General features: G+C 42.7%; 2 protein-coding genes and 2 pseudogenes across 4 annotated transcripts; all 4 read left to right on the top strand.

Moving 5' to 3' along the window:
* Nucleotides 12944-13634, top strand: EQUCABV1R-PS920 (vomeronasal 1 receptor equCabV1R-ps920 pseudogene; annotated as a pseudogene).
* LOC100062486 (zinc finger protein 256) lies at nucleotides 28023-86877 on the top strand. Its single transcript, XM_070225044.1, is given in 10 exon segments — nucleotides 28023-28284; nucleotides 45813-45953; nucleotides 47483-47594; nucleotides 58796-58871; nucleotides 60857-61032; nucleotides 61941-62067; nucleotides 70937-73226; nucleotides 73228-73332; nucleotides 79463-79932; nucleotides 79935-86877. Coding segments are annotated over 6 exon segments (3171 nt in total). The 5' UTR covers nucleotides 28023-28284; nucleotides 45813-45953; nucleotides 47483-47594; nucleotides 58796-58871; nucleotides 60857-60999; the 3' UTR covers nucleotides 80081-86877.
* EQUCABV1R-PS919 (vomeronasal 1 receptor equCabV1R-ps919 pseudogene) lies at nucleotides 93358-94247 on the top strand (annotated as a pseudogene).
* LOC102147573 (zinc finger protein 211) lies at nucleotides 104717-122432 on the top strand. 3 transcript variants are annotated; one of them, XM_023651522.2, is made up of 5 exons: nucleotides 104717-105020; nucleotides 105594-105632; nucleotides 106271-106397; nucleotides 117919-118041; nucleotides 118695-122432. In XM_023651522.2, the coding sequence occupies exons 1-5, from the start codon at nucleotides 104988-104990 to the stop codon at nucleotides 120158-120160; spliced, it is 1788 nt and encodes a 595-aa protein (XP_023507290.1). In that variant the 5' UTR covers nucleotides 104717-104987; the 3' UTR covers nucleotides 120161-122432. The 3 variants fall into 3 exon arrangements, with proteins under 3 accessions (XP_023507290.1, XP_070081142.1, XP_023507291.1); XM_070225041.1 differs by having other exon boundaries at nucleotides 105524-105632; XM_023651523.2 differs by lacking the exon at nucleotides 105594-105632.
* The last annotated feature ends 5931 nt before the right edge of the window (nucleotides 122433-128363 follow it).

The following is a 128363-nucleotide window of genomic DNA, read 5'->3' as shown; positions in this document are numbered from 1 at the left end:
CATTATATATTGTCTCTCTGTGTCTCTCTTTATCTGTCTTATTTTGAAATCCACTTGGTCTGATATGAGAATTGCAACACCTGCCTTTTTTTCCTTGCTATTTGCTTGAAGTATTGTCCTCCACCCCTTCACCCTGAGTCTGTGTTTGTCCTTGGGGCTGAGGTGTGTTTCCTGGAGGCAACAAATTGTTGGATCTTGTTCTTTAATCCATTTTGCCTCTCTGTGTCTTTTTATTGGAGAGTTCAATCCGTTCACATTGAGAGTGATTATTGATGCATGTGGACTTAATGCTGTCAATCTGTCGCTCATTATCTTGTTTTCCTGTGTTTCTTTTCCTATGTGCTTTAGACTACCCATTTAATACTGCAATTTCTTATGCTGGGTTTCTTAGATTTTTCCTTATCTATGATTTGTGACTCTGTTCTGTACTTTATTTTAGTGTCTACCTTGAAGTTTGTATTTAGAATCTCATGTATAATATAGTCTATTCTCTGGTGGTCTCTTACTTACTCGACCAATACTGATTTAGACCCTTTGCTCTTCCCCTCCTAAATAATTATTTTCATTTTTTATTCCAACTCATCTTATTAATTTGTAGTTAGAGTGCTAAGGTCGTCCTTGTTTTGGTAGTTTCCTTATTTTTACCCTAATGCTATAGATGAATATTTGCTATCCTGTTCTGGTTCTATCCATCGGTCTCCCTAGTCTGTGGATTGTGTCCCCTTTCTCCCTTTTTTCTTTTTTCAAGTATGAGAGCCTTCTTGAGGATTTCTTGTAATGGAGGGCTTTTAGTTACAAATTCCCTTAACTTTTGTTTGTCTGGAAAAGATTTAATTTCTCCCTCATATCTGAAGGAAATTCTTGCTGGATAGAGTATTCTTGGCTGAAGGTTTTTATCCTTTAAAGCTTTGAATATATCACTCCATTCTCTCCTAGCTTGTAGGGTTTCTGTAGAGAAATCCGCTGACAGTCTGATAGGGGCTCCTTTATAGGTTATTCTCTTTTTTTTCCTTACTTCCCTGAGTATTCTCTCCTTATCATTCCTATTTGCCAACTTTACTATTATGTGCCTTGCGGTGGGTCTTTTTACACTGACAAATCTAGGAGATCTAAAACCCTCCTCTACACACATTTCTCCGTTGATCCCTAGATTTGGGAAGTTCTCTTCAATAATTTCGTTAAGCACACTTTCTGCTCCATTTTCCTTTTCCATATTCTCGGGAATTCCTATGATCCTTATGTTCTTACTCCTCATTGAATCCATTATCTCTCGGAGATTTTCCTCATTTTTTTTAATTCTTAGTTCTCTTTCTTCCTCTGTCTGGCGCCATTCAGCCTGTCTGTTCTCAATTATGCTGATTTGCTCCTCTATGTTGTCTACACGGGCATTCAGGGAATCCGTATTCTGTTTTATCTGGCCCATTGTGTTTTTCATCTCAAGTAATTCTGTTTGATTCTTCTTTATGATTTCAATCTCTTTTGTGAAGTAACTCCAGAACTCGGCTTGTTTCTCTATCTTTCTCTCTACCTCATTGAGTTTTTTGATTATAGCTGCTCTGAATTCATTATCACTTAGTTTACCTAATTCCAAGTCCTCAGGACTTAATTCTGTGTTTTTATTGTTTTCCTTCTGTTCTGGGGCTTTTATAAATTGCTGGATGGTAGAGAAGCGGTTTTCTCTCATGGTGGTAGAATTCAGTTGCAGTTACAGCCTGTCGCCACTAGATGGGGGTCGAGAGCGGCGTGTTAGCTCTCCGCCTTGGGGCAAGATGGCTGCGCCCACTGGCTTTGCTGGGGGGGAGGGGCTGTTACTCACATGCACCGGTCTGGGTTCAGATCAGTTCTGTTCTCTGGTCTCCCAAGGCCCTTGATTTATAGGGTCCCCGCAGACGGAAGCTTTCCCCCCCGTCAGCGGGTCTCCACTGAATCAGCGGCAGGAGTCCTGGTTGATCCCCAGGTGGCGCGGCCCCTCCCCCGCTCCTTCCCAAACCGCGAGGCAGCGATCGCAGACTCTAGGGGAGGGAGCCATGTTCTCTCCTACCGTTCCAGTGCCTCCAAAGGTGTAAAGCTAGGTTTATGATCTCCGCCTTCTTGGTATTGTAGGTCTCTAATGAGCTGGCATCATGTTTATTCTCTGAAATTTCAGTTCTTCCAATCTTTTGTTGTATTTTGGAGGGGAGAGAATCCTGGGTCAGCTCACCCTGCCATTTTGCTCCGCCCACTCAAGAGTTTCACTTCTTCCCTACCAATTTGGATTCCTTTTATTTCTTTTCTTTGCTTAATTGCTCTGGCCAAAACCTCCAGTACTATGTTGAATAAGAGTGGTGAGAGTGGCCACCCTTGTCTTGTTCCTATTCTCAGAGGGATGACTTTTGCTTTTTCCCCATTGGATATGATGTTGGCTGTGGGTTTGTCATAAATGGGCTTTATTATGTTGAGGTACTTTCCTTCTATACTCCTTTTATTGAGAGTTTTTATCATAAATGGATGTTGGATCTTGTCAAATACTTTCTCTGCATCTGTTGAGATGATCATGTTATTATTATTCCTGATTTTGTTAATGTAGTTTATCACATTGATTTGCAGATGTTGAACCATCCCTGTGTCTCTGGTATAAATCCCAATTGATCATGATGTATGATCCTTTTAATATATTGCTGTATTCAATTTCCAAATATTTTGTTGAGGATTTTTGCATGTATGTTCATCAGCAGTATTGGCCTGTAATTTTCCTGTTTTGTGTTGTCCTTGTCTGGCTTTGAGGTCAGGGTGATGCTGGCCTCATAGAATGAGTTGGGAAACATTCCACGTTCTTCAGTTTTTTTGGAATACTTTGAGAAGGATAGGTATTAAATCTTCTTTGAATGTTTGGTAGAATTCTCTAGAGAAGCCATCTGGTCCTGGACTTTTATTTTGGGGGAGGCTTTTGATTACTGTTTAAATCTCTTTACTTGTGATTGGTCTATTCAGATTTTATATTTCTTCTTCATTCAGTTTTGGGAGGTTGTATGAGTCTAAGAATTTATCCATTTCTTCTAGATTGTCCAATTGGTTGGCATTTAGTTTTTTGTAGTATTCTCTTGTAATCCTTTGTATTTCTGTGGTATCCATTGTAACTTCTTCTCTTTCATTTCTAATTTTATTTATTTGAGGCTTCTGTCTTTTTTTTTCTTAGTAAGTCTGGCTAAGGGTTTGTCAATTTTGTTTATCTTCCCAAAGAACCAACTCTTAGTTTCTTTGATCCTCTCTACTGTTTTTTTTTTTTTTTTTGGTGTTTATTTCACTTATTTCTGGTCTAATTTTTATTATTTCCCTTCTTCTGTGGACTTTGGGCTTTGTTTGTTCTTTTTCTAGTTCTGTTAGGTATAGTTTAAGATTACTTATTTGAGATTTTTCTTGTTTATTGAGGTGGGCCTGTATTTCTATGAATTTCCCTCTTAGGACTGCTTTTGCTACATCCCATAAGAGTTAGTATGATGGGTTTTCATTTTCATTTGTCTCCAGACATTTTTTGATTTCTGCTTTGATTTCTTCATTGATCCATTGATTGTTTAGTAGCATGACGTCTAATCTCCACATATTTGTGTCTTCCCCAGCTTTTTTGTTGTAATTGGTTTCTAGTTTCATAGCATATAATCAGAAAAGATGCTTGGTATTACTTCAATCTTCTTAAATTTATTGAGGCTTTCCTTTTCTTCCCAATATATGGTCTATCTTTGAGAATATTCCATGTACACTTGAGAAGAATGTGTATTCTGCTGTTTTTGGATAGTGTTCTATATATATCTATTAAGTCCATCTGGTCTAGTTTTTCATTTAATTCCACTATTTCCTTGTTGACTTTCTGTCTGGATGACCTATCCATTGATGTGAGTGGAGTTTTGAGGTCTCCTACTATTATTGTGTTCTTGTCAATTTCTACCTTTAGGTCTGTTAATAGTTGCTTTATGTACTTTGGTGCTCCTGTCTTAGGTGCATATATATTCATAAGTGTTATGTCCTTTTGGTGGAATGTCCCTTTCATCATTAGATCCTGCCCCTCTTTGTCTCTCATTGCCTTTTTTATCTTGAAGTCTGTTTTGTCTAAGTATGGCAACACCTACTTTAGTTTGTTTTCCATTTGCTTAGAGTGTCATCTTCCATCCCTTCACTCTGAACCTGTGTTTGTCTTTAGAGCTGAGATGTGTTTCCTGGAGGTAGCATATTGTTGGGTCTTTTTTTTAATCCATCCAGCCACTGTGTGTCTTTTGATTGGAGAATTCAATCCATTTACATTTAGAGTGATTATTGATATATGAGGGCTTAATACTGCATTTTTATCTCTTGTTTCCCAGTTGTTCTATATTTCCCTTGTTTCTTGTCCTATGTAGTTCTGACAGCCATTTCAGTCTGGTGATTTTCTATGATGATTTTCTTATTATTTATCATTTGTGTTCCTGTTCTGGTTTTTTTTGTTTAGTGGTTGCAATGAGGTTTGTATAAAAGATCTCATAGGTGAGATAGTCCATTTTCTGATAGCCTCTTATGTCTATTAGCCTAAGCAGGTTCCATTCTTTTCCTCTTCCTTATCTATGTTATTGTTGTCACAAATTATTCTGTTTTGTGTTGTGACTTTATGATTAAAATGAAGTGTTTATGATTATTTTTGATGCTTTCCTTACGTTTACCTTTAATGTTATAATTAAATGTTTGCTAACCTGTTCTGATAGAGAGCAGCAATTTTCTGATTTTGTCTGTCTATTTATCTCCTTGCTCAAGGCTTTGTAAACCTTTTCCTTTTTGTTTTAGGTATGAGTGCCTTCTTGATCACTTCTTGTGGCGGGGGGTTTTATGGTGATAAACACCCTCAGCTTTTGTTTATCTTGGAAATTTTTATTTCTCCATCATATCTGAATGATAGTTTTGCTGTATAGAGTATTCTCTTTTTTTGGGTGAGGAAGATTGGCCCTGAGCTAACAAGTCACCAATCTTCCTCTTTTTGCTTGAAGAAGATTGTCATTGAGCTAATATCTGTTGTTTTATAGTTTTTAAGTTACAAATACAGCTTGTTTATAGTGAAATAAGGATATAGAACAGAGAGTCCAAAAAGTAATTTCAAGTGTTTGATAGGTAGGTAGATAGGAAAATGGATACAGAGATAGAAAAGTCACTAGATGTGTTAATTTTTGGAAAATAGAGAGCTAAGACTTAAGGTATAAAAAATATTAGGAACTTCAGGTATAAGTAAAAATTAGATAAAAATTAGTTGCAAAAAGATTATTAAATACATGGTATAAAAATATTTTGAACATGCCACAACTAGAAGGACGTACAACTAAGAATATACAACTATGTACTGGGGGGATTTGGGCAGAAAAAGCGGGAAAACAAAAAGAAAAAATATATTTTGACATTTAGTCAGAAAAACAGCAAATTTCTACTGCATACATTGAAATAAATAAACATATCCATATACGGGCATAAAAGCATACAAATTAAAATACCATAGACTAATCACATAGGAATGTTTGTAATTTTTTAAAACATGAGTTGAGGCAAATACAGATTAAGCAATAGAGAAAAAAAGGGGGTGTCAGACAATAATTTAGGAATTTAGAATACATAAACTAGTAGAAGTCACATAAAATGAAAGAAACCAAAATGTAAAGATGAAGCAGAATATTAGAAAATATTTTGTATAATAGAATATAAAAGGGAGGCTGTCAATAAGATTTTAAGTGCCTATCCTAAATAATTAGATAAAAGAGCATTTATTTTCTAAACAGAGAAATTATATAAACAAGCCTCTCTCATGACAGAAAATATTATCAAATATAAAATGTGTTTCTCTCAAAATCATCATGCTCATGCGAAATAAATTTTAAAACAGATATAATTTTTCATTTAAAAGTAAATTTCTTTGCCAGATGTTTAACTTAGGGTCACAGCTTCACTTTGTATAGTGAATTGTCTTCTTAGAGTTCTGCATGATCACATCTAGACAAAATTCAATGAATTAATCATGCTTTCTCGGTTTGGCATTATTTAAAGCAGAATGAGAATAGAATCCTTCTACATTTACATGATATTATTAAATAAAAAATAAACTTCTCTAGTCACATTCATTTTGATAGAAAATTTTATAATCACCTAAAATTTAGATGTTTTCCAAAGAATTCAAATTAGGATTCATCAAAACAAGAACTGTATTTATTTTTCGAATACTGTTTTACTTGCTTAATTTAATAATTAACAAGTTGTTAAATTACAATGTGGTTTACCTGGCATTAAAATTTGGGAAATAGTAGAATCTAAATGAGGTACAAATTAGTTAAAATAAATTGCTGGGGCAGGCCTGATGGCATAGCGGTTAAGTTCGGTGCTCCGCTTTAGTGCCCAGGGTTCTCAGGTTAGGATCCTGAGCGAGGACCTACACACCTCTGGACAAGCCATGCTATGGCAGGCATCCCACATACAGAATAGAGGAAAATTGGTGGCACAGATGTTAGCTCAGCGACAATATTCCTCACCAAAAAAATAAATAAATAAAATTTAAAAAATCGTTTAAAAAAAAGCTCACATCTTTATCCGTTACTGGGGTCTGGAAGTGGGAGTCAGTAAGTCTCACCTAAACAGTAGATGGATTTTGTCTGTGTGATTTGGGTTTTAATTGGAAACTTGTTTTTTGTAAAAATTAAAAAAGTAATCTAGATTTGATGGCGTGGTAACACAAATGTTGACAAAAAGAACTGGGAGCAACCACCCATTTCCTTGGGCCTTGGATTCTGCATTTTCCAGTTCTGCCCGCGTGGCTGGCCTCCTTCCTTTGATTTGACTCTCTGAATAGGGGAGGCACTTAAGTTTTTGAACCTGGTTTCTGAAAATGATAGAATACAGTAATATAAAGAGACTTCAATTCACCACAACACTATCTGAAAATTGCGGGCTAAGTGATGCACAGTAAACAGTTATGGCGCCCAGGAGAAAAAAAGGGTTGCATTTGTTAAATGTTGAGATAAATTTTAAACATTAATATGGAAATTTCCAGACATCTACAAAGGATGGGGAGGTGAGTAATAGACCATGTGGATGTACCTCCCAGCTCCACCAGGACAATCCAGGGCTCAACTCCTTTCATGTCTGATTGCACTCAGTTCTCCTCCAGGAATTACTTAAGTTCAAGCAAATCCTAGCAGCCATATAATTGCATCGCTAAATACATCACTGATTTCTCTAAAAGATGAAGACACTTTTCTCTTTCTTATTTACAGTATCTTATTCTCCATAAACATATTAATTCTTCAGTACCATCAAGTAGCTGGTGGTCATTGTTCAAATTCACTGGAGTGTTCGTTAAATACTCAGAATATTTTGTTTGAACCAGCATCCAACCAATTTTCTAACCGTTGTATCATATTTATATGTCCCTTGATTTTGTTGTATTTTATAGGTACCCACCCTCTTTTATCTTCAAATATTTTGATTCATGAAAAAGGTCATTTATCATATACAAATTTCCTTATTTTGATTTGGCTTACTGCCTCCTTGAGATATCTTCTTTTTTTTTTTTTTGCTCAGACAACAAACATTTACTTCCTTGAGGTATCTTTTAACCTAAGCTTTTGCCCCATAATTCCTTAAGCAGGTAGTTATTCTACTTAATTTAACATTTGGGTAGACTCATTCACAGCTGTTCATGTCTACTTCTGTCTACTTATTTTTGCATCACATGAAAATATAATATCTGCTTGTCTATATTTTTGTGACATTATGATCAATGTAATTGGGAGTTTCCTGTATCGTCAGCAGGATCCATCCAGTAGGATATTCACCATTGAATAGCTCCTGAGGAGTTTGGCAGCCATCGATGTTCAGTGACTGTACGATCAGGATAAGGATGATCCAGGTCACTCCTCTCTTTGTCTCTGTTGAGTGGAAACCATCTACCCAGAATAGAGTTCCTGAGGAATAGTTCTGAGAGAAAAGAAAGATCTTGATCCTTCTTCTTTATTTCTACTTTTTGATTGTAGTTATTTGGTTCTTTACCATTCCCCAACTGTGAAGATTTTTTTCTTGTGTTTTTAGCGGTATTAACCACACGAGTTTGTATATATTCATTTGTTTTAATCATTACAAATATCACCTGGTGCCATAAATGTCCTACCGTTTGCCAGTGGGACTCCTTCATGCCAAGCTTTCTGTTCTGTTCCCATAAACCTGGTGGTCTTTGGGGGCCCCTCTGCTTTCTTGTGCAGGAAGGTTCTGAGCTCCTCCCCTGCACTGCCTCCTCTAGATGTGGATCCAGCAGTTTCTTCAGGAAGCTGGAGTTGCTTTCAGTAAAGATGGTATTTAAAGACCACAGGTATACTATATATGTGCATGTATAAAATTTGGAAATGAATTACCCATTATGCCTAATCACAATTTTATTTCCTAAACATTTTGCTTTTATTTTGTTCAATTATTTATTAATGCAGAAGTATAATCAAATAATTTTGCTTAAAATTCAGTGGAAATAATTCATCTTTGCTTATTTAAACCCTAATTTGATACAAAGTTATGTGTATTTCCTTATTTGTTTTTTAGGTTTTGTCTTTAGGTTTATAAATTAGATTTAAAAATGTTTGTTGCATTTTATATATTTGAGAAAAAAATATATAAACTTCTAAACCAAACCAAGATACATTCAGAACAGCTGAGCTTCATCCTCTCTCCCTGGCCATTTCCTCTCTTTCTCACAGGTACACAAAAACGTATCAATGTGTATTTCTCTCTGGTTCCTAGTAAAATAAAGCTGACAGCAGAGGATGTTTTGAGAGTTTTTTTGTTTCCTTGCACATCACAGTATGTCCTGTCAGGGTGACAATCAAGAGAACATCCTCACTGCATCCACAGCGGCCTGGATTTCATCCGGGGAGGGGCCAGGATTCATTCTGACCCACACTGAAGGAAGTTGGGTGGGTTCCAATTGTTACAGAGCAATGGGCTTGCTCTGCTTGCTGCAATCTGACCCAATCAATCACAACAAGTTAGGGATTGAGAAAGGAAGTTTTAATTCAGTTAGCTGGCACAATTGGGAAGATGCCGACTAATGTCTCAAAAAAACCATGTTCAAGGATTACAGAATCTTGTGGTAGTTATATAGGGAAAATGGGCAGTGACGAGGGGGTCCAGGGATGTTGGTCTCCAGATGTGACAGGTTCTGGGCATCACGTTGTTCCATTCTTCTGTCGGCTGTGATGGATACCTCGTAGTTGTGTTTCCTGCCTGTGGTCAGCCTATTCCTGGAGAGAAACTCATAGAACAAAGTTTTAATTTATCAAGCTATCGGGGAGTACATACATAAGCAGAGCCCATAAATCAGGAAAGCATGTGAATTTTTTTAGAGTTCGTGCAGAGCAGCGAGCAGTCACACAGAGGAGGGGCTGGGGCCATTTAGCATAACAAGATGGCCTCGCTTACGTTCACTTACACAATCTTTGTTGTTACAAATGATGCTGCAAGAAACAGATTTGTGGTTCCAAAAGGCCTGTTCTTCATGTTCATTTATTTCCCTTGTTCTTTGTTCCTGTTTTTATCTTCCATGCTTTTTCTGCCTTTTGTGGTTTTAATTGAGAGTTTTATATGATTCCATTTTCTCTTCTTTCTTAGCATATCAGTTATACTTCTTTTTGTACTTTTTTAAGTCATTTCCCTAGAGTTTGCAATCAACACTGACAACTAATCCAAGGCCACTTTCAAATAACACTATAGCACTTCCCAGGTAGTGTGAGTACCTTATACTAACAAAATAACCCCAGTTCCTCCCTCCCTCCCTGGTATCCTTGCTGTCATTCATTTCAATTATATATAAGCATAAATAAGCATATATATATGTAAGATATATATATGTAAGCATATATAAATGAGTACATACTGCTATTATTATTTTGTTATCTGTTGGATCAACTTAATAACAAAAGTACAAGTTTTAATTTTATTTTCACTAATTCCTTCTTCGATGCTCTTCCTTTCTTCGGGAGATCTGAGTTTCTGACTTATATTATTTTCCTTCTCTCTAAAGCACTTCTTTTTACATTTCTTGCCAGGCAGGTCTACTGGCAACAGATTTCCTCAATTTTTGTTTGTCTTTATTTCTCCTTCACTTTTTTTTTTTTGAGGAAGATTAGCCTGAGCTAACGTCTGCCAGCAATCCTCCTCTTTTTGCTGAGGAACACTGGCCCTGAGCTAACATCCATGCCCATCTTCCTCTGCTTTATATGTGGGATGCCTACAATAGCATGGCTTGACAAGCAGTGCATAGATCTGCACCCAGGACCTGAACCGGCAAACACTGGGCCGCCAAAGCAGAGCGTGCGAACTTAACTGCTGCACCACCAGGCTGGCCCCTCTCCTTTACTTATGAAGGACAGTTCCACAGGGTACAGGATCCTAGGTTGGTGGGGTTTTTTCTCTCAACACTTTAAATATTTCACTCCTCTTTCTTCCTGATGACATGATTTCTGAGAAGAAGTTGCATGTAATTCTTATCTTTGTTCTGCTATAGGTAAGGTGTTTTTTCCTCTGACTTTTTTCAGAATGTATTCTTTATCTTTGATTTTCTGTAATTTGAAAATGATATGCCTGTGTATTGTTGTTTTGGCATTGATCCTGCTTGATGCTCTCTGAATTTCTTAGATCTGTAGTTCAGTGTCTGACATTAATTTGGGGGAAATTCTTAGTCATTATTGGATCAAATATTTCTTCTGTTCCTTTCTCCCTTCTCCTTCTGTTATTCCCATTATGCATGGGTTACACCTTTTGTACTTGCCCCACAGTCCTTGGATATTCTGTGCTGTATATTTCAGTCTTTGTTCTCCTGGTATTTCAGTTTTTGAAGTTTCTATCAATACATCTTCAGGCTCAGAGATTCTTTCCTCTGTCATGTCCAGTCTACTAAAAAGCCCGTTAAAGGTATTCTTCATTTCCGTTACAGTGGTTTTGATTTCTAGTATTTTGTTTTCTTTTGGTTCTTTCTTAGGATTACCATCTCTCTGCTTAGATTGGTCATGTGTTCTTGTATGCCATTTTCTTTATCTGCTAGAGCCCTTAGCTTATTAATCATTGTTGTTTTACATTCCTGGTCTGATAAGTCTGACATCCCTGCCATGTCTGGATCTGATGCTTCCTCTGTCTCTTCAAATTGTATTTGTCACCTTTTGGAATGCTTTGTAATGTTTTCCTTATAGCCAGGCATGATGTACTGGGTAAAAAGAACCATGATAAATATGCCTTTAGTGATGTGGAGGTAGGATGTGGGGGAGGGTAAGCGTTCTGTGGTCCTAGGATTAGGTCTCAGTCCTTTACTGAGCCTGTGCCTCTGGTGTGTGAACTTCGCAAGTGTTTCTCAGTGTGTTTCTCCCCGCTTAGGTGGGATAGGATGGCTAGAGGGAGCTGGAGTTGGGTATTTCTCTTCCCAGGTCACTTCGGCACTGATAATACCCAGCAGGTTAGGTTCTGGTTAACTAGTTTCTCCTGAGGGCAGGCCTTATTAAGAAGAAAAGTCTTCTCTGGCACGTTTCAAAGTGGTTCCTTCCCCTCCTGCTGCCAGAAGCATGAGGGATTTTTTCTTTGTATTTAAAGTGTGAATCTGGTCAAGCTCCTGGAGTAAATCTCTTAGTATTGGGGGCTCCCTTATGACTGGGCACCTGGAGTCTCTAACTCTTAGAGTTGTCAGCACTGAGCCTCCAGCAATTCACCAATTACAGCTCAGGTTTCCTGGCCCAGCACTGGTTCCCATGGCAGTTTCTGCTCATGAGTTTCTCTGCTCCGCTGGTCCGTGACTCTGTGTGATTACCCATATGTCCCTCCAATCTCGGGAGCAGCAGTATGCCCTGTGTCCTACCCTCTCTTATGGGTCCAAGAAGAGTTGCTGGTTTTCCAGTAAAAAAGCTGTTTAGCTTTTACTTTTCAGTGAGGTCAGCATGGCGACTTTCAAGCCCTTTATGTGCAGAACCGGAAACCAGAAGTCATCCTTCATGTTCATATTCACTCAGAATAATGGGTTTTTTTTTGAGAAAAGACACTTTCTGGATGTAATGAGAGTAACCTAATTTTCTCTTTAGTTTCCAGATTCCTCTGATCCAAATAAAATCAAACTGTATCACCTCCTCTAAATGGACGGATTGATTTCTATTAACTTAAAGTAGGGTCTTACCTTCCTCATCTGATTGGTACTGGAGTCCTTGGAAGTTGTCCACTCCTTTGTCTTTATAATGTTACTTTGCTCAGTGCACACGTCTTGAGACCCACAGACCTGATTCTCAACCTGCTGGTCTTACCTAACAACTTAGTTCTTTTCTCTAAAGGGACCCTGGGACAGAGGTGGCTTTAGGATTTTTTGTCCGCAGCTGCAAATGGCGAGGAATGACAGGTACCGCCAGGGCTACCTGGTTGTTAAGCAATCAAAGTTTATTGATAAAGGGAAACAGAACGAGGAGGAGGGATAAAGGGGAGCAGCAAATCGGTACTTACAATATCCACACCACAATCAGCCGGGGAAGTCCCAATAGTTTGTACGGTGGGTGGGAGTGCCGATTGTCCAGGTCCGAGGCAAAGCGTCCTTTCCTCAGTGAGACTCCCAATTGTTCTATGCTTGTGACTCTCTTTTATCCTAAGGTTTCTCTAGGTTCTGACTCAGGGGTTCAGACATTTGGATACTCTGAGTTCTTTCTTCTTGTTCCCATGGATGGGGTGCTTCTATCTTTTTTGTTCCCACAGATGGGATGTTTCTAAAGTCCAGTCAGGTGCCCGTCAGGGTGGCCAGCCCAGACAAAGAACATGACACAGGACATATTCTTTGTAACTTGTGCCTTAGAGTCAGGGCCAAAGTGGCTATCTTTGGCCTCGAGCCCAAACACATTCCTTCATGTAGGGCCCAGGCCCAGTGTCCTTGGAAGGCAGGGAGGTTAATGAACACTGTACAGGATTGAAATCTTTTCTCAGTTATGCTGGGTGTAAATTTGTCTTCTCTTTACACAGAGTGGGCAGGGGGATTTCCCTCAGCACCACCTGCCTCCTCAGTGGGTTTCAGGCTGTTAAGCTCTGCCTCAGTTTCTCTGGGTGGATGGAGCTCAGAATGAGATCCACAGTGTTCATTGGCTTCTGCTGTTCCATCTGCTGGATCCTACATCTCTTGTTAAATATGGTGGTTACTATGAATGTAACTGGCCCAAAAAACAGCAAAAACATGAGTGTGGAAAACATTTACAGGAACTGTTTGTCACCCATTCCTGAAAGACTGGTATTCTGCGTATCTGCAGTCATTTACACCTCCACTGATGGTGTGTTTGGGTCTCATGGTCTGGACTAGTGGCCCCATGGTCCTTGTCCTGCACAGGCACAAGCAGCGAGACCACCACATTCACCGCAACAGACTTTCGCCCAGACCCGCCCATGAGGCCAGAGCCACGTGTCCCATCCTGATCCTGGTGAGCATGTTTGTCTCCTTGCACTCTCCAGCTGCTATTCTATGATTTTCAATGACCCAGCTTGTGAACCCACACCACTGGCTAATGAACACCTCTGTCCTGGTGTCTTTAGGCTTCTTGACATTCAGCCCCTTAGTGTTCATTTTCATTGATACTTGCATCTCAGAGTTTTGCTTTGTCTGCTAGACAAAGAACACAAATGCTTCAAGTGTGCTCTCTGGGCCGTAAGTTCTCTCCAGAACATCCCACCATTTATTAGAGTGTTTTTATTTATTTATTTATTTATTTATTTATTTATTTTCGGATGTATATCATGTTCACCACCCGAAAACTAATTATAGTCCATCCCTTCACATGTGAGCCTAATCACCCCTTTTGCCCTTCCCCCTCCTCCCTTCCCCTATGATAAACACCAATCCAATTTCCATTGCTATGTGTTTGTTTGTTGTTGTTTTTATCTTCTACTTATGAGTGAGATCATGTGGTATTTGACTTTCTCCCTCTGACTTATTTCACTCAGCATAATACCCTCAAGGTCCATCCATGTTGTCACAAATGGCCAGATTTCATCATTTCTTATGGCTGAATGTCCATCGTGTATAAATACCACATCTTCTTTATCCGTTCATCCCTTGATGGGCACCTAGGTTGCTTCCAATTCTTGGCTGTTGTGAATAATGCTGCAGTGAACATAGGGGTGCAAATATCTTTATGCTTTTGTGTTTTCAAGTTCTTTGGATAAATACCCAGCAGTGGGATAACTGGATTGTATGGTAGATCTATCCTTAATTTTCTGAGGATACTCCATGCTGCTTTCCATAGTGGCTGCACCAGTTTGCACTCCCACCATCAGTGTACAAGGGTTCCCTTCTCTCCACACCCTCTCCAACATTTGTTGTTTCCTGTCTTGTTAATTATAGCCATTCTGACTGGAGTGAGGTGATACCTCATTGTAGTTTTGATTTGCATTTCCCTGATAGCTAATGATGTTGAGCATCTTTTCGTATGCCTGTTGGCCATCCGTATATCTTCTTTGGAGAAATCTCTGTTCAGATTTTTGCCCGTTTTTTAATTGGATTGTTGGGTTTTTTGTTGTTGAGCTGTATGAGTTCTTTGTATAGTTTGGATATTAACCCCTTATCTGATATATGGTTTGCAAATATCTTCTCCCAATTATTAGCTTGTCTTTTCATTTTGTTGATGGTTTCCTTTGCTGTGCAGAGCTTTTTAGTTTGATGTAGTTCCATTTCTTCATTTTTTCTCTTGTTTCTCTTGCCCAGTCAGACATGGGACTTGAAAATATGCTGCTCAGACCAGTGTCAAAGAGCGTACTGCCTATGTTTTCTTCTAGAAGTTTCATGGTTTGGGGTCTTACATTCAAGTCTTTAATCCATTTTGAGTTGATTTTTGTGCATGGTGTAAAGGAATGGTCTACTTTCATTCTTTTGCATGTGGCTGTCCAGTTTTCCCAACACCATTTATTAAAGAGACTCTCCTTTCTCCATCGTATGCTCTTGGCTCCCTTGTTGAATATTAGCTGTCCATAAATGTGTGGGTTTACTGCTGGGCTCTCAATTCTGTTCCATTGATCTATGTGTTTTTGTGCCAGTACCATGCTGTTTTGGTTACCATGGCTTTGTAGTATATTTTGAAATCAGGGAGTGTGATACCTCCAGCTTTGTTCTTTTTTCTCAGGAATCCTTTGGCTATTCGGGGTCTTTTGTTGTTCCATATAAATTTGAGGATAGCTTTGTTCTATTTCTGTGAAAAACGTTGTTGGAACTTTGATAGGGATTGCGTTGAATCTATAGATTGCTTTAGGAAGTATGGACATTTTAATGATGTTAATTCTTCGATTTCTATTTCTTTGTGTCTTCTTTGATTTCTTTCAAGAATGTTTTATAGTTTTCGGTGTACAGATCTTTCACCTCTTTGGTTAAGTTTATTCCTAGGTATTTTATTCTTTTTGTTGTGATTGAAAATGGGATTGTATTCTTAATTTCTCTTTCTGCTACTTCGTTGTTAGTGTATAGAAATGCAACCGATTTTTGTGCATTGATTTTTGTATCCCACAGCTTGACTGTATTCCTTTATTGTGTCTAAAAGTTTTTTAGTGGAATCTTTAGGGTTTTCTAGGTATAAAATCATATCATCTGCAAAGAGTGACAGTTTCACTTCTTTTCCAATGTGGATCCCTTTTATTTCTTTTTCTTGCCTTATTGCTCTGGCTAGGACTTCCAATACTATGTTAAATAAGAGTGGTGACAGTGGGCATCCTTATCTGGTTTCCTCTTCTTAGAGGGATAGCTTTCAGATTTTCTCCATTGAGAATGATATTTGCTGTGGGCTTGTCATATATGGCCTTTATTATATTGAGGTATTTTCCTTCTATACCCATTTTATTTAGATATTAGAGTGCTTGTCTCAACATTTGTGGGATAATATGCAAGGCCTTTGAGATTCAGTATTGAATAAAAATTATTTTAACTATGACCTCATATTGCTTAGTGGACTGCCAAAAAATGAACATGGTATAAATAATTCCTCAAATGTATGGCAGTTTCTGAAAATATTAAACTTGGATTTACTGTATTATCCAGCAATTCCACTATACTGAAAAGAATGTAAAGGAGAGACTCAAACAGATATTTGTACCCCCATGTTCACAGGAGCATTATTCATAGTAGCCAAAAGGTGAAACAACCCAATGTCCATGGATGGATGAATGGATAAACAAAGTGTGGAATACACATACAGTAGGATATTATTAAACCTTAAATATGAATTAAATTCTGACACATGCTACAACATGGGTGGACTTTGAAGATATTATGCTAAGTAAAATAAGCTAGACAAAAAAAGACAAATATTGTATGATTATATTTATATGAAGTATCTAGAGTAGTCAAACTTGCAGTGACAGAAAGTAGAGGATTAGTTACCCAGGGCTGAGGGGAGAGGGGAATGGGGATGTTTGTCTCCTGAGTTTGGAGTCTCAGTTTGGGATGATGTAAAAGTTCTAGAGATGGATAGTGGTGAGAGTTGCACAACAATGTGAATGTACTTGATGCCACGGAATTCTATACCTAAAATGGTTAAGATGGCCAATTTTATGTTATGTCTATTTTACCACGATAAAATTGTAAAAATAATAATAATTACTCAAAGTTGATTTTCTAAAATGGTGGCGATGTTCCCTACTGAAATTCAAGAATTTCATGATAATGCCATGTCAGAAATTTTTGGTGTTTTGGTGTTCTGAGGTAGAAACTGTTGGGGAAATGTAATTATAAAGAAAATCTCTGATGGGGGCTGGCCCCGTGGCCGAGTGGTTAAGTTCACGCGCTCTGCTGCAGGCGGCCCAGTGTTTCGTTGGTTCGAATCCTGGGCGCGGACATGGCACTGCTCATCAAGCCACGCTGAGGCAGCGTCCCACATGCCACAACTAGAAGGACCCACAACGAAGAATATACAACTATGTACTGGGGGGCTTTGGGGAGAAAAAGGAAAAATAAAATCTTTAAAAAAAAAAAAAAAAGAAAATCACAAAACCTCCCCACACAAGTAGAAAACAGTTATATTGTTGAATAAGCATGAAACCAAAATGTGATGCACATTATGGGCAACCCACTAAAGAGACTGTAAGATCAGTAAGAACTCTCAGCGTTGTGCATAGTCAGGCAGATACCACCCAGGATCACATTTTCTTAAGATTAACAATAACAAGTCCTCAGGTAAGAGGACTTGACAGCACCATTTGTCACACACAGTCCATCTTAAATTCACCTCGTAATTAGAGTGGCCATTGGTGTTTGCCAGTTGCCTTTATCCTAAGGAAAAATAAATTTCTCATGTCTTTATGGCAGGATGGAATTTTTTAAGTTGGACCCAGGATCTTATCGTCCCATGGAGACTGGGAGATATGACCTGAGCTTTTCCCATGATTACATTTCAAAGAGATGTCCTCAGATCTCCAAGAAAAAGATTCCTGGGTTGTAAAACTAGTAAGAGCCTTATTTAGCTTTTTAAAATATTTATATACATCTCCAAGGGGCAGAGGAAGAATTCACAATTACAAGTTTTCCAAAGCAAATACTCTAAAAAAAGTGTTGGGTGGGTGGAATGGCTTTCCCTTTTTCCTCAGGGATTTTTTTTCTTTTTTAGATTTGTCTTCACCCTTACAAAACTCACTGCTGTTTTGAACTGTAAGCCGATACCCAAAAGATTTATTTGCATTTTCTAAGTATATTGGGCGAAGGTCCTTTCAAATGGAGAGAAAAATCCTAGAAATATCCTGATTGTGGAGATTTATGAAAAATTCAAAGAAGTGAAGAGAGTTTAAGAAGTGTGTATGTGTGTGTGTGTTTGTGTGTGTGTCTGAGAGAGAGAGAGACAGAGAGAGAGAGAGAGATAAAATGGAAGATGTTGTGATCATTTCTTCTGCCAGGTGATAGACATGCCAAAGACCAGAAACTTTCCAGAGGAGACATGATGGGTCACTGAGTGTTTATTCATGGGGGTAAAGTGATAAGGTTTCTTTTTAAAATATTTAATTGAAATAAATTTATTGTTCATAATACTAAACCTCCATTAAACTTCTGATTCAAGTACTAAAGGTATATTTTGGAATATTTTTATGAAATGAAAACAAGTTTTAGAAAAATTTGACAGTCATTGGCCCATAATGGCAACTTTCAAAGAGCTGCCATTTCATTTGACAAGAGAGTTTCACATATTGAGGTATATGGAGTGGATACCAGCTCAACACAAGGTTGACATAAGGGAAGCCATATTGTAGAGAAAAAACCATATTGTAACTTTGAATGACCTAGCCCAGACATGTGCTGTACATTTTATGGCCCCTCTCATCTGCTCAAAGTTGATAACTTTGTTCTTTTGAGTTCCTTAGGAATGTGATGACCCCTGGGCAGAGAGTCTATGCTGATAGCCATCATCAATGACAACTGAAAGGTCAGGGTATAGGGTGTTGCTCTGGTCTCTGATGCATATCCTATAAAACAAAAGACTATCAGGAACTAAGACCAGATGCCTCCCCAATGCAGAGACCAGCCCCCTATATAACTGGCCTGTAGTCTTTGTTCTGTAAGATGGTTCTTTCAGACATTAATCGGTCATCTTCCCCCTTGCTAGCAAGCTGTAATAAAAAGTCCTGTCTCTCCTACTTTCCTTGCCTTTTGACTGTTGGTATGTCTTGCAGTGAGCAGATGACCCCCCTCCTTGGGTGATAATAAATTTGACACCCAAGGTGGGACCTTAAGTCCTGCTCGTGGCCAGACAACCTCTGAAGGGCAACCTGTTGGGTAAGTCCCAGTGGCTGTTGAGGCTCTCTTTGTGTTGGAGATCTGCCCTTCCTGCTTTCTGGTATCAATGCCAGCTGCCTCCTAACGCTTACTGTGGTAGGATGAGAAATGGCTACATCTGGCAAGTGCATGGGCTCAATCTGGAATAGGGTAAATAATCTCTGGAACACCTGTGATTTCCCTTCCCCTCCATCTGAGGTCCTTCCATTTACAGCAGGGCCATCTGGGGTCAAATAAGACCATCTTGGCATGCAGTCAGAGTGGGAACAGTTGTAGGACTCTTTACCCTAAATCTGGAAACTAGTTCACTGATGTCTGTTTTTTCTGTGTATCTGTGTCTGTGTCAGTAAATAGCTAAATATAGTCTGTTTGGGAACTGAGTTTCTTGGTGATGGTAACAAATTCTCCTTAGAAATTAGTTTGTTTGTTACAGCCACCTTGGGAAAAGCCCCCTAAAATGGGGGATAACTGTAAATGGCTGACAACATAACCCAGGATACTTTAAAATTACAGTGGCCATTTCAGGCTCCTTTTGAGCTTTCAAACCAAGAAGCAAATAAATCTTTAAAGAGTCAAAGGCTCCACCCTGGTAGCTCCCCTCTGGTTTCTGTGCCTGATCACCCCAGCAATCCAAAGTGAGGTGGCCTGTCTTGGCAGTCCTGCTTTCTGTTAATCTGTTTTGGCACCTGGAGAGATTCCAGTTGGCCCCTGGGTCAGTCATTTGACTGACAATCTGGAATCCTATTTCGTCTCCTTTCAAGAACCTATTGAGTATTTTAGACACCTACTGAATCAGTTATGGGGATGGGAGACCCATAATTTATCCTGTAAACTGTCTTGGGATGGTTGTGTGCCCTGGCATGGGAGCTGTTGTTTGCATGACCATTATCTTGATAACCCTTGGGAAGAGGCCATGAGGTTGAGGCCTGATCACCTTTTATGCTTCTTTGTTTGTCTCGTTTGTCAGCCCCTCTGTTGTCACCAATTTGAGGTTAGGTTCAGGCTGGACCTGAGCAGAACCTGGACCTTCTGTAAAATTGAAAACTTGAAAAACTGTCTGCCAAGGACTTAACTCTCAACCTCAGTATTGGGAACCCTAGTCCCTGGCCCATTCCAGGCCTTTGTCTCTTGCCTCCCTCGCTTGCCTTGTGCTGGCTCAGGGACTAAGTGCCTGGGCTGAGTGGGACTTGAGTAAATCTTATAACTATGTTGACACCCACAGTCAGGCTCTGCACCCTTCTCTGGTTGCACTGGCAGTCAGACACCAGCTTTACCACAATGGGGAACATCCCAAGCATCCCAGACACTCACCCCTTGGGTGTATTTTAACTAATTAAAACACTTTCAGTTGGATGGGTTATGCCCCAGAAACTCCATCTTGGAGAAAACTTGAGTGGTTTCTCTGTGCCTTTATGATGTAAATTCTCTATTTCCATCTTCTCTAGGACCTAAGAGCTATTGTTTGAAATGAAAATGTTTCTCATAAACTAGTGAGTTTTGTATTGTACCTGATTCATAAAAATTTGATGGAAGCTATAAGGTCTCTGTGTCTACCTGTGTCCTCATGTATGTGTCTATATGTGTATGTTGTAAATGTGAGAGATTCTTCTACCTCTGGATGGTATGGCCAAAATTAAGAGCTCTATTGAAATTTGTTTAAACACTTACATAAATTCTAAATGTAATAGATATTAACCCAAATGTCTTTCAAGTTAACATGATATAAATTAATCTTTGGTAAATGAAAGCTTATTTAAGTTTGTTGGTTTGATTGAAATATGCATGTCCTTAGAGTTGTCCATATTTGGATATGATGCAGGCATGCAGCCTGGGTTTACTAGTCAAATAAGCTCATGTTATATGTTACAAATTTGTCAACAAAAATAGTTTCAAATGATAGCTAATTTTCTCTAATGTCTCATGAAGTTTTCATGGGTAATATAAACATAATTGTTAGAAACAAATGATTTATATAGATGAAAATGGGTAAGAGTTTTTGTGTACAATAACTGTTTTATGGTCTGTATACTTGAAAAAAACAGCTTCCAAATTCTTTTTGGTAACTTAAAACTTTAGAGTTTTGCTAAATTAAGTTAAACAATAAAAATTTCTTGAGTATGTAGATCATTTCCACATAAGATAAAATATTACAAATTGATTATTAATCATAGATTTGTCTGCCTTTGGTTTCTTAACACAGAGAAACTAAAAAATGCTTGGGTTTGTTGATAGACATGTTTTGTACATGCTGAGGAATTTTCTATGAGAAAGCATATGTTTCTAGAAAGTCTGTTTGCAAGGAAGGTAAAATATCTTCAGTAAAGAAGGTATAAAGAATAGAGGTATTTGTTTGTTTTGTTAAGAAAGATAAATTTGTCCTAAAGTACTAGGAAAGAAGAAAAGAAAAAACTTGGGACAAATTCAGAATGTAAAAAGTAAGTGAGAGAAAGTTTGTGAAAGAAAAACTCTGAGGAGTTTTGTGCATGGTCATGTTGGGTAAGATTAAAGTAAATCCAATTAAGTAAATGAGTTGTAATGTCAAAAGTAAGCTGGTGTTGGACACCCCCCCCCCCGCCATGGCCAAGTGGTTAAGTTCATGAGCTGTGCTTCAGCAGCCCAGGGTTTCACTGGTTCAGATCCTGGGTGCAGACATGGGACCACTTGCCAGACCACACTGAGGTGGCATCCCACATGCCACAACTACCAGGACCCACAACTAAAATATACAACTATGTATTGGGGGGATTTGGGGAGAAAAAGTACGGGGGGGGGGGAAGATTTGCAACAGTTGTTAGCTCAGGTGCCAGTCTTTAAAAAAAAAAAAAAGGAAGCTGGTACAAAATTAGAATTTGGTCTTCTTTCTCTTAAAAGGATAATTTTCTTGAACTTTTGGTCTACTCTTGATACAGAGGTTATAAAAGCTTTTTCTTCACCTTTGAGTATGTCTACCTAAAAGACAGAAAAACTATGTTTTGTTACTTAAATATTATGCCACTGGGCTGGCCCCCTCTAAGTTTTTAAAACTATTTGGCTCTCTCTGTTTGCCTTCAGGATCTTTGGTTGTCACCATTGTTAAATGGATAGCTAAGCATTGTTTCATCGGGACCTATGATATTGTCATGGTGGATGTTGTTGATATAGGTATTTTAAAATTATATAACATTCCTAGAATTCTTATTTGTCCTGGTTGTCAGTCATAGTTTTAGTTATTATTTTAAAGGATATGTAAAAAATTAACCAAATTTCTTTGTCAATTGCCGTTTTGGGGTCTTGTTGTTTACAGGCAGTTATTGTTTCATTCTGATGCTTTTGTAAAATATGTCTCATCTCCAGAGAAATTCATGGAAAGGAGTCTGGCACTTACTCTAGAATACAGGTTTCTCGTAAACTTTCAGATTATAAAACTGAACTGGGTAAGAGACCACCAAATTCTAACAGATAAACTGATGACTTCATGAAACTGCTAACAGAACATTAAGATAAAAAATCACTTACACAGGACTGAATGAACTGATAAGGGTGGTTATAATTTTTATGACTTTTGTTTGAAATATTACTGATTTTTTTAATGTTTTTTTCAGATTAAGGAAATCTTTTTCTCTTTTCTCTCAAGCTAACTATGACTTATAGCAATTTCATAAATGATACCTCTGTAAGCAGAATTGAAACATTTATTTTTTTCTCCCTACCTGATCCCTCCAGAATTTGGAAACTCTTAGTGAGTGAGTATTGTTTTCATGGCAATGTAGTTAATTGCATAAGTTCAGTGAGAATCTGTTCTCCTTATAACAGGACACAATTGGAAACATTGGTTATATTACCAAGGCTTTGACAGGAATGTCAAATTTGAGAGAAACATACAAACAGATATGACAAGACAGCTTTTGAGGAATAAAGGTTGACTTTCTGGAATAAAGCTGCTTGGATATATTGGCTTGATAGCTTGTTTATAGAGCTCCCAGCAACTTTACCAGGTGAGTAAGGAAGGTCACTTCTCTGGCAGGTGCAAGGAGCCTCAAAATATTTTGGGGGGCCTCAAATAGAGAGCAATTCACCCAAATCTAAAGTATTGCAGGCAAAACCTGATGACAAATCCTTGGCTTGGCTTTCCTGGCCTTGAGAGGACTTTAAAGTTCAACCTGATATTCTCTATAAAAAATTCCAGCAAAGCAGATTTAGAAGAGCCTATATGATCAATGGCTATTCTTGCTGCATTTATGTAAATAACTGGATCAAGTTTTATTGAAACTAGACTTATTCTGCAAACCTGTTAGTCTTAATTTGGCTATCTTTTATAAAAAATGAGAGTGATTTTAGAGAGAAAAATTATGTTTCAGTAGAAAGTATAGTACACATTCATGGATATTAGATTCTAGTTCTGTTATCTTTGAAGTTTTTGTTATATCTTTTAACTGGACTGGATCCTGAATTCTTCTAGTCTCCTGAAATATCTGGCTACCAATTTTCAAACTAGTGTTTTCAATTTTGTTCATGATTTTCATTTGGAATCATTGAGAAATGAACCTGCCCTTTTCCTGAAGCCTTGCATACTGAAGCTGGAGGACTTGATATAAACTGAAGAGAGATTCATGTCTGTTGCTGTGTAAGCCACTCAGAAAGATACCTGAATGCCTAATGACACCATCAGAGACATTTCAAACTGCAAAAGATGCTTCAACTCTGACACCTAGAAATCTTTTTGACTGGCTGCCCCCGGGCTCAGAAACAGGTTTTTAATTTGCTCCCACCATTAACGTTGCTTTTCTTTCTGTCTTGTTAAATATGTGGTTTACTTGCTTACACAATATAGTCCTAACTTTGGGAGCCCACCTGCATCACCATCTTACTAAGAGACTGGTTCAATGAGATGGAACAAACTATGGCCCTCGTCAACAGGATGTCCCTCAAGATTGAGGAATGAACAACAAAAGGGAGGAAATGATACCTATTCAACACAAAGTTGACATCAAGGAAGCCATATTGTAAAAAAGAAACAATATTGTAACTTTGAATGATCACTGATTAACTAACTGAATCATGCTCTTTAGATTTTATGGCCCCTCCCAGCTACTATAAATTGATAACTTTGTCCCTTTGAGTTCCTTAGGGATGTGATGACCCCTGGGCAGAGAGTCTATGCTGATAGTCATCATCAATGACAACTGAAAGATCAGGGTATAGGGTGTTGCTCTGGTCTCTGATGCATATCCTATAAAACAAAAGACTATCAGGAACTAAGACCAGATGCCTCCCCAGTGCAGAGACCAGCCCCCTATATAACCAGCCTGTAGTCTTTTTTCTGTAAAATGGTTCTTTTGGACATTAATCAGCCATCTCCTCCCTAGCTATCTGCCCCCCTGCCTCTTGTTGCTGAGGACTGAGCAGCATGTTCATGGGACCATGAGGAGAGCGTGGGCATCAGTGGCACCAACGACTGGCATCTCCTCTGAGATGCTGAGCTCTAGAGGAAGGTGAATATGGACGTGGGTCCTCAGAGATGCTGATCCTCATCTCATCTGTCCCGATCATGTCAGGTGCTATGACATATGAGGACACGCTTGTGCATTTCTGGGAGGAGTGGGGTACCTTGATGAGGTTCAGAGACCCCTGTACCACGAGGTGGTTCTGAAGAATTTGTCACCTATATCCCTGTATCCTCATGGGGCAAGGCATTCACACCCTCCCCAGTGACCTGGTCTACTCTTTGCATCTCCCCTCTCCCTGCCCTGCTTTCCCTGGGGGGTGCTCTGTCCTTCTCACATCAGGACCCTGGGCACCACTTCCTTCCCCATTTCCCTGGGCAGGTGCTGGGGTTGATAGGGCTGAGTTGCTTGCACTGACCTCTCCCCTCCCCTGCAGCCCAACCTCAGCTGCCCTGAAGCCCCACAGGGAAAGATTCTGGATCAGAAGTTTACAGTGAGCCTAATGGAGCCTAGCTTGCTTGCCTCTCCCTGGCCAGTGACTGTGTCCAGATCCATGGCACCTCTGTACCCTAGGTTTGTCCCTTCTTTTAGCTGACATTTCCTTGTGCTGGTTTGTGCCAGAAATTACCCACATTCTCATGGTCATTACTTCCCTGGACCATGAGCTGTTCTTCAAGACCTCCTGTGTAGTTCTCTTTGTAGCGTTTAGACCTCTTTCCTGTGATCTATTGTGTGCTGAGCTGCTCTGGGCCAGTGTTGGCCACTCACCTGTTTGGTTTTTCCTTCAATACTTATATCCTCCACATTCTAAATAGTTGCCCAACAAGAGCCTAGGGGGAAGAGTCCTCTGTGCTTCTCAGTATGGACATGACTCCAGCCATGGCAGGGTCAGCTCAGAAGGGCCCTGGCCCTGGTGAGTGGTAGCTGGGGAGGGTGTGCCATCAGGCTCATGTTCACATCATAGCAGGAGCCTGTCCTGTTCAACCAGAGTTTTGGCGCCACTGCCAGTGGCCACACCCGCTTTCTACCTTTCCTTCCCCATATTGACACTTTGCCAACTTGTCAATTCTACTACTCGTCATTTCCTGTGTGACTTCATCCCAGGGATAATCCACCTCTCTGGACCCATTTCTCTCACCACTCCTTCTGCAGTGCTCTCCAACACTGGCCCACAGATGTTGTGCCGTGAGGTGTGAACAGATCCTTACATTGACCTTGAACTCCTCCTATTTTGTTGCAATTGAGTTTTCCTGGGCTTTGACAGGACTCTGCACAGCCTTACATGTCACCAGCACACAAGTTCCTTTGAAAGCCTTTGGTGGAGGAGGGAGTTACAGATCTGTCTTGTCTCCCTGTGCCACACCCTGTCCTTGTGCCTTTCCTGTGGTGAGGACTCTACCATTTTGTGACCTTAAGGGCCCAGTAATGCACAACCAGACCCCCACTCACAGTTCTGGAAAAACATCCTATAGACTCATTCTTTGATGTAATTCAATGGAATAATTCAGTTGGATGTAATTCAATGAATCAGTGTAGACTCATTCCTCCCAACAACATCAACACGTACTTCACTGTCACTTCTTTGCTTTCAGGTTGTAGGCGCAGAGCAGAGAACAAAGAGGTACCTTCTGAACTATGTTTCTGTAAAAGGTCAGGACTCCCAAGGCAGGTCCCTTCATCCAAACATCCATCCCTCTGAGACGTGTGTCCCCATCTAATCACATTTTACACTTGGCTGAGCACTAAGGAAAATATCATGGGCAGAAAGTACGTACGAGAGTGGCATGTACCAAACAATTTTATTTCAGTGCGAACCTTCAGTGTCACCAGGAGCAGCACATTGGTGAAAAACTTCAGAAGCAACATGGACAAGGCCTCATTTGTGAAGAGCTGCAAATTCCCTGTGTCCAGGAAGCCCTTTACCTGTGTGGAGGCTGGGAAGGACTTCCTCGCCACCTCGAGCTATCTTCATAAGCAGGCCACTCATACTGGGGAAAAGTCAAACAAAACCACTGAATATGCAGTTGGAAGAAACTGGTATTGCAACCAGGAGCATGCCAGAAAGCCATCAGCTGCAAACATACACTTTTTCAGGATCAGGATGTCCAAACTGGAGAAAGGTCTTATGAGTGTAGTGAATATGGGAAATCTTTTAGCTGTAGCTCCACCCTCAATGATCATTGGAGACTTCACACTGGAGAAAGACCTTGGTTGTGTAGAGAATGTGCAATTTCTTACCAACTTAAAAAGCAAATTCACCTATTATCTTACCCTCAAAATGAGTTAATTCAGGAATAGCCAAAAGAATTGCAATTTGGGGTGTGCATGCTGTGGCAAACCAGAGGTAAATCCAGAAAACAAAGAAAGGGAGCTCCTGTTATTGAGAAAAAGGGGGCGTAGGGAGGGGCAGGTCTAAAGGATAGTGCATGGGAAGAAAGTCATAGTTCAGAGCAGCAAGGGCTTCACTGAGCTGCATTATTTCTCATTGGCTGGGCTGTTTCTGGGTGTGAAGAGAATCTTCCTTCAGCAGTAAAGTAGTTTTACTTCCAGTCAAAGATGCAAGAGCGTGTCTCTTCCAGCTTGGTGTAATGGACCATGGGTGATAGAGTCTGAGATCTCCCCCTACGGGACTTCCTGGCTCCAATTTTGTTAAGGTTTCTTTTATTAATTTCCACAGTGGGAAGTCTTTTAGCTATAGCTTCATCCTGAAATATTGTTGGACACATCACACTGGAGAAAGATCTTAGTTGTATAGGGAATGTGCAATTACTTTCTTCAATATAACCAAAGTGGAGCAAAGCCTCTATGACTAGCCATCAGTCTTTGAATCTCATGCATCAAACTTCCACACATCCAGGGGAGATTCCCATAAGTCTAATTTATGTGAGAAGCATGTGTGGCTGTGTTGCACTTTCTGCCCTGCCCAGGGCCCTTCCCAGATTTATGTCATTACCAGTTTCTGTTGTTGAAGCTGTTGCACCCCTCCCACCAGGCAGGTCCACACAGTGTGCATCAGTCACCACCCCAATGTGCTCAGGGAAGCCAACCTCTGTTCTCGCAGGTATTGGAGCAAATTAGGAGTAGCCTGAGCTCTTAGGGGGTCCGCATTCCCTTCCCTCTGACTAACTAGGGCATGGACATCCCTCAGTTCTGACCTAGAGGATACCTAATGAGTTGTACTGTCCCCTTGCCAAGAAGGACTACCTTTTCAGGGACATGTTGGTCTCGTGTGATACTTGTGATGAGCTTTCCCACCTCCCAAGTCACCAACCCGAGAACTACCTACCACACGCTGATCTAGGTGGTAGGATAAGAAAGTTTTTACTAAGTCCTGTTTTTCTTAGGGGTTCTGTTCACTGCGTGGGGTGGTTTATAAACAGATTTGGGCTCTGCAGGCATGGCGACTTTTGTGGAGTCCCAAACTTTGTGTGCCTCTGAGAGCAGAAAATGGCGCGTGAGTTTTGGACAAATCTGCATTGCTGCCCATGGAATCTTGGGAAAGATTGTTCATCCTAATTCACGGCCAGAATGCCTGGGTGATCAGTTACAGAACAGCAGTCCCCAGAAATGCGCATACGGCCCCTTTAAGAAGGGGTGAGCCCCTCCTCTGCCCTGGAAAGAGAATCCTCACTTCCCAAGGCCCCTAGCTGTGGCTCTGGCCCCTTCCTCCTGGAGCCCTCTTGGGGAACCTTCTCATCGCCAGTTTGGAACGTGGGAACTACATTACCCAGATGCTCTGCGACGACAGACGGCTTCTTGAGCCAATGAAGGCTCAGAAGAAAAGACGTTTCCTAGTGACACGAGGGTGGGGGCGGGACTTCCGACTTCCTCCTCAAGGCGGTCATTTTGGTAGTTAACGTTGTGTTCCGGTTCTGGGGCGCCGGCTTGGTGCTGTGGGGACGGGCGAGGAGGCGCGGGAGGTGGCGCCGTCCCCGCGGCCCAGGCGGCTCTGAGGCTCGGCGACGCCGCCCGGGGCCCCGCGCCAGGCCCGGGCCAGGGAGCGCCGCGCCCGGCGCCTCGTCTCCCGCCGCTCCCGGCCCCGCTCCGCCCCCGAGGCCGATGGCGGCGGCCGCGCGGAGGGAGCCGGCTCAGGTGAGCGCTCGGCTCCGGCCCGACCCGCCCGCAGCGCAGCCCGAGCTCCAGCCCTCGGGCGGGCGCTGCTCCCGGGCCTGCAGCCCAGGCCCCGGGGCCGGGCCGGGGAGGCGCTCGTGGGGCCTGTGGCTGCGGGCGGGGGTCCTGGGTCCGCGTTGTGTCCGCAGGGAACGGTGTGAGAAGTGGTCCCGCCTGGACTGGCAGGGGAGGAGCTGCTCCTTCAGTCCGAGGGGCTTCAGCCGGGAGGGCTGTGAACGGAGAGGGACGCGGTGCGTGTTGGGGTTTCAAAAGTTCTCCAGGAAGTGCTCGGAGAGAACAGACGGGAAGGGGTGAGGACGCCGGGGAGGCGCAGGGAGCGGAGTCCTGGTCCGAGGGCGCAGAGCTGGTCCGAGGCAGCTCTGAGGACTGAGGCCCGGAGGTTAGACAGTCAGCCTGAGGTCACCTGGCCCCAGGACCAGGGAAGGGTACAGGGAGGCCTGAGCCCATCAACCCCCTGTGGCTCCCGTTCCTCTCGGGCCTGCTCCTCCTCGCAGCTTCCCTTGGCTGCGGAAGTGCCTATGGAACCCACACAGGGACCTGGAGGGTGTTCCAGTGGCCCCGATCCCCACTCCCATGTTCCCTGGATTATGGTGTTCTGAGACTCTTCATACCTTGTCCCCCATCCTTGAGTCTAGGGACTCTGAAGAATCCGTGAGCTATGGCCCCAAGTCCATGCCTGGGGTTATATGCAGCTATTCTCTCATGTAGCCGCCATTGTAAACACCTGTGGAAGTTAACCTAAGAGCTGGTAACAGGATGTGCAAATGCCCAAAAGTACAACTGAGCTCAGGAACGTTCTGGAGCCAAAGGTCTCCTTTCTTTCAGGTGCAAAGAAATAGGTGGATAGGAATCAGGAGAGGAATGACTGGGTTGGGTGTTTATGTTGGGTGTGTATGTTACTGCACAAAGGGCACGACCTGCTCCCTGTGAGACAAGATGGTGGCAGAGAGAGGGGATTTTATTACAGCTTGCTAGCAAGAGGGAAGATGGCTGACTGTTGTCTGAAAGAACCATCATAAGGGAACACAGAATCTTGAAGCAGTTATATAGGCCAGTGGGTTATAGGAGAGGGAGTAGGAATGTTGACCCAGGAGTCTCCACACCAGATCCTTCAGTTTTCATTGATGATGGCTATCAGCATAGACTCTGTGTTCTGGGGTCATCACATTCCTAAGGAACTCAAAAGAACAAAGTTATTGTCTTATTGCAGCTGGGCGGTACATGCACAAGCAGGGGTCATAAAATCTGCAGAGCAGGTGGATCTCCTGGAGGTGCGTGTCCAGCCAAGTTAATCAGTCAGAGGTCATTCAAAGTTACAGTATGGTCTCTTCTACAGTATGGCTTCCCTTATGTCAATCTTGTGTTGAGCCAGTGTTATGTATTCTGGAGGTAACTAGAGGTTTGGATCACAGGAGGGAAGTGGTGTTACCCAGGTGTTAACTGGGTTCATCTGACTTCAGAGTGGCAATCAAGAGTGTGGGCTTGTGAGAGGAAGAAGGATGATCAATATGGAGGCTCCTGATACCCAGCAGTGGGCTCACTCTGCTCGCCGCAATCTGAGCCAATTAATCTCAGGGAGTTAGGGGTCAAGAAAGGAAGTTTTGTTTTGTTGGTTGGTGAGGAAGATTGGCCCTGAGCTAACGTCTGTTGGCAATCCTCCTCTTTTTGCTTGAGGAAGGTTATTGCTGAGCTAAGATCTGTGCCAGTCTTCCTCCATTTTTTGTGGGATGCTGCCACAGCGTGGCTTGATGAGTGGTGTGTAGGTCTCCACCTGGGATATGAACCTGTGAACCCCAGGCTGCTGAAGCAGAGCACTCAAAGTTAACCACTACGCCACTGGCCCGGCCCCGAGAAAGGACATTTTAATTCGATTAGCTGGCATAATCAGGAAGATGGCAGACTAATGTCTCAAAAAAACCTCTTCAAGGACTATAGAATCTTGAGGCAGTTATACAGGGAAAATGGGCAGTGAGGAGGGAGTTTCCTTCAGGCTGACCGACCTCAGTGTCTTTGATTGTTCCATTCTTCTGTCCGCTGTGATGGATACCTTGTAGGTTTGTTTCCTGCTTGTGATCAGCCTGTTCCTGGAGAGAAACTCACAGAATTTATTAAGCTGTCAGGGAGTACATGCGTAAATGGAGGCTATAAATCAGGAGAGCATGTGAGTGTTTTGGAGTACGTGCAGAGTAGCTAGTAGTACACAGGAGGGGCTGGGCCATTTAGCGTAACAAGATGGCCTCACTTATGCTCACTTGCAGTTTCCCCCCTGTGAGTAGTAACCCATAATCTTACAATCAAGGGGGAGACAGGGAGTCATAATTTCTCTAGCTACTTGCTGCTGAGTCAGGACGTCACAGGTGGACCAGAGCATGGAAAAGAGTTGCTTTCCTTTTGGATTCGTCGGAGGGGTCTCTTAAGGGGAGCTGTCATGTTGACTTGATCAGTTAGGAGCTTATGGCAGATAGGCATTTAATACCCAACTTAAGAAGGAGAAAGATTAATAACCCAATAAACAGAACTGTTAGAAGAAGAGTTAGATAGAAGAAGTAAAAGTTTTCTTTTAAAGACATATTTTAGCTCTCCAGGGGGTTCTGTCATGCACTTTCCCCTCCATACAGGTGGGATTCTTTACTGTGATTTTTGGGGTTGCCTTGGTCTGGTAGTAATGTATGCAGGATCTCACACCTGTAAGTTTTGTGGATGAGTGAGTGGTGAAAAGAATCTCAAAAGGGCCCATCCGTTTGGGTGACAACTGCTTTTTAGGTCCCTGGTCTCTCCGAGTTTTTAGCAAAGTGTGATCACCAGGTAGGACGGCGTGTAGAGGGATGTCAGATGGATATGTAAGCCTATGAGAAGCAAACTCAATGACGGAAGTTAATATAGAACTTAATGACTTAACATAATTAGCAATCATGACATTCCTTAAAACGTCCAGAGATTCAGTCCCATGGGACGATGCTTGAAAGGGTCTCTTATATAGAATTTCGAAAGGACTCAATTTAAGTCCTCTTCGGGGAGCTGCTGTAACCCATAGCAGGGTAAGGGGCAGCGCCTTATCACAACTTAGTCGTGTTTCCTGACAGATTTTGGCAGTGGTCTTCTTTAAGGTGTGGTTTGTTTTCTCCATCTTTCCAGTTGATTGAGGTCCCCAAGCTGAGTGTAGTATCCATCAGATGTTTAAGCTTTGGAACACTTGTTGGGTTATTTGGAAGACAAAAGGTGATCTGTTATCATTCTGTAAGGTTTTAGGCAGACCAAACCTAGGGATGATTTCTTGTGGCAACATGCAAGTGACTTCTGGTGCTTTCTCAGTCCCAGTGGGAAAGGCTTCTACCCACTCACTGAAGGTGCTCACAAACACTAACAAAAACTGAAAATTCCCAGCTGCCCAGGGCATCTGGGTGAAGTCTGTTTGCCAGTCTTCAGTATGCCAGTTTTTTTAGGTTGGATGCCCACATGTGTGAGACCAGAAGCAGTCTTGGGGTTGTTCTTTGCACAGATCATGCAGTTTGTAGTCACCTGTTGTATAGTCTTTTGTAGGTGGGGCCCTATGATGTACTTCTGGACCCACTGAATTTTCCCTCTGGTGGCCAGGGCAAGGCATGATAGCTACCTTAACAGGTTCATTAACTGCACCAAGCAGGAGCCTGCCCCGTGGCCTAGTGGTTAAGTTCATGTGCTCTGCTTTGGCGGCCCGGGGTTCATTGGTTCAGATCCTGGGCATGGACCTACACACCACTTATCAGGCCATGCTTTGGCGGCATCCCACGTAGAAGAACTAGAATGACCTACAACTAGGATATACAATTATGTACTGGGGCTTTGGAGAGAAAAAACAAAATGAGGAAGATTGGCAACAGATGTTAGCTCAGGGCCAATCTTCCTCATCAAAAAAAAGCATACATTAAAAAAAAAGAGGATGGGTAAAAAATAGCACCAAGCAGTTTTAAGATTTTAGGGCCATGTCTGATTTCCGTTTTTCCTGCTATTAACAGTCCCCTTTCTTTCCAGATTGTTCCATGAGCATGAACTACGGCAAAGGCATAACGGGAATCTCTATATGTTTACTCTCTTGCCTTGAGCTAGATGTAAAGCCCCAGTGAGGGCAATGATTTCTGCCTTTGAGCAGATGTCCCTGGGAGTAGGGCTTTAGCCTCTAAAGTCTCTTGTAAAGTTATGACCACGTATCCTGCTCCTCCCTTACCTTGATCCATGAAGCTGCTGCCGTCTATGAAGAGTTCCAAGTCTGGTTCTTCCAACAGACAGTTCAACAAATCAGTTCAGCTAGAATACACTCTCAATAACTTGTAAGCAGTCATGTTCTAAGGCTTCTGATGTCTTTTAGGGAGCAAGGTGGCTGGGTTTAGGGAGGATGATACTTGCATCTGTGCATTTGGATTGTCCAAAAGGATGGCCTGGTATTTGCCCATCCTACCTGATGTAAGCCAATATCTCCTTTTTGTTCTAATAATGTGAGTACTTGATGTGACACATACACTGTGGTGGGTTGGCCCAGGGTATGTTTTTAGCTTTCTGCGGGATGTTGCAGGTAGTAGCCATTGTCCTGATGCAGGGGGGCCAGCCCTTGACAGTCTGATCCAGTTGCTTCGAAAAATAAGCCTCTGGCTAGGGGGTCATTCCCAGTTTTGAGTTAAAACCCCCAAGCTTATTTCCTGCCGTTCATGTACATATGGGCTGAAAGGTTTGTCCAAGTTAGGAAGCCCCAAGGCTGGGACTGAAATTAACTTTGTCCTGATGGTATTGAAGGCCACCTGACACTCTTTTGTCCATTCTAGTGCCTCCCAGCCTAGCCCTTTTAGAGCTTCATAAAGGGATTTCCTGTGAGTCCACAGTAAGGAATCCAGATCTGACAGAAACCAGCCATGGCCAAGAAGCCTCGGAGCTCTTGCCCAGTAGTGGCAGGGCTCAGGCATGTTAAAGCCTCTTTTTGGTTTGGCAGCAGTTCCCTCTGGCCTTTTGATAATGTAAACCATAAGTATGTAACTTTTTGTGCTTTCTTTTGTGAGGCCTTGTAACCACATTCAGCCAAATGATTCAAGGTCTTTATTGTGTTGGCCAGACACTGCTCCTAAGTGGGGCTCGTTGTCAGCAAGTCATCCACATACTGTAACAGTAATTCTGTTTTTTTTTTCCTCTTTATTTTTTAATTCTTTTGTGTGTGTGTGTGTGTGTGTGTGTGAGAGAGAGAGGAAGATGGGCCCTGAGGTAAGATCTGTTGCCAGTCTTCTTCTTTTTGCTTGAGGAAGATTGCCGCTGAGCTAACAGCTGAGCCAATCTTCCTCTGTTTTATGTGGGATGCTGCCACAGTGTGGCTTGACAAGGGGCACTAGGTCCATGCCTGGGATCCGAACCTGTGACCCCCAGGCCACTGAAGCAGAGCACGTGAACTTAACCACTACACCACTGGGCCAGCCCCCAGCAACCCTTCTTAATTGTAAGTGGCTCAGGTCTTTAGCTAGGGCATCCCCAAATACCGTAGGGGAGTTTTTGGAGCCCAAAGGAAGCACTGTCCAACAATATTATTGAGTGGCCTGAGTGACTGGGTCATGCCATTCAAAGCCAAAGAATTGTTGAGATTCTTCAGCGAGCAGTATGCAGAAGAATGCATCCTTTAAGTCCAAAACTGAAAACCAGCCATATTCGCTTGCTTTAGCAAGGTATAAGGGCTGGGGACCACAGGGTACAGGTCCTGAACTGCCTCATGTATGGCACAAAGGTCCTGAACAAACTCCTGTGTCTCTGAATTGGTTTTTTTGAGCAGGAGAATGGGGTCTTAGATGGCAACTGGCAAAGTCTGATTAATCCTGCTGCCAGGAATTTCTGTAGCACTGGCTGAATGCCCTTCTGAGCCTCCTGTTTTAGCAGATATTGTTTCAGGCTATATGTATTGGCTAGACAGTCTTTGCTTTCCCAGGCTTCCCATCTGCCTACATGTCTGGTCTTACCTCCTTGAGAATCTCCAGTGGCAGTGGGTCCGGTGGTGTTGTTTGAACACCTAGGAGGGCCATCTGGAACCGTAAGGATGCTTGTTCCGGTGACACTTGTATCTCTAGCTGGCCTGGAGCAAAAGTCACTTGAGCATTCAGTTTACATAGAAGCTTCCATCCCGCGAGAACAGGGCATTCAGGCATATAAAATTTTTCCAATTAAAGAGATCCGAGGTAGAGAAAGGAGAGTGCGTCTAAACAAAGCCAGCCAGTTGCCCTTGTCCACTTATGCCTATCGGATGTTGTCACGGTGGAAATTGCCCCACTCTGGGAAGAACCCCCTGACTGAATTGTGTCCTTTGCTGTGTTGAGGAGGAGAAAGTCCTTCTCTTAGACCTGGTAATGCCTCAGGCATTTGCCCTTGGGCGAGCCGTGGGCCTGGGAAAAGCGGGAGGAGGAGGAGCTGGAGGACTCCTCTGTCCATTGTCCCCCCTTCTCTGATCTAGATAGAGCAGCATAAAGGCTTGAACATAGGGGGTTTTATCTTCCTTTTCTTCATTCTTGCAGAACAGTTCTAGCTCTGAGATGGTATCGTAATTAAGCGCCGTGTTTGGGGGCTTTTCTCCTGAACGTAATGTATATTGGGGCCAGGCTGCATTATAGCAAAACAGCATCCTTTTTTTTGTCATGAACTCATAACTGAAATCAGCCTAATTGGCCAGCATGCACCCTAGCAGGGTTTTTGGGGGGTAGCGGGGAGGATGGAGTGGTGCCCATGGATAACATCTGGCACACAGCAAAATCCCAGTCCACCTGAGCACACAGTTCTCCCACCAGTGCTAAACAAGCCAAAGAGGCAAGAGGTCATGGTTTAAGGCAGAGTAAAGATCTAATTTCCCAACACCAGTGCAGGAGGTCCAGTGCCTGGCAGAAACTTTTTAGATCTTCTATTTTGCGGACAGTTCAAGTCCGGCTTAGTTTAAGCCCAAGCCTAACTTCCACACAATGACAGCAAAGAAGGTGCCGAACAAGACAGACAAAGCTGGAGGGCTGGAAAGATGGTCAGGCCTCACTCTCATGGCTTCCTCTCAAGGGTTAACACGCAGACAGCAGTGCCCCCATTGAGGCATACAATTCCACCTTGACACTTGACAAAAGGTCGCAAATCACGTCGCCACAAATGGTGTAACAGCACTGGAAGTATGCTGTGGGATTCTGACACAGAGAAAAGCTGGCACACAGACTAGTGGAACAACACACACACTCAGAAGAACAGAAATACAGGCGTGTGCACCACAGAAAAACCAGAGACTAGTCTTCCCTATAATATACTAGGCAGTCTGTACTTTCCTTTGTCCCTAAACAACGGCACACAACTAGATGGACCTTGGCTTGACCAAGGCCCCTAGGCAAGGAAAAAGGAATATAGTACCTGGGAGTGCCCTCCAGACGACTCACCTGGCTGCAGACGCAAGTTCATCAGCTCATGATCCAGTCTTTTGTTCCCGATCACTGAAGTCGACAAGCAGGGAAGCCACAGGGGAATTCCCCAGGTGGAAAAGAAGAAAAGAAGAAAAAACCTCCTGGCAGCTGCTGGGAAAATCCCAAAATGGCCTCCTCCAAGTCGACTAGCCACGGGCAGGGGCTATGGTCCCATTTTGGGTGCCAGAATTGATACCAAGCGATGGGCTTGGTCTGCTCGCCACCATCTGAGCCAGTCAATCACAACAAGTTAGGGATTGAGGAAAGGAAGCTTTAATTCACTTAGCCAGCACAATCGGGAGGATGGCAGAGTAACGTCTCAAAAAACCATCTTCAAAAATGACAGAAGCTTGAGGCAGTTATATAGGGAAAATGGGCAGTGAGGAGGGGGTCCAGGGATGTTGGGCTCCAGGCGTCACATTGTTCCATTCTGTCATCTGTGACGGACACCTTGTATGTGTGATTCCTGCCTGTGCTCAGCCTCTTCCTGCAGAGAAACTCATAGAACACAGTTTTGATTTGTCAAGCTATCAAGGAGTACATACGTAAGTGGAGGCTTTAAATCAGCAGAGCATGTGAATTTTTTAGAGTATGTGGACAGCAGCTAGAAGTCATAGACGGGAGGGGCTGGGACCATTTAGTGTTAGAAGGTGGTCTTGCTTATGCTCACTTGCACTACTACCATAGTCCAAGAGAAGATTCATGGACAGGGTTGTGGCTTAGGAAATGTGGTTGTCTTCTGGTTGCATGTTTTTGAAAGGGGCATCCAGATTTTCTAATGTGGTTGGTGAGGGAGTGAAACAGAGGAATCAGCGATGATCCCAGGGCTTTTGGTCTTAGAAGCTGTAGGGATGGAAGCTGTATCAGTTGAGATGAGCACCTTGGCAGTTGGTGTAATATTCACTGGGGATATCAGGAGCCTTGTTTTGATCATGTTGTGAGTCTGAGATGTTTCAGACATCACTGAATGGAAGCATCATGTGAGCAGCTAACATACAAGTCAGGAAATCTGGGGAGAGATTCTGGTTAGAGACATCAAAATGTGGTAGCTACAGTGTGGACCAAGATGAGATGATGATTGAGCTGTGGGTCACGTTTAGGAGAGGCAAATTTCAGGTTGTGGTGGCAAAGCTATTGGGGTGAGGTGTAGAGGGTGGGGGCTGGGGACTGGATCACTTTCCTGGGACCTGGGTGATGGTATTGGGCTTCATAAATGTGCGTAAGTGGCTGTGAAGGTTTCGTGTATCACACAGCATAGTCTGGCAGCTGACCAAGGCTTCCAAGGGAAGAGTGACTTGAGATGGATATGGAGACGAGGGGTAATGAGGCAAGATGACATTCAGGCGAGAGCTGGTGTTGATTCACCACTCTGTGGACTCACCAAGATTTTGTGAGGACTTTGGTGGGGTCTGGGGAGTTTCATTCAGCCTGGTAAATATGCTCAGGGGTAAATTTGGCCATCTGTGAGAATCACTTGCCCTGGGAAGGGGGATTAATGGAGCTGGGCTTTGAATGAAGGTCAAGGGGACAGAGAATTTGTATGTGCTAAGGTGACAGCAAGTGCATCAGAGAAGTAGCAGGGGCCTCTGGGATCTACACATGGTTCTGTTTGTCTAAGTCTGAGGCAAGGAACAGAGCCACTCAGTGAGGCCTTCATAGCATAATTTGAGGTGACACTGCTGTTGGGAACCATGAGACGTCTGGTCTTATTGGGTCCTGTTTGAATTTGCTAAGCGTACTGTGGATGCTGTCTACCAAGTTGTGGTATAAGTCCCAAACCCAGTCGCCATGCCCTGAGGTAGTCTCTGCGCTTTGCTTTTCCCCAGAGATAGCTCTGTCCTCCTCACTCAAGACCATGAGCACTGCTTCCTTCCCCTGTTCCCTAGGTAGGTGCTGTGGTTGGGAGGACTGAGTTACATGCCCTGCCCTCTCTCCTTGAGCAGGTCCCACACCTGCTTCCCTGCAGCCTCTCATGGAAGGATCAAGGGTCAGGAGGCTTGCATTCAGCCTAATGTATCCCACCTCACTTGCCCTCTTCCTGGCTGGGTGGCTTTGGTCAGATCCATAGCAGCTCTGTGCCCCAGGTCTACTTCCTTCTTCTAGCTGACGTTTCCTCACAACTGCCTGTGCTATGAAGTGATTCTCTGATGTGAACCATGAGCTGTTCTTTCAAGATTCCCCTCCAGAGTTCTCTCTATAATGTTTAGTTTCTTTCCTCTGGATTATGATGTGCCAAGTTATTTTGGGTCAGCACCAGCTGCCCAGATGTTGTGTCTCTGCCTTGGTATTTGCATTGTCAGGTCCCACATTCTTGCTCATCTAGGGAGTGGGTAGAGAGTCCTCAGTTGTGCACAGGATGGATATGAATCCAGAGTCAATAAAATGGACCCAAAGGGAGCCTGACCCTGAACAGGAACATGTTTGGGGAGGGCATGGCGTCAGTCCTGTGCTCAAATGATACCAGAAACCTGTTCTGTTTGGCTGGTATTTTGGTGTGAATGCCAGTGGCCACATTCTATTTCTGCTTTTTCTTCCTCATTCTTGACATTGCCACTAGTCGGTTCTTCACTGTGTCACTTCTGATCTTAATCTGTCCTGTGGCTCATCCTCGCATCTCTGGAGTCCCTGTCTCACCCATTTTTCTCACTGCTCATCTGCAGCGGTCTCCAGCATTGGCCTGTATTTTGTATTATGAGGTGTGTGCCTATTCTTAAAACCTTGCTGACCAACAGCTGTTCTGCTGCCGTTTTATGTTCTTGGGTTTGGAGATGCCTATCTACGTTTCTGTCACGATTCACCTGCAGACAAGGTCCTGCTGAAAGTTGTTTGTAGAGGAAGGACTTGTACACCCTATCTGTCCTTGTGACACACTACATGGTTGTGTCTTTCACCTCATGGCCCCCCCCACTCCATCCTCTGGTCTTTATAGCCCAGTACTGTTGAAGAGCCTCCTCCTCAACCTGAACCCAACTCCTTGTTCCTGTCACTAATCACACAGGCTCCTTCCTGGCTTTGTCAGACACACACTTGTTTGTGGGCTGCCCCCCCTCATGCCAAAGTCAGTATGCTCTTTACCAACATTTCACTCTTTCAGGTTGTCATGAAGCAGAGAATGAGGAGGCTCCTTTTGAGCAGAGCATTTCTGTACAAAGTGTCACAAGTCAGGACTCCCAGTGCAGACCTGTCTCCCAAGAAGGCACACCCCTGTGAAATGTGTGCCCTGCTATTGAGAGACATTTTGCACTCGGATAAGCACCAGCGAACACATGAGAAGCAGAAACTGCACAGGTGTGGGGCTTGTGGCAAACAATGGTGTGTCAGCACAAACCTTCCTCAGCACCAGAGGCAGTGTGTTGGGGAGAAGCCCTTCAGAAACGATGTGGACAGACCCTCATTTGTGAAGAACTGCAAATGCCATGTGTCAGGGAAGCCATTTATCTTTAGGGTGATTGGAAAGAACTTGGCTAGCTCTGAATTTCTCCAGCAACGGGCCGCTCCCACCAGAGAGATGTCAAACAGTGGAACTGAGAGTAAGGCAGCCTTTCAGAGGGGAAAAACTCGTTGTAACTGGGAGAATGCGTGAACGCCTTCAGCTGCAACCACACGCTTGCTCAGCACCAGCGAGTCCTCACTAGAGAAAGATGTTTTATGTGCAGTGAACATGGGAAATTTTTTAGCAGAAGCTGCAGGCTCAGCATCAGAAAGTTCACACTGGAGAAAGAACTTTTGAATCTTGGGATATTTAACAACAGTTCCCACCTCATTGAACATCAGAGAGGTAACAGCAGAGATAGGCATCTTGAGTGTATGGAGTGTGGGAAATCATTTACCCAAAGCTCCAACCTCATTACACATAGGAGAGCTCACATAGGAGAGAAAGGCCATATGAACGCAACAAATATGGGAAGTCAATTAGGCATATCTCCAAGCTTAAACATCCAAGAATTCATGCTGGAGAAACATCTTATGAGTGCAGTGAATGCGAGAAATCTTTTGCTGCTAACTGCCTTCATTAGTCACAAGAGAGTTCACATTGGAGAATGGCCTTGTGAATGCCCTAAAAGTGGAAAAGCATTTCCCCAAAGTTCTTTACTGCCCCATCAGAATTCACACTGGAGAACAGCCTTATGAGTGTGGGGAGTGTGGGAAATCCTTTAGGCAAAAGCCCCGTCTCGTTAAGCATTGGAGAGTTCACACACTAGGCAGAGGCATGAGAATACAGCGAATGTGGAAAATCATTTAGCCAAACATCTGTGCTCCTTCAACGTTGGAGAATTCCCAGTGATTCAAGGCTCTGTGAGTGGAGTGAATGTGGGAAATGCTTTGCTAAAATCTCCAGGCTTGTTAAACACAGAAGCCTTCACACTGAAGGAAGTCTTTATCATGTACAACTCCAGCCTCCTAACACATGAGAATGTTCACACTGGATAATGGGCTTATGAGTCTCAAATCAGGAAACCCTTTAGCAAAAACTCTAGCCTTATTACACACTGGAGAGTTCACGCTGGAGAAAGGCCTTATGAGTACAGTGACTGTGAGAAAGTCTTCACATTTTTCTTATTGGATACCACAGAGTCCACTTGAGAAAAACAATAGGTGTGCAGGGAATGTGTCATTTCTTCTTCGGTATAACAACACTGGGGAGATCCCTCTTGAGGGTGCCATCTGCCAGTATTGAACTTCACACCCCTGATAAACCATGTAAATTCCAGGTGTGTGGGAACCACATTGCACTTTCTGATTTGCCCAGGACCCTTACCAGATTTATGTCACTGCCAGTTCCATAGCAAAAGCCACTTCACCTCTATCATTTTCTCACAGTCTGCATCACTTTGACCCACCCTCATGTGTCCAGGGAAGCAAACGTTGATGGTCTCTCCTTTATAGGAGGGATTAGCCTGATTTGGCGCCCAGAGGACTCTGCCGGTGACTTGAAAACGTGGACTGCCTTTTTCAAGGATATCGTTGGTCTCACATGATAGAATTTTTCTGTCCTTCAAGTCTCCAGCCCAGGAGCAGCCTGCCTCCCATTGCTCTGCTTCGTGTGAAAATGAAGGCCTTATTGTTAAAGTTACCTTTAATCTGGGGGTTCTATTCACTGTGTGGGGTGGTTTGAAAACAGCTAGGTTCTGCTAACAGGAAGGGGTGAACAGCTTTGGTTGGGATCCCAATCTTTGTGCGTCTCAGAGGGGACAGTATGATGGCAGAATGTACCTCACTTTGCAGTTCAGCCCGAGTTTGCCTTGCTGCGCAAGACCTCCAAGGAAAGAGTGCAGGGATTTGTGGACCTAATTGTAGCCTGGATGCCATGGTATTTTGTGGTTCAGAGGTCAGTCTGTGGAGGGGCAACTGAGATAACCTTTGGTGCTTGTGAGAGCAACGTGAAATTGTTCTGTTCACAGCAGATGTTGCATTGTACTCAGCGCTGCTGAGGGCAGTCTGTTCCCAGGTCCTGCAGCGGAGCCATGTGCTCTGATGTCATGAATTCCCCAGAGGGGCATCACGGGTTATGGGATTGTGTGGGCAGGGGAATCATACTTGTTACAGAAACACTGAGTTTATGGGGAGGGGAAGAGACTGCCCCAAACTGGTTGGGATGTGCCACTTTTAAAGGGGTATCCAGAAGGTTCCAGTCACTATGGCTGTGAAGGATGAGCAGGCTCAAAAATTCTCATGGCTTCTAGAAGTGAATATCTTGTGTAGCTGAGGTCATGGTGAGAGGAAAGCATGTAAATGCTTTGTGGATTCCCACAGTCTCTCTGGGCTGTTCACCTCAAGGCTGTTGCTGTGGAGGAAATTGAGACCGGAGAGGCCAGCTCTGTGGCCTTTGTGCCTCAGACTGCACTGCTGTTGAATCCGATGGAACCGGCCTCATAGCTCTCCAGTATTTGCTCCACTGAGGCAGGGTGTCCCTCCCAGGGCATGAGGAAAGAGATGGTGGAGTCAGTACAGATAGGTTTGCCAGACCGACATTCCAAAATTGTAGGAAATCCAGATTCTTATTTTAACCATGTTTTTAGAGCTCTAATAAGGTGTAAATGACATGCAGTAAATTGCTGCTTATATTTAAACTGTACAATGTGGTTAGTTTTGACACTCATGTCAGCCCATAAAACCACTATCACGGTGGCTTTATCCATCATCCTCTTATTTATCCTGGGCCCTTTCACATCTCCTCTCCCTGCCCACCAGTTAACCACTGATGTACTCTCCTTTACAAAAAATTAGTTTGCATTTTCTAGAATCTTATGAGATTCTTCTCATAAAGTGTTTCCTCTTATTTTTCCCCCAGTAGCCTCACGTAGCTTCTTTATTTTGCGATTCATCAACAGTGCTCATGTGAGTAGCTTTTTTTTCCCAAAGATTGGCACCTGAGCTAACAACTGTTGCCAATCTTCTTTTTTTTTTCCCCCCTCTTCTCCCCAAAGCCCCCAGTACATAGTTGTATATTCTAGTTGTGAGTGCCTCTGGTTGTGCTATATGGGACGCTGCCGCAGCATGGCTTGATGAGTGATGGTATGTCTGCGCCCAGGATCCGAACCGGCGAAACCCTGGGCCACCAAAGCAGAGTGCAGGTACTTAACCACTCAGCCACAGGGGCAGCCCCGAGTAGTTCTTTTTATCGCCGGGAAGTATGAATTTCCATGGATATACATGCATTTGTTTATTCTTTTGTCTGTGTGTGTATATTTGAGTTGTTTCCAGTTTTTGAGTGTTGCAAATAAAACCACTAAGATATTTGAAAACACTTCCTCATATCCATATGTTTTATTGTTAATTTCTTGGGAGTGCGAGGCCTGAGTCACAGGATAGGTAAGTACATACCTTTTTAAGAATTGCCAAACTGTGACCTAAAATGGTTGTTCCCTTTTGTCTTCTTGCCAGCAGTGAATGACACTTGCAGTTCTTCCATCTCCTTGCAAGTAGTGGGTATAGTTGGTTTAAGAAATTTTGACGCTTTTAATAAAGTTGTAACCATATCACACTGTGGTTTTAGTTGCATTTACCTGATGTTTCATGAGGCTGAACATTTTTTCATTTATTTATTTGCACCTTATATGTCTTTTTTGGTAAAACGTCTGTTCATGTATATATTGTTTGCTTTTTTAAATGAATTTTGGCGGGGCCGGGCCCGTGGTTGAGTGGTTGAGTTCACGTGCTCCACTTCATTGGCCCAGGGTTTCCCCGGTTTGGATCTTGGGCGCGACGTGGCACCGTTTGTCAGGCCACACTGAGGTGGTGTCCCATATAGCACAACCAGAAGGAGCTACAACCAGAATATACAACTATGTACTGGGGGGCTTTGGGGAAAAGAAGGGGGAAAAAAATGAATTTTGGCTATTTCCTGTTTTTCTGACAAATAAGTATGTGAAGCAACAAAGACTTGTGTCTTTCATTCCTCCTTCATTGATGATGTCTATACTGTAAGAAGTAACTGTTTTTCACTTCGGAGTATTTCCTGAGTGTTTTTGTGCTGTACACAGTGTAGTGATTACGCACAGTATACATTGTAAAGGCTAATCTGCGTGATGAATGGATTCTCCATCACCTTCTTAAGTCTAGATATTCAACAAAACAATAAATCAAGGCATGATTTGTAGTGTTTTCCAATCTCCCTGGGGTAAACACTCCCGCCGTGGCCAGTGTAAAACTGCCCACGAGGGGCCAGCCCCGTGGCCCAGTGGTTAAGTTCATGCACTCCACTTCGGCGGCCCAGGGTTTTGCCGGTTCGTTTCCTGGGTGCGGACATGGCATTGCTCATCAAGCCACTCTGAGGCGGCATCCCACATGCCACAACTATGAAGGACCCACAACTAAAAATACACAGCTCTGTACTGGGGGAGAGAAGGAAAAATAAAATCTTTGAAAAAAATAGAAAATAAAAAAAAGCTGCCTACAAGATGTCATTGCACATGGAGTTGGAAAGAGTTGCCAGTGGTACACCACGATCTTCCATTCCTTGCCTACTGGTACATCAGCTGCCAGTGACATCTAGAACATAGAAAGTGGTAAGACGTATTGAAATGGTTAGAAAGTGAGACGGTTTTATATGTGTATTTTAAAACAGTTTAGTGGAGGTATAATTGACTCTAAATGAACTGCACATCCAGAAGTGTAAATTGAGATGTAATCCAGCTAATATACAGCCTTGTGTCCCACTGCATGTGATGAACAACTCCTTTGTTCCCAGACATCTGTGTGCCCTTACTTGATAGTACTTCCTTTGTGGTCAGGAGGACAGGCCTCCTGTTAACACCTTATGCAAACTGGGAATAGTATTCGAAGGTTGCCTGTACACAGGGATCCTAATTCTATAAATCACCAAGGTTGGAGAAATTTCTGACTTAGATGTGTGCTCCATGGTGAGACACACTACCAGGGAGAACTGACTCACTGTTTATGCAAACAGTTTGAGAAGTCTTCCCATCAGAGGAACTCATACAGATAGAAAAGATTCTAAGAAACTAATCACTAACTTTTTAGTTTATTATTGAGTTTTTTAAAGCAGAAGTTATTAATGATACCAGCTCTGTCCTAGTTGTGGTACAGATCAGTCTCAACTTACTGGCAGAAGTTGTGATGGGCAATCTCATTTTTCTAGATTTCTTGTTGGCTAGTCCTAGGGGCATCTGTACCATTCCTAAAACTTCTTGTACCAGAATCAATGAAACAGGCAAGGGAGAAGAGGCTCTCTATCGCCTTGAGGAGCTCTAACGTTGATGCTCATGGTCTATGGGATCTGTTCTCCTGGCCTGGGTTGGGCAGTTGGAGTTTTTGGTTTTGAAATACTTTATAGGGACTGTTAATAGTTTTTGTGTTTGGCAGAGCAGTCATGATGCTGGTCAGTTGCCTTGTAGCCCCAGCCTGAAATGCTTAAACTGGCTCTCTCATCCGATGAGAGCCATGATGATACAACAATGAAAAGGTCAAGATGACCTTGCATTACATTTGCAGATGACTGGACAATCTCTGACCAGTCAAGAGCCGAATCTCTAGTGTTCTCTGATTGATCAGCCTCTGACAAGAGAGAGAATGACCAACAGGGGTGACAGACAGAATAAAGAAATAGACAATGACCAGACTATATGTAAAGATAGAAGTTGGATCTACAGTCTGCGGCAGCTGGCCCAGGAAACCAACTTATTCTCTGCAGTTAGCAGCTCAAGAAGGCAGCCATCTATAGGTCAGATGTATAGGCACTCAGAGCGCTTGCTCTAGCAGCAGTCCACGGTGCCAAATAAGATCCCCTGTCACAACTGGCTCCAAATGGCCAAATGGACTTGTTCCATAATGCTCAGCTTTCCTAATTTTCATCCTTTCTTGCAACTTAGTACCAACCAGAGAGATCCAGGTATGTCCCTCTAAGCAGTCATGTAGGACGCTCTGCTTCCAGTTAGCTCACGTCTGGCGTCCCACTCAGAGCCAGTCCCACTCAGAGCCATGTGAAGCCTTCACTGTTTTCACTGTAAAGCTTTCCCACTCCTCGGCATGCCTGTGAGGCTCTGCCAAAATGCAATCCGTGGTGGCTGACTCCCTGGCCATAACAAGCTCTGAATAATATAGGCTTTGAGCATCCTCATTTGGTTGGGCTTCATTTCCACAGGTCTTAGGATACCTTTCACAAAATAATTGGAGGCAAAGTACTGTGTGGTAAATTGATTTGAAATAATTTTGACTGTGTGATTGTCCAAGTATTTATTTGGTGTAGCATTTAGTTGTTGCCCGTCACTTTCCATCTTAGGTTATTGACATTCTAGCACCTGATGGGTTTACCTGTGAAGATACCATACCTCCACTAACACATCTTTCAGGGAGGCATTATTAGAGTCTCAGTTGCATTTGGAAGCCTTGTGAGAGCATGGACAGAAAGAGGAGCATTGGTTGACCAGAACTTTATTTCTTTTCCCTGTAAGTAAATAGTACTGGAGGGTGCACTTAGGGACATCTGGCTTAGGTGAAGTTCTGAGAAACTTAAACCTTCCTCGTTGGTGAACCTGCATAAATCTTGCTCCTTTTTGTCCTACTTAAATCCCGTCTTTCTTTTCCTTCCCCCTTCAGTATTCTCGTGAGCTGGCTGAAATACCTCAGGGCCCCTTGAGTTTGCACCTTCCACATGGAGGAGACCCTTTGCTGGAAAATGGACGTTCAGCTTGGTTGTGTTCAAGTCTCTGGCATTGTCAAAGACTTCCCAAATCCCAGGTGGGAAAAGAAAAGTTTGTGAAAGCATTCATTCCTCTTTTGTGCACACACAGTCCAGGGATCAGTCACTCCATCTTTTGATTGAGCCAAGAGATGCAAAAACATGGGTGGAAAAATCTGGTAGACCTATCCTGAAAAGGATTTGAAGATTAATGAAACTTTACAGACTTTAAGGGTTAAAAACAAGACAACAACAAAAATCTTTGGAAAAGACACTTGAAAATGTAAGAGATTAATTGTCCTAACCTAGCTGAAAGGAAAGATTAAATATTAGATTTGTAATGATTTAGAAGTGGTAGGCTCTTTACATTGCTAAATACAATCTTGCTCAAAACTGGTTTTCAAGGAAAAGTTGAAAAAGTGTAATTTTTAATAGTGTCCTTGATTTCTAGGTTACTAGATAAGAAACAGGAGACCCTTAGGGCTGGCCCCTTGGCTGAGTGGTTAGGTTCAAATGTTTTGCTTTGGCCGCCCAGGGTTTTGCTGGTTCACATCCTGGGCATGGACCTAGCACTACTCATCAGGCCATGTTGAGGTGATGTCTCAAGTAGCAGAGTCAGAAGGGCCTATAGCTAGAACATACAACTCTGTATTGGGGGGCTTTGGGGAGAAGAAGAAGGGGAGGAAAAAAAAAGAAGGTTGGCAACAGATACTAGCTCACGTGTCAATCTTTGGAAAAAAAAAAAAAACACACGAAACAGGAGACCCTCAGAGCCTTTGCATACTTTCAAGTGTCTTTAAACATTTGACTTATGTATATGATGTTTATAAGTTAAATTTTTAAATTTTAAAATGGAAATACGTCTTCTTGCTGATTTTACCACTGTGGAAAATAATGTTGCCGCAGTATTGTAGTTTATATAAGACTAACATTTAATTTCTAAAGAAATCAAATTTATAAATTTATTACATTGGGTTTATGGGTTAGTTAATATTTCTCCAAATGACTGTATCCGCTCAGTTCAGCGTCTTGACACAATGTATCCTCCATTGTGTCTCCGCCCTTTATCTCAGCTTCCTGACCGCTCACCCCCTTCGCGGTACCAGCCCTTCTCACGCACTTCTCTCTCTTTGGAATGCTCTTCCCAGCACTTGACACTTAGTAAATCACTGAAGAATATTCGTTCCAGACGTAAAAAAATATATTCTCAAGGAATTTCCCCAGAGCTTTCAGACTAGGTCAAGTCCACTGGTATGACAGTCTGATATTAGGCAGGGCCTGGCTTCTCATGTTACCTTGTCCAGCTCTGTGAACGGGGAGTAAGGATGATGCTGACCTCCCAGAGCGGTCAGGAGATAAAATAGACCAGTGTGTCAAGTGTTTTGCACCTAGTTTGCACTGTTAAAAAACTGTTGCCCAAGGTGGCGTCATTTGCCTCCAGGACAGGAAACTAAGTTTCAGCCCCTCCCAGGAGTTTGATTTTAAACTGATTACTGCAGAGGTTGAGGTGATCTGCCTGATTAGACCCCAGCACCCTTCCCCCAAAGAAAGATGACCTTGCCTGAAACAATCGTTTTTTCTTTCTTAGGAAGATTAGCCAACAATCCTCCTCTTTTTGCTGAGGCAGATTGACCCTTAGCTAACATCGGTGCCCATCTTCCTCTACTTTATATGTGGGACGCCTGCCACAGCATGCCTTGGTAAGTGGTCTGTAGTTTCACGCCTGGGATCCTGGCTAGCGAAACCCTGGGCTGCCGAAGTGGAGCGCTTGAACTTAACCACTCGGCCACTGGGCTGGCCCCTCAGAGTGCTTTTCTACTTACTGCTTGGGATGCTGCCCGATTCGTGAATCATTCAGTAAGACCAATTAGATCTCTAAATTTACTCGATGGAGTTTTTGTTCATTAACAGCACTCAAAATGAATGGCATCTCCAGCTGTTTTTGTTAGTCAGCTGTGGTGCTGACACTTTACCAGATATGTAACTTGAGGTGAATGGTTTCAATATCCCTGACCTCCAGTTTTCTCATCATTAAAGAAAGAAAAACACAAATTTGGAAATAGAGGAATGCTCACCTGCAGTGTGGTGAGGATTGAACGAGCTAATAATTGACGTTCTTGATACTGGTTTAGAAATCTGTCTCTTCTGTACAAAATGGCTCGTTTACGTGAGGAGAGCACCAGGGAAGTGGTTCCTTGTGCCCAAGAAGTGCCTGTTAGTTCAAGGAAAGATGAGGGGCGAGGGCCAGCCCCAGCCCCATGGCTGAGTGGTTAAGTTCGCGTGCTCTGCTTCAGTGGCCCAGGGTTTCGCCGGTTCGGATCCTGGGCACGGACATGGCACTGCTCATCAGGCCGTGCTGAGGCGGCATCCCACATGCCACAACTGGAAGGACACACAACTAAAAATATACAACTCTGACCAGAGTCTTTGGGGAGAAAAAGGAAAAAATAAAATCTTTAGGAAAAAAATAAAAAAGGAAAGACGAGAGCCCCAGAGAGCAATTCTGGGGCGCTCTTTCATTCTGGTGTGTCACACAGTTGGGAGGGAAGCCTGGTTTCTCATTCCTGCTTTTATCTGCTGGAGATCTGCTTCCTCAGGACACTGCCTTTCTCCAAGGAAGAGCCTGGAAGCAGGACTGTGTTGGCTGTTGGCGATACAAAGTCATTTCCCAGCTGAGTGAGCATTTTCCAAATCTTCCTGAAACACTGTCTTAGCAGGACCTGAGTGTCGATCTTTTTTTTTTTTTAAATGTTACTTTTCTTCAACTCTATTTATTTATTTATTTATTTTTTTAGATTTTTTAAAAAATTTTTTCCTTTTTCTCCCCAAAGCCCCCCATTACATAGTTGTATATTCTTTGTTGTGGGTCCTTCTAGTTGTGGCATGTGGGACGCTGCCTCAGCATGGTTTGACGAGCAGTGCCATGTCCGCACCCAAGATCCGAACCAACGAAAGACTAGGCCGCCTGCAGCGGAGCGTGCGAACTTAACCACTCGGCCACGGTGCCAGCCCCTGAGTGTTGATCTTGTTTGTGTCAATTCCCACCTAACTAACAGTCCTTTAGGGTCTCGATCTGCAGTTCCTTTCAGTTCAGCAAAGGATTGAGACCGCTGGACTTCAGAGTGGTACCTTCCTCTCCCAGTGCTACCACAGATAGAAGTGATGCGGGGTCGGTGAGCCGAGGAGTCGAAAGAAAGATTTCTTGGACTCTCAAGATCTGGCAGTAGTGCTCTTTTATTTAGAGAATAGTGTGGAATAGCATGGGGACAGGACCCATGGGCAGTCAGAGCTGCTGCTGCTGCAAAAATGAGCTGAGGGTAGGACTAATTTTAAGGCATAGGTATGTGAGTTATCTCTTTTCAAGACAAAGGAAAGAAGATGAAAAAAAGTTAAAATGGTATCAGTGCAGGTGGGGTCTGGCTATTGGGTGATCCCATAACTTTTAGATAAGAATCAAATCGGATTAAGTAAAGGCCAGAAGCCACCACCCTAAATACTATCTTCAGCTAAAAACAAAGGAGGATGTTGTGGGGGGGGGGGTCAGTTACATGAGGTTGCCAGACTGTAACCAACTTAAGTCCTTGCCTTCCCCATTGAGAGTTTCCAGAGATAAGGCCATCCTGCCTTCCTCCTGGTGGAGAGAGGGTGGCATCTTTACAGATGGAGGTTTCCCTTACAAATGTAAATGTTTCCCAACAAAGGGCAAGCAAGCACTGAGGGCAAGCTCCTCGGAGTTGCTTTTATTAAAAGTAACCAGCCTAAAATAATCCTCATCAGAAGCATTTTCTTAGATTTCCGCCAGGAGCTTCCGTAGAGCATTGAATCCCCACTCTCCTCCCCCCAGAAAACATAAACATTGAAAACAACTCAAATTGTTCACATGCAGGTTTGGAAGTTAGACTGTTTGCCTTATACTTGTCAAAGCTGCCTTGTGTGGTCCCCACAGATGGTGTTATCTGTCCTTCCAGTTGCCAGGTCAGAAGGTCTCTCTAGTCATCCTTGATTTCTCTCATTGTTTTATAAATGCATCCTGTCACTCCAGTTGACTCTACCTTCAAGATCTGTGCTGAAGTGGACCACTGATTAACCTGTCTCTGTCCACCCATGCCCCCTAGTCAGTGGGCTCCCAGCCGGTTTCCATATCTGCCCTTACCCTTATTCAGCCTTTGATCAGTAAAGCTGTCAGAAGGGTCATGTTCATATATAAGATGGTGCCAGGCCTTTGCTGAAAACTCTCTAGCGGGTCTCACTCAGAGTGGAAGCCACAGTTCTGCGATGACCTGCAAGGCTGTGTACAACCAGCTTGCCATCACTGCTCTGCTCACGGCGTTAGCCTTTCTAACAACACTGAGTGACATGAGCACTCTTGTTCCCTGTCTGCGCCAGACATACTGGCCACTGACTCTGGGCTGTGAAAATTGCTGGACTGTCTGCTTGGACTGCTCTTCCCCTTTGGGATTCTGTGATTTTTAATGAGAAATAAATATTTGGTCTCCTATCCGGTTCTGGCACAGAGCTCCCAGAATTCTTGGAATTTCCTGTGATAAGAGTGATAAAGGCCTCTTTTGTTATGCTAATGAGGTGACTTTGGGCCCCAACAAGGGTGGGGCTGGTTGCTAGGAGAACCAACACTGTGATTAGAGGGTTGGAATGGTTAGTCCCACCCACCCCTACCCAGACCTAGGGGGGCGGGAGCAGGGCTGGAGGTAGAGTCCTTCGCCAATGGCCAGTGATTTATCATTCCTTCCTATGCAGCGAAGCCTGCATAAAACCCAAAGGACCGCGTTCAGGGAGCTTCCCGGTTGGTGAATACATGGAGCTTTGGTGAGAGTGGGGAGCCCCTGGAGGATGTGTAAGCTCTGCACCTTTTCCCCTTGCCTCACCCTGTGCGCAGCTTCCATCTGGCTGTTTCCAAGTTCTGTCCTTTTATAATAAACTGGTCTGGTAAGTGAAATGTTTCTCTGAGTTCTCAGCAGCGCTAGCAAATTAATTGAACCCAAAGAGGGGGTCTTTTGGAACCTGTGCTTTATAGCCATTTGATCAGAAGCTCAGGTAATAAACTTGGGCTTGCGACTGCTGTGTGAAGTTGGGGGGAGCAGTTTTGAGGGACCAACTCTGAACCTGTGGGATCTGATGTCATCTCCAGGTAGATAGTGTCAGAATGAAGTTGAGTTGTAGGACACCCAGCTGGTGACAGAGATTTGCTTGTTGGTGTGGGAACCCTCGCCGTGTTGGAATTGTTGGGTGCAGAATGTAATTAGTGTCAGTGAAGTGGGATTGGCTAGAACAACCCTGGCTCGTGGAAACTTGGGTGGGAAGAGAAAGGATGAAAGTGCAGGAGATACGGAACTTTCAGTTCCTGGGGGGCCAGGGATCACCCATGGTTTGGAGTAGTGGCTGGTCTGCAATCAGTTACTAAAAATAAATGTTACCAGTGGAATTCAGAGACGATCCAGCTCCTGGGAGCTGGTTCACTGGATGCACAAGGAAGTGCAGACTCATAAGAAAAAGGCAAAATGTTCAATCCCTTGGGTACTGTTTCTGTAACAGTTACACTAAAAGAAGAGAGCACTGGGTCGCACCTTGATGCTGGAGCAAACTCACATTTCAGTGACTCTCAGCTTTGGCCACTGGCCTCAAACCTGCTCCCCAAAGGAAAAACTGCCTGGACAAGAGAAAGTATCTCTAAGACCTCTGGTCACTAAGAAGGTAGTAAACATGGAGGCAAAACCAAGAAACTGTTGAAACCAGGGGTGTAGTGTGGAGGAGTTGTTTCATTTTGTGGCTTGGTACCATCGCTTCCTGAGGAAGCCTTACTGAGATGCCTTGAGAGTGATTCATTTGGCGGCCATGTCTCTGGTTTTGAAGTTGCCGAGTGGAAGATCTTACGTGGGTTGATGGAGGATCCACAGCTCACTGTGGAGCAATCACAGATGGCTATATGTGATCCGGACACACAGGTCGTTATTCTCGAGGGAACAGGCAGCCTGGTGGACTGGATAAAGGCCACCATAAAAGGTCTGTTTACCCTGAAAAGGAAGACTGTCTGTCTCTGCCTGTGAATGCCTGGATGCTGAGTGGAGCTTCCAGATGAAGCAGCTGATAGGCTTCGTCCGCAAGCCATGGGGGACTGGCTTCAGGATGACTGGGATATCCACTTGCCGAATGTGCCTGTTGCCCAGGTCGTGGTAAATGCTGTGGTTAAGGGGGCCCCTTTCACATGGGCACCCCATATAACCTTGTTTTTGCAAAACCAAAAATCAATTTGGGAAACCAAATGAAATGTTGTGTCAGCTCCCCCTCAAGGGTCATACAAATGCTAATAAAAACATTAGGTTAGTTAACAAGAGGATGGGGAAAAGCCAAAGGGACTCTTCCAATGAAGGTGGAAATTGTTAAAAGGGTATTAAGAAATGAAGTGAACAGAGGAAATGTTGATAGGATCAAAACAAAGAAGCAATAGAAATGGAAAGTCACAGCACTTGTGCCAGCAGGCGGAAATCTTTAGATGGTTTTTAGGTGGATACAGCAGACATTGATAGGGTTGAAACAAGGGTTTTAATACAGTTCCACCAAAGGTTGGGTGGGCCCAGGGGACCCCTGCTGGCCCCAACATTAAATAGCCCCAAGTAAGTCCGCTCTATCTCAGTTTGGAGAAACTGAAGAAGAGATTACTGTGAGAAACCTGACCAGCAATCCCTTGGGGCAGTGGTTAGACAGATTTTAACTTTTGTTAAGTTAAAGATTGATAAAAGGCCAGGGTCCCTCAGCTCCACTCCTCGCTTGGGACCCAAACTGGGTGAATGGTCGGGGGCAGGGGAGGTGGAGAAGAGTTTTCCAGGATATAAAGAAGTTGCCTCACCTTTACCTGAGTGTTTGCTGGGAATGGATATTGTCTGCCTGGGAAAGACTTCCCCTACCTAGTGCTGTGAAACAAAACCCTGTGGATGACCTCCTAATTGAGGCTACAGTTAGGAATGTACGGGTTGATGGAATTAAGGTTAAAGTTTGTGGGAGAATTGGTATGTGTGAACAGGCTTCGTGTGAAATGTTTGCATCTGATTGTATTAAGAGGACGGAAATTGTATCTGACTGGGGGATGCATCCCCTTCCTAGTATTGTAAACAGAAGGCAGGCAAATCCGCCCTTCAGGAATGTTAGTTGGACGTGCTAGATGGGACCCAGTAAGATTGCCGGAGCCCACACAGTGTGGAATAGAAGTGGGAGTGTTGGTAGAAAGAAATTCTCTGTGACACAGATCTGTGGAGCATATAGTGGGACTTAAGGCAAAAATCCTGTGAGTACCTCTGTGGTATTTTTATTTGCAGTAAGTATGTTTGCTCTTTGTCCCATTTCTGGCACAGAACTCCTAAAACCCTTGGCATTTCTCTTGGTGAGAGCCTTAAAGGTGTCTTTTGTTGTGTTCATGAGGTGACTTTTGGAAAGCACCTAAGGATAGGGGCTGGTTGGCAGTGGAGCCAACTGTGATGAGAGGGTTTGAACTTTCAGTCCCACCATCCCCTCAATTCCAGGAGGGGAGAGGGCTTGAAGAGTGAGTTTAGTCACCAATGGTAAATGATATGACCAGTTGTGCTGTGCAATGAAGCTGCCTGAAAAACCCAAAAGGACACGTGTTGGCGAACATGCATATTCAGGGCGAGTGGTGCACTCGCAGGGCATGGAAGCTGGTTGCCCCTCACGCAGACTCTGCCTGATGCCTCTCTTCATCTGTATCCTTAACCACCTACTTTAATCAAGTGGTAAACATAAGTGTTTGCCTAAGTTCTGTGAGCCACTGTAGCGAATAATTAGATTTAAGGGGGAGGAGGTCATGGTAACCTCCAATTTGGAGCCAAGTTGGACAGAAGTTGTGGGTGACTGGGGGACCCACTCCTTGTGCTTGGCATCTGAAGAGGAGGCAGTCTCATGGGACTGAGCCCTTAACCTGTGGGATCTGACGCTACTTCCAGGTAGATCGTGTCAGAATTGAGTTGAATCCTAGGACACCCAACCCTTGTCAGAGTTTTGGGATAGGGAACCCTCTCCCCAAGCACTGGAATTTGGTCCTAGAACTGTGTTCCCCTGGTGTGCACAAGCATGTACTCACTTCCTTCTTGGCTTCCTTCAGTGGTGATGAGTAAGTGACTAGCAATAGGATTTATTGGAGTAGATGAGGAAGCCATTTGGTTTAAAACTAATTCGGCCTCACCTTGTATTTCCAAAAAGGCCTGACGTGATCTGTTGAACATGCATTGTGCATCTGCTTTAAGGTTTACAGTGTGCCAAAGCCAAGAATGATGCTCTTAAAGATAGGGATGTGGCTTCCCCCCGTATTGGCAGTTCTTCAAGGGTAAGCATCTCTTCCCAGGAACTGAGGAGTCATTATCAACCGCTGACCACCAACCTGCTAAGTTCACCTTGTGACCACTGACCCACTGTGTCAGCAAAGCAATCTCATGACTATTGTAAAGCGATATTCCTGTCGTATGTGATGTATGCTTTTTGTTCCAAGTCAGTATATAACCCCTCGGTACATCCCACTTTGGAGTGCTTCCTTACTTCATGAAGGTACCCTCCCGGGCTATAGGGTCTTTAGGCTTGGCTCATAATAAACTCCCCAGTTTTGATTAATAGATTGACTGTGGATTATTTGCCTCCACAACTGTCACCTTCAGAGTAAAGCCTTCTAGAAAACCCGTTTAGATTTGCATTAATCTTCCTTTCCCCATCACTTGCCGTCCTCCATTGCTGCCTCCTGGCTTTCCACAGCACTTACTGCTGTGTAGCTGGTCCCCAGTGTGTTTAGCCTATGCATGTGGGCATTGTTCATCTCCTCCTATTGGACAGGGTTTTTTTCTTTTTACTGACCCTTATATTTTGAATACTAGGAGATTGGTATGTAGCATGCTTAATAAATAATTATTGAGTGAATAAATGATGAGTGAATGGTGAAGCAGACATATAATCCCTCTTCCCCTGAATTATGCTGCAGGTTACCCACAAGAAGAGCCCATGGCATGTATGCATGTTGAGCAGTCTGATTTCTCTGGAAAATTAGACAATGAAAATGAAGAAACAGATTTTTCCCAAAAACTATAAGTGAAAGAAAGCTAGTTGGCACAATTGTTCATTGATTCATCTTCTAAACATTTGGGAAGTTAATTAGGAAGCCTCGTCCTTACTGCTAGGTTCACGTGAAGAGGCGGGACTTCATGATTCAATGCAGCTGTTCAGTGGAACTGTCTACACTGGTGGAAATGTTCTCTATGTGGGATGTACAGCACGATGTTCCACCAGCCACCTGTGGCTACTGAGCGCTTGAATAGGGACTAGAATGAGGAACTGAATCTTTCCTTTTGTTTAATTTTAATGAATTTACACTTATATAGTTCCATGTGCCTGGGAGCTGCCATAGTGAATAGTGTGGGGCTAATGAAAAAGAAGAAAAGCATTAAAAGATAAGAACCATGTTCACACAGATATGTGTTCTGTGTGCTTTGGGGACAGAGGTGAGTAAATCTGCAGGCTGTCCAGACAGTGAAAAGGACTGACCGTGTTGAAGCTGCCCTGGGAAGGAATGCTGGAGCCAGGTTCTGGTTGCCCTACAGGACCAGGGAGCCAGAGGTGGAAGTGTGGAGGTCATCCAGAACTGAGAGAACACCTGGAGCATAGTCGGAGAGGCCTAAAGAGTCTTTCCAGCGACTGCAATAATTTTCTAAAAAGTGGTTCTCCCTGGCGGCGATTTTGCACACCTGCCCTAGGGGACATTGGACCGTGTCTAGAGACAGTTTTGGTGTTGTAATCTCGGGCATAGCGGGAGTTGGCTCCTGTCCTCTTGAGGGTAAGGGCAGGGATGGGGCAAACATTCTAAACTGTACAGGACACCCAAACACACAAAATTATTTTGTCCAAAATGTCACTAGGCCTGAGGCTTACATTTCCTGATCTAAAGAAAAAGCAAAGAATATCTATTCACAAGATATGTGAGGGTCTTCCCTGGTGGCCTAGTGGTTAAGTTCGGCACACTCCTCTTCAGCCCGGGTTCAGTTCCTGGTGCTGACTTACACTACTCGTCTGTCAGTGGCCATGCTATGCTGTGGCAGCTCACATACAAAAAGAGGAAGATTGACAGCGGATGTTAGCTCAGGGTGAATCTTCTTCCACAAAAAAAAGATTGTGTGATTTTTGTTCTTGAAACTATTAATATGGTGACACTCATTAATACGCTTTCAATGTTTAAAATATGAAAGAAAAGTCCGTATATTGCTGGAATAAAACACAGTGCTTTATACTCCATGATTTATCAGGTGAGATTTGTAAAAGTCTTTCATTTTGAACCCTTGTGGAAAATAGGCAAAGGTGGCATATTTTTCAGTTTCTATAATGAGGCTACCTGACAGCTTTGAATACCTGAGAAATTTAAAGTCGCCTCTTTACAGTCAAATACCAGTGTGGCTCTTGACCTATGGCAACACTTGCAAATGAGGTCATCGCATATTGAGCCAACCAACCACTCTGAGAGGAAAGATGAGCTGCCAAACCTGAAAATGCTGGTTCAAATGTCTTGTTTTTATGCACATCTAGTAATTTGACTAACCAGTAAGCTATTCTTCATCATTTACAATTTTTCTAAAAGTTTGGTACTTTAGATAACACTGTGGATGAATACTGAGGAAAGGATATCTGAGTATATCTAAGAATATTTTCCTAGCGATTTTTTTCATTCTTTGCCCTTATGTAAAGTCCTAGTCAAGGAATACCTGTGACATGACACTATCAGTGTTCTCACCCAGGAGTCTCATTATTTTAATCATCAAATGACTGTCAACAATCATTTAAATATACACCATAAGTATATTTTTCTTTTTTATTTATAAATTACTTAGCATGTTTGTCTGTCTTAAATATAAAGATGTCTATTTTTTTCAGAATCCAGAGCATCATTTTTTCATGAGCTGAACCTTAGTGTATCATCTTGACCATTTCCTTTCGGAGACAGGTGTTGTAGCCTCGGGTTTAGTTATGTTCCTATCACTGGTGCTATTACAGACACAACTCAGCACTTGAGTATATGCGACACAACGCCCGGAATGTTGAATGTGAACTCTTTGGTCCAATTATCTCCTGAAGGAAAGGTCTTCTGTTCCTATTTCATCATTATTGCATAGAAGCACCATGATTGTTCCTGGTAGTTGAATTGTTATGATGGTAAACACCTACATCTTAGGGCTGATGCCATGACAAATACGGACAGATAGTAAGTGTTGAAACCTTTTGCCTCTGACAACCAGGACAATATTACCATTTGTCCAGAGACAGAACAGGCCTCAGTCATCTCAGGTGACATTTTGTGACATGGCCATAGACTTCTCTTATAAAGAGGGTCAATGGCTAGATTCTGCTCACAGAGATTTATACACGCATGTGGTTGTGCAAGACTTTGAGCACCTGTTACTTCTAATCTTCTGCCACTCTCAGTTTCCAGGGAGCCTCCTAAGTGAATGTCTGAATTTCTGTTCCATGTTCCCAAGGAAATGAGCAGCTTCACTGTGCTATTTCTGGAGCTTATCGTCCCATTTCAGTAGCATCCTTCAATTTTTTCTCTAATCTTTCTGTGGCGGCCTCTCTTCCCTGAGTGCTATAGCTTTGTAGGACTAAGGCACATGGGGTCCTCTTACTGGAGGAAGGGAAAGAGCCCTGGAGGCTGGTGGTAAAAACTTTCAAAAGGTATGTTTCCAGTTGAGGTGAATTAGGCAAGAAAAATCTGTAGAAACGATCCTTGCAGGAAATGTGAAGACATTTTAGGATGTTGTAGGGCCACTGTATTCCAAGATCCCAGGTGAAAAGGAAGTTGAGGGATCTTCAGCATCCGTTCCAAAAGGACCATTCATTTTCCCATCTCCACTTACTATCTGTCTGGATCTGTCATGGTGTCCACTCTAAGGTGTAGATGTTTACCATCATAACAATTCAAAGAGGTATTTTAAATGCCAAATTACCTTCTTAAGTCCACTTAAGGAAAATCTGTTACTGGTTTTTGACTAAGAAAAGCTGTCAATTAGATGGAAAATCACTTTTTGTCTACAGCTGAAATTCACAGACCAGATAGGAACATAAGTGTTGGAGGAAGTGGAGAGCACAGAAGCTGGTTTCCGGGAACAGCATTTTCCAATATCCAAGAAATGACCATGTGATTTCACAGACCCTCCATAAATGCTGGAGGTCTAAATCTTTGTGAGCCCAAGGAGCATTTATTTATATTAAGAGTCTTTTGTTAGCATTCCTATTGTTTTTCATTAGTGCAGTACCATAAATTGTCCCTTTTAAGCAAATTAAAATGCTAGTAAATTCCTGTTAATTTTAGGTTGGACAACCAAGGCAGTGAGACAAAGTGTCAGCTTTCACAGGAATATAGGCTTTATAAAGGATGGCTTTGAATCCAGAATGCCTTTGTCAGTTTCTGATTCTACCATTTTTCACACACTAATTGCTTATTTTTAACATATTCCCAATTCTCACTCTCTATTTCTCCCTCTCTGTATAGGCTGTATTCTCTGTGCTTCTCTGCTGTGTTTAGAAATCATTGAGATATCTGAGTGGAGGGGGGCTGTAATTTGTGCCATTTTCTAACTTCCAACATAGCAGTTTCTTTTCAAGAAATACAGGGGAGGGGCCCAGCCCTGTGCATCAGTGGTTAGGGGCGCACGTTCCACTTGGGCGACCCGGGGTTCGCCAGTTCCGATCCCGGATGCGGACATGGCACTGCTTGGCAAAAAGTATAGAGTGTAGAAAGTAGAGGAAGATGGACACGGATGTTCGCTCAGGGCTAATCTTCCTCAAAAAAAAAAAGGAAAGAAATACAGGGGAAAAGGCAGTGATTTGCTTCGTTGCTATATTTCAGGTTGGAGTACAAGATCGAAAATCAATGAATATCGACACGGGAGGATATTTATTTATAAAGGTGATTCATCCCAAAGGTTAGTATAGAATAAAAATTAGAAAGTAGTTTCTTAATTCTTCCAAGTTTCACAAGGACTGGGACTAGGTAGTGCAGTTGGTGGGCGTAGGGAAAGCAGGTGCAACCTTCCTGACAGTGCCCCTCGCCTTTGCAGAGGGCCCCAGTGGGGAAGGTTAATACAGTGAATACATGTGAATGCAATATGTTTGCCCTTCTCTTGACGACACAGCTCAACCTCATTTCCCAGCCCCCAGCACACAAGGGTGTCCAAATGACTAGTCCTTGTCAACAGAAGGTGATTGGAAGTCACCTGTGTGGAAGTGATGTGACTCTTCCACTTCGCTCTGGTTTCCTCTTGTTCAGCTGATGCCAGAGAAGCATTAAAGCCACTTGTTGACAATAGAAGGTGCCTTGGGCCCTGAATCACCGTGTGGTGCAGAGCTTCTTGCTGACGCATGCGGACATACCTAAGGAGGAAAAAACCTCATCCTGTGCTAGCCACTGAGATATTGTACATTTGTGAAAACAGCTATGTTTAACTTAGGTTGACTTATATCTCGAGGTACGGAGACCATACAACTCTTCCAGGGTCACAAGGCTGCTGGGGACAAACCCAGGTGATAAGCCTCAGCAGTTAGATCTCAGAGCCTGACTCCTACCTGAAGCAAACCACTCCTCCCCTGGTACAGTGAAGAGTGGATTGGGGCAGAAGCGCAGAGGGACCACAGGCCACGGGGCTCCATAGCCACCCAGATCTCTAGGGAGGTCACAACAACAAACTACCTCTGACTGGCAGAAGCAGGGGGGCCCTTAACTGTCTGCAGACTGCAGTGCCTCACGCCTACTTGCCTCTGGTCCAGCCATGCGGGGTCGATACATACAGAGAAACATGACACACTTAATAATTGCCTAAAGACATATTTTCTATGCAGATTGCAATCAGTCTGCCCTAAACAACAAATACTACAACTGAGACAATTCAGAACTGATTGCACATTTATCGTAATTTTAAATATTAAGATGTGTGATAAAGTTATTGGAGTTATGAAAAAACTTAGATTTGAGTAATACATTGTGAAGAGATTATGCATTAAAAATACATGCTGTCTATGATTATAAGTGAAATAATATACTAATGTGCATGGGGTAGATGAAACAAGCCCTACTGTGAAGAGATAAATAATGATGGAAAATTGCAAAAACACGCAGGCACTGTCCTATACCAAAACAGCGTTTATTTGGTTATTCTCTTTTTGAGGTGGATGTCAGATTCCAAAAGGAATCGAATATTTCTCAGGATGTGGAGTAAGGCGTATTAAGTAGGTAAAAGTGTTGCTCCATGAATTGGAGACAATATTTAACTACAGGCAGGAGACCAGCGTTCTGTGGGAAGCACTGTCAGAGATCCATCTGTGTGCTCCTGCATCAAGGGGGCCAACATCCTTCCTGTGCCTGCCTTGTTTGGAGTATTTCTTCTGTCCTGAGCAAGCATACTCAGACTGACAATACGATAATGTTTATCGGATGTAGTTTCCAGTGACTCTGTTATGTGTCTGCATCACTCCATGCAGTAGTATGTACATTTGGATTGATGGCTGTGACGGCATCTGGAAGATATTTGTAGACGCTGGGAACATGGTGAGCATTAGTCTGAAATAATGTCTCCAAACCGTTGGACGATCAGTTACAGACAGTTCTCCAACATCTGAGGACGGCCCCTTGACCAAGCCGAGCCCCTCCGCAGCCTCTGGAAGAGAGCTGCCGTTTCCCAGCGCCCCTTGCGGCGTGGCTTCCCTCTTACTCCTGAATGCTCCCTACAAACTCCTGGTGGCTCCCGGCAGTTCAGTGGGAAATGAATTACCCAGAAGGCTGTGCGAGTGGGGTCATCGCCCGTCAGCCAATCAAGGCAGAGAAGCCGCGTTTCCGCGGCAGGCGGTGCCGTCAGGCGCGACTTGCAATAACCGCATGGTGCGCGTCGTTCAGTGTGCTGCGGTGTTCCCGCAGGTTGGAGGCTCCGGACCGCCTGTCAAGGCTGAGGGGACAGACGAAGAGGCGTCGCCCCGTGGCCCAGGCGGCTTTGAGACTCGGCGACGCAGCCCGGCGCCTCGTCTGCCACCGCTCCCGGCCCCGCTCCGCCCCCGAGGCCGATGGCGGCGGCCCCGCGGAGGGAGCCGGCTCAGGTGAGCGCTCGGCTCTGGCCCGCCCCGCCCGCAGCGCAGCCCGAGCTCCAGCCCTCCTGCAGCCCAGGCCCCGGGGCCGGGCCGGGGAGGCGCTCGTGGGGCCTGTGGCTGCGGACGGGGTCCCGGGCCGCGGGGCCGGGCAGAGGGGACCTGGGTCCGCGTTGTATTCTAGGGAACAGTGTGAGGGGGGTTCCAGCCTGGACCGGCAGGGGAGGGGCTGCTCCTTCAGTCCGAGGGCCCGGAGCCGGGAGGGCTGTGAACAGAGAGGGACGCGGTGCGTGTTGGGGTTTAAAAAGTTCTCCAGGCGCTGCTCGGAGAGAACGGACGGGAAGGGGTGAGGAGGCCGGGGAGGCGCAGGGAGCGGAGTCCTGGTCCGAGGGCGCAGAGCTGGTGCTCCTGAGGGGCTGATGTTGAGAAGGATCAAAGGTGTAGAGGAAGCCTTCAGAGCAGCACTTGGGGATTTCCTTAAATGCAGAGCTGGGAGTGCAACTGTGGGCACTGAAGACGTGAGAGGTACAATCTACGGAATGACATGCACATTGACAGGAAGCGTGAGCCGATGGCCCTCGGGCCCTGGTATTGGAGACTGAAGGGTGAAGCACAAGCTCATGTTTGGCTGTGTCTTGGAGTCCAAGTCTAGAGTCTCCAGGGGAATTGACTGACAGGGTGGATGAGACCCTACATGCCAGGACCAGAGCTTGGATGAGGTCTCTGTGCCCCCCTGCCTGATGTTTCTGAGGGCTGAACACAGTGAATAAAGGGACCCTGAGGATAGGGTGGGCCTCAGTGGCACCTGGCCTGGAATTCCTCTGAGGTGGGGAGCCGTGGGGGAGGATGAGTGTGTGGTGAGATGGATTGTGGGATCTCAGAGAGAGTGTTGATGGTTTCATCTGTCCCCGTCATTACAGGACAGTGTGACATTTCACGATGTTGCTGTGTACTTCTCCCGGGGGGAATGGAGGCTCCTGGATGAGGCTCAGAGACGCCTGTACCTGGATGTGATGCTGGAGAACTTTGCGCTTTTATCCTCTCTGGGTAAGACTCTCACGGCCTCGCCAGTGAGCTGGACTAAGCTGTATTCCCTCCCCACAGCCCTTCTCAGTCGTTTTTCTCATGGACCGTGGACACCGCTTGCTCCCCCAGCTTTCTGGGTGGTGCCGTGTTGCTAGGGCTGGGTATGTGCACCGCCCTGTTCTCTCCCCTGCAGCCCCAGTACCTGCTGTACGGAGCCCTCTTAGGAAAGGCATCCAGGCAGGGGGTATTGCCGTGAGCTTCACGGATTCCACCGAGCTTGCCCTCTCTGGGTCATTGTTTCCAGATCCATATCACTTCTGTATCCCAGGCTTTATTCCTTCTTTTCCCTGACGTTTCCTTATGGCCACTTGTGCCAGGCATGTAGGCATTGTCATGGTCACTACTTACCTGAACCATGGGATGTTTTTCATTGCCTTCCTGCATGGTTTGTAGTGTTTAGATCAGTTTCCTTTCCCTTGTTTTCAGTCGTGTCTAGATAGAAAATTATATACATTCGTCCCTTGGTGTTCATGGAGTGTTGGTTCCATCCGCCCCATGGATACCAAAATCCAAAAACTCTCAAGTCCCTTATTTGCTCTTTGCATATAACCCACCTACATTCTCCTGTATACTTTAAATCATCTCTAGATTAATCATAATACCTAATACAATGTAAATGCCATGTAAATAGTTGACTACACTTGTCTTCATTCACGTGTATTCACTATCGTTCTCAGTGCCTGGCAAATTTAAGGTTTGCTTTTTGAAACTTTTCTGGAATTTTCTTTTTTCAAATATTTTTGATCCATGGTTCATTGAATCCACGGATGTGGAACCCATGGATATGGACGTCAACTGTATAGTAAAATGTATAACGTGATGATTTGATATATATATATATATGCATTGTGAAATAGTTGCCACAGTGAAGTTAACTAAACATCCATCACCTCGTAAAGTTACCTTATTATTATTTTGTTGTTGTTATGAATGCTTTACATCTATTCTCGGTACATTTCAGGTATACAGTAGAGTATGAACTACAGTCACCATGCTGTATGTTACATTCTCAAAACTTACTCATAACTGCACGTTTGTACCTTTTGACGAACGTCACCCTGTTTCCCCCATGCCCCAGCTCCTGGCATTCTACTGTTTCTATGATTTTTATTTATTTATTTTTTACATGCCAACCGCAGTGAACCAGAGTTCCCTTACATCTGCACCCTCCCCCAGACTTGTTATCTCTGCTCTTTCTGATGGTAGCCATTTTATCAGGTGTGAGGTGATATCTCTCTGTGCTTTTGATTTGTATTCTCCTGATGGTTAGTGAAGAGGAGCATTTTTTCATATACCTGTTGGCCATTTGTAGATCTTCTTTCATAGAACATCTGTTCATGTCCTTTGCCCATTTTTAACTGGATCGTTCTGTTGCTATTGAGTTGTGTGAGTACTTTATATATTTTAGATATTGATCCTTTATGAGATGCAACATTTGCAAATATTTTCTCCCTTTTTATTTTGATTGCTTCCTTTGCTATGCAGAAGCCTTTTAGTTTCATATAGCCCGACTTGTTTATTTTTGCCTTTGTTGCCTGTGCTTTTGGTGTCATATCCAAAAAATCGTTACCAAAATCAATGTCAAGGAGCTTTTTCTGTTTTGTTCAAAGAGTTGTATATATTCATGTCTTACATTTAAGCCTTTAACCTAATTGAAGTTAATTTTTGTGAGTGGTTTAGGATAGGGTTCTGGTTTCATTTTTTTGTGTGTGCTTATCCTGTTTTCCTATTTATTCAAGAGACTATCCTTTCCTCATTGTGTGTTCTTGGCACACTTGGCAAGTAGTTGATTGTGTAAGTGTGGGTTTATTTCTAAGTTCCATGTTCTGTTTCATAGGTCTGTGTGTCTTTTTTTTTCAGTACTGTCCTGTTTTGATTACCGTTGTTGTATAATATATTTTGAATCATGAAGTGTGATGCCTCTAACTTTTATCTTTTTGATCAAGATTTGAGGTCATTTGTGATTCAAATTTTAGCATTCTTTCTCTATTTCTGGTAAAAATACTGTTGGAATTTTGGTAGAGGTTGCATTGAATCTGTAGGTTGCTTTAGGTAATAGAGATATTTTATCAATCATAATTCTTCCAATCCAGGAACATGGAATGTGTTTGCATGTATTTGTGTCTTCAGTCTCTTTCATTGGAGTCTTATAGTTTTCAGTGTACACATCTTTTCCCTGCTTGATTAAATTTATTTATCAGTCTTTTGTTGTTTTTCATGCTGTTATAAATGGGATTGATGTCTTAATTTCTTTCTTTTCTTTTTTTTTTTTTCCTGAGGAAGATTCTCCCTGAGCTAACATCTGTGCCAATCTTCCTGTGTTTTGTATGTGGGTCCCCCTCACGGCATGGCCCCTGATGAATGGTGTACATTTGCGCCCAGGAACCAAACCCGGCTGCCAAGGTGGAGCACGCCAAATTTAACTGTTAAGGCCATGGGGCTGACCCCTGATTTCTTAATGTTTATTGAGATATTTTATGATGAGTGTGTAGATGCAACTGATTTTTGTGTCTTGATTTTCGTATTCTGCAAATTTACTGAGTTCATTTATTTGTTCTGACAGTTTTTTAGTGGAGGTTTTATTGTTTTCTTTATATAAGATCGTGTCATCTGCAAATTCAGTTTTACTTCTTTTTTTGTTTGTTTGGAGAACTTTCATTTGTTTTCCTTGCCTTATTGTGCTGGCTAGGACTTGTAGTACTGTTTCAAACAGCAGTGATGGGGGTAGGTATCCTTTACTTGTTCCTAATCTTAGAGGAAGAGCTTTTATCTGGTCCCTGTGGGCTTATCATATATGACCTTTGTGATATTGAGGTACATTCCTTCTGTGCCTAATCTTTTGAGAGGTTTTATCATGAAAGGGTTCTGAATTTTCTCGAATGCTTTTCTGCATCTATTGAGATGATCAAATGGTGTTTTGCTTCATTCTGTTCATGTGGTCTACCACATTTATTGACTTCCTTATGATGAACTACTTGCATCCCAAGGATAAATGCCACTTGGTCACAGTGTATGATTCTTTTCATGTGCTGTTGAATTGGGTTTCCTAGGATTTTGTTGAGTTTTTTAACATCTGTTCATCAGGGATGTTGGCCTGTAATTTGCTTGTAGTGTCCTTGTCTGGCTTTGGTATCAGGTTGAGTTGGCCTCCTGAAATGAGTTTGGAAGTGTTCCTTCATCTTCTAATTTTTGGAAGACTCTGGGAAAAACTGATGTTAATCCTTGTTAAAATGTTGATAGAATTCATCAGTGAATCTGTCTGTGGCCTTTTCTTGGGAGATTTTTGATTACCAATTCAGTTCTTTACGTGCTATTCATCTATTCAGATTTTCTGTTTCTTCATGAATCAGTTTTGGTAGGTAGTATGTTTCTAGGAATTTATCTGTGTGTTCTAGGTTATCTAATTTGTTGGCGTATAGCATTTCATAGTAGTCATATGATCCTTTGTGTTTCTGTGCTATTGGTTATAATTCCTCCTCTTTTATTTGTGAGTTAATTCATTTGAATTTTCTATTATAAGTTAGTCTGGCTACAGGTTTGTCCATTTTGTTTATCTTTTCAGAAAACTAGCTCTTAGCATTGTGGATCTTATTAATTTATGTTTTTTAGGAAGATTAGCCCTGAGCTAACATCTGCCACCAACCCTCCTCTTTTTGCTGAGGAAGACTGGCCCTGAGCTAACATCCGTGCCCATCTTCCTCTAGTTTATATGTGGGATGCCTGCCACAGCATAGCTTGACTAGTGGTGTGTAGGTCTGCACCGAACTGGCAAACCCCAGGCTGCTGAAGCAGCATAGGCGAACTTAACCGCTGCACCACCAGGCTGGTCCCTTTTTATTATTTTTATAGCTTCTTCTTTATTTATTTCTGCTCTGATCTTTGCTATTCTTTGTTCCGCTAACTTTTGTCTTAGTTTGTTGTTTTTCTAGTTCCTCAGAATGTAAAGTTGGGTTGTTTATTTGTGATCTTTCTTTTTTCTTAATTCTGGCATTTATCACTCTTAAACTTTCCTCTTAGAACTGCTTTTGCCCATTCCATATGTTTTGTTTTCATTTTCTTTTGGCTCAAGATATTTCTTTGTTTTCCTTTGACCTCTTGATTGGTTAGGGGTGTGTTGTTTAATGTCCACATATTTGAATTTTTCAGCTTTCATTCTGTTACTGATTTCTAGTTTGATCCATTGTGTTAGGAGGAGGTACTTGATATGATTTTAGTCTTCTGAAATTTGTTAAGACTTGACATAAGACAATCTGTCCTAGAGAATATTCCATATGCATTGGGAAGAATGTATTCTGCTAAAGTAGCATAGAATGTTGTTTATATGTCTGTTACATCCATTTGGACTAAAGTGTTGTTCAGTTCAAATATATCCTTATTAATTTTCTGTCTGGGTATCTACCCATGATTGAAAGGGGGATATTGAAGTTCCCTCTTAATGTTCTCTTGCTGTTTTTTCTGCCTTCAGATCTGTTTGTATTTGCTTAATACTTAATTTAGATGGTTTGATGTATGGTGCATATATACATGCAGTCGTTACGTTCTCCTGATGGATCGACTTCTTTGTCATTATATAATGACCTTCTCTGTCTCTTCCGACAGCTTTTGACTAAAAGTCCCTTTTATGTCATATATGTATTGCTACCCTTGCGCCCTAGGTTTCCATGTGCATGGAGTATCTTTTTTAATCCCTTCACTTGCAGCCTGTGTGTGTCCTGAAAGCTAAAGTTACTCTATTGTAGGCAGCATAGGATCTTGGTATTTTCTTCTGTTCAGCCACTGTATGTGTTTTCATTGGAGAATTTTATTAGGACCTACTATTGCCATTTTGTTAAGTATTGTCTGGTGTTTTGTAGTTCCTTGGTTCCTTTCTTCCTCTCTTGCTGTCCTCCTCTGATTTTCCGTGATGATATGCTTTCATTCCTTTCTGTTTCTCTTTTGTGTATCTACTATAGTTTTTTGCTTTGTCATTACCATGAGGCTTATATGAAACATCTTATAGTTACAGCCTTGTATTTTAAGCTGATAATTTAACTTGGATCATGTACAAAAACTCTAGCCTTTTACTCCCCCCATATACATTTTATGTTTTTAATGTCACAGTTTACATCTTTTATATTGTGTAACCATTAACAAATTATTACAGGTATAGTTATTTTTCATACTCTTTATCTTTTCCCCTTTATACTAGAGTTGAGTGTTTAATGCACCATTACAGTATTAGAGTATTCTGAATTTGACTGTATACTTACCTTTACCAGTGTGTTTTATGTTTTTGTGTTACTAATTACTGTACTTTCAATTCAGCTTGAAGAACTTTAGCATTTCTTGGAGGGTGGGTCAGGTGGTGATGATTCCCTCAGCTTCCGTTGGTCTGGGAGTCTTTTTCTCTCCTTCATTTCTTTATTTTTAATTTTTATTTTGTTTTTAATTTTTTGCTGAGGAAGACTAGCCCTAAGCTAACATCTGTACCAGTCTTCCTCCACTTCGTATGTGGGACGCTGCCATGGCATGGCTAGTGAGTGGAGTAGGTCTGCACCCGGGATCCAAGCCCGTGACCCCTGGGCCACTGTAGTGGAGCGCGTGGAACTTTAACCACTCGGCCACAGGGCCGGCCCCGTCTCTTGCATTTCTCAAGGGCAGCTTTGCTGGTAAAGTATTCGTTTGCAGTTTTTTTCTTTCAGCATTTAGAACATCATCCCACTCTCCCCTGCTATGCAGTGTTTCAGCAAAGAAAACTGCTCTTATCCTTATGATGGTTCCCTTGTATAAGATGAGTTTCTTTTCTCTTGCAGTTTTCAGCATTCTCTTTTTCATTACTTCTTTATTTTATTATATGTCTTGGTGAAGTCCTATTTGGATTGAACTTGTTTGGGGACTTATGAGCATCATGTGCCTGGATGTCCACTTCTCCCCCAGATTTGAGATGTTTCCATCCATTATTTCTTTTTTTTTTTTTTTTGAGGAAGACTAGCCCTGAGCTAACTACTGCCGGTCCTCCTCTTTTTTGCTGAGGAAGCCTGGCCCTAAGCTAACATCTGTGCCCATCTTCCTCTACTTTTTTTTTTTATGTGTGGGATGCCTACCACAGCATGGCTGCCAAGCAGTGCCATGTCTGCACCCGGGATCTGAACCGGCGAACCCGGGCCGCTGAGAAGCGGAATATGTGAACTTAACCGCTGCGCCACTGGGCCGGCCCCCATTATTTCTTTCAATAAGCTTTCTACCGCTTCCCCTCTCTCTTCTCCTTCTTGGGCTCCCATAATGGGAATACTGTTTTGTTTCATGATGTCCCATAATTCAGGTAGGCTTTCTTCACTCTGTAGTTCTTTTGTCTTTTTTCTTTGAGTGGATGATTTCAAAGGACCTACCTTCAGTTTCATGTTCATTCTTTGGATTGATCAAGTTGGCTATTGATGCTCTCTATTGCATTTTTTCATTCATTATAGTCTTCAGCACTGTTATTTCTGTTAGGTTCTTTTTTGTATTTTCTATCTTTCTGTTGAAAATCTTGTTTTGTTTGCATGTTGTTTTCCGTATTTTGTTGAGTTGTTTATTTCTGTTTTCTTGTAGCTTGCAGAGCTTCCTTAAAACAATTACTTTGAAGTCTTTGTCTGATGGTTCATAGATATACATTTTTTTGGTGTTACTGATGGCTGATTGTGTTCTTTTAGGGGTGTCATGTTTTCTGTATTTTTGTATTTCTTGCAGCCTTGTGCTGGTGTCTATATACAATACATGGAGCAGTCACTTCTTCTAGATTTGACTGAAAGGTTTTGGTGAGGAAGCTCTTCACCTATGTGAGGGTGTAGCTGTACCATCTTTGGGGTCTGACAGTTCCTACTACAGGAAAGCCCAGCAGTTTAGTGTCTGTGCAGCTATGTCACCTGAGGTCAGCATCAGCGAGATTGCAGGGGTCTTCAACAGCTAAGGGTGTAGGTGTTCACAGCAGTGGGGAATACCACTGGGGACCTCCTGATCTCTTTCTCCCACGGGAAATATTTTGTCTGGGATTCCCTCTTAATGCCAAGTCTGGTTCTTGGGTGCCTTCATGGTGGTGGTGGCGGCATTGGTGTCCGTGGTGCAGGTATGGATCTGGGTTCTAAGGTGTGAACAGATGTGGAGTAGTAGTAGTTCTAGGGTCCCAGATGCTGAATAGCCTGCAGCGGCATTGAGTTCACGTTGTAAGATGCAGTCATACACTGAGCAGTGATGAAGCCTCTGACCAGGACTGAACACAGGCAGTGTCTCTGGGGTCTGAGCAGCTGGCTAGCCCACAGCAGCCATGGTTCTGGTGCCTGAGGTACAGGCGCTTGGGTGATAGTCTTGGAGTAAGGTTGTGGAGCATGGGCAACCCTGGAGCAGTTGTGGCTCTGGTGTCTGGGGTGTGTGCAGGGTTGAAGGGATGGCTTCTGCTCATGGAATGAAGCAATAGCTTCTGCTCTCGCAGGGGCGCAGCTTAGCAAATTATTCTCTGGCAAGTTTCCCTTGGTGATAGCTGTTAGTTACCTTAGTGTGAAAACTGCCAGTGTCTCTGAAGAGCAGGGAGATGGGGGGTCCATGTCTGTAAACACTTGGCCTCCTCTGCTGTGCATACTGCTGCTGGCCACAGGTGTCGGGGGGCCGTGGAGGTTCTCTGCAGCAGAGGCTGCTAGGGTCCTCTGCAGGGCAGGCCATTGGGGACCATGATGGCATCTGTCCTTTGGCTGATACACACAGCCTTACCCTTCTTATTTCCTGGTCGTTTCCAGGTGTCTTCACTAAGTCACTGTCCTCAGTGATCTTTTCTGTGTGGTTATTCTCTGTTTTATGTTCCACTGTGTTGCTGTGGTGTTTTCATTGGGCTGTTGAGCCCTCCAAGGGCCAATTTTGATCATAGATAGCTGTCTAATTGTTTCTTGTTGGTGGCAAAGGCTGGATTCCTCCTCCAGCCCACTGAGATCACTCACCTGGATCTCTTTTCTGTGGTCTGTTGTGGGCTGAGTTGCTCTGGGACAGTGCAGGCCATTCACTTCTCCTGTCATTCCCTTAGGACTTGTAGCCTCCGTGTCCCATGCAGTTGCCCAGCTAAGGCTTAGGAGGAAGAGTTCTTTGTGTGTCGCAGGATAGACATGACTACAGCCATGGCAGGCTGGGCTCGGGGACCTGGGTCTGCTGAGTGGCAGCTGGGGACAGTGTGCTTCAGGCCCGTGTTCAGATCGTAGCAGGAGCCTCCCTTGTTCATCCAAGTTTGGTTCCATTGCCTGTGGCCACCCTCCATTTCTACCTTGCCTTCTCCATATTGACACTTTGGTAAGTTGTCAGTTCTACATGTCATTTCCTGTGTGACTTCAAGTCCAGGGATAATCTCCACCTCTCTGGACTCCATGTATGACTCATTTTTCTCACCACTTCTTCTGCAGTGTTCTCCACCAGTGGCCCTCTTGTGTTGGGCTGTGAACTGTGAACATATCCTTAAATTGACCTTGAGCAGCAGCAAATCTGATGTGATTAGATTTTCATGGGCTTGGCTACACCTTCTGCTGAGCCTCACATCAGCAGCAGAAAAGGTCCTGCAGGAAGCTGTGGGCAGAGAACAAAGTGTAGATGCTGCTTCTCCTCCTTGTGTCACATGCTGTCTTTGTATCCTTCTCCTGGCGAGGTCTCCAACAGTCTGTGACCTTAGGGGCCCAGTAATACACAAAAGCCAGCTTCCCCTTCAACTGGATTCCAACTCCCTTATCTTGAAAAGCATCCCATAGATTCACTGTGAGATGAGACAGATGCTCGTTTGTGCTGGGGTTGCCCCTCCCTGTGGTCAACATGTACTTCACCAGGATTTCTTTGCCTTCAGGTTGCTGCTGTGGAGCAGAGGGTCTGGAGGCTCCCTTTGAACGGAGCGTTTCTGTAGAAGTTTCAGCTGCCAGGGCTCCCAAGGCAGCCCCATCTTCCCAGAAGACCCACCCCTGTGAGATGTGTGGTCCAGTCTTGAGAGAGATTTTCCACTTGGCTGAGCAGCAGGGAACACAACACAGCCTGAAGCTGTTGAGGTGTGGGGCTTGTGCGAAACAGTTTGAGTTCAGTGCAAAGTTTCAACGGCACCAGGAACAGCACATGGGGGAGAAACCCTTCAGAAGCAGTGTGGAAATGGCCTCATTTGTGAAAAGCTGCAGATTCCATGTTTCGGGGAAGCCCTGTCCGTCAGGGGAGGTTGGGAAGGACTTCCTGGCCAGCTTGGGACATCGACAGCAACAGACCACTCATACCAGGGAGAAGCCAAACAAAATCATCCAGTGTGAGGCCACTTCACCAAGCAGAAGTCATTACACCTGGGGAGAATTCAAGAAAGCCCTCAGCCCCAAAGGCACACTTATTCAGGACCAAGATGTCCACACTGGACAACAGTGTTTTGTGTGCCGTGAGTGTGGGAAAACATTCAGGTACAAATCCTCATTTGTTATGCACCAGAGAGTCCACCCTGAAAGAGGGCTTCATGTGTGTAGAGAATGTGGCAAATCTTTTAGGCGAAGCTCGGCCCTTGTTCAACATCGAAGAATTCATTCTGGGAAAAGGCTGTGGAAGTGTAGCAAATGTGGGAAATCCTTAAGCCACCAATCTGTCCTCATTGATCCCCAGAGAGGGCACAGTGGAGAGACCAGCTTTGTGTGCAGTGAATGTGCAAAACCTTTTAGCCATAGCTCTGTGTTCATTCAGCACAGGAGAGTTGAAGTTGGAGAGAGGCCTTATAAATGTAGTGACTGTGGGAAATCTTTTACCTCTAGCTCTGCCCTCAGTTACCATCAGAGATCTCACACAGGAGAAAGGCCTTATGAGTGCAGTGATTGTGGAAAGTCTTTTATCTCCAGATCTGACCTTCGTTATCATGAGAGAGTTCATTCTGGAGAAAGGCCTCACAAGTGCAGTGAATGTGGCAAATGTTTTATCACTCGTACTGCTCTCCGTTATCATCACAGAGTTCACACTGGAGAAAGGCCTTTTGAGTGTAGTGAATGTGGGAAGTCCTTTACCCAAAGATATCTCCTCATTACACACCTAAGAGTTCACTCAGGAGAAAGGCCTTATGAATGCACTGAATGTGGGAAAACTTTTACTTCCAGCATTAACCTTCGTCAACACCAGAGAGTTCACATGGGAGAAAGGCGTTATGAGTGCCGTGAGTGTGAGAAATCTTTTAAAAATAGGTGCACACTCATTCAGCACCGGAGAATTCACACAGAAGAAAATCCTTATGTGTGCAGTGAATGTGGGAAATCTTTTTCCTGTAGTTCTACCCTCTATTATCATCAGAGAGTTCATACAGGAAAAAGGCCTTACACATGTGGTGAATGTGGGAAATCTTTTACTTCTAGTTCTGCCCTTCGTTATCATCAGAGAGTTCACACAGGAGAAAGGCCTTATGAGTGCAGTGAATGTGGGAAATCTTTTACCTCTAGCTCAAGCCTCCGTTATCATCACAGAGTTCACACTGGAGAAAGACCTTATGAGTGCAGCGAATGTGGAAAAACCTTTAAGGATAGATCACAATTCAGTAAACACCAGAGAGCTCACACTGGAGAAAGGCCTTATGAGTGTAATGAATGTGGGAAATCTTTTAGCCAAAAATCTAACCTCTCAATACATCAGAAAATTCATAATAGAGAAAGGTCTTATGAGTGCAGAGAATGTGGCAAATCTTTTACCTCTACCTCTGGCCTTAGTTATCATCAGAGAGTTCACTCAGGAAAAAGGCCTTATGAATGTGGTGAATGTGGCAAATCTTTTATCTCTAGTTCCCACCTTCATCATCATCAGAGAATTCACACAGGAGAAAAGCCTTATGTGTGCATTGAATGTGGGAAATCTTTTACCAGTAGTGGCACCCTCACATATCATCTGAGAGTTCACACAGGAGAAAGGCCTTATGAGTGCAGTGAATGTGGAAAATCTTTTACCGTTAATTCCACCCTCCGTTATCATCAGAGAGTTCACACAGGAGAAAGGCCTTATGAGTGCCGTGAATGTGGAAAATCTTTTATCTCTAGCTCCAAACTCCGTTGTCATCAGAGAGTTCACACTGGAGAGAAACCTTATGAGTGCAGTGAGTGTGGGAAGTCTTTTATCTCTAGGCCCCATCTCCGTTACCATCAGAATTCACACAGGAGAAAAGGTTTATGATTGCAGTGAACGTGGGAAGTTTTTTATGAGATTATCTACCCTCTCTCAACATCAGAGAGTTCACACTAGAGAATGGCCTTAGATGGGCAGGGGAATGTACAGTTTCCTATTTAGTGGACTGACACCAGAGGAAACTGAGGAGCCATCTGTTGGAATTGATACTCATACATCTGAACATGGCAGTGGGGAGATTTCCTATAAGATTAAGTCATGAGGGAAAGTTGTGTAAGTATGTTGTCCTTTCTAAACTGTCCAAGGCTCTTTCTAGATTTATGTCACTCCTAGTTTCTGTGGCTAAACCATTTCGTCTTTACCACCTGGCAGGTCCACACAGTGTGTGTCAGTCACCACCCCAGTGTGTTCAGAGAAGCTGACCTCTGTTCTCCCACGTATTAGAGCAAGTTAGCAGTCACCTGAGCCCTCGGGGGTCAGCTTTCCCTCTGCCTTGACTACCTTGCACATGGACCTGAGTCACTGTTGGCCCAGAGAATACCATGAGTTGGGCTGGCAGCTTGCAGAGAATGACTGACTTTTTCAGGACGTGTGGTGTCACATGATACTTGGGATGAACTTTTCCAGCTTCAAAGTCATGAACTTGAACTGCGTGCTGCACGTTGCTTTGTCTGATACAATAATGAAGGCCTTACAGTTTAAATCCTCCTTCATCTAAGGTGTTTATTTACTGTGTCGGGTAGTTCATAAACAGATTTTAGCTCTACAAGCATGAAGGGGTGAAAGACTTTTTAGGTGTCTCATACTTTGCCTGAGGAGAGACAGTGTGATGACAGAAAATAACTTGCCACTTTTGACAGAATTTCCATTGCTGCTCACAGCCTCCCAGGAAAGACTGCAGGGCTTTCTGGTCCTCATTTGAGGCCTGGATGCTGTGATTCAGGAGGCTCAGTGATGATCCTGACAAGAGGGTTGGTGTGAGAACTTCAAGTGCATTTGAGAGTAGCAGAGATTTTTTCCTTGTGGGGTTCCCTGACCGATTATCAACCCACCCCAGCAGTGAGAGCTCTGAATCTTAACTGCTAGACCACCACAATGTAGGGTTGTAAACTTTTCCAAAAAGAGTGGGACATACAGATTTTCCTTCCTCTTGAGCCTTTTTTTTTTTTTTTTTTGTAAGGAAGATTGACCCTGAGCTATCATCTGTTCCCAATCTTCCTCTGTTTTATGTGGGATGCTGCCGAGTGTGGCATGAGGAATGGTGCTAGGTCCTCACCAGGGAACCCCTGGCTGCCAAAGGACAGCCTGCAAACTTAACTCCTGTACCACCAAGCCGGCCGCAGTCTTGAGCCAGTTTGTAAGGCTAATGGTATAGTTCACATGTACTAAACTGCATGTATCTAAAGTGTACAATTCTGATAAGTTTTGACATAGGTATGAACCTCTGAAACCATCATCACAGTCCTGAGAATGACCTTAGGTGTCTCGGTATATTTACATCACATCCTATCGTGATCTCTGCTCGACCTTCCCACCTCTCCAGCTACCGTATCATTTACTTTCCTACAGTAGATACCTTTGCATTTCCTTGAATTTATATGATTGGAATCATAAACTGTTTATTGTTTTTTCTGATTTCCTTTATGTTTCATAATTAGAGACCCAGCAATGATGATATATGAGTAGCTCATCTTTTGCTGAGTAATATCCTTATCTTTGGATATACCCCTGATATACCCATTCATCTGCTTATGGGCTTTTAGAATATTGCTAGATTTTTACTATTGAAAATAAAGCTGTTACAAACATTCGTGTCAGTTCTTTATATGTTTCTTTTATCATTTGTCAGTAAGTAAGAGGGCAATGTCTGAACCACAGGGTAGATGAATGTTTAACTCTAGAAGAAACTGCCAGACTGTGATCTACCATGATTGCTCCCTTTGCACTCGCATCAGGAGTGTGTGAGGTCGACTTCCTCCAGATCCCTTTAAGTACATGATAGGGTCTTCAGTGTCAGCCTTTTAATAAGTGTGTAGTGCTATCTCAGTGTCGTTTTAATTGCATTGCCCAAAGAATTCGTGATTTTGAGCATTTTTCATTATTTCCCAATTGTTTATTTTTTGTACGATTTCTGTTCCTTCCAATTGCCTAGTTTCTTACAATTGAGTTATGGCTATTTCCCTCTTCATTTTCAAATGAGAGTCTGAAACACAAAGACATTTTGGAGTTTTACTCTGTTAAACGGTGTGAGTGACATTTTTTCTGAATGGAGTCATTGTAAATACTGGAAGGATATTTCCTCATTGTTTTTCACAAAGATTTCTGTCACACACAATGTCATGGCCAGAAACACCCTACATGGCTAAGTTTCGTCTGCATTGTGACCTTAACGTCCATCGCTTGAGTCCCGGCATTCAGTAATACAGGAAATCTAGCCCCGGTGCGTAGTGTTTGCCAATTCCCCAAGTGTCAGTGCTCCCAGTGGAAGCGGGATGTGCTCAGAGAAGGAGCGCAAGATTCCACTCGGGTCCGCGGGCTTTGGCGGGAAACCAGCCTCGGCGTGTGCGGGACACTCCCCCAGGCCGGGCAGCAGCTGCGGGGCTGCGGGAAGGCGGGAGGCTGCAGAGGCCTCACACGCGGGTCAGCGGCGAGGGTCCTCCCCGAACGTCGGGGGTCTCGGAGACCCGAGTGGCCTCGCCTTAGCGACGAGGGCTCAGAGCTGACGGTGGCGCCTCCGACCCCACCCGGGACCTTGTGAGCGGGTCCCCTCGGACCGCTGTCCGTCTCGCCATTGGCCCCCTTCCCTCCGTCCTCACTGCCGGGTGGTCTCCCAGCGGGGTCCCCTGCCGGGCGTTCCCCGCGCTGTGGGCCGCTTCTCCCGGCGCCCCGACTCCGGGAGGACTCCCGCCTTCCCGCTGGGGCGGCGGCCCCCGCGCCCCCGGGACCCTGGGCAGGCCTTTCCTCCGCGGCGCCACCGCTTCGAGACCCGGGCCGCGTGGGACCGAGGGTACGCCCGCCCACGGCTCCCTGCGCTGCTGCCCGGGAGGCCCCTGATGCCGCGGCCCGGCGCCGACCCCGCTCCCGCCCGCCCGGCAGCGCCCCGCCCTCCGCCCCGCGGCCCGGGACGCGCGGAGCCTCCGGTCCCGCCGCTCGGGCGCCCCCTGGCGGCGCGGGGACGTCGGCGGGCGACTCGGCGTCCGAGGTCTGTCGTCGAGGGAGAGACGGCCGTCAGCCGGCGAGCCCCAGACGCAGACGCCCAGAGACCGCTCAGCAGGGAAGATGCCGAGACCCCCGGGTAGCATGTCGTTTGCAAACGACGGGAGATCGAAGTCAGGGGACCTTCGTGAAAGAAGCCCGAGGGGAAACCCCTCCCCTCTAGGGGACCGAGAGCGACCGCCGCCGTCTCCTCAGACGCCGCGAGCGAGGAGAGGAACGAAGCCCGGCAGTGTTGAGAGCAAACTGACCTTCCTAGAGCTGCGTGCCCACAAAATTACTCTCCATCGGTGCAGGGAGACGGAGCCTCCGTCAGCCAAGCAAAAGGTGAGGGCCTTGGTGGCCCGTAAACCTGCCAGCTCGGTCCGTTCGGGGCGCTGTGCCGAAATGCCCCAGGCGGGGTGGCGTGTGAGAGTCAGCGTTGGTTTCTCCCAGCGCTGGAAGCTGGGCAGCCCGGGTCAAGGCGCCAGCCTGGGCGAGTTCTGCGGTGAGGACCCTCTTCCCGGTGCGGAGTCAGCCCTTCTTGTTGCGTCCTCACGTGCGGGGAGGAGCTGGGGGTCTCTGAGGCTCTTCCTAAGGGCACTGGTCCCGTTCACGCGGGCCCCAACCTGGTGCCCTGAGCACCTCCCAAAGGCCCGGCTCCAACACTATCATCTTCAGGGGTTAGGATTTCAACATGAATTTGCGGGGACACAAACGTTCAGACCATAGCGCCTGCCTTCCAAGAAATGTAACAGCACTTCTTTAGAGACAAGGAGAATGATCTTGGTCAGATACTCGGATCTAGATAAAGAAAGAAGAGCGTTGAAGAAGGAATAAGCGAAGGAAAAATAAAAAGTGTTTTTTTTTTTTCTTATTCTGAATTGATTGACAGAGAACCATTTGTTCAAAATAGTAATACCAACAATATATTCTATCTGCGTATCTTATTTGTATGTGTGTATATATATATGCTTATTATGCTTCTATATAAGTGGAACCAATGACCTCAATGATAGAAAAGACTGGAGGGAAAAAGTGGGCTTGTTTTGTTAGTAGAAGGTACTCACACTACCTGGGAAGTGGTGTAGTGTTATTTGAAAGTGGACTTGGATTAGTTGTCAATGTTGATTGCAAACTCTAGTGCAATGACTTGAAAAGTAAGAAATAAAAAAAAAAAAAATAAGTATAACTGATATGCTAAGAAAGGAGAGAAAATGATATCATATAAAATGCTCAGTTAAAACCACAAAAGGTAGAAAAAGCATGGAAGACAAAAACTAGGAACAAAGAACAGGGGTAACAAATGAATATGAAGAACAGCCCTTTCAGAACCACAAATCTATTTCATTTGTAACAACAAAGCTTGTGTAAGTGAACATAAGCGAGGCCACCTTGTTAATGCTACATGGCCCCAGCCCCTCCCTCTGCGTGACTGCTCAGTGCTCTGCAAGTACTCTGAAAAAATTCACATGCTTTCCTGATTTATGGGCTCTGCTTATGTATTTACTCCCTGATAGCTTGATAAATTAAAACTTTGTTCTATGAGTTTCTCTCTGGGAACAGGCTGACCACACGCGGGAAACACACCTAGGAGATATCCATCACAGCTTAGAAAAGAATGGAACAACGCGATACCTTGAGCTCATCACAGCTGAAGACCAACATGCCTGGACCCCCTCGTCACTGCCCATTTTCCCTACCTACCTACCTTAATATCCTGTCTATGGTTGGAGGTACTTCATATACTATTTAAATATCTTTCCTGTCACCTGTTGTGTGCTGAGTTGTTCTTGTCCAGTACTAGCCACTGACCTGTCCTGTCCCTCCCTTATGATTTGGGCCTTCCAGGCCCAATGTACTGGTCAGCTGTGGCTAGGAGAAGAGTCCTCTGTGCTTCACAGGATGGACATGACTCCAGTCTCAACAAGATGGGCTCACAGGGGGCGTGACCCAGGTGAATGGCAATTAGGGGAAGATGTTATGTCAGGGCTGTGTTCACATCATCCCACGAACTTGTCCTGCTTGTGTTTTGATGCCATTGCCAGTGGCCACATCTCACTTCTACCTTCCCTCTCCATTCTTGACACTGTGCCAACTTGTCCTTTCTACTAGTCATTTTTATTCAGACTCCAGCTCAGGGCTAATCCGCATTCTCTGGACTGCTTATCTCACTCTCACACTGCTCCCTCCACAGTACTTTCCAACAATGTTGTGTCCTGAATTGTGCCCGTGTGTTTTAATAATCCTTGAACACCAGTTACTTTGTGCCAGTCAGGTTTTCCTGGGGCTGGACATAGACCTCTGCACAGCATCACATGGCACCAGCACACGTAATGCCGCTAAAAGCCATTGACAGAAGAATAATGTGCCTTTCACTCTGGGCCTTGCCCTTGCCTTGTGTCCTGTGCCTGATAGGCCTGTCCAGTCCTGTGACCTTAGGGGCCCTAGTAGTGCATAACAGCTGCTTCCTCAGTCAGACCTCAGCTCCCTTTTACTGAAAGCAGTCCCATGGACTGGTTCCTGAATGTATCACATGTGCATTTGTGATGGTTTTGCCCCCTCCCAATAAATTCAATGTGTACTTCACTGTCACTTCTTTGCTTTCAGGTTGTTGTGTAGTGGAAGATGGAGATGCACCTTCTGAACAGAGCCTTTCTGTACAAGGAGAGTCACAGGTCGGGACTCTTAGGGCAGGCTCATCTCCCCGGAAGTCCCAACCCTTTGAGATGGGTGTCCTGATCTTCAGAGAAGTTTTGCCCTTGGCTGAGCACCAGGGAACATATCTTGGGCAGGAAACATACACATGTCAGAAACAATTCTATCTCACTGCCAACCTTCAACAGGGGCAGCACATTATAGAGAAACCCTTCAGAAGGTATGTGGACAGAGCCTCGTTTATGAAGGACTGCACAGTCCCTGCATCAGGGAAGTCCCTTACATGTGAGGAGATTGGGAAGGACTTTTTAGCCAGCATGGAATTTATCCGTCAGTATCTCACTCACACTGGGGAGAAGCCAAACAGTAGTGAGTGTGAGGCTGTGTTTCGCAGTCGAAAAAGTCATCACAACTGGGGAGAATGCAAGACAGCCTTCAGCTGCACGGACACACTTGTTCAGGACCAGAGAGTCCTTGCTGGAGACGGGCTTTATGAGTGCGACAAATGTGGAAAAGCCTGTACCCAAAGATGTAACCTCATTCAGCACCAGAAAGTTCACAGTGGGGAAAGACCGTATGAGTGCAGTGAATGTGGAAAATTCTTTACTTACTACTCCAGCTTCATTATACATCAGAGAGTTCACACTGGGGAAAGGCCTTATGAGTGTAGTGAATGTGGGAAATCCTTTAGTCAAAGCTCCAGCCTCATTCACCACAGGAGACTACATACTGGAGAAAGACCTTATGAGTGCAGTAAACGTGGGAAATCCTTTAAGCAGAGCTCTAGCTTCAGTTCACATCGGAAAGTCCATACAGGAGAAAGGCATTATGAGTGTGGAGATTGTGGCAAATCCTTTAGCCATAGCTCTAACCTCAGAACTGGAGAGTTCACACTGGAGAAAGACCTATTGAGTGCAGTGAATGTAGGAAATCCTTTAGCTGCAAATCTGACCTCATTCAACACCAGAGACTTCACACTGGAGAAAAGCCTTCCATGTACAGAGGATGTACAATTTCCTAATATAATTACACTGGAAGAGAGAACTTGTGAGGGAGCCATCTTCCTGAATTAAAGCCAATGCTTAAACAATCCACAGTGGAGAGATTCTCCTTAAGTTCCAGTTATGTGGGAATCTTTAAGGAGCTGTGTTATACTTTCTAACCTGCCCAGGGCCCTTGCCAGGTTTATGTCACTGCCAGTTTCTGTGGAAGACTTCATTGCACTTTTGCCACCTGCCGGGTCCACACAGTGTGCATCGGTTATCACCCCAGTGGGCTTAGGGAAGCTGACCTCTATCTCCTCCCCACTTGCTGGAGGAAATCTTGAATTCTGCTGCTTGTCAATAAGGACCACATTTTCAAGGACAACATGTCTGTTTCATGTGACACTTATCTTGGATTTTCCCAGCCCCCAAGTGGACAACCTGGGAGCTGCCTGCCTTGTGTTGCTTTGTTTTTGCAATAATAAAGGCGTTATTTTTTAAGCCACCTTTGATCTTAGGGTTCTGTTCACTGCATGAGGTGATTTGGAAACAGTTGGGCTCGGCCAGCATTAAGGAGTGAACAGCTTTTGTGGGGCTCCAATGCTTTGTGTGTCTGAGAGAGAGCAGTATGATGGAAGAATATACCTCTCTTTTCAATTTTGGCCTAATTTACATTGTTTCTCAAGATCTCCTAGGAAAAACTGTAGGGTTTTGGGGTCCTAATTTGTGGACTGGGTGTCAGGATTTTTTGTGAGCTCAGAGAACAACCTGAAGAGCAGGAAGTTGTGACAACCTCCAGTGCTTCTGGGAACAGCATGAATTATTTTCTTGTTCACACTGGGCATTATATAATACTCAGCAATGTTGAGGGGAGTCTCTACCCCAGGTCCTACAAAGGAGCCATGTGTCCTGATGCTCCAAATTCACTAGGCTAGGGTCACTGTAAGACTACAGGGCCCTGGGGGAACCATACTTGGTACAGTAACACTGGAGTGGAGGAGACTGCAGTAAATGGAATGTGCCCCTCCTAAAGTTGTTCAAAAAATACTCCAGTGACTGTGACTGTGAAGGAACAGTGTTCACAGAAGTTCTCAGGACCTCCAAGCGTATGTATGTTTTGTAATTGAGATAATTGTCAAAGAAAATAAAGCTATTGGTTTTGTGGATTCTCTTAGACTTTCTGGGGTATTCACCAAAAGGCCATTGCTACACAGGCCATAGATTGAAGTGAGATCCCTTAGTCCAGTGATGTGGCTCTGTGACCTAGCCAGCATTCCTGTTGACCCAGGTGGAAACAAACTTCATTGCTCATCAATATTTGCTACCACTAAGACAAGGCTGCTCCTCCAAGGCATTAGGAAAGAGAGTCAATATAGGATTGCCAAACCTGATTTTCTGAAAAGAGTAGGAGATCTAGATTTTTCTTTTGAACCATTTTATAAAGCTTTTTTCAGGTATAGTTGACATGCAATATACTGCACCTATTTGAAGTGTACAATTTGTTTAATTTTGACATACATATATAAGCCCATGAAACCTCTTCCTAATCATGATAATGAACATTTCCATCACCCCTAATTTAACCTCATGCCATTTTATAAACTGTCCTTCTCCTCTGCAGACCTCTAGGCAATCATTGATTTACCTTCATTTGTAATAGATTAGTTTGTGTTTTCTAGAATTTTATGTGATTTGATTCATAAAATATTTATTTTTTTTCTGGTTCCACTCATGGTTTTATGTATTTTGAGATTCTTCAATGATGTTTATATGACTAGTTCATTCTTTTTGTTTTGAGTAGTATCTTTTCTACAGAGATACCATTTGTTTATCCAATCGCATGTCTATGGGCATTTGGATAACTTCCAGTTTTGGCTATTGAAAATGGAGCTGCTGGAACATTTGTGTATGATACTCTTTATGTATGTATGTATGTATGTATGTATGTTTCACCTCTCTTGTGTTAGTAACTCAAAGTACAATGCTTGAGTCATAGGATAGGTGAATGTTCAGGTTATTAAGAAACTTCTGAACTGTGATCTAAAATGGTTCTTCACTTTTGCGTACCCACGAGAAGTGTGTGAGAGTTCCAGTTCTTCCACATCCTTGGTAATTCTTGTTATGGTCAGTTATTTGAATTTACCCTTTTAATAAGCAAGCAGTAGTTTTGATTGCCTTTCCATAAGGATTCATGATTTGAGTATTTTTTTCATGTGTTTATTTGCCATCTGTACATCTTTTTTGGTAAAATATATGTTCATATCTTTTGCCTGTTTTCTTTTATATGAATTGTGGCTCTTTCCCTTTTAACAAATAAACAGCTCATTTTTGTTTCTCAATTTTATTTGTGCTAGGCACAATGTAATGACCACATATATCATACACTTTTAAGTTTAATCTGCAAAATTCACATATTCTAAAGTCTAGACTTTCAAGAATAGAATTAATTAAATCCTGGTTTGTATTGTTTGCCAATTTCCCCGGTGTAAATACTCCCACCATGGCTGTTTTCTAACTGCCAACATGATATTACTGAACATGGAGTTGGGAAGAGTTGCCAGAAGCACACAGTTTTATTTCCACCATACTGCTTCTATAGCTGCAAATAACCTTGAGAACATAAATGATAATAAAACAAAGTAAAAGGATTATGAATGACAAGTTTTGAGTATTTATTTAATGGAGGTATAATTGATTTAACATATAAACTGGACAGCTTTCAGATGTACATTTTGATGTTTTGGTACACACTTATACACCCGCAACCAGAAATTTCATTGAAAACATAAAAGATATTCTGTAAAATTGGCAATAATTCAGAAAATAGCCACAGACTGTCTCCCTGCCACAAATTCAGGGCTGGATCTCAAAGAGCACATCTCACCAGCTGAATTGCACAGCTGTCCGCAGTCATCCAGCAGGGGTTGCAAGCGTTGGTGTTAAATTTATCCTCATATGTATTTGAAGGAAAATTTCCAAGTAAATTTCAATATGAAATAAAAGCAAAAGGAATTTTTTGGCAGAAGTCCTAGTATGCAAAATAACAATTTAAACAATTAAGAGAAAATAAAATGATAAAGGGCCAGAAATAATTTTGAAGATGTATCAAAAAATAGATTTAACATACAAGTTAGCTAGATGCATTGACTTGAAATGAGAAGCAGCCAATTTCATTTACATCTGAGACACCACAATAGATATTTAAGAATCCCACGGGGCATAGCATCTCATGGTAGATTACTGCTACCATGATGCCATCTATTAAGGCTACCATACCTCACATCATTGAGATAAACAAGGCCATTCAATCTTCACTGGCAAATACTTTGCTGTTGTAAATGTTCTCTTCAGTGCCTATTTCAACAGCCTCTCAATCATTTTCACCTTCAAAGGTGAATTCAGTTATTCACCTTCGAAGAAACACAATACACCTTCACTCAGTTGCCCATGGGATACCACAAAAGTTCAGCCATGACACACAACCTCTACTGGCAAGACCTTAGTTGGATCCAGCTGTCCCCAGGCACCCAAATATGGCACTACAGTGATGACATCCTCCTGCGAGGGGATTCACTAGACACTCACACAGGACATGGAAACACTCATCATTGCACTTAGAGCAGGTGGGCTATTTCCCACCTAAGCTTCAGGGTCATGCCACCTCAGTGAAATTCTTAGGTTCACCTAGCGTGCCTAAGGACCACTCTATTCCTGATATAGTTAAAAGGCAATTTCCAGTTTTGTCAGCTTCAATCAATCTCAAGCAGGCCAAACCTATTGGGTCTTTTTGGCTTCTAGAGGCAACATGTTCTCCAGCTACAAATACTGCTAAGGCTTATTTATGCACTCAGCCACTAATTGGCCCACTTTGGGACCTCTACAACAGAAAGCCCTAGATTCAGTTTAGACGGCTATACAACAAGCACTTCTTTTAGTGCCTCCTGGCGACTCCATGGTGGAAGCTCTGATGACCACCTCCTATGCTTCCTAGAGTCTCTGGACCACCCACGATGGCAATAAGTTACCCAGGGGCTTCTGGTGCAAAAAGCTGCCTTTTTTGACTCCGCGTTACATGCCCTTAGATCAACAACCAATGGCTGCAGGCTGAGCCCTCTTGGAAATGGAGGCTCTCCCAGGACCTGAATCTGTGACACTCTGCACCCAGGTACTCATTATTTCCTGGGTCATGAAAGCAACACCCCGTGAGCTCAGCATGACCACCAAGGCCTTGATACAGGAGGGGGCCAAATCTGGACTCTGATGTATCCCACCTGAAGGAAGAGGTAGCCTCCCTTGGCCTCCATCTCTTTCCTGATGCCACGGTCCTGAAGGAGGGTAGCCCTCTCCTGGACCCTTAACTACCTGGGGATACCCTTGGGATCAACTAAGTGAACAGCAAAGGGAGAAAACATACTTTCTTGACAGTAATGCCGCGAGTACAAATGATGGAGTTCTCTGGACGGCTGCTGCCTTTCTTCCTCTGAAAAGGACCCCGTCCCTGACAAAGGCTGAGACCCAAGGGTCAGCACAAGTGGCCTAACTCCAGGCAGTCATCTTAGCTTTGGAGGATGCCCTGGCCAACACAACCCTAATTACACTTCTTCACAGATTCCTGTGCCATTGCCGATTCTAGTTCTTTGATGCAGCCAGTGGAAACAAAAATTTCTTATTTGAGAAATTGAAATGTTGTAGTTTCTAATACTGATAAGCATATACAAATATATATATACAATAAAAAATAAAATAAAAGTCATGTGACACAACAACCTTGCTTGTAGATTTATTTTTAAGAAAAATTAAAACATGAGTTGCAGAAATACCTCTATACAAATATTCGGAACAACAACAGCTTTTTTCATAATGGCCAGGATCCTTAGGGGGAGGAAATATCAATGCTCGTCTACTTGTGAATGGGTAATAATTTGTGGTAGATTCATAAAATGGAATATGATTGATTAATATAAAAGAATAAACTACTGACACAAACAAAAACATGGTTGCTTATTAAAAACATTCTGCTAAGTGAAAGCAGAGACAGATGACTATGTGGTATGATTCAATTCGTAAGAAAAGCTTGAAATGGCCAAAATATACTGCCAATGCATATCAGTGGTTGCTCAGGTTGAAGCTGGGAGGAAGGGATGGACTGCAAAGGGCACAGGAAATTTATGGGCTGATGGAAGTCTTTTCCATCATGATTGTCATGTTGGGTACACGATGATACTACACATTTGTACACTCATCAAAGTGTGCACCTAAAATGGTGAATTTTATTGTGTGTAAACTATACCTCATTAAATCTGTTTAAAGACATAAATGATTTGTCCACAGAGAAATAAATGAATGAATTAATAAAGCAGGGAGAAGGAATATGTATACTTTACTGTAGAAAGCTAAGTAAAATGTACACAGTTTGATGGAGTTAGAAAATCGTGAATTTAGTGAAAGACTGATGAAGAACACTATTTTTTCATACTTTCAGAGGCTCTTCTAATATATAATTATAAAGGAAAAAATGGTAACTTTTATGAAAAGAGACCAGATGAAATCACTGTAGCAAAGTGAACCAAGTTGTCATCACCAATATTGAGACGCAGACATCATGTGCCCCCGATAAGATGCACTGAGAAGAACGAAGAAACACTTCTGTGGTATCCATGCCACCAAAATGCATAAACTTAATAATCATGAGGAAACCCACTCCTCATCAACTGAAGGTAATGTCACAAAACAATTAGCGAGCATTTTTAAAAAATAGTAAGAAAATGGTACTCAAAGGAAGAGTGAGAAACTGTTTCAAATCAATGGAAAATAAAGACAAATGAAAAACAAATGCAATTCTTGACATTGGATTTGGTTTTGGACTGGGAAAATTAGTCATCGAGTACATTAATAGGACAACTGAAAATGGTATGTGAATTTCATACTTTTATTGTACCATCATTAAATTTCCTGACTTTGATTGTTGCAGTCAGATTATGTAAGATGTCCATTTATTTAGAAAATACTAGCATATTCACTGGTCAAGGGATATAATGTTCACAACTTACACTTAAGGTGTTCAAAAAAGTATATATATTTTTTGAGAGAGATTAAATGAAGGATAGAAGGGATTTTCCTTAATCTTATAAATAACTTTAAAAAAATCCTATCGGGGCGGGCCCCGTGGCCTAGTGGTTAAGTTCGTGCGCCCCACTGCAGGCGGCCCAGTGTTTCGTTGGTTCGAATCCTGGGTGCGGACAGGGCACTGCTCATCAAACCACGCTGAGGCAGCGTCCCACATGCCACAACTAGAAGGACCCACGACGAAGAATATACAACTATGTACTGGGGGGCTTTGGGGAGAAAAAGGAAAAAAAAATAAAATCTTTAAAAAAAAAACTCCTATCGCAAGGACCATGCCTCATGATCCATTGTTAAAATATGTCTATGATGTGTTAATTTGATTTTGGTAATTATTTCACTATGTATATGTATATTAAATCATCACGCTGTCCACTTTAATATATACAATTTTATTTGTCAGTTGTACTTCAGTAAAATTATTTTTTAGTCTGATGGCTCCGAGTAGATGAACCTGCAGAGACAGGAGGCAGAACGGTGGCTGCCAGGGCCTGGGGGGAGGGGGAAATGGGGAGAAACTGCTTGATGGGTACAGAGCTTTACTTTGGAATGATGGACATGTTTTGGAACAAGTGTGAAATTACTAAACGCCATTGAATTGTTCACTTTAAAATGGTTGATTTTATGTGATGTGAATTTCACCTCAATAAATTGTTGTTGTATAAAAAATTTTTAATATACCTATGCGATTAAAAATAAAGGAGGATAGCTACTCTCTGCACTCTTATTCAGTATTATGTTGGAGGTCCTATTTCATGCAATAAGGCAAGATAATGAATACATAATAATTCGAAATGAAGACACAAAGCTGCTCTCCTGCACCACCTAAGGTGTTGCCTCAAATGTCGTCTAAACTGAGTCCAAACATGGAACCCAATTTACCGCTTTAACCCATCACAGACCTCTGAACTGTTCATCACTTGACACTGTTCTTATTTTCTTATTTGCATGGGACCATCATCTTCTATCATACTATGCACCTCAGACGCGTTGCTTATTGTCTTTTTTCATCAACTACACTGTACATTCATGAGGGCAAGTTTCTTTTATGTTTTGTGCTCTGATATTTCCATGTGCTTAGAAGCGTGCCTAATACAAATAAAGTACACAATAAATATGTATACAATTATGACAACACAGCTTTCCTGTTCCTTTTCCCAACTCTTGATACACATTCTAACTCTACTCATTCACTGTCTTTTCCTTCAGTTTCACTACCCTCAGCGCTCTCATGAAGGGGAAGGAATTATATTTTGGAACAAAGCCTTCAAACTGACTAAGAATCCTGGAAAGCCATTTGATTTAGCTTCCTCCTCTCCCTTAATTAGATCTCGGGATCCTCTCCTCACATTCCACTGGGATTATTTGTTTATTTCAAAAGTAAGTTCTCCCACATCATTCTGCCACCCCAGTTGGATAGCTTTGTGAATCATTTTTAGTAATTTGCTTTCAGCGGTTTGCACAATTCACAAATGTTTTTCAGAGATAATCCCCGGTCCCCATGCAGACACTGTCACTGCACTTACAGGTGAAATGATGATCACTCCCCAGCAGGGAGGTGAGATCATGGAACCCAAACCTTTATCTCAGGTTCATCTGTCCTGTTTAGACACTTGCACAGGTGCTGCCACAGCAGTCCCTGTCCTGGGAGCACAGCCAAACTTGGTAAAGAGCTCTTCTTTTCAGGTAAGTTTCAGGTTCTTAGAAAGCATGGATCAGGAAATCTAGTATTAACCATTCTTTTTAAAAACTGGCTTTCTGAGGTTAGAGCACAAAAACCTTAGATAGACTATACAACCCCCACTCTCTGAGAGCAGAGCTACTTCCCGTATTTCCACAGGACCTCTATATCAGGGGAAATTATGAGTCATTATTGCCTGTGAATCACTGCAGGACTTGAGAGGATGGAGTGATCCATAACTCCAGCAATGCCGAGATCCTGAGGCTTCCTGGTTTATGTAAATGCTTAATAGATAGGTAGATGTACACAGATGACATAGATAGATAGACAGACAGACAGATAGACAGACAGACATAAGCACATACAAACAGGAAAGACATTTGCTGAAGGAACCAGAGGCACATCGTCACCCTGGTCCATCTCTTTCGGGGATCTGCCTATCATCTCTGTCTCCTCTCAGTTATACTCTGAAATTCTCCCACTTGCCCCTCACTGAACACACTCACCCTCACAGCCTACCCTCTAAAGACTTCAGCACACAGGATGCAGTGAATTTTAAAATAGAGAAGGTGAGCTCCCACACTGAGTAGACACCTGGGCTTTATGTGATAGTGATGTGTGTGTGCACAGTGTTGTGTTTTTGTTTTGTTTTGGGCTGGGGACATGTTGTGTTAAATGGAGTTTTTAATAATGTGTTTATAAATTTCAATTATCGGTAGAAAACTGTTAACTACTTCTTTCATTTAGACCAATGAAAGTATCATATATCCCCCTTTTGGGGGGTTATGGAATAAAGGAGTAATCAGGATTGTTCATAGTTGCAAAATACACATTACCCTGGAATGTACCCAGCGTTTAAACTTTTTAAAGGCCTTGTTAATCTCATTCACATACTAGTCTGACTCTCTTTCTATTCTCCAAGGATCTCAGCGCCCTTGTGGACTGATCTATTCCTGTATCTGTAATCATCTATCCATCCATCCATTCATCCATCCATCCATCCACCCACCAACCTACCTACGTATCTTTACTTTTTGTATCTTTAATCTTACGTAAATTGTAAATCTAAGTCATGCTGATACAAGCAAACCTCTCTAAATATTTAGTAAACTCTTAGAAATGTTATACTATTAAGGAATGATTGTTTGCATTTACCTTTGATGAATATACCATAAAGCTAAGTGAAAATATCCTTGTCTTTCAAAGATACTGACGCATTTAGGGATGCAGTGATTGGTGTAGGGGATTTATTTTAACAAGAAAAGTTGTTGAACTTCTGTTGAATTTCAGGGAATTTGGGTAAGATTATACATGAAATCACTTTTGCTGGGGGTGGTGCTATTGAAGCTGTGTGCTGGGTTCACATGATTCATTATATTATCTTTTTCAATGTTGCAGATGCTTGGTAAATTCCATAATAACTTTAAAAAAGGTTCTTATATTAATAATTACCAAATGTTGACAGTTTGTTCTCTTCTACAACTATATTCTTTTAATCTCTAAATTAACAAAATATCTTATTTTGTAACGCTTAACATGACAATTTCAGAAAGTATTACAATGAAGTCTCATAATATTACTGTCTTCCTCATTATTTTCCTAAGACAGGATAACAATTTAAATGCATTCATTATCAGAAGACCTAAGTCAAAGGCGTGCAGTCCACCCGGCAGGCAGCACTGTGATCTGGAGAAGGTCAGACCCACGGAAGCAGTTGTTGTTCCCAACGTCTGACCATTTTTTCACTTGTGTTACCAGGTCATTAGATCTGGATTGTTGTCTGAAATATCCCTCATACTTAGAGTTACAAATATTATAGTTGAAACCACATGCAGGCGAGCAAGAGATGTCTACAGTTCAGGAGAAGCATCTGCTCTCTCACTCTCTGATTTCAGTAATGAGTAAAGATGCAGTAGATAAAGGGGATACTACCTAATTTGCAACATATATTTCCTAAAGAAATTACTGACTTTTAGTTTTTGTTTCTTTTCTTTCCTTTTTTTGTTTTTGTTAAATCTTTTGTACTTTAAAATTGTTCAGAAACCACAGCAAACCACAGTGTTGGAGACCACCATTTTAGCAAATAAAGTTCTGGCATAGTCAATCAAAATGACAATATAATCCCAGATGTATTTATGGGCATTCATGAAATCATAGTGTTGATACTCTGAGGTAATGTAGTTGCATAAATGCTACTCTACAATGAAATTAATTTTTATTTATATTAATAAGGGTTTAGAAGATACACAAATGGAAATTTTAAAAATCAACACTTTACAGATTTTCTCTCTATAAATACTATATATATTTTTTTAAGATTGGCACCTGAGCTAACAACTGTTGCCAATCTTCTTTTTTTTCCTGATTTTTCTCCCCAAATCGCCCCAGTACATAGTTGTATATTTTAGTTGTGAGTCCTTCTAGTTGTGGCATGTGGGACGCCGCCTCAGCGTGGCCTGACTAGCGGGGCCGTGTCCGCGCCCAGGATTCGAACTGGTGAAACCCCAGGCCACCTGAAGCAAGTGCGTGAAATTAACCACTCGGCCATGGGGCTGGTCCCTATAAATACTATATTTGAGAATATGAAGGGAAATGTTTTATGACAGCTGGACCTGATTATGCAAATAAACTGTACCATTTTTTAAATGTGGAAGAAATAGTGAAAGAAAATGAAGAACTTAAAAGCATATCTAAATAAATGCAGAGAGAAACCGTGGTTCTTCATGGGAAGCCCCAATATAATAAAGAACTCAATCATCTTAATACGAGATTATGCAATGTAACTTAGAATGAAATGTTTACATTTCTAAATACCCTCTACTGATGAAAAGGAAGTAAAACAAATAAAATTATATTTAATGGGAGGATAGTATTACAAGATTTTTTTAAATTTCATATATAACTTGGATTTAGCAAAAAATCAGATATTAAAATCAATCATATTTTATAGGTAGTCTAGAAAGAATAGTGCGAAGTATTTGATCTTGTGTGTGTGTGTTCAGGGCATTGGTAGAGGGAAAGAGGAAGGCAAAGGGGAGAGACTGAGAGGGAGATAGGAAACTGATTAAATGAATAGTTATGAAAATATTAGGAATTCAGTGTATGAGTGAAATGAAGTTAAAAATATATGGACACTGTTGAAAAACAGAGCTAAAACTCAACTGCATGCCGTTTAGACAAATACATGTATTCACATGCTTGTATAATCACAAAAACTAAAAGCTAATTCTTAAACCATATAGGAATATATGTTTTTAAAATATGAATTGTGACAAATACTTAGTAAGCAATTCAAAAAGTGGTAACTATGAAATGTTTCAAGTGTATTAACAGTTTGAAAAATTTAAACGTTATATAATGGTGCTTTAAAGAATAAGAGAATAAAGTTATATGAGACAACAAACTGTGAACACTTGATATTTATGGAAGTAAAAACCTTTTTAATGTTATTGTGAAATTTATCGAACATCTACAAAATTGAAAAGGATAATATAATGAACCGCCACACAGCTATGTAGTTAGCCCATCATGTAGCTTCAGTAGAACAACCCATAGAAAAACTTATTTTGTATATAATCCTCCTCATTTGGGCTTCCATCAACTTCTCTTGTTAAAGCAAATCCCAGAAGCCATATCACTGCATCCCTAAATATTTCAGTGAGTATTTTTGATGTATCAAAGCTAAATATAAACAATAATTCCTTAATATCATTAAAGTTCTCAGGCTTTACTAAATATTAGGGAGTTTTTTGTTTGCTTTTGCTTTGGTGAGGAAAATTGGCCCTCAGCTAACATCTGTGCCAATCTTCCTCCATTTTGTATGTTGGTTGCCACCACAGCATGGCTTGATGAGTGGTGTAGGTTTGTGCCTGGGGTCAAACACATGAACCCTGGGCCGCTGAAGTAGAGTGTGCTGAACTTAACCACTACGCCACTGGGCCGGCCCCTTAGTTTTTTAAAATTAACGTTCAAATAATTTTTCTCCCATTGCATCACATTTCTATGTCTCTTGATTTTATTATACTCTACAGATACGTTCCCTCTTTTATTGCAAAATATTTCGTTTTATAAAATATATCACATATCTTGTAGAATAGGCCATCTTGTCTTTTGGCTGACTATGTCATCATGGCCTCTTTTAACAAAAATCTTCTATGCTCTATATTCCTGTAAATGTATAGATGGAATCTGATTCATATTTTATATTTGGATAGGATTTTTCATATGTGGCCATGCCTACATATTTTTACATCATATTGAAAGACAAGTTTCTCCTTGTTTCTCTTTTCATGATGAAAAAATGAACGTGATCAGTAAGTGCATGTATTGTCAGCCTGATCCATCCACAGGACACTCACCATCGCTTGTCAGCTGAGGAGTCTGACAGCCGTCAGTGAATATTGCCTACACCTTCCATACAAGGATGTTCTAGTTCAGTCCTCCCTTTTCCTCTATTAAGTGAAAAACTCCTACAAAAAAGAAAGTTACCCGAGGAACATTAACATGGAACCAGAAAGTGTCTGGATTCTTTCCCTTTAGTATCCGTATTTTACAGTGATACGATTCGGTACTATACACAGGTGTTTTAAATTATTGCACATATTATTTCATGATGGCATGTCCCACACTTTGACACTGAGAATCCTCTACAGTAGCTCTTGTGTCCTAATGACATTATTTTATAAAATGCCTTTTGTATAATTATATTTAGCCAAAATATTTATGTAGTTCTAAAAAAATAGCAAAATACATTCAGAGCAGTCAACTCTTACATGGTCTCTCTTCACCTTGTTCTTTCTTCCCTCAATGGTTCCTATTTTTATAAATGTTTTTTAATGTGCTATTTCAATTTATACATACATGTATATATATATACATATAAACATAGAAAAACTCATATATATATATTAATCTTTCTCTCGTTCTTAGGAAAATACAGCTAACACTACGTGATGTTATGCCACTTTTCTCTTTACTAAACACTATGTCCTAGCCTTGTGGTGGGGGAGAGAATTCCTTCGTCACGTCCGTAGCTGCCAAGTGACTCATCAGGAGGATGCGCCATGACGAATTCAATCAATCTCCCGTCGATTGACATTGTATTGGCTCCAATCTTTGTTATCACAGATAGACCTGCTCTTGATGTTCATATTGAGTTGAAATAATGTGGGCAAAGAAATTTTCTGAGTGTAATGATGGTGATCCAATTTGTTTTCCAGTCCCTAGAATCCTTTGATTCAAATACGATCAACTTCCCACATTTATTCTGTAGTAGTTTTCTGGAGCTGCCATAACAAATATCATAGACTGGGTAGCTTAAACAACAGAAATTTATTTTCTCACAATTCTGGAAGCTAGAAGTCCATGATCAAGACGTTGGCAAGGGTTGGTTTCTTCTGAGGCCTCTCTCTTTGGCTTGTAGATGGCCTTCTGATGTCCTGAGGGTTAGGACTTCAACACATGAATTTTGGGAGGACACAGTTCAGCCCATAAAACACTCTAAGTTGATGAAATGGTTTCTGCTAGTATAAGTTGGGTCTTATTGTCCTCATTCAGATTGGAGCTGGGATCCTTGGAAATTCTTCACTCCTTTGTCTTTATATCTTTGCCTTGCTCACTGGGAACATGTTGAGAACACTGACTTGATCCTTAATCAGCTTGTCTTAGCCAACAACTTGGTTCTTTTCCACAAAGGGGTCCCGCAGACAATGGCAGCTTTTGGATGGAAATATTTCCTTAGCGATGCTGGATGTAAATGTGTCTTCTCTTTTCACAGAGTTTCCAGAGGGGTTTCTCTAAGCTCTACCTGCCTCCTCAGTGTTTTCCAGGCCATTAAGCTTTGCCCCAGCATCTCTAGGTGGATGGAGCTCAGAATGAGACCCCCGAAGTGCATTGGATTCTGTTGTTTCCTCTGTTGGATCCTGCCTCTTGTGTTAAATACCTTTATTGCTATCAGTGTCACTGGCCCAAGGAAGAGCAAAAACACGAGTATGGAGAAAATTTATGGATACTGTGTATCCCCCATTCCAGACAGATTTTTACTGTTACTACATGTAGGCATATTCTTCTCTATTGATGTAATATGTTTGGGTCTCATGGTCTTAGCAAGTCGCTCCATGGTCCTTGTCCCACACAGGCACAAGCAGCAAGTCCAACACATGCACAGCAACACCCTTTCCCCCAGAACTTCCATGATGCCAGAGCCACACACACCATCCTGCTCCTGGTGAGTGCCTTTGTCTCCTTTTCCTCTCTCTTCCGTTTTGACACTTTCTTCATCCCTGATCATAAACCCAAGCCAGAGGCTGGTGAACACTTCCATGCTGGTGTCTTCGTGTTTCCCAACATTCAGCACCTTTGTGCTCATCACCAGTGAAACACGTGCCTCTGGGTTCTGCTGTGGAAGCTGGGCAAGGAAAACTGTTTTCACAATCTGGTTAAACATCTATATGTCTTCTAACTGTGCAGTTGGATCAGTTATCAATCATTTTTCAAAAATTTCCAGTGAAACGTATGTGTCTGAAATCAGGCTAGAACTTTGTTATTCTGCAATAAATAAAAGGAATTATATCCCTGCCCTTCCACAGCTCAGAATGGAACCATTAATGATCCCTCCACACGAGTAGACAAAGTTAATCTGTCTCATTGCACTGTGCTGTGGAATCTGGACATATGTGAGACGATAGAAAGCAGACAAATGTCAACTGGGGAGAAGGAATTAAGTTCCATTGTGTATTTGTTTTTCTTCTTTTCAATTGTTAGATTAAAAAATATATAATTTTTTTTAACCAGAGTGGAGTCTAGCTGTTTTAGGCAGATGGAAAATTGCCTGAATTGACTCCTTGATGAGAAGGCATGTAGAGCGCCCAAAGAAGTTTAGAAATCCAGTATTTTAGGAGTATTGACAGTGAGGGGAGAGTGGCAGGCAGAGAATGAGGAAGGTGCTTCTGTCAGACACTGTAGTACAGGTGAAGAACTGGAAACTGCGTCCTGAGAATAATGACAGGCTAGTGGCTGGGTTCAGTCAGGAGGGTGACATCATCAGCTCTGCTTCTTGTAAGTGATTTACAGAGTCATTTGGAATGAATTAAATTATTTTATAAAAACTCATATTTTCTAAACGTTTCAGTTGTGTAACAAATGTTTCAAATGTTAGTTACAATTTAAAGATGATGTATTTTCATTTTGCAATGATCAACTTACATTAACTTTATATATTTACTCCTCATCCCTATCACTGAAGAGAAAACATTGACAAAACTTAAATTCCATTTTTCTATTATGCTTCATTTTTAAATCCACAGTAAAAGCTGGTTGTATTCAGTAATTTCTTATGTTCTAGTCGAGGGTTTCTTACCCTCAGCATGAGCAAGCAGTCTACAAGCAGCACGCTGTGTTGGCTTTCCACTCTACCACACATTTTGCTCGTAGGGAGACAACCACACAAATGGATGTAGAGACTATTACTTATGCAGACAGCATAAGAAAGGCCAGCATGATGTCACCTCCCCATGACCCTTTTACCACAGGATGACACTTAATCAAAGAGACCAGATGATGGTGGTCTGATGAACAAATGAGCAATGGAGTGATCTGTCATTGAGGAGTCCATTCTAGACTACAGCTGTGTGGTTTTCCAGGCTGCAGCTCTAAATAAGGGAAGGCACCCAGGGAGGCAGAGAAGGAACTGCCCCATGGCATCCACAAGAAAGGGATGTGGGTGAGAAATGGCCTGTGACAGCTCCTTCCAAGAATGCTGATCTTGCCATGTTCCTGGAAGGGTCACAAGGTTTTCCACCAGCACTTAGATCAGACTGCAATTGAGTCTCTCCTGCATGGCCCAAGTGGATCTGTACAAGGTTGTCAGGACCCCATGGCAGAACCATCCCCTCCAGACACCATAGACATTTGGGGCTGCATCATCCTTTGTTTAGAGAAGCTCTCCTGTGCCTTACAGAGTGTTGAGCAGCATCCCTGGCCTCTACCCACTAGATCCCAGAAACACCATCACTCAGTTGCAGCAGTGAAAGTTATCTTTGGGCATTGTCAAATGGCCCCTGGGAAGGCAAGACTGCCTCAGGTTGAGAACACTAGCTCAAGTTGTTTAAGGTTACTCATGTTTTCTAGTGGATTTTTAATAGGATATAATTTTCATAAAATAGTAATTTTCTGCTAGTTTTTTGTAGTTCATTGATATAGCCCTGGAACTGGATTCCACAGCCTCATAATGTTCAAGTTGTATTTACTGCACCAAAAGTATAATAATTTATTTAAGTTTATCCATTCTACTTTAATAAAAAGGCTCACTTATTCTGTAAGCATGTATATGCTCATGTTTACAGACTCTTTTCTAAGGGGATCTTATTTGCATTACCCCAATTCTCTTAAGATTTGCAAAGACAATAAACTTTCTCTTAAATGTAAGGGCAGACCCATAATGAAACCAAATCAGGTGAACAAAATTATCGGCTCTGGCTATTATAAATAATTTAGTGAATATCCAATTAAAACGCATAACTTGTTTAATGAAATTAGGTTTCCCAATTTTTCATTTTAGTTTAAGTTAAAATAATTAACAGCTAACAGTTCTCCAAGAGAATTCATCCTTATTTTTTTATGATCAACTTTTATTAACCAAATTTAAAATTTTTTTGCCTGTCACTTAAATGCAAACTTAGAAATTACTTTAGATTATATTTTTCTTCTATTTCCATTTTTCCCTCAGAGTAAGCTTTATTTATCTTCATTTATCCAACAATAATCCTCTTTTTACTTCCAGAATGTTACTATAATTTTATAATTTTTAGGAGAGAGCAGTATTTTATGGAAATGGCATGTAATTTATCTACATAACTCCTTGAATTGCATTTTATTTCCAGAGAAAGTAAGACCTTATTTGTTGCATAAATTCTTATCTTTCCAGATCCCTGGCCTCATGCCCCATCTTTCTCAGTTATTTTACCGCATCTGAATCTCTGACCCATTGACTCACTATGATCCCATCCTTAGTCACTCAAATGCTTCTAGAGAAAGTTGAGATTCAAGGTTTCCTCATTATAATGAATCTCTTAAAAAGAGATCCAAGGGCCTTCCTCCCTCACTTTTTGGAATTTGGCTAATCATATCTCAAGTCTGTTGAATATAAATTCTCTGCCTCAGCTCCCACCATGCTAGACCATTTGAATAATTATAATTAAAAAACTCAGGGGCTGGCCCCGTGGCCGAGTGGTTAAGTTCGCATGCTCCGCTGCAGGCAGCCCAGTGTTTCGTTGGTTCAAATCCTGGGCGCGGACATGGCACTGCTCATCAAACCACACTGAGGCGGTGTCCCACATGCCACAGCTAGAAGGACCCACAACGAAGAATGTACAACTATGTATCGGAGGGCTTTGGGGAGAAAAAGGGAAAAATAAAATCTTTAAAAAAAAAAAAACTCAGAAGGAGGCCTGAGCTGATGGAGGAGCACCTTTATAATTAAATGATATGATTTTGTAATAATTCACTGGACATATCAGTACCTAAACTGGGCTTGAATAGTATTGGTGACCAAAATTCGCAGGATACAATTTTATTGGCAAATAGCTAACAGAAAATCCAAGTGTTTTCCATTAATTTCATCCAACGATGGTTGGGGTTGGGGTGGCTATTTCCAGAACTGGTTTGAAAGGGCAGTGTGGAGAAAAAGAAGAGCCCGGTGCAGAGCCGAGGTAAAAGCATGAATGCTGGTAGGTTATCTGGGATGTGTTAGTGAGCTGGTTTTCACTTGGAAAATTGGGGCTGAATCCCACTAAGAACATACAGGTTGCCACATAGAATTGGCCCAGGGACCAGCCTGTGGCGGAGTGCTTAAATTCACGTGCACTGATTTGGCAGCCCAGGGCTTCACAGGTTCGGATCCTGGGCACAGACCTAGCATTGCTCATCAGGCCATCCTGAGGCAACATCCCACATAGCACAACTAGAAGAACCTACATGCTTAGATTTTGCAGGTTAAATAGAGGCTTTACAGTTTTCCCTGACACACCAAATGCCTGACAACTTAAAAAGTAAATTGAGGGCCGGCCTGGTGGCGCAGCAGTTAAGTTCACACATTCCGCTTCTTGGTGGCCTGGGGTTCGATGGCCAGATCCGGGGTGCAGACATGGCACCGCTTGGCACGCCATGCTGTGGTAGGCGTCCCAGGTATAAAGTAGAGGAAGATGTGCATGATGTTAGCTCAGAGCCAGGCTTCCTCAGCAAAAAAGAGGAGGACTGGCAGTAGTTAGCTGAGGGTTAATCTTCCTCAAAAAAAAAAAAAAGAGAGATTTAAAAAAAAAAAGTAAATTGACCAGTTGTTTGACCAGCAAAACAGGTTTATTCTTTTTGGGAACAATCAGAAGACTTGCAACTCTGGATACACAGGCTATGGCCGACAATAGGCAAATCCAGAGAAACAAAGGAAAGGGCTTGCCTTCATACAGGAAAAGGGGGAGTTGGGAAGGGGGCTGTAATAAACAAGGAATCCATTGGAGCAGACCAGGAGTCCAAAGTGTAGAGGTTTCCCATTGGTTGGGTTCCTCCAATCTTCTACTGGCTAGGCTGTTGCCAGGCAGGGGAGAGAAATCTTCCTTCCTCCTGCTGGGCGGTAAAGTAGGAAAGCCCTCCTGTCAGAAAAGCAAGCCTACCTCTCTCCCTGTTTGCAGAGAGTTCCCCTGCAGGCCTTCTGAACTCCAACTTAGTGGAGGTTTCTCTTATTAATTTCACATGCCATGACAGTGTGGGGGACTGGTCTTGGCCACGCCAAGATATGTCTCTTTGGCATGAGGATTATTGGGCTGGTTGCTTTTAATAAACTGGGACAGAAAGGAGGCTCTGAGGAGTGGAACTTGCTTACCCTTTGTTAAGAGACATTTACATAGTAAAGGAAATCTCCGTCTGTAAACGTCCCTCCCTCTCTGTACCAGGAAGAAGAGGGGGATGACCTTATCTCTAGAAACTCTTAATCAATGGGGAAGGCAAGGATTTAAATCTGCATTTTGTTTACTGTACTTGCGTGGTAATCTCCCATGATTGACTCCCCCTCCACCCCCAATATCCTTCTTTGTCTTTAGCTGAGATGATATTTAAGGTGGGGGCTTCAGCCATTTTGGGGAGTTGCTCAGCTTGCCTGACCTCTCCCATGTATACATGTTATAAAGATGTGTTTAATTTTCTCCTGCTATTCTGTCTCATGTGAATTTAATTCGTTCTCTGGCCAGACAAACCCATAGAGGGTAGAGGAAATGTCTTCCTCCCCTACAACAGTCATACTGCTCTACCTTAATCTGAGTAAATTCAGATTTTAATGGAAAACATGTAGGACTGTATAGACTGTGGTTTGTTTCACTCTGAAGACTTCACAGAACTGTACATTATCTCACACGGAATTGTAGACTTTCTGCTTTGCTATTGTTCTGTTAGAATCAAATTGGAAAGAATGAGCAGCACAGTGCTGTATTGTGTTAGGTTTTAAAACTCTCAGAATCACTTTTTGTTTTTTTCGAAAACGTTCTAAAGAGATGTATGAGGAGTACAGCAGAGCAAGATTCATTTTCAAATTGTAGCACCGACTATCAGCAAACTGTTTGTTTAAAGTGGGAAAATAATGATTAAACTCAGGAAGCAAAGCTTGAGTGATGTGTAAAGAGTTCTTCTTGACTTACTCTTCTTACTTAAATATTTTCTCTTTTAGTGCCTTCAATGCTGGCCATAACTGTGGTGAAAACTCTTCTGACTTTCATTGTTGAATACTTGTACTAACCTTCCCTTCTAAAATAACATGCTGGCTACATACAAAAAGATCTCGGTTTAAAGGTCATTGTTTCTTCAATTATTTGAAAGCCTTACTACTTTCTAGCCTTGCACCTGTTGATAGTGTTGTTGAAAAGTCTGAACTCAGTTTCATTACTCTTCATGGGGGTCATTCATTTTTTCATATCATAAATTTGTATGACTTTGTCTTTAAAATTTTTTAAATTTTATAATAAGTTTTATCTGGGTGTGGATCTTCCCTTTTGAACTCTTGGAAATATTTCCTCTTTTATTTGTATTATTATCTAGATACAGATGACTTGCATGCACCAGATAGTAGGAAACACAACTAAAGCATGGCACTGGAAAAAGATGGTACAGCCAGAAGAGTGCCCTTGCCAATAATCTAGCATTTTGAGTGTCTTCCCCACAAATATTAGTAAAGAAGTCTTAAAATTTGGATTCATAACTAGGGAGCATTATCCCTGACTCATGGCAGTAATTTTAAAACAACAGCCGTTTAGTCTCTGTGTATGTGTGTCTATATGTGTATGTCATATGTGTGTGATATTTTTACCTTTGGATGGTATAGCCAAAATTTAAGAGCTCCATTTACTTGGCTTAAGTTAAGCACATACCTAAATAATTTCTAAATGGAAAAGAAGTTAACCCAAATGTCTTTTAAATTACATGATATAAGTTAATCTTTGGTAACTGAAAGCTTATTTTAGTTTGTTGGTTTGATTTAAATGGACATGTTTTCAGAGTCATCAGCACTGGATATGACGCAGATGTGCAGCCTTTATTCTACATTTATTGGTCAAATGAGCTGATGTTATCTCTACTGAAAAACTGATTAGCAAAAACAATAACTTAAAATGATGGCTAATTTTGTCTAATGTCTCATGAAGTTTTGTAGGCAGTCTAAGTAATTACTGGAAACAGGTACACTGAATAAATGTAAAAAGGGTAAAAGTTTTTGGGGAAACTTTTTAACAATGATTATGCATTATGATGTAGGTACTTAAAACAGCTTAAGACTATGGCTAACTGCTTTAGTGTCACAGGAAGTTTTTGTCAGTAATCTAAATATGATTGTTACAAACAAATTGTCTAGATGTAAGTGGGATAAGAGTTTATAGATAAACTTTTTAAAAAATTCTTTTTTATTTGAGTTCATAATAGTTTACATCATTGTGAAATTTCCATTGTACATTACTTCTTGTCTGTCACCACATAGGTGCTCCCCTTCACCCCCTGTGCCCATCCCCCAACCCCCTTCCACTAGTAACCACTGAACTGTTTTCTTTGTCCACGTGTTTGTTCATATTTCACATATGAGTGAAATCATCTAGTGTTTGTCTTTCTCAGTCCAGCTTATTTTGCTAAGCATAATTCCTTCCAGGTCTTTCCATGTTGTTGCAAATGGGATGAGTTTGTCTTTTTTTCTGGCTGAGTAGTATTCCACTGTGTGTATATACCACATCTTCTTTATCCAATCATCAGTCGATGGGCACTTGGATAGTTTCCATGTCTTGACTATTGTGAATAGTGCTGTAATGAACATGGGGTACATATGTTACTTTGGATTGTTGATTTTAAGTTGTTTGGATAGATACCCAGTAGTAGGATAGCTGAGTCATAAGGTATTTCTATTTTTAGTTTTTTTGAGGAATCTCCATACTGTTTTCCATCATGGCTGCACCAGTTTGCATTCCCACCAGCAGTGGATGAGGGTTCCCTTTTCTCCACACCCTCTCCAACATTTGTTATTTTTAGTCTTAGTGGTTATAGCCATTAGAACTAGTTTGCCATAATAATCCCCATAGTTTGTTTTGTTGTATGAATAAACCTTAATGTGCTTACACACTCACCTCTTGAGGTATCTCTAGTTTGCACTTAAAACTTCTATGAAAATTCTTCTGCATATACCTTTGCTAATGAACCAAGTGATTTAGTGATTAATTCCAATATATGGGATTGCTGGTCCACCTAGCTGCCTCCTCTGGAACCTTGACTCATATTAACAAATTGCTGGGGCTGGCCTGTGGCTGAGTGCTTAAGTTCACGCACTCTGCTTTGGTGGCCTGGGGTTTTGCTGGTTCTGATCCTGGGCACAGACCTGGCACCACTCATCAAGCCATCCTGAGGCTATGTCCCACATAGCAGATTTAGAAGGACCTACAGCTAAAATATACAACTAGGTATTGGGGGCTTTGCGGAGAAGAAGAAGAAGGAAAAAAAGATTGGGAACAGATGTTAGCTCAGGGCCAATCTTCAAAAAAAAAAGAAAAGAAAGAAAAGAAAAGAAAAACAACAACAAAAAAACCCAGATTGCACTCCCAAACTCACTACCTGCCCAGATAGCACCCCAGGTGCCAGGGAGAGACTGGCCAGGTCTTCCTTGGGTCTCTCAGGTCCCAGCTCACTGGTAGCTATGGAAGGAAACTCGCTCTCTCTGGAACTTTGCTGGGGGCTCCCTCCTTTACGCTCCTGCAGGAAAAAGACAATGTGTGAGACTCTGGACAATCTGGCCCCTGAAAATGATCTAGGAGCGAACATACAGTGAGAAGGTTGATCTAGGAGCATTGAGGTGCTGTGGCACGAGCTGCTAGTGGGAAATCTGTCTATCAAGAGCACCTCACCTACATTAGCATCCTCAAGGTGGCATGGGCACATCATTGACGTTCCTGGTAGAGACATCCTTTGACAGGCATTGGTCTTGAGGCGTATAGGAGCTAAAAGTTACTCTAACGAGGTCTTGACTTGGCTACAGACACTAAATGAGGAATTTGTGCCTAAAGGCTGAGTCCTGCCTTTTCACCACTGCAGCCCTGGCTCCTGCCCCAGAAGCCAGGCGCAGTCCCAGGTGGCCAGCAGCAAGTCCCAGCTCCTCCCTGCCCAGGCAAAGTCCTTCCTGCATCTTCAAATCCTCCCTGCACCAGCAAATCCTCCTGGTGGGCCGAGGCCACTCTTTCAGCTCCATATGCGGCCGCCATGGGGGTACCCGAGGAACCCACTGGCCACCAGCCACTGCCCACCCAGACGGTCCCTTCACCACTTGGTTCTTGGCCCACACAGATCCAACAGTGGCAGAAGCAGTCCCACACTCGGGAGCGGCACTTCGGGACTGAGGGGCAAAGGTAGCCCCCAATGGACTCCATGGTGTATACAGACAGTGGAATGCAGTGCAGCCCCTAAAAGAAGGAGGCATCTTTAGGTGTCCAACTGGTCAAGATAAGGAAGTCTCAGGTGTAAAATGAGGCTGATTTAGGTTGTGCAAGATATATTGTTAAGTCAGCAAAACAAACTACAGATCTGTATACAAAGTATGACTTCCTTTTTACTGAACAAACTACTATAGGAATATATATGAATGCCTGGACATACATGTGCTGGTCTAGTGGTTAAGATCTGGTGTTCTCATCACTGCAGCCTAGGTTCATTCCTGGTCATGGACCCAAACCACCAGTCTATGGGAAGTCTTACTGTGGTGGTTACCTGTTGCTGTGACGCTGAAAGCTAGGCTACTTATATTTCAAATACCAGCAGGGCCACCCATAGTGGACAGGTTTCAGTGGAGCTTTCAGACTGAGACAGAGTAGGAAGAAAGACCTGGCCACCCACTTCCAAAAAATTGGCCATGAAAACCCTAAGAATAGCAGTGGAGCATTGGCTGATACAGCAGACGAATTGACTGGAGGGCACTAACAAACAAAAAAACAGGAACATAGCTTTATGCATCCATGTGCAGACAGAATCCTAAAAAGATACCATGCTGCAAACATTGATTTTCTCCAGGAGTCGAATTAACAGAGACTTTTCACTTTCCATTTGGTAAATGTACATGGTGTAGTACTCCTTAGTAAACAATAGTTAATTTGATATTTTATATATTAAAAGCTTTCCACACATATTAGGAAAAAGAATGCGCATGTATAAAATGGTTATAATTATGTTATACGGACAAAACAATTTTGTGTTTTATGGATAAGACAGTGTTTCACACTGAGTTGGCCACAATCACTGACTATACAGGCAGGAGAGACGTTTTCTGTGGAGACCAGAGGCCCAGATCCCGCCTTGTTCATCTGCTTCAGAGCTGCCCAGTATCTCATCCTCTATCTTCTTCATCATAGTCCTGAAGGATGTCTTTTCTTGCCCCAGAAAAACCTATAACTGAACTCAGTGGTTTTGTCTTGGTGGATGTGGAGCTGAAAAGCAGAACCAAGGTAGAAGTAGGTGAAGAAAAGGTTTATTGCTTGCATAAGCAATGGAGAACACGGGATGGTGCCCAAACCAGTGTCTCCCCAAGGCAGTGGAGACTTTATACACAAGAGAGCAGAGGATAACAGGTTTATTTGTAACAACTGTGTAATAACTGTATTCATTTAGAGCAGATGCGTACCAGGCAAACATGCTAATACATACATCCCATGATCTAAAAATGGCTGTTTGGACGCTCCCAGACAAGAGGAATTTAAGATGCTAATAAGTTTAAGCTAACTTCTTAGGACGCATGGTGCTGGAACATTTTGCAGGGGTCTTACTGCAACCGTTTGAGTTTCTCTGCAAGATAGCAATATATGCAAAAGGGGACAGCAACTTCTGAAAAACAGAACACATCCTTTCTTCGTTTCTGAAGGACATTTGACAGACCAGGTTAGTTGTTGACCAGACCCTCAGTAACCCTTTCTTTGCCTGGTTCTGTAGTCACAAACCTACTGAAGCTCACAAAAAGGAATTTAACCCTTCCTGCTGCATGCACTTGAAGCGCAGTAAGATAATGTTTATTTGCTTCCAGCTATCAGGGGATGTCCACAAGAGTCGGCTTCTGGGAGTCTGAACAATTAAGACTCCCTAGAATTCGGACTGCCGCCCCTTTAAGAAGGAGCGAAGCCCCTTCCCCGCACTTCAAGTATAGCGAGGTCATTTCCCAGTGGCCCCCGGAGCGGCTAAGCCATCGTCTCTGAGAGTTTTCTGCGCGGGTTCCAGACTTGTTAGGCCGCGAGAACTACATTGCCCAGAAAGCTATGCGTTGAGCGGCAGCGGCGATCATCCAATGAAACTCCAGAAAGAGGGCATTTCCGCTAGGGCAAATAGCATTGAGGCGGGACTCCAGCGTTTGTTGTGGCGGTCCTTCCAGCGGCCGTCCGGTCTGTTTTCCCGGTCAGGGGCTCTGGCGCCGAAGCGCCGCGTCGGAGCTGAGGGGACTGACGAGTAGGCGCGGGAGGAGGCACCGTCCCCGCGGCCCAGGCGGCTCTGAGGCTCGGCGACGCCGCCCGGGGCCCCGCGCCAGGCCCGGGCCAGGGAGCGCCGCGCCCGGCGCCTCGTCTCCCGCCGCTCCCGGCCCCGCTCCGCCCCCGAGGCCGATGGCGGCGGCCGCGCGGAGGGAGCCGGCTCAGGTGAGCGCTCGGCTCCGGGCCGCCCCGCCCGCAGCGCAGCCCGAGCTCCAGCCCTCGGGCGGGCGCTGCTCCCGGGCCTGCAGCCCAGGCCCCGGGGCCGGGCCGGGGAGGCGCTCGTGGGGCCTGTGGCTGCGGACGGGGGTCCCGGGCGGAGGGGGCGGCGGGGCCGGGAACATGGGAGAAACTTGGGGTCCGTGTTGCTTCTTCAGGGAAGCACAGTTGGGTAGAGTCGCCGCTGCCGTCGCAGGCTGAGGGGCTGCACCGTCCTTCTCAGGCCCTTGGGAGCCGTGGAGAATTTTGAGCAAAAGAGAGACAGGATCTGAGTGCGGGTTTGAAAAATCCCCTAAAGTCTGTTCAGTTCAAGAACAGAGTGCAGAGGGTGATGAGGAAGTTGAGGCAGAGGGAGGTCGAGAGCGCACAGCTCATCGCAGCACAGGGGCAGCACAGGGGTAGCACAGGGGTTAGACGGTCCCTCCGAGGGTTCCTGTTCTGGTGCCTGCCAGGAGTGGAGGGAAGGCCAGAGCCTATGGAGCACCGCCATGTCACGTCCCTCTAAGACCTGCCTCTCCCCAGGTTTCCATGGCTGCGGGAGTGCTTTTGGAACCTATACGGGTAAGTGGAGGTTGTCCCAGTCCCACACTGGTCCCATCCCATACTGTCTGCAGATTGTGGTGTCATGAGACTTCACGTGTTGCTCTCCCAGCCCTTGGGTTTGGTGACCCTTGGAGAATCCCCAAGCTCAGGGTCCTGAGTGTAGTCCAGGGATTATGTGTTGGGGTTCCCATTTCAGGCTATCAGTGGAAAGAGGTGTGGAAGCTTATCACAAGAACAGGAGTCAGTATGTGGAACTGCTTGGAGGTGAAGCTGAGCTGGTTCAGGGAAGGCCAGGTCTCCTTTCTGGTGAGAAGAGACTGCAGGGATGGGGTAGGGAGGCAGAAGTAAGTCGTGGAACCACTGCCAGTGAAGTTAGGCATCTATTCTGGAGGCCATGGAAGCTCTAGGTCACAGGAGGGAGGTGATCTTATCTAGGTCCTAATGGGCTCCATGTGATTCCAGAGTGGAAAACAGTGAACACAGTGATTAATGGGAGTGTGAGGAGAGAGCAGACACCAATGGCATGAGGGTCTGGTATCTTCTCTTATTTGCGGATCTCGGGAGGAAGATGGACATGGGGTAGATGGATGGTGAGATAGATTGTGGGTCTTCAAGAGTGAGGCCGTTAATGGTTTCATCTGTCTTTATTCTGGCAGGGAAGTGTAACCTTTGAGGACGTGGCCCTATATTTCTCCTGGGAGGAATGGGATCTCCTTGATGAGGCTCAGAGACGCCTGTACCACGATGTGATGATGGAGAACTTTGCACTTACATCCTCTCTGGGTAAGACTCACACTCACCCCGTGCCCTGGACAAGGCTCTGCCTTTCTCTTTTCCCCAGGGGCGGCTGTGTCTTTCTTGCCTCTGAACCATGGGCACTGCTTCTTTCTCCTTTCCCTGAGTGGGTGCTGTGGTTACTGGGATGTGCTGAGTGCATCCCCACTTCTCTTCCCTTATGACCCCAACCAACGCCTGCTTCCCCAAAAGCCTCACAGGGAAGGATTTGAGATCAGTAGTCTTGAGGTCAGCCTAATGGATTCTACATGGTCGCTGCTTTCACAGATTGTTCTTGCAAGATGCTCCTCTAAGGTTCTTTTCCCTTTTTTTCTAATTGTGATAAAGTATACTTAAGAAATTTACTGTATCTAAGTGGCATTTAGTGCATTCTCATTGTTGTGCAACTATCAGAATCATGCATCCACAGAAGTTTTTCATCTTGCATACTGAAACTACCCATTAAACAATACCTCCCCCCGTCCACTGGCAACCACCGTTCTACTTTCTGTATCTATGAATTTGACTACTCTAAATATCTCATATGAGTAGAATCACATGGTAGTTGTCCCTTTCTGTCTGGCTATTTCACTTAGCATAATATCTTAAAGGTTCGTCTGTGTTGTAGCGTGTGTCGGAATTTCCTTCTTTTTTAAGACTTAATCTGATGTATGTATGTACGTACCACATTTTGTTTGTCCATTCATCCATCAATGGACACTTGGATTGCTTCCACCGTTTGGCTGTTATAAGTAGTGCTGCTAGGAACATGTACGTACAGATATCTTTTAGTGTCCCTACTTTAATTCTTTTGGCTATATATCCAGAACTGGAATTGCTGCATCATATGATAATTGTATTTTTAATTCTTTGAGGAACCACCGTACTGTTTTCCCCATCAGCTGCACTGTTTTATAGTTCTACCAGCAGTGCACAAAGGTTCCAGTTTCTCGGTCCTTGCCAACATTTGTTTTCTGTTTTTCTGTTAATAGCCATCCTGTGAGTGTGAAGTTGTGTCTCATTTTGGTTTTAATTTGCCCTTCTCTAACGGTTAGTAGTGTTAAGCATCTTTTTGTATACTTATTGGCCATTTGTATATCTTCTTTAGAGAAAGGTCTGTTCAAGTCTTTTGCTCATTTTTGAATCAAGTTGTTTGGTTTTTTTGTTGTTGAGTTTTAGTTGTCTATATATTCTAGATATTAATCCCTTCTCAGATATGTGATTTGCAAATATTTTCTCCCATTCTGTGGGTTGCTTTTTTTACTATTTTTATAGTGTCTTTTGATATACAAAAGTTGTTAATTGTGATGAAGTCCAGTTTGCCTGTTTTTCTTTTGTTGCTTGTGCCTTTGATGTTGTATCCAAGGAATCATTGCCGAATGCAATGTCAGGAAGCTTTTCCTCTTATGTTTCCTTTTAAGAATTTTATTGTTATAGCTCTTGAGTTTTGATTTTTGATCCATTTTGAGTTAATTTTTATATATGGTGTAAGGTAAGAGTCCAACTTCATTTTTATGCATGTGAATATCCAGTTTTCCCAGCACCGTGTCTTTAAAAGTCTGTTCTTCCCCCATTGAATGGCCTTCGCCTCTTTGTTGAAAATCATTTGACCACATGTATATACGGGCTCTTTATTCTATTCCTTGGTCTACATGTCTGTCTTTATGCCCGTGTCACACTGTTTTGATTACTGTAGCTTTGCAGCAAGATCTGAAATTAAGAAGTGTGACTCCTCCAACTTTGGCCTTTTTCAGGATTATTTTAGCTATTCAGTGTCCCTTGAGATTCCATATGAAGTTTAGGTCGAATTTTGTATATTACTGCAAAAAATGTCATTGGGATTTTGATAGGATTACATTGAATCTGTAAATGGCTTTGGGTAGTATTGACATCTTAACAATATTAAGTCTTCCAGTCCGTGAATATAAATGTCTTTCCATTTATTAATGTCTCTTTAATACTTTTTAGCAATGTTTTGTAATTTTTAGTGCCCATGTGGTTTACTTCTTTGGTTAATTTCTGAGTATTCTTTTCATACTATTATAAGTGTGTTGTTTTTCTTTGTTTCCTTTTAGAATGTTCATTATCAGTGTATAGAAATACAACTGACTTTTTGTTCTATTTGTATCCTGTTACTTTGCTGAATTCATTCATTCTAACAGTTTTTTTGTGAAATCTTTAGGGTTTTCTGTGTATAATGTATTCATGGGCAGAGATCATTTTACTTCTTCCTTTCCCTTTTGGATGCCTTCTGTTTCTTTTTCTTGCCTAATTACTCTGTCTAGAACTTCCAGTACGGTGTTGAATAGTAGTGGCGAAAGCTGGCATCCTTTTCTTGTTCCTGATCTTGGAGGAAAAATTTTCAGTCTTTCACCATTGAGTATTAGCCATTGATTTTTAATTTTTTGCTTTTATTATGTTAAGGTAGTTTCTTTCTATTCCTAGTTTGTTGAGTATTTTCATCATGAAAAGTGTTAAATTTTGTCACATGCTTTTTGTGCATCTATTGAGATGATCATATGATTTTTTCCTCTTCTGTTAATGTGGTATTATTACATTGATTGATTGTATATTGAACCATCTTTGCATTCTGGGAATAAATCTCAGTTGGTTGTGGTGTATATAATCGTCTTAATATGCTGAATTCAGTTTGCTAGTATTTTGTTGATCATTTTTGCATCAATGATCATCAAGTATATTGATCTGTAGTTTTCTTTTCTTGTAGTGTCTTTGTCTGTTTTTGATATCAGAGTAATGCTGGCCTCATAGATTGAGTGTAGAAGTGTTCTCTGTTCATTTTCTTGCAAGAGTTTGAAAAGGAAAGGTTATAGTTCTTCATTAAATAGTTGATAGAATTCACTAGTGAGGCCTACAGGTCCAGGGCTTTTCTTTGTCGAGTTTTTGATTAGTGATTCAGTCTCCATAACTAGTACTTTTTATAATCTCTCTTATTTCAGTGGAGTTGGCAGTAATGTCCCCACTTTCATTTTAGTATTTTGAATCTTCTAATTTTATTTTTAGTCAATCTAAGGTAAAGGTTTGCCAATTTTGGTAGTCTTTTTAAAGAACCAACTTTTGGTTTTGTTGATTTTTCTCTATTGTTTCTCTCTTCTCTATTTATCTCAGATCTGATCTTGATTATTCCTTTTTTTCTGTTAGCTTTGGATTTAGTTTGTTCTTTTTGTAGTTCCTTATATTGTAAAGTTAGGCTGTTGACTTGAGACTTTTCTCCTTTTTTAATGTAAGTGTTTATAGTTATAAATTTCCCCCTTAGCACTGCTTTTGCTGCATCACACAATTGTATACTGTGTTTCGTTTTCATTTATCTCTAAGTATTTTCTAATTTCCCTTATAGTTCTTCTTTGATCCATTGGTTGTTTAATTTCCACATTTGTGACTTTTCCAGTTTTCCTTCAGTTTTTGATTCCTAACTTCCTCCCATTGTGGAAAGATACTTTGTGTGATGTCTCTATCTTTAAATCTAATAAGGCTTATTTGTGGCCTAACATATGCTTATCCTAGAAAATGTCCCATGTGCACCTGAGAGGAATGTGTTTTCTGTCGTTGTTGGGTAGGGTGTTCTGTATATACTTATTGGATCTAGTTAGTTTATTGTGTTGTTCAGTTCCTCTACTTCCTTCTATGTGTTTATTCTATCTATAATTGAGAGTGGGGTATTGATGTCTCCAACTATTAATGTAGAACTGTCTGTTTCTCCTTTCAGTTCTGTTAATTTTTGCTTCATATATTTTGCTGGTCTCTTATTGGGAGCATAAATGTTTATAATTTTTATATCTTGTATATTGAATCTTTTATTTATATATAATATCCTTATTTGTCTCTTAAAAACTTTTTTGATGCAAAGTCTCTATCGTCTGGATATTAGTATAGCCATCCCTGCTCTCTTTGCGTTACTATTTGCACGGAATCTGTTTTCCCAAACTTTTGCTTTCAATTTCTTTGTGTCTTTCGGTCTTAAGTATGTGTCTTGTAGATGGCATATAGTTGCATCATATTTTATCCATTCTGCTAGTCTTTGTCTTTTGCTTGGAGAATTTAATCCATTTACATTTAGAGTAATCATTGATGAGGAGGGACTTCTGTCATTTTGCTGTTTGTTTTCTATATGCCTTATAGCTTTTTTGTCCCTTAATTCCTGCATTATTGTCTTTTTTGTTCAGTTGGGGTTTTGTAGGGAAATGTTTTAATTCTTTTGTTGTTTCCTTTATGTACTTTCTGTAGCTATTTTTTTTGTAGTTACCATGGGGATTACATGTAACATATTAAAATTGTAATACCTAATTTAAATTTATACAAACTTCACTTCAATTTTTTTTTTAAAAAACTCTGCTTCTATACAGCTTCATCACCGCCTCCCAGTTATTGATGTCACAGAATTACATCTTTATATGTTGTGTGTCCAAAAACTTAGACTAATAATTGTTTTCCAAGTATTACTCTCTTAAATAACGTAGAAAACAAATAGTGGCATTATAGGTTCAAGTTACAATAAAACCAGCTTTTATAATTGTGGATGTATTTAACTTTATCAAAGATCTTTATTTCTTTAAATGGCTTTAGGTTACCATCTAGTGTCCTTTCATTTCAACCTGAAGGACCCCCTTTAGTATTTCTTGCAGGACATATCTAGTAGTAAGGAATTTCCTCGGCGTTTGTTTATCTATGTTGCCTTAATTCCAGCCCCCCCCCCCTTTTTTTTGGTGAGGAAGATTGGCCCTTAGCTGAAAACTGGACAATCCTCCTCATTTTGTTTGAGGAAGACTGTCACTGACCCAACATCTGTGCCAATCCTCCTCTATTTTATGTGGGATACCGCCACAGTGTGGCTTGATGAGCTTTGCTAGGTCTGTGCCCAGGATCTGAACCTGCAAACCATGGGCTGTGAAAGCAGAGCACGCAAATTTAGCCACTATGCCACTGGGCCTCCCTGCTCTGCCCATTTTTTGGTCAGGTTGTTAGTCTTTTTGTTATTGAGTTATATGAGTTCTTCATATATTTTGGCGATTAACCCCTTGTCGGATGTATGATTTGTAAATATTTTCTCCCAATTGGGTTGTCTTTTCGTTTTGTTCATGATGTCCTTTGCCTTACAGAAATTTTTTAGTCTGATATGATCCCCTTTGTTTATTTTTTCACTTGTTTCCCATTCCTAGGTAGACTTGATATTCAAAAAGATTCTGCTGAGACTGATGTAAAAGAGTATACTGCCTCATTTTCTTCTAGGAGTTTTATGGTTTCAGGTCTTGCCTTCAAGTCTTTGATCATTTTCAGTCAATTTTTGTGTGTGGTGTAAGATAATGGTCTACTTTCATCCTTTTGCATGTGGCTGTCCAGTTTTCCCAACTTTATTTATTGAAGACACTTTTCTTTCTCCATTGTATAGTCTTGACTCATTTGTCAAAGATTAGCTATCCATGAATGTATGGTTTTATTTCTGGGCTTTCAATTCTGTTTCATTGATCTGTGTGTCTGTTTTTGTGCCAGAACCATATTGTTTTGGTTACTATAGCTTTGTAGTGTATTTTGAAGTCAGGGATTGTGATGCCTCCAGCTTTGTTCCTTTTTCTCAGGATTGCTTTGGCTATTTGGAGTCTTTTCTTGTTCCATACAAATTTCAGGATTCTTTGTTCTATTTCCATGAAGAATATCACTGGGATTCTGACTGGGATTGCATTGACCCTGTAGATTGCTTTAGGTAGTATGGACATTTTAACTATGTTTATTCTTCCAATCCATGAGCGTGGGCTGTCTTTCCATTTCTTTATGTCGTCCTCAGTTTCTTTCAGTTGTGTGTCTTACAGTTTTCAGTGTATAGATCTTTCAAATCCTTGGTTACATTTATTCCTAGATACTTTATTCTTTTTGTTGCGATTGTAAATGGGATTGTATTCTTGACTTCTCTTTCTGCTAATTCATTATTAGTGTATAGAAATGCAACTGAATTTTGTAAGTTGATACTGTACCCTGGAACTTTGCTGTAGTTCTTGATTATTTCTAATAGCTTTCTGGTGGATTCTTTAGAGTTTTCCATATGTAGAATCATGTCATCTGCAAACAGCGAGAGTATTACTTCTTCCTTTCCAATTTGGATACCTTTTATTTTCTTTTTCTTGCCTAATTGCTCTGGCCAAAACCTCCAGTACTATGTTGAATAGTAGTGGCAAGAGTGGACACCTTGGTCTTGTTCCTGTTCTCAGAGGAATGGCTTTCAGTTTTTCTCTGAGTATGATGTTGGCTGTGGGTTTGTCATGTATGACCTTTAATATGTTGAGGTACTTTCCTTCTATACCCATTTTATTGAGAGTTTTTATCATAAATGGATGTTGGATCTTGTCAAATGCTTTCTCTGCATCTATTTGGGATGATTATGTGATTTTTATTACTTATTTTGTTAATGTAGTGTATCACATTGACTTGCAGATGTTGAACCATCCCTGTCTCCCTGGTATAAATCCCACTTGATCATGGTGTATGATCTTTTTAATGTATTGCTGTATTTGATTTGCCAATATTTTGTTCAGGTTTTTTGCTTCTGTGTTCATCAGTGGTGTGGGCCTGTAATTTTCCTTCTTTGTGTTGTGCCTTGTGTGATTTTGGTATTAGTGTAATGTTGGCCTTATAGCATGAGTTAGGAAGGTTCCATATTCTTTAATATTTTGGAATAATTTGAGAAGGACAAGTATTAAATCTTTGAGTGTTTGGTAGAATTCTCCAGAGAGCCATCTGGTCCTGGACTTTTGTTTTTTGGTAGGTTTTTGGTTACTGTTTCAATCTCTTTATTTGTGATTGATCTGTTCACATTCCCTATTTCTTCTTGATTCAGTTTTGGAAGGTTGTATGAGTCTAAAAATTTATCCATCTCTTCTACGTTATCCATTAGGCTGGTATTTATTTGAGCCGTCTGACTTTTTTTCTTTTTCTTTTTTTTTTCCTTTTTCTCCCCAAAGCCCCCCAGTACATAGTTGTGTATTCTTCATTGTGGGTCCTTCTAGTTGTAGCATGTGGGACGCTGCCTCAGCATGGTTTGATGAGCAGTGCCATGTCTGTGCCCAGGATTCTAACCAACGAAACAGTGGGCCGCCTGCAGCGGAGCGCGCACACTTAACCACTCGGCCACGGGGCCAGCCCCCGTCTGACTTTTTTTCTTAGCGAGTCTGGCTAAGGGTTTGCCAATTTTGTTGTCTTCTCCAAGAACCAGCTTAGTTTCATTGATCCTTTCTATTGTTTTTTAGTCGTTATTTCATTTATTTCTGCTCTAGATTTTATTATTTCCTTCCTTCTGCTGACTTTGGGCCTTGTTCTTTTCTAGTTCTGTTAGGTGTGGTTTAAGATTACCTAGTGGAAATTTTTCTTGTTTGTTGAGGTAGACCTGTATTGCTATAAATTTCCCTCTTAGGACTGTTTTTGCTGCATCCCATAAAAGTTGGTATGTTGTGTTTTCGTTTTCATTTGTCTTTGGGTATTTTTTTATTTCTTCTTTGTTTCTTCATTGATCCAGTGGTTGTTCAGTAGCATGTTGTTTAGTTTCCTCATATTTGTGACTTTCCCTGCCTTTTTCTTTTCTTTTCTTTTTTTTTAGGAAGATTAGCCCTGAGCTAACTGCTGCCAATCCTCTTTTTGCTGAGGAAGACTGGCCCTGAGCTAACATCCATGCCCATCTTCCTCTACTTTATATATGGACACCTACCATAGCATGGCTTTTGCCAAGTGGTGCTAAGTCCACACCTGGGATCCGAACCAGCGAACCCTGGGCTGCCACCGGGCTGGCCCCTCCCTGCCTTTTTCTTGTAGCTGACTTCTAGTTTCTTAGCATTGTGATCAAAAAAGATGCTTGATATGATTTCAGCCTTCTTAAATTTTTGAGGCTTGCCTTGTTTCCCAGCATATGGTCTGTCTTTGAGAATGTTCCATGTGCACTTGAGAAGAAGGTGTATTCTGTTGATTTGGGATGGAATGTTCTACATATTTCTAAGTCCATCTAGTTTGGTATTTCACTTAAGGCCACTGTTTCCTTGTTGACTTTCTGTCTGAATGACCCATCCATTGATGTAAGTGGGGTGTTGAGGTCCCTTACTATTATTGTGTTGCTTGTCAGTTTCTCCCATTAGGTACATTAATAGTTGCTTTTCGTACTTTGGTGCTCCTGTGTTAGGTGCATATATATTTGTATATATTATGTCCTCTTGGTGGAATGTCCCTTTTCTCATTATATATTGATTTTCTTTGTCTCTCATTGTCCTTTTTTATCTTGAAGTCTTCTTTGTCTGATGTAAGTATGGCAACACCTGCTTTCTTTGCTTGCCATTTGCTTGGAGTATCATTTTCCATCCCTTCACTCTGAGTCTGTGTTTGTCCTTAGAGCTGAGATGTCTTTGGTGGAGGCAGCATATTGTTGGGTCTTGTTTTTTAATCCTTCCAGCCATTCTGTGTCTTTTGATTGGATAACTCTATCCATTTACATTAAAAGTGATTATTGTTGTATGAGGGCTTAATACCGACATTTTGTCACTTGTTTTCCAGTTGTTTTATATTTCTGTTGTTTCCTTTTCCTGGTATTTCTGACTGCCATTTCAGTTTGGTGGTTTTCACTGATGGTTTTCTCAGTTTTCTCTTTATTTATGATTTGTGGCTCTGTTGTGATTTTTTGTTAAGTGGTACCATGAGGTTTGTATAAAAGATCTCAAAGATAAGATAGTCCATTTCCTGATAGCCTGTTGACTCCATTAGCCGAAGCAGGTCCCATCCTTTTCTTCTTCCCCTTCTGAGTTATTGTTGACACAAATTATTCTTTTTTATGTGTTGTGTGTTTGAGACTAAATTGAAGTGTTTATAATTATTTTTGATACTTTCCTTCCCTTTATCTTTTATAATTTATTGTTTACTAACGTATTCTGATATAGAGCTGCAATTTGTTGGTTCTGTCTGTCTCCTTGCTCACAGTTTTATAAATCTGGTTTTTTCAGATGAGAGGGCTCCTTTCAACATTTCTTTTGAGGCAAGCCTAGTGGTGATTAATTCCCTCAGCTGTTGTTTATCTGGGAAAGCTTTTATTTCTCCATCATACCTGAAGGGTAGTTTCACTGGATAGGGTATTCTTGGCTGAGCGTTTTTGTCTTTCAGTGTTTTGAATATATCATTCCATTCTCTCCTAGCTTGTAGGGTTTCTGCTGAGAAATTGGCTGAAAGCCTGATAGGAGTTCCGTTGTAGGTTGTTTTCTTCTGTCTTGCTGCCCTTAATGTTTTTTCTTTGTCATAGACTTTTGCCAGTTTTAATAGTTTATGTTTTGGAGGAGGTCATTTTGCATTGTTGTAATTAAGAGTTCTATTTGCTTCATGTAGTTGTAAGTCCAGTTCTTTCCCCAGGTTTGGGAAGTTCTCAGCTATTATTTCTTTGAATAAGTTCTCTACTCCTTTCTCCCTCACTTCTCTGTCTGGAATACCTATAGTCCTTATGTTGCTTTTCCTGATGAGTCGGATATTCCTCAAATAATTTCTTCATTTCTTAAAAATCTCAGTTCTGTCTCCTCCACCTGAAGCATTTCTGTATTTCTAACCTCTAAATCATTAATTATTTCCTCCGTGATGTCAGCTCCTTTTTTATGGTTTCTGTATTATTTTTTTTATGAAATGTGTTCTTCTCTTTGGTTTTTTTTTTTTTTAAACTTCAGTGTCTTTGGTGAAGTATTCCTTCTCATTAATTTTATTCAGGACCTCTTTGAACTGTTTTTCTGAGTTTTCTTATAACTTGCTGAGTTTCTTTACTACAACTATTTTGAATTCTCTGTTATTTAGATTGTAAATTTCTGTGAGTTCAGGGTGGTTTCCGGAGATTTGTCATTTTCTTTCTGCTCTGAAGTGTTAATGTAGTTCTTCATACTGTTTGATGAATTGATCCTTTGCTGGCACATTTGTGATAGTGTCAGGTCGCAGATTCCACCTGCCACCAGTAGGGGCAGCAGGAGCTGTGTTTCTGATCCTGCCCCATCAGATGGAAGGTGTGCCAGTAGGGCCACTCTGCGTTTGTGCAGCCTGGCTACAGCTGCTTGATGGGTCATGCATGCACTCATGCATGCATGCACTCGTGGAGCCTTTGTGCTCCCCTGGCAGGTCATTCTTGTGTGAGTGGGACTGCTGCACTGAGCAGGCGACTGGCCGAGCTACTGCACTAGGTGGGAGGAGAAGGGCACTTTCTTTAGCATGAGGGATGGCTCTGCCCTTGCAGGTAGCTTGGCTGAGCTGCTGTGCTTGGTAGGTGGGGCTCCCTTGTGAGGGCTGAGCTGTCATTCTGCCGGGAGCATTCCTGTGGGTGGGGCTGCCATGGCACAGTGGGTAATCCTGCGGGCCTGGCCACCACTCCAAAAACATTCACATCCAGTCTGGGCTGCTTCCACCTCCTCTTACAATCATGCTGGCCACTGTGTGAGGACCTGTGACCTGGATGACTGCCCCTGCAGAGGGTGAGGGGTCTGCTCACCCAGTTCCACCGCTTCACAGGGATCCAGTCCACCCACCTTCAGATGTATGGCTGTGTGAATCTCTCAGGCATCCTGTTGTGCTGTGTAGGGAATCCTCTGTTGGTTAATGAATGTCCATTTAGTTGTAACTTAGAGGGGAGAGACAAAGGGAACCACTCACTCCACCTTCATGCTGATGTCACTCAGCAGTTTCTCTTGATTTGAGTGTTTCCTTAGAATGGGCCATACTTTCCTGTTGTTCCATATGTTGTGTGATTTTTGGTTGAAAACTGGACGTTTGTATCTTATGATGTAGTAACTCTAGAAATCCAATCCTCGCCCCTTCTTAGGGTTTGCTCTTGGGTTTTATTGTGGCTAATTTGTTTGTTTAATGATTGTAGGGTGTCTCTGTGCTGGAGATTAGCGTGAGGTGTAAACTTAAGGTCTTCTCAGGTGTTTTTGAGCCTGTACCTTTCTCTGGATGTGCACAGTGACTTTCTAAATTCCTCTGTATATGTGATTGATGTTGAGTGTCCAAGTCCTTGAATTTCTGCTTCCCAAAAGGGGAATAAAAGGAAAATCAGGGGAGGGGGGTGGAGGAATAGATGCCTGCCCTTTAAATCATGTGAAGTCAGAACAGATCCCTGATATTTATACAACAGAGTTCTATTGCCCACCTGGCTCCTGCATTCTGCTCTAGGAACATGTGTATAGCTGCCTGCCCTAGGCCTCAGAGTTAGGGAATTGGGGGAGTTGGCAGATGGATAACTGGTACCATGCTAAGAGCTGAAGTTGACCAGAATTAAATCAGTTTAGCATGTTGCAAGCCTTCAATAGACTCAAGAGTTGCAAAATAGTTGTATCAGATTGATTCTTCCTGGGCAGTGTTGTCCAGGTGGAGAGACAGATTCCTGGTGTTTGCTTCTCTGCCATCTTCCCTCTAGCTGTGCCTGGAGGTACTTAGTATACTATTTAAGTATGTATCCTGTGATCTGTTGTGTGCTGAGTTGTTCTCGTCCAGTACTGGCCACTGACCTGTCCTGTTTCTCCCTTAGGATTTGGATCCTCCAGGCCCCATGCAGTTGCTCAGCTGGGGATAGAGGAAGACTCCTCTGTGCTTCACGGGATGGACATGACTCCAGTCTCAGCAAGATGGGCTCACAGGGGGCGTGACCCAGGTGAATGGCAATTAGGGGAAGATGTTATGTCAGGGCTATGTTCACATCATCCCACGAACTTGTCCTGCTTGTGTTTTGATGCCATTGCCAGTGGCCACATCTCACTTCTACCTTCCCTCTCCATTCTTGACACTGTGCCAACTTGTCCTTTCTACTAGTCATTTTTATTCAGACTCCAGCTCAGGGCTAATCCGCATTCTCTGGACTGCTTATCTCACTCTCACACTGCTCCCTCCACAGTACTTTCCAACAATGTTGTGTCCTGAATTGTGCCCGTGTGTTTTAATAATCCTTGAACACCAGTTACTTTGTGCCAGTCAGGTTTTCCTGGGGCTGGACATAGACCTCTGCACAGCATCACATGGCACCAGCACACGTAATGCCGCTAAAAGCCATTGACAGAAGAATAATGTGCCTTTCACTCTGGGCCTTGCCCTTGCCTTGTGTCCTGTGCCTGATAGGCCTGTCCAGTCCTGTGACCTTAGGGGCCCTAGTAGTGCATAACAGCTGCTTCCTCAGTCAGACCTCAGCTCCCTTTTACTGAAAGCAGTCCCATGGACTGGTTCCTGAATGTATCACATGTGCATTTGTGATGGTTTTGCCCCCTCCCAATAAATTCAATGTGTACTTCACTGTCACTTCTTTGCTTTCAGGTTGTTGTGTAGTTGAAGATGGAGATGCACCTTCTGAACAGAGCCTTTCTGTACAAGGAGAGTCACAGGTCGGGACTCTTAGGGCAGGTTCATCTCCCCGGAAGTCCCAGCCCTTTGAGATGGGTGGCCTGATCTTGAGAGACGTTTTGCCCTTGGCTGAGCACCAGGGAACATATCTTGGGCAGGAAACATACACATGTCAGAAACAATTCTATCTCACTGCCAACCTTCAACAGGGGCAGCACATTATAGAGAAACCCTTCAGAAGTTATGTGGACAGAGCCTCGTTTATGAAGGACTGCACAGTCCCTGCATCAGGGAAGTCCCTTACATGTGAGGAGATTGGGAAGGACTTTTTAGCCAGCATGGAATTTATCCGTCAGTATCTCACTCACACTGGGGAGAAGCCAAACAGTAGTGAGTGTGAGGCTGTGTTTCGCAGTCGAAAAAGTCATCACAACTGGGGAGAATGCAAGACAGCCTTCAGCTGCACGGACACACTTGTTCAGGACCAGAGAGTCCTTGCTGGAGACGGGCTTTATGAGTGCGGCAAATGTGGAAAGGCCTGTACCCGAAGGTGTAACCTCATTCAGCACCAGAAAGTTCACAGTGGGGAAAGACCGTATGAGTGCAGTGAATGTGGAAAATTCTTTACTTACTACTCCAGCTTCATTATACATCGGAGAGTTCACACTGGAGAAAGGCCTTATGAGTGTAGTGAATGTGGGAAATCTTTTAGCCAAAGCTACAGCCTCAATAGCCATAGGAAAGTTCACACTGGAGAAAAGCCTTATGCATGCAGGGAATGTGGAAAATCATTTAGCCAAAGGTCCAACCTCATTCAACATCAGAGAGTTCACACTGGAGAAAGGCCTTATGAGTGCAGCGAATGTGGAAAATCCTTCAGCCAAAACTTTAGCCTCATTTACCACCGGAGAGTTCACACTGGCGAAAGGCCTCATCATTGCAATGAATGTGGGAAATCCTTTAGTCGAAGCTCCAGCCTCATTCACCACAGGAGACTACATACTGGAGAAAGACCTTATGAGTGCAGTAAATGTGGGAAATCCTTTAAGCAAAGCTCTAGCTTCAGTTCACATCGGAAAGTCCATACGGGAGAAAGGCCTTATGAGTGTGAAGAATGTGGCAAATCTTTTAGCCATAGCTCTAACCTCAAGAACCACTGGAGAGTTCACACTGGAGAAAGACCTATTGAGTGCAGTGAATGTGGGAAATCTTTTAGCTGCAAATCTAACCTTGTTAAACACCTGAGAGTTCACACTGGTGAAAGGCCTTATGAGTGTCGGGAATGTGGAAAATCCTTTAGCCAAAGCTCCAGCCTCATTCAACACCAGAGAGTTCACACTGGAAAAAGGCCCTATGAATGCAGTGAATGTGGGAAATCCTATAGCTGCAAATCTGACCTCATTCAACACCAGAGACTTCATGCTGGAGAAAAGCCTTAGATGTAGAGGACATGCAATTTCCTTTTAGTATAATTACACTGGAAGAGAGAACTTAGGAGGGTACCATTTACCTTAATTAAAGCCAGTACATCTGAAAATCCACAGCGGGCAGATTCTCCTTAAGTTCCAGTTATGTGGGAATCTTTAAAGAGCTGTGTTAGACTTTCTAACCTGCCCAGGGCCCTTGCCAGATTTATGTCACTGCCAGTTTCTGTGACAGAATTCATTCCACCTCTGCCACCTGGCAGGTCCACACAGTGTGCATTGGGTACCACACCAGTATGTTCGGGGAAGCTGGCCTCTATCCCCTCCTAATTTGTTGGAGGAAATGCTGAATTCTGCTGGTGACTTGTTGGAGTTTATATTTTCAAGAAATGTCTGTTTCATGTGACACTTCTCTTGGGTTTTCCCAACCTCTAAGTCACCAACCTGGGTGTTGCCTGACTCTTACTGCTTTGTTTTTTGCAATAATAAAGGCATTGTTTAAGCCACCTTTCATCTTGGGGTTCTGTTCCCTGTGTGAGGTGATTTGAACACTTGGGCTCGGCCAGCATTAAGTAGTGAAGAGCTTTTGTGGGGGTCCAGTGCTTTGTGTGTCTCAGAGACAACAGTATGATGGAAGAATATACCTCTCTTTCCTTTTTTTTTTTGTTTTAAAGATTTTTTATTTTTTTCCTTTTTCTCCCCAAAGCCCCATGGTACATAGGTGTATATTTTTAGTTGTGGGTCCTTCTGGTTGTGGCATGTGGGACGCTGCCTCAGCATGGCCTGATGAGCAGTGCCATCTCTGTGCCCAGGATTTGAACTGGCAAAACCCTGAGCCGCCGAAGCAGAGTGCGCAAACTTCACTTGGCCACGGGGCCGGCCCCATATACCTCTCTTTTCAATTTTGGCCTTATTTACATTATTTCTCAAGATCTCCTAGGAAAGACTCTAGGGCTTTGTAGTCCTAATTTGTGGACTGGGTGTCAGGATTTTTTGTGAGCTCAGAGAATACCCTGAGGAGTAAGGAAGTTGTGACAACCTCCAATGCTTCTTGGAACAATATGAATTGCTTTTCTTGTTTATGATGGCCATCACATAATGCTCAGCGTGTCTAGGGGAATCTCTCACAAGAATCTCTGCCCAAGATCCTGCAAGGAGCCATGTGTCCTCATACCCAGAATTCACTAGGCTAGGGTCATTGTAAGACTACAGGGCCCTGGGGGAACCATAACTGGTATACTAACACTGGAGTGAAGGAGACTGAATTAAATGGAATGTGCCCCTTCTAAAATTACATCAACAAATACCCCAGTGACTGTGACTGTGAAGGATCAGTGTGCACAGAAATTCTCAGGACCTCCAGGCATGTGTATGTTTTGTAGTTGAGATCATTGTCAGAGAAAATAAAGCTGCTGGTTTTGTGGATCCCCTTAGCCTTTCTGGGGTATTCACCAGAAGGCCATTGCTACACAGGCAGGAAAACAAGCATAGATTGAATTGAGATCCCTTAGTCCAGTGATGTGGCTCTGTGACCTAGCCAGCATTCCTGTTGACCCAGGTGGAAACAAACTTCGTTGTTCATCGATATTTGCTACCAGTAAGGCAAGGCTGCTCCTCCAAGGTCATCAGGAAAGAGAGTCAATATAGGATTGCCAAACCTGATTTTCTGAAAAGAGTATGAGATCTACATTTTTCTTTTGAACCATTTTATAAAGCTTTTTTCAGGTATAGTTGACATGCAATATACTGCACCTATTTGAAGTGTACAATTTAATTTTGACATACATATATAAGCCCATGAAACCTCATCCTAATCATGATAATGAACATGTCCATCACCCCTAATTTACCTCATGATATTTATAATCTGTCCTTGCCATCCCCAGGCCTTTAAGCAACCATTGATTTACCTTTATTTATAATAGATGAATTTGTATTTTCTAGAATTTTATATGATTTGATTCATAAAGTGTTTATTTTTTTCTCATTTCATTCATGGTTCTTAATTATTTTGAGATTCTTCAATGATGCTTATTTGAGTAGTTCATTCTTTTTATCATGAGTAGTATCTTGCCATGGATATTCCATTTGTTTGTCCATTCATCTGTTTATGGGCATTTGGGTTGCTTCCAGTTTTGACTGTTGAAAATGGAGCTGCTGAAACATTTGCCTATGATACTCTTTGTGTATGTATGTTTCACTTCTCTTGTGTTAGTAACCCAAAGTACAATGCCTGAGTCATAGAATAGGTGAATGTTTAAGTTATTAATAAACATCTAAACTGTTATCTAGAATGGTTGTTCACTTTTGCATACCCACCGGGGTATGTGTGTCTTCCAGTTATCCCACATCCTTGGAAATACTTGGTATGCTCAGTCATTTGAAATTAGCCTTTTAATAAGCAACTAGTATTAGTTGCATTTCCCTAACGATTCATCATATTGAGCATTTTTTCATGTGTTTTTTTGCCATCTGTGTATCTTCAGTAGAATGTCTGTTCATATCTTTTACCTATTTTTTAATATGAATTGTGGCTTTTTCCCTTTTTATTAACAAATAAACTCATTTTTGTTCCTCTTTTTTGTATTATGACCACATACACTTTTAAGTATAATCTGCATTATTCACATATTCTCAAGTTTAGACTTCCAATAATATAATTAGTTAAATCTTGGTTCTGCTTTAGTGTTTTCCAATTTCCCTGGTGTAAATACTCCCACATGGCCAGTTACATGATGTCACTGAACACGGACTTGGGAAGACTTGCCAGAGGCACGTCATTCTGTTTCCACCTTAATGATTCAATGGCTGCAAATAACCTCGAGAACATGGAGGTGATAACAAAACATAGTAAAATGATTAGGAAGTGACAAGTTTTTAATATTTATGTAATCGGTAAAATTAATATGTAAACTGCACATAAATGTAAGATGTATTTTGATGTTTTGATACACACTTAAACCCCTGAGGCCAAAAATTTCATTGAGGACAAAAGATATTCTGTAAATTGGCAGTAATTCAGTTGAATACTTCAATTGTTCGAGAAATAAAAAGCAAGCAAGATAGTTGACATACATGCAGTTCTTGAAGCAAATTAAACTTTTAAGATATTTGTCTCACAAAGCATCAGAAAGAATGTGAATTAAATTAACAGTTGAGATGCAGTTTCCCAACATTTTGTTTTGGAGTCAAAGCCTGTTTTCATTATGAACTCTCTGGAAGTTTGTATCTTTGTTCTTGACAGAAAAGTCATAAGAAATCCAACATTCACAGTTTGGGGTTCTATAAAGTGATTGGAGGGGCTGGCCCAGTAGTGTAGTGGTTAAGTTTGTGTGCTCTGCTTTGGCAGCTCAGGGTTGACAGGTGCAGATCTGTGCACTGCTTATCAAGCCATGCTGTGGTGGTGTCTCACGTACAAAAAATAGAGAAAGATGGGCACACATGTTAGCTCAGGGCTAATCTTCCTCACCAGAAAAAAAAAATGGAACATTTCAATAAATTTGAAAACATTCCAAGGGAGCATATTTATAGTTTAAAATGTTACAACTCTAGACGTTTTCATTCACCCATATTTGACGGAGGAGCAGTTCTTAGCCCCTAATTTATAAAGTTTCCCACTGCATGTAAATTAGAATTTGTTGAAATATCTATCATATTTCAGTTGCCTTTATTTGGTATGTTCTGTAATAAAACGTACAATTAGCGCTAATGTTTTGGAGAAGAAAATAGCCACCTACTGTCTCCTTGCCACAGATTTAGGGCTGGATCTCAAAGTGCAGGTCTCACCAGCTAGTCACACAGCTGTCCGTAGACATCCAGCAGGGGCTGAGAGGGTTGGCGTTAAATTTATCCTCATGCACTTGAATGAAAATTTCCAGGTAAATTTCAACATGAAATATAAATGAAAGGAATTTGTCAGCAAAATTCCTAGTAGGAAAATAATTTAATCAATTAAGAGAAAATAAACTAGAAAAGGTACAGAAATCATTTTGAAGACATATTAAAACGTAGATTTAACATACAAGTTAGCTAGGTTCATTAACTTGAAGTGAGAAGCAGCCAATTTTGTTTACTTCTGAGACACCACAATAGATATTTAAGAATCGCAGGGGGCATGGCATCTCATGGTGGATTACTGCTATCGTGATGCCATCTACTAAGGCTCCTGTAACCTCACATCATTGAAATGAATGAGGCCATTCGATCTTCACTGGCAAATACTTTGCTGTTGTAAATGCTCTCTTCAGTGCCTATTTCAACAGCCTCTCAATCATTTTCACCTTCAAAGGTGAATTCAGTTATTCACCTTCGAAGAAACACAATACACTTTCACTCAGTTGTCCATGGGATACCACAAAAGTTCAGCCATGACACACAACCTCTACTGGCAAGACCTTAGTTGGATCCAGCTGTCCCCAGGCACCCAAATATGGCACTACAGTGATGACATCCTCCTGCGAGGGGATTCACTAGACACACACAAGACATGGAAACACTCATCATTGCACTTAGAGCAGGTGGGCTATTTCCCACCTAAGCTTCAGGGTCATGCCACCTCAGTGAAAGTCTTAGGTTCACCTAGCGTGCCTAAGGACCACTCTATTCCTGACGTAGTTAAAGAGCAATTTCTAATTTTGTCAGGCTTATTTATGCACTCACCCACAAATTGGCCCACTTTGGGACCTTTACAACAGAAGGCCCTAGACTCAATTTAGACAGCTATACAATAGGCACTTCTTTTAGTGCCTCCTGGTGACTCCATGGTGGAAGCTCTGGTGACCACCTTCTATGCTTCCTAGAGTCTCTGGACCACCCAAGATGGCAATAAGTTGTCTATGGGCTTCTGTATTGCAAAAAGCTGCCTATTTTGACTTCATGTTACATGCCCTTACAGCAAGAACTGCTGGCTTTCCCAGGACCTGAACCTGTGACACTCTGCACCCAGGTACCCATTATTTCCTGGGCCATGAAAGCAACACCTCAGAAGCTCAGCATGACCACCAAGGCCTTGATACAGGAGGGGGCCAAACCTGGATTCTCTGGTGTATTCCACCTGCAAGAAGAGGTAGCCTCCCTCGGCCTCCATCTCTTGCCAGATGCCATGGTGTTGAAGGAGGGTAGCCCTCTCCTGGACCCTTAACTACCTGGGGATACCCTTGGGATCAAGTAAGTGAACAGCAAAGGGAGAATACCTACTTTATTGACAGTAATGCCATGAGTACACATGATGGAGATCTCTGGAAGGCTGCTGCTTTTCCTTCTTTAAAAAGGACATCCCTGACAAAGGCTGAGACCTAAGGGTCAGCACAAGTGGCCTAACTCCAGGCGGTCATCTTAGCATTGGAGGATGCTATGGCCAACAACAACCCCAATTACACTTTTTCACTGACTCCTGTGCCATTGTCGATTCTGGTTTTCGGTGCAGCCAATGGCAACAATCATTTCTCATTCAAGACTGCCCCCTTGGGGTGAAGAATTTTGCCCCAAGGATACTACTTAAGGTCACCTATGTCTTCGCCCACACCAAGGTTTGGACTGTGAAGGCCCAATTTAATTCCCAAGTTGATAGATTAGAATAAATTTCAAAATCTCTGGTGAAAACTTCATCAAATGACCCTCCAGATCTCATTCCTCTATCTTTGGCCCAAAGGACACATGAAACATCAGTCACAGAAGACCCTCTGCCCTTGAAGCTTGGGCTGAACAGAAAGGACTTCTCCACTCCTCTGCCATGGCCAAGATGGTGACAAGTCAAAGGACTCTATGTAGGAACATCTGTCATTGGCAATACAATGGAGGGATGCCATCCCAGGAAGATCCTACTACCATAGTCATTGGAAATTGACTTTATCAGGCCTCTGCCCTCCTCTGCCAGTGCCACTTGCTATGACTTGACAGTGGTGGAAACCTACCCAGACATCTTATTTGTCAACCCCCTAGACATGCCCCTGCTGAAGCTACCACATAGAGCCTCAAAGAAACACTCCTCATTCCATTCAGAGTTCCACACATTAGCAACATTGAATGAAGCTCTCACTTTAGAACAAGGCGTTCAATAGATGTTTCACCTTCCCTATCAGTCCCAGGCTGGTCTTACAGAAAGCCATGTGGCTTACCTAAACAAACCTTACAGAAAGTACACAATAAAGTATGATCTTATCGATGGGTCTCCCTCCTACCTCTGGAACTCATTATACTAAATTCCCGGACCTTGGGGCCCTCTACTCCATATCAAAATGTGCTGAAAACAGTGACCTTTCCTTGCCCTCTGTGGTGACACTTCATGTACCAGGGTCTGCAAAGATCATATTGAACTAGGCATTCCTCCTCGTTCCTCCTCCTCTTTCATCTGTCCTTTCTGATCTTGTCCCCATCTTGATTGGGATGGAAGCCATGTGAGGCTTGAGTTCTTCTGAGTAATGAATCTCTCACCATCAAATGCCCCTTTGGCTATCTGCCAAAGTTATCTGGCACCATGATAAATATTGATTTTCCCAGCCTAAGCCATAAGGTTTCCCAAATATTACTGGCTGTAAAGGATGCTTAATTTCTTTTTCTTTTTTTAAAGATTGGCCCTGGGCTAACATCTGTTGCCAACGTTTTTTTTTTCTTTCTCTATTCCCCAAAGCCCCCCAATACATAGTTGCACATCCTAGTTGTAGGTCCTTCTGGTTCTGCTATGTGGGACACCACCTCAGCATAGCTTGATGAATGGTGCTAGGGCCACGCCCAGGATCCGAACTGGTGAAATCCTAGGTGGCCAAAGCAGACCGCTGAACTTAACCACTCAGCCATGGGGCCAGCCCCAGGATGCTTAATTTCTAATGTCCATAAAAATCTCGCTTAGAAAGTAGACATCTTGGCTCCAGGACCCACACCAACAGCAGTGTGAATAGTAGAGGGGCCAAGAACTATTAAAACCTGACTCATCCAATAGGATCTCCCACTAAGGAACACAGGATCCCTCCATCCACATAGACCTGAAATGGGAAGGTCACCCAGTCCACACTCTATGTGTTTAGTGGGCCCTTGGTGCCTCAGATTACAACACTCACACAGAACAAATGCTATTGCTCAGACTTCTGGTTTCTCACAGCCAGGCTATACTTACCTTGAGTAGGTAATAGCCTGGGCCTGGGACACCGTAGGCCATGGGCAGACCCCAGCTGGCAATGCAACAGTCTTCTGGCTAAATTTTGGCTCACTGACACCCATACTTAAATGGCCTCTTAAACACCACTGCCATAGCCAAGCGCTAGTTGGCACCATAATTTTGTTCCCATCTTACCAGCAAAATTTTTTACAGTTGGATGTGCCATAAGGCTCCTTTTCAACTGCCTGCCCATGTGGCCGCCTAATCAACCGATCTTAAAGAACCCTTGGCCACTGCACCACCCATACTCTATTGAGGTATTTGGCTGACTCCATTTCCAAACCTAAACCTCGATTGTTCTCTTGGCCTTCTCTTTAAAATACCAACTCCAGGGGCTGGCCCCGTGGCCGAGTGGTTAAGTTTGCGCGCTCCGCTGCAGGCGGCCCAGTGTTTCGTTAGTTCGAATCCTGGGCGTGGACATGGCACTGCTCATCAGACCACGCTGAGGCAGCGTCCCACATGCCACAACTAGAAGAACCCACAACGAAGAATACACAACTATGTACCGGGGGGCTTTGGGGAGAAAAAGGAAAAAACAAAATCTTTAATAAAAAAAAATAAATAAATAAATAAAAATAAATAAAAAAAATAAAATACCAACTCCAACTGTTCAGGATGGTCATATAATGTCCTGACCAAAATGCTTACTGGCAACATATTAATTCTTGGTTTCTCATGCCAAATGCTAAGTCCAAGATTTTAGCCCCTGAGGACAACTGCTTTTATTTCCCCAAATACTCCTCACTTCTGCAGGCATATATTCCTCCACCTCAGACTTCTCTTAGTTTGACTTGTACTATGTGCATCTGGGGGCTAAATATAATCTTTTGGGCCTCTGTCCAAAAAAAGTTCTGTATCTTGATTGTGATGGTGGTTACATGAATCCACACATGTGATACAATTGTACACACACACACATGATTACATGTAAAATGGTGAATTGTGGAAAAGGCCTGAGGATTGAACCAATGTCAAATTCCTGGTTTTGATATTAAAGTTATGTATGATGTTACTATAGGGGAAGCTAAATGAAAGGTTCTCTGTACTGTATTTGCAACGTCCTGT

Source organism: Equus caballus, chromosome 10 (genome assembly GCF_041296265.1).
Source record: "Equus caballus isolate H_3958 breed thoroughbred chromosome 10, TB-T2T, whole genome shotgun sequence".
In the NCBI taxonomy this organism is placed as follows: domain Eukaryota; kingdom Metazoa; phylum Chordata; class Mammalia; order Perissodactyla; family Equidae; genus Equus; species Equus caballus.
The sequence above is the reverse complement of the archived record's forward strand: the minus strand, read 5'-3'. Positions and strand labels throughout refer to the sequence as shown.

Bases quoted from the DNA above. Each gene is read 5' to 3' on its own strand.
- LOC102147573 (XM_023651522.2), top strand. From the start codon at position 104,988: ATGGCGGCGGCCGCGCGGAGGGAGCCGGCTCAG. The intron at 105,633-106,270 runs GTAAGTGGAGGT...TTATTCTGGCAG, and splicing joins TGCTTTTGGAACCTATACGG to GGAAGTGTAACCTTTGAGGA. The intron at 118,042-118,694 runs GTGAATGGCAAT...CTTTGCTTTCAG, and splicing joins TCACAGGGGGCGTGACCCAG to GTTGTTGTGTAGTTGAAGAT.